The 109,783-nt window shown below is 41.0% G+C and overlaps 14 protein-coding genes and 1 non-coding gene across 27 annotated transcripts; 5 read left to right on the top strand and 10 right to left on the bottom strand.

Annotated features, from left to right (window-relative positions):
* Window positions 1-28,377: 28,377 nt before the first annotated feature.
* LOC115683904 (shewanella-like protein phosphatase 1) lies at window positions 28,378-32,368 on the top strand. Of its 2 annotated transcripts, none has more exons than XM_030608553.2 (10): window positions 28,378-28,722; window positions 29,319-29,419; window positions 29,571-29,684; window positions 29,906-30,118; window positions 30,405-30,540; window positions 30,653-30,828; window positions 31,098-31,186; window positions 31,309-31,378; window positions 31,543-31,649; window positions 32,062-32,368. In XM_030608553.2, exons 1-9 carry the CDS (start codon window positions 28,500-28,502, stop codon window positions 31,627-31,629), a joined length of 1,209 nt encoding a protein of 402 aa, XP_030464413.1. In that variant the 5' UTR covers window positions 28,378-28,499; the 3' UTR covers window positions 31,630-31,649; window positions 32,062-32,368. The 2 variants fall into 2 exon arrangements, with proteins under 2 accessions (XP_030464413.1, XP_030464414.1); XM_030608554.2 differs by having other exon boundaries at window positions 32,028-32,368.
* A 167-nt stretch (window positions 32,369-32,535) lies between these two features.
* Window positions 32,536-33,451, bottom strand: LOC115683906 (uncharacterized). Its single transcript, XM_030608555.2, has 2 exons — window positions 33,316-33,451; window positions 32,536-33,245 (listed from the first exon to the last, which is right to left on the bottom strand). The coding sequence occupies exons 1-2, from the start codon at window positions 33,356-33,358 to the stop codon at window positions 32,770-32,772; spliced, it is 519 nt and encodes a 172-aa protein (XP_030464415.1). The 5' UTR covers window positions 33,359-33,451; the 3' UTR covers window positions 32,536-32,769.
* A 54-nt stretch (window positions 33,452-33,505) lies between these two features.
* TRNAG-GCC (transfer RNA glycine (anticodon GCC)) lies at window positions 33,506-33,576 on the bottom strand. Its single transcript has one exon. It is a non-coding gene; the product is annotated as a tRNA-Gly (tRNA).
* A 519-nt stretch (window positions 33,577-34,095) lies between these two features.
* On the bottom strand, window positions 34,096-36,431 carry LOC115683836 (uncharacterized). 4 transcript variants are annotated; one of them, XR_008816156.1, is made up of 3 exons: window positions 35,271-36,431; window positions 34,490-34,619; window positions 34,255-34,395 (listed from the first exon to the last, which is right to left on the bottom strand). XR_008816156.1 is itself a non-coding variant. In XM_030608471.2 (2 exons), the coding sequence occupies exons 1-2, from the start codon at window positions 35,970-35,972 to the stop codon at window positions 34,180-34,182; spliced, it is 918 nt and encodes a 305-aa protein (XP_030464331.1). In that variant the 5' UTR covers window positions 35,973-36,372; the 3' UTR covers window positions 34,096-34,179. The 4 variants fall into 4 exon arrangements, 1 of the variants encoding a protein (XP_030464331.1); XR_008816158.1 differs by having other exon boundaries at window positions 34,264-34,395; window positions 34,529-34,619; XR_008816157.1 differs by having other exon boundaries at window positions 34,267-34,395; window positions 34,525-34,619.
* Window positions 36,432-36,811: 380 nt separating this feature from the next.
* Window positions 36,812-39,547, bottom strand: LOC115683835 (UDP-glycosyltransferase 87A1-like). Of its 2 annotated transcripts, XM_056309861.1 has the most exons (3): window positions 38,837-39,547; window positions 37,398-38,287; window positions 36,812-37,112 (listed from the first exon to the last, which is right to left on the bottom strand). In XM_056309861.1, exons 1-2 carry the CDS (start codon window positions 39,336-39,338, stop codon window positions 37,407-37,409), a joined length of 1,383 nt encoding a protein of 460 aa, XP_056165836.1. In that variant the 5' UTR covers window positions 39,339-39,547; the 3' UTR covers window positions 36,812-37,112; window positions 37,398-37,406. The 2 variants fall into 2 exon arrangements, with proteins under 2 accessions (XP_056165836.1, XP_030464330.1); XM_030608470.2 differs by lacking the exon at window positions 36,812-37,112 and having other exon boundaries at window positions 37,185-38,287.
* A 125-nt stretch (window positions 39,548-39,672) lies between these two features.
* LOC115683833 (UDP-glycosyltransferase 87A1-like) lies at window positions 39,673-42,756 on the bottom strand. The gene is made up of 2 exons (XM_030608469.2): window positions 42,168-42,756; window positions 39,673-40,687 (listed from the first exon to the last, which is right to left on the bottom strand). Exons 1-2 carry the CDS (start codon window positions 42,679-42,681, stop codon window positions 39,780-39,782), a joined length of 1,422 nt encoding a protein of 473 aa, XP_030464329.1. The 5' UTR covers window positions 42,682-42,756; the 3' UTR covers window positions 39,673-39,779.
* Window positions 42,757-45,638: 2,882 nt separating this feature from the next.
* LOC115683913 (ferric reduction oxidase 7, chloroplastic-like) lies at window positions 45,639-49,654 on the top strand. Its single transcript, XM_030608565.2, has 9 exons — window positions 45,639-46,097; window positions 46,177-46,276; window positions 46,355-46,546; window positions 46,692-46,926; window positions 47,176-47,503; window positions 47,584-47,851; window positions 48,120-48,375; window positions 48,464-48,875; window positions 49,361-49,654. The coding sequence occupies exons 1-9, from the start codon at window positions 45,872-45,874 to the stop codon at window positions 49,528-49,530; spliced, it is 2,187 nt and encodes a 728-aa protein (XP_030464425.1). The 5' UTR covers window positions 45,639-45,871; the 3' UTR covers window positions 49,531-49,654.
* A 577-nt stretch (window positions 49,655-50,231) lies between these two features.
* Window positions 50,232-51,462, bottom strand: LOC115683915 (LOB domain-containing protein 12-like). The gene is made up of 2 exons (XM_030608566.2): window positions 50,988-51,462; window positions 50,232-50,615 (listed from the first exon to the last, which is right to left on the bottom strand). Exons 1-2 carry the CDS (start codon window positions 51,150-51,152, stop codon window positions 50,298-50,300), a joined length of 483 nt encoding a protein of 160 aa, XP_030464426.1. The 5' UTR covers window positions 51,153-51,462; the 3' UTR covers window positions 50,232-50,297.
* Window positions 51,463-55,735: 4,273 nt separating this feature from the next.
* LOC115683885 (protein DOUBLE-STRAND BREAK FORMATION) lies at window positions 55,736-59,043 on the bottom strand. 3 transcript variants are annotated; one of them, XM_030608527.2, is made up of 5 exons: window positions 58,920-59,043; window positions 58,617-58,824; window positions 58,161-58,304; window positions 57,306-57,432; window positions 55,736-56,131 (listed from the first exon to the last, which is right to left on the bottom strand). In XM_030608527.2, the coding sequence occupies exons 1-5, from the start codon at window positions 58,979-58,981 to the stop codon at window positions 55,920-55,922; spliced, it is 753 nt and encodes a 250-aa protein (XP_030464387.1). In that variant the 5' UTR covers window positions 58,982-59,043; the 3' UTR covers window positions 55,736-55,919. The 3 variants fall into 3 exon arrangements, with proteins under 3 accessions (XP_030464387.1, XP_056165995.1, XP_056165996.1); XM_056310020.1 differs by having other exon boundaries at window positions 55,736-56,126; XM_056310021.1 differs by lacking the exon at window positions 58,161-58,304.
* Window positions 59,044-59,970: 927 nt separating this feature from the next.
* Window positions 59,971-63,521, top strand: LOC115683884 (protein FLC EXPRESSOR). The gene is made up of 4 exons (XM_030608526.2): window positions 59,971-60,627; window positions 62,453-62,616; window positions 62,697-62,779; window positions 63,280-63,521. The coding sequence occupies exons 1-4, from the start codon at window positions 60,113-60,115 to the stop codon at window positions 63,352-63,354; spliced, it is 837 nt and encodes a 278-aa protein (XP_030464386.1). The 5' UTR covers window positions 59,971-60,112; the 3' UTR covers window positions 63,355-63,521.
* Window positions 63,522-67,154: 3,633 nt separating this feature from the next.
* On the bottom strand, window positions 67,155-71,301 carry LOC115683850 (transcription initiation factor TFIID subunit 15b). 3 transcript variants are annotated; one of them, XR_008816105.1, is made up of 8 exons: window positions 70,941-71,301; window positions 70,718-70,805; window positions 69,792-70,512; window positions 68,959-69,109; window positions 68,798-68,879; window positions 68,315-68,529; window positions 68,149-68,202; window positions 67,155-67,721 (listed from the first exon to the last, which is right to left on the bottom strand). XR_008816105.1 is itself a non-coding variant. In XM_030608488.2 (6 exons), exons 1-6 carry the CDS (start codon window positions 71,218-71,220, stop codon window positions 68,418-68,420), a joined length of 1,434 nt encoding a protein of 477 aa, XP_030464348.1. In that variant the 5' UTR covers window positions 71,221-71,301; the 3' UTR covers window positions 68,263-68,417. The 3 variants fall into 3 exon arrangements, 1 of the variants encoding a protein (XP_030464348.1); XR_008816104.1 differs by lacking the exon at window positions 67,155-67,721 and having other exon boundaries at window positions 68,033-68,202; XM_030608488.2 differs by lacking the exons at window positions 67,155-67,721; window positions 68,149-68,202 and having other exon boundaries at window positions 68,263-68,529.
* A 6,941-nt stretch (window positions 71,302-78,242) lies between these two features.
* LOC115683816 (cinnamoyl-CoA reductase CAD2) lies at window positions 78,243-81,150 on the top strand. The gene is made up of 6 exons (XM_030608431.2): window positions 78,243-78,411; window positions 78,532-78,704; window positions 78,806-78,991; window positions 79,121-79,283; window positions 79,925-80,111; window positions 80,835-81,150. The coding sequence occupies exons 1-6, from the start codon at window positions 78,294-78,296 to the stop codon at window positions 80,977-80,979; spliced, it is 972 nt and encodes a 323-aa protein (XP_030464291.1). The 5' UTR covers window positions 78,243-78,293; the 3' UTR covers window positions 80,980-81,150.
* A 303-nt stretch (window positions 81,151-81,453) lies between these two features.
* Window positions 81,454-84,797, top strand: LOC115683817 (gamma-interferon-responsive lysosomal thiol protein). 2 transcript variants are annotated; one of them, XM_030608434.2, is made up of 5 exons: window positions 81,454-81,830; window positions 82,597-82,662; window positions 83,191-83,331; window positions 84,147-84,239; window positions 84,375-84,797. In XM_030608434.2, exons 1-5 carry the CDS (start codon window positions 81,555-81,557, stop codon window positions 84,594-84,596), a joined length of 798 nt encoding a protein of 265 aa, XP_030464294.1. In that variant the 5' UTR covers window positions 81,454-81,554; the 3' UTR covers window positions 84,597-84,797. The 2 variants fall into 2 exon arrangements, with proteins under 2 accessions (XP_030464294.1, XP_030464292.1); XM_030608432.2 differs by lacking the exon at window positions 81,454-81,830 and adding an exon at window positions 81,859-82,395.
* Window positions 84,798-87,344: 2,547 nt separating this feature from the next.
* LOC115683818 (protein LIGHT-DEPENDENT SHORT HYPOCOTYLS 5) lies at window positions 87,345-88,451 on the bottom strand. The gene has a single exon (XM_030608436.2). The coding sequence runs from the start codon at window positions 88,159-88,161 to the stop codon at window positions 87,466-87,468; it is 696 nt and encodes a 231-aa protein (XP_030464296.2). The 5' UTR covers window positions 88,162-88,451; the 3' UTR covers window positions 87,345-87,465.
* A 6,656-nt stretch (window positions 88,452-95,107) lies between these two features.
* Window positions 95,108-108,707, bottom strand: LOC115683819 (uncharacterized). Of its 3 annotated transcripts, none has more exons than XM_030608438.2 (22): window positions 108,193-108,707; window positions 107,647-107,690; window positions 107,478-107,541; window positions 106,788-106,902; window positions 106,644-106,711; window positions 106,465-106,562; window positions 105,638-105,809; window positions 104,993-105,215; window positions 104,204-104,330; window positions 103,331-103,437; window positions 103,129-103,221; window positions 102,097-102,225; window positions 101,789-101,922; window positions 100,412-100,498; window positions 100,238-100,311; window positions 98,752-98,938; window positions 98,585-98,656; window positions 97,871-97,910; window positions 96,909-97,186; window positions 96,152-96,329; window positions 95,726-95,937; window positions 95,108-95,541 (listed from the first exon to the last, which is right to left on the bottom strand). In XM_030608438.2, exons 1-22 carry the CDS (start codon window positions 108,247-108,249, stop codon window positions 95,245-95,247), a joined length of 2,856 nt encoding a protein of 951 aa, XP_030464298.1. In that variant the 5' UTR covers window positions 108,250-108,707; the 3' UTR covers window positions 95,108-95,244. The 3 variants fall into 3 exon arrangements, with proteins under 3 accessions (XP_030464298.1, XP_056165934.1, XP_030464297.1); XM_056309959.1 differs by having other exon boundaries at window positions 103,331-103,440; window positions 106,644-106,699; XM_030608437.2 differs by having other exon boundaries at window positions 103,331-103,440; window positions 108,193-108,706.
* Between the last annotated feature and the right edge of the window lie 1,076 nt (window positions 108,708-109,783).

Genomic DNA, 109,783 nt, shown 5'->3' with positions numbered 1-109,783 from the left:
GTGGATTCGGTTTATGGCAAGAGAATGCCAAATGCAACTTTATATAATCCCATTCCTTATTATTTAGAGTTGGCAACTTGAGTACGTAACACAAAAAGAAATTGTTAATTGAAGTACGGGATTCCAGGTATTCGCTGATCAAACGCATCAAGGAAACTAATCATTGTCGTTGGATTCGGTTCATAACAAGACAGTCCACATAAAACATGCATGTATGTACAATAAAAGAGCCGAAAGAGATATAGAGAGATGCATTGGTGTCGGTGCAATGACAATACGATACAATACAGAGTGACAGATGCAGAAGATGTATTGATCAGGTAAAGAAGGGCAGGGAACATTTTTGTGTCGACGAAGTGAGCTGGATAATCGAAAGAGGAGGTGGAGGCGTTGGTGGTGGTGGCTTCTGTTGGAGCACATAAAAGCCACCACTATCTTGCGATGATGAAATAATATGTGAAACAGTGTGGAGAGAGAGAGAGAGAGAGAGAGATGATGGAATAGACAATATGCCTGTAATGGGATATGCGCTACAGATTAATGTGTTCCTTTGTCTCCAAAATTTAGGACACAACTTGCACCCTAAAGTTATTACCCCAGAACTTTCGATCCGAATATAATATCGCGCAACCCAACCATACACTTGGCTTGGCCGCACGATAATGGCCAACCGGATAATTCCTATTGCACTTGAAAATCATGGAGGAGTGGTCAATAATTAGCTTTAACACCCAGGAGTTATCTTCCAGTTAAGAGGGTCAACCTCAACATCATTATCAGTTTGTACAAAGGAGGTTCGTTGCCATTTTTAACCCGCTGCATGAAGGACATGGAATAAACAAATGAAGGAGCTCTTCATCTCTAGTCTTACAAGTCTCTATATGGAACTGTTTGAATTTACAAACATTTGGATTTCAATGCAGCCATGATGATCGTCATCGCGATAGGTGTATACCTGGATCAACACATTTAAAAATATATAGCCATACAGAGGATGACTTGAACGTAGTTGGAATGAGTCAACATCCGCAATTACTATCTTTCAATGAAAAAGCCTGACACAGTTTTAACTCGAGCAGAGTTGAAACCCTAACCCTGCAACTTCCAATTTCAGCTTTCTTCAGCTGAAGGCTAGGGTTTCCAGGTCTAAATCATAGCAGCCCAACCAGCTAAGCAAGAAGAGAATTTAATAAGATGGTAAATCCAAGGAGACAAAATCTAACAGCCAAACATGCTCTTCCTAAGATAAAGACATATGAGTCGGAAAGCTGAACAAAACCCTAGAAATGGAAATACGACGGACTCGTTACAACTCCAGCGATTAGATTGGGGGGTCAGAACCATGAAGACCTAGTTGAGAAACAAAGCGATTCTGTTTTCTTTTTTCTGCGGCTATTGCTGTGCTTCCAGCCCGATGCTTAAGTGTCAAAACCAGATGAAAAAGATTGCGAAATCAGATTAGCGAGCATGCATATGCTGTGACAACTAGGATTCAATAAAAGTATATAGTACCGTTCTTCACGGACATATAGAAGAGCAAGACACTCGATCATATCGGAGAAGGGAAATATCCTGAGAAAAGATCCGAACACCTGCCCAAACTAAACTTACTGATTGTAAAGTATCTTATGTCGACATATAATGCCCTCGTCCAAAAAAAGCTGGGGGAACGGAAGAGGCCGATCATCTCGCAAGCCAACCTTGTTAGAGAACAAAAAGAAAGTAGGTGCATCTGGCTCGAAAACAAAAGATGGGGAACATACATAGATTACAAAGTGAAGATTTAGCTTGAGATTGAGTAGTAATCCATAGTTTGGGAACCCATTCAAACGCTCTTCGAGCAGGAAGAACCATATAGCGAGGAGCTTATTGGGATAAGATACACCCACATAAAAGTAAAGTACTAGGACTGTGAAGATTTCTTCTTTGAGAGAGAGAGAGAGAGAGAGATCAGGGTATGAAGGAAGGAGTAAAACTTATTCATCCATCATGGGATGGGATAGCGCTAGCCCTTGAAATGGGTCCAAATTGATCGACGCCATGCGTATGACTAGAGAAGATGCATGTAAAACAAGCTAAGACATGAAGCTGGCAAGGGTCATAGTATGAGAGAAAGAGAGAGGGAGAGACAGTTAAAGACACAAATTCACCATTTAATGCGAAATAAATAGCATGATGTCAACTTCCTGTACTCCCAAGTCAACCTGGCCTCTCGATCTTCTCCCTAGTGAAGCCGATCGCTTCCCAGCCTCCAAGAACACTGAAGAGTTAGTACCAAAAAGATTGAAAAAAAGAAACGAAGAAGCAATCAGTTTTCTTGAACCCTAGCCCCTGATTAGGGAGGAAGAGCACACACATGAGATATCCATGCATCAACTGCTGAGATAATAAAATCACAAGAGAAAAACGGGAAGACGCAGGTGTCAAAAACCAACATCTTACACAGACGATTCAGCTCGTTGAGCGATGCCCACCAAAGACAAGGGGGGGAGAATGAAACCGGGAGAGAGGATACATATGCATCATAAAGTACGAAGAAGCGGTGAAACTCAGGATGGATAGCGCCACCTACAAAGAGGGTTTGAGACAGGCGCTATCCCTCCTGAGCTTCACCGATTCTCCGGCACTGCCACAGCACGGAACAGAAGAGAAAGGGGAAGAGCAAGTGAACTGTGGGGGGGGAGGGGGGTATGCGTGAGTGTGGTCGTAGTGGGTGGGGGTGAAGAGAGAAGGAGGAGGGTACGAGTGAATTTATAGTGGGAGGGGAAGGGACATAATTATTTTGAAACTTTGTAATACAATTTTTAAAAACAAAATTTTGGGAGTTTTAGTGGACGGACGGTTTTCACTCCCTTTTATTTATTATTTCTTCCCTGGATTACGCTGCACGCTGCCGACTACGGCTACGCTCCTCGCCCCCGCTCTCTCCATATACTTCTCTGGTATTTTTCCCCTTCTTTATTAATACCATGGCTGGAATTTGAGGATGGACCCTAGAAATCTTTATTCAAGCTACGAGATATATTCACGGGAATCTATATATTTTCACTGTATACACATGAATGTAGGGTTCTTCCATAGTCTCGTACCAAATGACCCCTGTAGTCTTCCGTAATATTGACTTATCTCAATTAATGTCCATTGATTCTTTAGAGGGTTTTGTTGGTGAGTATTCTATATTTAATACAAAAAAAGGTTTGGATTTTTTATGCGCTAAATTGCACATAACGCGAGCGAATGAATGCATAGGGAACGGCAGACTTTATTCATGTATGTGAGCACTTGTTAACAAAATATTTTTCTGAACATGGATACTACATTTCTAGGCGCATCAAAGTAATGATCATGGACTTACATGATAACGATAATTGCTATGGTTTTTCTCTTTCGATGGTGGCTGATATACATAATAGCGTGATACATTCTTGTCTTATACATTTCAAAACTCTTTATGTATTCCTAACATTGCCTTTACAAGTAAAAGTAGAAACCGGAAACCCATATGTAACCGGTGGTCAAAGAACACTTTTCCCTTCATGAAGCTTCTTCTTCTTCTTTTTTATTAGGTTGGCGAGTTCTTCGTGATACCTGTTAAGCATGTTAAAGAAAGCATTCACCTTCCAAGACATTAACTATATGTATAACACGCTAAAATTAGTTCATGCATTGAGAACTGCAGCATCTTTTAGTTAGTTGCCTAATAAATACAATAAATATTTTTTACAAGGTTTATTAACAAGTGTCTTTGAGATATTTGTTAAAATGAGTCAATGTACCATTTTGAAAGAATTTATTATACAAATCATAAGACAGTCAAATTAAAAATTAAAATATTTGGTTGTTTAACAAGTACCCCAAGAGCACTTTTTAATAAGAGCCCTTTTTTTCCAAATCATGGGTGGGGCCTATGCAAGAATTTTCAGGATGGGCACACGGCTCGACTTCATCTTTCGATCATATTTATTAAATTCGTATTATGCGAAATGTTACCCGCGGCTTTCACTATCTTCGTTACTTAGTTGGAAAATGAAATACAAAAAATAATGGAAAATTATAAAGGATCAAGATTTAGACGTTAGCCTTATCTTTGTTACGGAGAGTAAATTTAATTGCTCAAACGGTTCCATCACATGAGAATTTTAATTGATTCTAAATTTAATATAACTACCAAATTTATCCTGAATAACTAATGTGAACTTCAACTCTACTCACCATTAGTGCTTAGTTGACATAACTAAATATTGACGCAATAGCTACCACCAGAATAGAGAGGGTCATGCGGGCTTGAGCAGGGCAAGCTAGGCGGGTCAAACCCAAAAAGGAAATCGATTGCTCAAACCTATAGATTTTGTTGTTCAGTTGATCAAAACATTTTTTTTTTTGGGAAGGGGGTGGGGGAGATCAAGGATTTATCAAGTCTAGCTATCGGCAAAATGATATCTCATTGAGAGTTGGAGTTATTGCTATTGGTGATTAACATTTGCTGCTATTCAAGTGAGGACACTAGATTTTTATCGAATCGAATATAACGAGACTCGTGATAGTTGATGATATATTTGGAAGTTTGATTGTGATATTTCTATCGAAGACACGTGAGCAATGCAATTTTGTAGAAGAGCTAATCAACTAAGAATTTAGGTAACTTAGTAGAACCAAAACTAAGAATTTTGTATTGTGTATGTACTCATGGATGTCCGAGTACACGAGTACAACCGAAGTATAAATATTTCTCGCCTGCTAATCTAAAATGCGGCACGCACGCCGTCTGTTTTCTCAGAGCTGAAAACTTTTCTAAAACTTTTCTTATGCATGATGATTAGCGACATTGAAAAAGCGGGACTTCAAACCAAATATAGAAACGGATGCTGGACCTCAATCCGATTCGACAACCTTCATAACCGGCCTGCCTAAGAAAGTAACACACGAGTACTCGGAAGAACTGAAAAGGACAAATTTCGAGCGAAACTCTGGTTGATTGGTGGAGCCTGGCGGCTTTTTCTATCCCGCAGCCCTCGGTTTGCGAGCACTGAATCGAACGGAGACTGGACGAATTCCAATGTCCTACAGCTCAGCAGAAGCTTATTACATCGATTCATACGAGTACGACCATGGGATTAGCTGGCTTCTACTGGTTCGCGCTTATTTATGTGAATGAGTTGGCGGAGTTATCGTCAATCTAGATGAATCTGCTTCCTTATTAGCCTTCGGCGATGCATAATATGAATTTTGAGGAAACTAGTGACACGGCCGGCCATTTATATAAGCACATAATAACCGGTTATTCCTAAAAAATTGCTTCTAAGAATGATCCAAAGTACTTTTCTCGCACTCTCAACTTATTTTGCTTCGAAACTAGGGAATTGTACTCGCGCAGTTCAATACTTTGGATGTTGTTTAACAAAAGATACGATTTATTAAAATAGTTTTATTGCTGCAAATCAGTTATTAACATTCTTTTAACTCTTCCTATTAAGTATTTCCTTGGAGGAAATTTTTTAATATTTCCTCTCAACATGACAATAATACAAAAAAAAAATCACGCCATATAACAAAGACAACTAGAAATTTTCTAACTGTTACATATCGAATCCCTAAATTTTACATGGATATATATATGAACTCAAAATTCCACCTTATTAAAAGAAGAAGACTCCTATGAAATAGGATAATATTCCACCGAATAATTTACACTGAAGTACATATTCCAGTTTGCACAAACAAGAAAATTTATCCCGTGCATTAAAAGGTAAGATGTTGATTGATGACCTGCCAATAATCTTCATTATTGTAAATTATAATTTTGTATATTTCTAATTATGTATGATCATGGTTGGTAATTTGGAAAAAAACTAAATAAATATCGGTAATCAACTAAAATAAGAGTTGGTAATGCAAAATCTGTTGGTAATTAACTTAACGGAGTAAAAGTTGGTGATCACTCTAATTAAGGTTGGTAATTTGTAAAAAGAGTTGGTAAATCTAACGGGTTGGTAAGAAAGATGAAACTAAGGTTGGTGAATAATTAAAAAAATTGGTAAAATTTTCAAAACCAAATAACCATTGGTATGCAACTCAAATTAGACTTGGTAAATGGAAACTAGTTGTAACAGGATAAAAGACAAACTGGTAAGTCCCGCAAATAAAAATTGATAATTCATAGAAGAAATTTTTAAATTTGAGGTGTTTTGTAAGAGAGACAAAGACAAGTTGGTAAATGATAATAAAAGTTGATAAATTAAGAAAAATCAAATGAGAGTAAGTAACCAAAAATTAGTTGGTTCATAATCAAAACGAAGTTAGTAAGTCACTCTAATAAAAATCGAGAAATTCATACAAGAGTTGGTACATGAAGGCATTGGTTAAAAAAAATACAATAAAAATTGATAATTTGTAAACAGTCAAAACAAATTAGTAACTTTATAAAAGTCTTACTAATTTATAGGGCAATTCGGTGATCCGTAACTTTTTTTATCGATAGCTTTTGATACTTACCAATTTTTTCAAAATTCTGTACGGAAAAAAGTCCGTTTTCCTGAGAGAACAGTAGAATGGTCCTAACAATTCTTATTGTCACAATGTCTTATTCTCTCTACAAAAGTGCAAACCACGGTAATTCTTCTGGTCTATGAGGATGTTTTGTTTTCTAAAGTTTTGTTTTTTTTATCATTATACTTGGTTCTTGATAAAGATCCTTATGAATGTTAAGTACACATGGCTTGTAAAACATCAAGGGGATTAGAGCGAAATTCTGAATTTGATCCTGTGACATCTTTGTATTAACTCACCGAGATATTATCCGTTTTAACCCGTCCCATACCAGCCTCACAATTTTGTCCTTTGGTGGCTCCCACCTGAGCATGCTTACCTTTGGAGTTCCAAAGTTAAGCACTATCGTTACATCAAATGGCACATCTGTGAGTTGATTCAAGTTTTCATATATATAATTTAGAATCGCTCTCCTCCTATCTGATGAACAATTCGGTTCATTCCTGCCCCTTTCGCCATCTTAAAAGTCTACTAGGAGCCACTCATTGACTAGCCCTCTCTGGCCCCGCACTCATCGGACTGAGTCGTTACAAATCTTCCAAGATACTCGGAATATCGGAATTCAATCGAGACCAACATTACCTTGCAAAAAGAAGCTTCTAAATTGAGCCGCTTCTCCATTTCTCTCGACTCACTCAATGCTTCTTTGTCAAAGGTTCTATTTGGGGGCTCTATATGACCTCGACCTTTTTGGGTTTTTCCCCCGTGTCGGCATCCGCTTATCCAACGAAACAAGAGGAAAGTCAACCAACGCGTCGTATAGCTTGTATGCGTTGTGATTGTATTAGAGGTATTATAATGAGAAGCTGCTGTAAAGGTAATTGGGGAGAGAGTATAGAGACACGGACAAGTTGCACCACCAACCCGATGAGATGGATGGTGGGGGTGGGTGGTGGATCACATCCATCAAAGATACACCCACATTTGACTAGCTTCGTATCAACAACACTGTGTCTCCTCGATTCCACGATCGTTTCATCCCCGACATGTCCAGAAAGTCATGCACCCACGTATGACACCCGATCCCATTTATGCGTGACATACCTTCAACTCGCACCCTTTTCCTTTTTCTTTTCTGGCTTCTAATTTACGTTTCAACCGACCCACGTAAGCCGTCCCATACAATGTAAAAAAATAGACAGATTCCCAGTATACTATAATGAGCGCGATGATTTAAGCCTCTTCTGCGTTGCTTTTTCACCCCGTTCGTCCTGCTAGTTTTCCACGAGCGAATTTCATCAAATCTTTGAAATGTGTACGTGCGTCAAACTAGCATAAAAGTCAAGTCTTTGCCCTTCATTACACCAGCAAATCACTCGTGGCTTCAACTTTCTAGAATCCGGATCGTAAATGCTGTCATCATGACTTGATGATCTCTTTTCAGTCGGCAAGACGAACCTCTTCATCTCGCATTATTGCCCTCGTGGAAAGTGCAATAGCGTTAGCAATTCGGAGTCCTCAATAAGTGACCCCTTACGTGCGAATATGTTGTTATCATAATTTCCGAGCAGTCATCGCTTTAAATTCATTCACCTAGAGAAGTCGCTGATCTCAGCTTGTGCCAAAGAACAAAACAATCCATTAAGGCAATGTCATAGGCATACTAGCCGGTAGTTATACAAATTCGATTTACAACGTAACCAAGATTATCTCATTATAGATAGACAGAGAGCGAGGAAAAGGAGAAGGATACAAGAGGAGCTTTAAACGCTGATCGAAATAAGCACGAGACAAGGCGGCTAATAATATGTCATCAATTACATAAATCTGGGGCTATGATAGAGAAATAGCTATCAATGCAAGTAAAAATGGTGACAACGTAATAAATTTGGCATTAGAAGACACTACAATTGAACATGCTGTAGATTTTTATCGTATCAATTTGATTTGAACTTGAGTTAAAATATTTTGAATTGACATCATTGATTACGCTATGGATTTGTAATGGTAAGTGATGACAGCTATACAAATTGGATATTCCATGAAGAGATCAATCACATTCCCAGAACGATGAAAATGCTCCATTAGATTATTTGAGGGGTTTCCAATGGAAATATGGGCTCTTTATGGTCCGAAGAGTATGGTTTTGTTTTCCCTTAGCATAGTTTACATTTTCTGATATCCTTTAGTATTGAGATCATCGTCAGAAACGGTGGCGATGAAGGGCGAGTTGAAAAAGGACGGAGCATCCATCACCAATAATGGAGGAGCAGCTAGAAAAGAAAAGAAGAACAGTAAGGTTTCACCTAGGCATTAGAGCTGTACAGCCTCTGTGGAGGGTGAAGTTGACAGCAGAGGCCTGATTCATCTCTTATTAGTGCAAGTAATTCTGAGATATGACCAGGCATCGAATGCCTGAAATTTCTCTTTCACAAGCTTTTTTTTTTTTTTGGTCAGCCTCTTTCACAAGCTTCAAAGGGTGGTATTCTGGTCGTATCGGTCGTACAACTTGCTCATATCTTTTCCTTGACCCGTCTTCTCCTCCTTATGCATATTCTGATGAATCTATCGTGAACTTGAATTGTTCGTGTTGTCCTCGCAGTTTACAGGTCACTGACTCATTGATCCTACCGCATATCGATGATAGTTATGCTCCTTTTCTGCTCCATATGAATAGGCCCAAGAGTGTATTCAACGCCCTTACGGGTCGAGATGGGAATGACAAATGCCCGCAAATAGGTCTTGACGCAGAATCTTAATTTTTTGTTGTGCACGTTCCATCAAGAATTAGCTCTTCTTTTATTGCCTCACAACGATTGATAGCTAAGTTTCTACCCAAAATCCTTGAAACAGATGGGTGCAATCATATATAATCATCTCGGTCTTTGAGGTGACACGGCCACTGGAATTCTAATGATGATGGGTCTATACGAACTTTCGTTGTAAGAAGTTTCATTTTATATAGCCTATTTTGGAGATAATGAAATTCATCCTAAAGTAATGGATCTGCAATTATTAGCCTAACTGTTCGTCCAATTTCATTTTGAATCTTCTTCTTAATATTATTCAAAAAAATTACTCAACCAATCTTAAATCTATAGTATGGCTACCGACCTCTGTCCTAAACAGCATAAGGACATTGGAAGTGTCAAAAATTTTGTACAGCGTTTACTTTAATGCTAAAAGGTTTTTTTTTTTTGGATTACCTAGTGTCACTTTTTTAAAGAATCATCACTTAAGTGCCAACTCTGATTTAGATCGCCAGAATTCCGACGTGATTATATTTTATTAATTTCTTGGACTGACGTGGCTCGCCGGCATGCCTAGTCACCATATATACCTCTAAACGACGTCGTCTACAAGGTTTACCCCAAATATAAACCCTAAATTGCCAATTTAACGAAATTCTCGAATTCAAAACCCTAAGTCGACCATTCAACCCTAAATCGAAACCCTAATTCAGCTTGCTCAACTAAAGCTTGCTCCAAAATTTGGTTACCCATTGTTTTCGGCGCCACACATTGTCGTTCGTGACCACTTGTCACCACTGGCTTCACCTCAGTACTAGAGATTACTCTGTACTACGCTGTCTTTGGCCAAGGAGATCTGAAGAGAATAAACCTCGTCCGAAACTTATCCGTTGGTCTTGACCTGTCCGTAGATGATTGTGAAGGGTCCAATTGCTAACTCGTATGCTCGTTGTAGTCCCGGAGTAGCTGATAAGCCAGGTAATGACATTTCCTCTTTTCTATCCTATTTTGGAGAGTTACAAAATGCATGTGTGAATTACTAAAGATCTGGGTTGTTATTTGATGATTCGTGATAACATCGTTGTTTAAATGTTGGTTTTAGATGAGAAACAATTTCGATTTGTGACTAGATTCAATTCTTTTCATGCACACAAACTGTTCAACGAAATGCCTCTGGTCCGCGAATATAAATAGCCCCTTTTTATCATTGAAACTAGAGATGTATCGATGTATGATGGAAACTAAAAATGTTGTCAGTATTGGTTAAAGTAGGTTGCGTTTACCAGGTTTTCCATTGAGATTCGGCACTCTGATTTCACTGTTCTTTGTTGCCTATACGTTCTGGTAATGGTCTGCAATGGCGGTTCGTGAGCAACGGCGAGCGAGTGAGCAAGCAACGGCGACAATGAGTGAACAACAGTGACAAGGAGTCGTTTTTTCAGCGTGAGTCAAGGGTTGAACGAAGGTGACAAACGATGCCTATTTTGAGAGTCAAGCGTGTGGTGTCGTTTTTTACTCGGGAGTCATGCGACGTCATTTTTAGGAAGGTCAGCCACGTTGACTCATGCGACGTCGTTTAGGATGTCCACATGAATTGATTTTTAATAAAAGAAATTGTCAACTCATATTTTTATTATAAAAACCATGTAATATTTTTTGCCAAAATTTCTTGCTGGAGGAACTTTTTCTTTTTGTCGGATTGCTAGAGGCACTTAAGTGATAGTTTTTTCTCCGATTTAGCATTTAAGTGAGCTGGCAAAAACTTTTTATACTAAAGTAATGGTTATACAAAACTCTTAGCACTTCTAGTGTCATTACACCCCTAAACTTTTCAATTTATCCAATATAGTCCTAAGCCTTTTAATAATTATCTAATGTAGTCTTTCTAGCTAGAGGTGGCCACGGTTCGGAACCGACCGGTTCCGGTTCGGAATCGACCGGTTCCGGTTCGGAATCGGCCGTTCCGGTTCGTGGCCAAGTGTGAACCGGAACCGGAACCGGAACCGCCTCTGGCGGTTCCGGTTCCGGGCCGGTTCCTAATTTTTCCTGTTTTTTTTCTTTTCCTTTTCCTTTTCTTTTTTTTTCTTCCTCCGCGGCTGGCCATAGCCGGGGCCGCGGAGGTCGCCGGCCTCTAGGCGAGGCGGCCTCGCGGCGCCGGGCGAGCCGGCCCTCGCTCGGGCCGGGCGAGGCCGGCCTCGCGACGCCGGCGAGGTCGAGCCTCGCCACTCGCTGCAGGGCCGGCCTTGCTGGGCTTGCGGGCGAGGCCGAGCCTTGCCGGCGTCGGCGAGGCCGGCCTCGCCGCCCCAGCGAGGGCCGCCACTCGCCCGACGCCGGCGAGGGCCCCCTTGCCCGACGCCGGCGACCTCCGCTGGCCCCGGCCATGGCCGGCCGGTGGCCGCGGAGGAAGAAAAAAAAATTAAAATATAAATTATAATTTTAAAAAATAGAAATAAGGAAAAAAGACAAAAGAGAAAAAGGAAAAACAGAAAAGGAAAAGAAAAAGAAAAAGAAGAAAAACAGAAAAGGAAAAACAGAAATGAAAATAAAAAAAATTAAAAAAATACTATTCTTGTGATAGAACATTATTTAATATAAATTGTGATTAAAATGTAAATTGTACTCAAATTTGGGGACAAAAAGACAAGAGAGAAAGAGAGGGCTTCAACTTAATAAATTATCATTAAGCACATTACAATTCGTTACAACGATCTTAAAAAAAAAGGAGTACAATATATATACCCTAAAATTATCCCAAAACCTAAGCATTCCGTGCGCAGGGGACCAGAGGTCACATATCGTCGGATTATATTTCGGTTTCCCTAAGCTCACGTGGGCGTACCCGGTATGAGAAACAAGAGTTCCCGAAATATTTGCCAACTCCAATAGTTCTTTTACCCTCAATTGTCACTACCCGTTCCAGTACCGATAGTGGTAGCGGTAGTATCTCCGTCGTTAAAGAATTCGGATTCATTATTCCGATCTATCTCTTGTTGCCGGTATTGAGCCTTCGTCCAATCAGCAACACAAGCTTGCATCTCCACTGATTCTGGATATAATCTTGAATGATGTTCGTTCAAAATATTACCTCCGGCACTGAATGCTTGTTCTACCGCAACTGTGGAACAAGGGGTTGAAAAAATCTGTTTTGCAATAAGAGAAAGGATTGGGTATTGGCTTGCGTGCCTCTTCCACCAATCCAAAATAAAACAATCTGTACCACCTTCCGACTGAAACTCAAATAAAATGGTTAGATAACTCTCTAATTCAGACATATTTCCTATTACTCCCTTTTGTTTTTTTGTCTATGTAATAAAAGTTGGTACCCTCTACTAATTTTACCTGTCTGTCATTTTGTATCTCCGTAGATTGAGAAGATCTAATATCACCTAAATTATATTTAGTATAAAATTCATTATATAATTCTATTACTACGTTTTTAACCTCACGTACTATGGTTGTAACATTTGTCACATCATAATGTAAACATTGATAATACGCACGCAAAAAATCATTTAAGCCATCCAATTTGTAACGCGGATAAAAAACACAAGCAACTAAATAAATCATGGGAATTTCACTATAATAATGAAGCCATTTCATTTTCATTGCAACTATAGTATGTTGTAATTCAACATCATTTTCATATTCATCAAAAGTTCCGACAATATTAGTACACTCTACTAAAAATAAATGTGTAGTAGGATAATAAACACCAGACAAAGTATAAGTTGCATCATTAAAAACCTTTAAAAGATCTAAATTTTTTTGGCAAATATGCCACTCCTGTGGGTATAAATTAATCTCAGGTATATTATTAGAAATGAATGCACATAATAAATCTTTATATGCTAAAGATTCACTAAGCAAGTGGAAAGTAGAATTCCAACGAGTTGGAACATCTCTTGGAAATCTTTTTGGTTTTTTGCCATTATCTCTACAAAATCTACCCCATTCTTTCATTTTTTTGGGATGTTTCCATAAAAATTGAATCGCCGTTTTTATTGGTTGAAGAAAAATATCAAGAGTTTTCAAACCATCTTGTACACATAAATTTAAAACATGACAAGCACATCTAATGTGAAAAAATTTTCCGCCAAAAGCGGGTTTACAAATATTTTCTAACTCGGCAATTGAAGCGGTATTTGCTGCGGTATTATCAAAACCAATTGAAAAAATTTTGTTAAGCAAATAATATTCTTCTAAAACTTGCCTAATTAGTCTATAAATATTATTTGCCGTATGATGATCATCGAAAACTCTAAATGCAATAACTCTTTTTTGAATAGTCCACTCGTCATCTATCCAATGACATGTTATGCCCATGTAAGAATGATTTTGCCAATGATCACTCCAAATATCACTACCTATATGCACGCATCCATTAAATTGCATAAAAAAATTTTGTAAATCATTTTTTTCATTTTTGTAAAGATCTTTAATTACTCGTTTAATTGTATTTCTAGAAACACGTTTTGCTTGTGGAGCACATGCTTTTTGTACAAATTCATTAAAACCAAATCTTTCTCCAAAATTAAATGCTAAATGCTCAACGGAAATAAATTTACCTAATTCTTCCTTATAAGTTTTTTCATTAAAACGAAATAAAGGGGAAGTGTTAGGATTGACGTACCCGGAAATTTGTTGTTGCCCGATATCGATTCCCGTTTCGGTTGGATGTTTGCTCATAAGATGTCGTTTAAATGTTCCATATCCTTGTCCACCTGTATATTTATATATTTTTCCACAATATTTACAAATTATATCATACCTTTTTTGACCGATGTCAAACCTTTTCATTTTCGTGAAGTGATTCCAAATGTCGGATGTAAATTCCCGTTCCGCTTCCTTTGTTGTAGATATTTCAGCAGGAGGATGAAAACTTTCTTGCGTCGGGACGCGCTCCACATCGTGAAAAATGTTGATTTCATCATCTTGAAAATCTGCATATTCACGAGGATCAAAAGAATGATGGGATTCCGTCGCGATATTCTTACCTTTGCCAGTTGGCACTCGACTTCCACTTGCCATTTTTCGAATGGATTGAGAGAATTGAGCGGATTAATTGGGAGAATTAAGAAAGAATTGCGTGGATTGAGAAAATTGAGAGAATTTCAGAGAATTTGAGAGAATTTCGAGTATTGAGAAAATTTGAGACTTGAGAGAAGAGAATTTGAGAGAATTTGAGAGAATTGTGTGTGTATTGTGAGAATTTGAGAGAATTTATAGAAAAAAAATAGAAGAAAATTTAGAATTAAAAAAAATAAAACATAACCGTTGCAATTTTGCAACGGTTATGTGTTTTTTTATTTTATTTTATTATAAAAACGCCCGTTGGGGCGTAGCCGTTGCCCCAACGAGCCGCAGCCGCAAGGTGCTGCGGCGCAGCAGGGCCTGCACGTTTGTAGGCCCTGCTGCGGATAAATAAATTTTTTTTTTTTTTTTTTGGTTGGGCCATTGGCCCGTCCCCGTTCTCCTGCACTGTAGGCTGCTGTAGCGCTACAGCATGGCCTGCAGGCCCTACAGGCTGTGCTGTAGCCTGCAGTTTTTTTTTTTTTTTTTTTTCGCAGAACCGGCCCGGAACCGGCGGTTCCGGGCTGATTCAAATTTTTCTGGAACCGGAACCGGGACCGTATACCACGGGCCGGTTCCGGTTCCGAACCGCGGGCCCGGTCAACGGGCCGGGCCCGGGTTTGACCGGGCCGGTTCCGGTCCGGTTCCGGGCCAAAACCGGCCCGTGGCCACCTCTATTTCTAGCCTATTTTGACCTGAAAATGCGAACGTGGCATTGGTCATCACTTGTTGCCCTATGTGGAACGATTGGCGATTTGACATGGACAATTCTAGACAAAATGATACCATTTTTTTATTAATTTTTTAAATTTTCTAGATATTTTTCTTTGTTTTTTCTTTTCTTTCCTTTTACTGTTCATCTTCTTTAGATGAACTTGCACCATCCTCCTTCAATTCCGTCCTTAAATCTTCAACTCAGAACCTCAGGTACCTACTCCTTTTCCATGCCCAATCCTGAGTTCATGTTCACGCGCAAGCACTGAATCCCACGTGCGAGCTTCCATTGCCTGCTTGAAAGACTTGGCATCCAAGGTTTCAACGTGACATCTTAAATTTTCTATGTTGGATGATAATTTTCAGGATATAAAATTAAGTGTTAATTAGTTTGAAGTTTTGGATGGCATGTATGAAATATTGAGAGGATTATTAATTTTGTGACTTATGGAAAGTGCGAATGATGATTTTCCGTGATTATAATAGCCCGGAATGCAATGCTTTAAGATTAAATTAATAGATGTTGACATGAACGTTGATTGTGTAGAGTAACGGTGAATAACTTATGGCTATAGTAACTGTTAGCAGGGACAATACACTCTAAAATATGTATTGTTTGGTTTTCAAGTTTAAAAATTTACTGAATTGAGATTTTCTTAGCATCTATTATCTTTCGTTGATAATTTTAATGGGTTCAAAATATTTTTTAGATTCACTAGTGTTTAACACTGATTTCCTTGTTTAAGTACTAGGGGTGGTAAATGGGTCAAAAACCCATATTTAATGATTATGGGTTATGAATGGGTTGAGTTTAGTTTTAAAAATAGACTTAAATGGGTCATTAATGGATTTTTTATTAACTTAATGGATCTTAAATGGGTATTAAATGGGTCATAAATGGATTACTCAATAAGTTTAAGTGAGATTTTTAATTTTTTTTAATTTTCTGATTTTTATAATTTTTATAATTTTTTTTATTCTTTTTCTTTTTCTTTTTTACTTTTCCTTTTTCCTTTTCTTTTTTTGCTTTTTTCTTCTTCCCCCGCCGGTGGCCAGCCAAGAAAAAAGCAACAAAGGAAAAGGAAAAAGGAAAAAAAAAAGGATATAAAGAATATAAAAATAATTAAAATATGATTTTTAAAAAATAAATATTAAAATATTAAAATGAGTACACAGAGGAAAATATGATTTTTCATACCAAACGGCGAAAAATATTGTCTAGTTTATTTTCAGGTTTCAGCCAAATATCAGAAAATATTGTCATTTTCCTTAAAACATTTTTCATAAATGTTATATTTTCCGCGAAACAAACTAAGTCTCAATTTTTTATAAAAGATTTGTATCGCATGAAGATGTTTTAGCAATACAATTTTTTAAAATAATTATCATAAATAAGCTTTCCTAGATTTAGTTAAATGGGTCGGGTCGGGTCAAGTATGAGTCAAGATTTTTGTCTTGCGATAAATGGGTCATAATCGGGTTAAATGGGTCAAGTTGGGTCGAACCATTTATGACCCGACCCATCTGTTTAACAGGTCAAGTACTAATATATTAGACATCTTAATAACTTATTAATATATATACTTTTTTTTTTTGGTCTAGTATTAATATATATACTTTGGAAGCATATAGTTAAGCAAATTGTCACTCTTTGATTTGTACACCTCTCTCTCATTCTCCATCCCATGTCATCATTACTTTTAACCTTTGTTGTTTGTTCAGATTTCTTGGTAACTCTTGAGTAGCCTTCAAAAGACATTCCCCTTGATCATGTAATTCCATTCCGAAATACTTCAAGTCTTCAACCTTTCTCTCAATTTTCACTTTACAATCTTTCGACTAAAAGCAAAAGGCCCACACTCGTTTGTTATCGAGGCTTCTTTCTCAATTTGTTGGGTTTTGACAAAGTGAGTTATTGGACTTCACTACCTTTTTACCAATGGGTTTCGTTGTTTGACAAGACCGAGATTTGTTAATTTCCTCTTCTTATTTTTTTTACTTGAAGATGACTAAAGTTTAGAGTTGTTCAAGCCTTTTATTCAAGGTAAGTGAATGACTAAGTTAGTACTTTTGACTTGATTGGTTGATATTTGTGAACATAGTTCGTTATTCATGAGTGAGATGAAGTTTCGATAATAGCATGTTGAATTATTGTGTTTACTTTATTGAATATATAAGTATTGTCACGTGTAGAAAGTGTTTGATCGACCTCGTAAAAGGCTTGATTGTATATTATACAAGAAAGTGCAAAAACGTGAAATATGGACTTGAAATGGATATTCACGTGATTTTGATTAAGCGTTGGTTGACTAATCATCTTACCACTTTTCATTATTTAAGCGATTTCTGATCAAGTTTCCAATTTTGGTGGTCCACGATTTCTGACAAGTTATTAATCTTCAACCTTTCACCGAGTCTAGTTATTCTATTGATTCTGACCATTTCACCGAATTTAAGCATCTCGCCGATTTTCAGGCCAAATCAATTTCTTAACCAACTAATTGATATTTGCAAATCGGCAAATTTCGAGATGTCTATATTCAAGTGTCGATCCCAAACTTGATGATTTCAAACGTGTCGATTTTCTGAATAAAGTTGCATGTTATGAAGTTGTCTATTTCAAGTTGTCGAGTTCTTAGTTGACTTGCCGATCGTGACCCAAGTCATTGATGTCCAAGTTGTCGATTGTTAAGTTACGGATTTGATGTCATCGATTTTATAACTTGACTTTATGATGAATTTACAAACTCTTAATTAAATTATCATTGGTTACATGAAAAATGAAAAGATGTAAGCGTGTCATTGTCATTACTTACGTATGTGATCATTGAAAGGGCAAGGTAATTATATTTCATAAGTGATTTGCGCGAAAAGATTTTGTGTACCAGATAAATATTCTTGAAAATGGGTGTTAACTTCGTTGTTGATGTAAGGGAAATCACATCATTATAATATTACATGTGCACCACTACTATATGATTATATACGGAAAGTATCGGGTTATATTATCGTCGCCCATATATTAGCAGTGACGATGCCCCGGGAATGTTCGGGATGACATGATATGCCAGTAACGAATATGACACATGTATATGTGCATATATAAATAAATATATTCACACATGTCTATCAATGAATTAATTAGTGGCAGTCATGCATCACAATATGTTATGACACTCTCTTGCAATGAAGTGAATAATCTTATGCAGCATTGTTCACCAATCTTCATTGGCATATTATGATAAGAAGAATAGTGCATTTATTCATTCAATTGCCTCTTACAACTAATTTGTACTCGTCTTGATTTAATATTGTTTTATGGATACCGGGTTAAGTAGTAAGATGATATGCTACCTTGGACTTCGAGATTTTATTTATTGAGCTTTAACTCACCCTTTATTTTTTTCAGATTTGTAGGATAGATCACCCTCCATCATTGCGGTTTAGAGCTTGGTAAATTTTGACTGTGAATATCTAGATGTGTTAGTACTGAATCGGCGACGGTTTATACTAAGTAGCTTGGTTGTATGGATCGACGTAGGGATACTATGGTGGATCCCTCATTGATTTGTTGTCGAGTACTTTAATATCAACGGCGAGCCAGTTGGACCGCTGAAAGGCTATGATGGTCCTCTTGGTTTCAATAGAGACGGCGATATGTCGATGGGTGAGGTTGTCGACCCATAGCGTAATGACTTGACTTTGTATAGGCTAGTTTTTGGGTGCATAAGTATGTGATAGTATTGACAAAGACCCGACCTTCTTTCTAGAGTTAATGTGCAACATTCCGAATTTCGACCTATTTTTGGGATTTATAAAACGTGTAATTCGTCAGTGTGCTTATAGTAAAATCTCGCCCGGGAACTGATCACTCCCGGTTATCGTTTTTAAAATTGAGATTTCGCTAGAATCGCATTCGATCGAATTTGGCCGTTATTTAGAGCCCAAATTTTGGTGTCGAATTTCTCGGAATTCCGGAACGAATTTAATTGGACGATATCGATATTAGTGTGGCCAATCTCGATATTACCCGGGATACGTGAAAAGTGAATTTTTGATCGGGTGCGAATTTGGATTGGTAGACCACCCTCGCAGTGTGTTTTTATTAACACCCTTTTGGCTAAATCCTAAAAATATTAATTAGGATTTTTCGGGAACCGTCGAATCGTTTTTAGATTTGAATTGTGGCCGTCGGATTGCACTTGAATACGATTTGACCATTCTCTCTCTCTCTCCTCCCCTCTTTTCCCGCCGGCTTCCCCCCCCCCCCCCCCCTCCCATGCGCCTGACACTCCCCACCAACCCATCATTTCCTCTCTTTTTCCTTTTCTTTTTCTTTTCCTTTTCTTCTCTTTTCCTCCTCCTCGCCGTTGCTTCTTCTTCATCCCTTTCGCGTCCGCTTCTGGCTTCTTGTTCTTGCTTCTGTTCACGCCGATCGCTCCTCGCCAGAACCGGCCGCTCGTCGCGCCACCGTGGCTCCGCCCTAGTCGAGCTGCGCTGCCGCTGTCACCCCAAAACCGCTCATCGTCGGACCACCGAGCCACGCTCGGGTCGTGTCCTCGCCGGTCCGCCCGCTTTTCTTCCTCCACCGCCGAGCGCCGCTCCTCCCCGCCGTGAACCACCGCCGTCCCGGACGTTCGCCGGACCGAGCTCGCCCTACCCAGCTCCGTTCGCTGCCGGGACCGACTCCGCCGTCCACCCTCGACCGTCGTCACGCCGTTCGTCACCCCGACTGAGCCGTGTCCGCCTTGTCCAGCCGCCGCGGTCAAGCTCCGCTCACCTCCGTCGCCCGCCACCGCCGTCCAGCTGAGCTTCGCCATGCGTCGCCGTCCACCTCCGACCGTCGCCGCTGCTGTCCCAGTCGTCGGGAACAGCCAAGCCACGCCGGAGCAGCACCCACAGCAGCCGCGCTCGTTCGTCGCCCGTCCGTCACTCGCCGGGCCGAGCTGGAAATCACTGTGGACCGCCCTCGTCGCTGCCGTCATCCTCGCGTCATCGCCGGCGTTAGCCGAGTAAGTTAATCCCTAATCCCGTGTTTAGGGCGTTAAACTTGCTTAGGGTAGTTTAATTTAGGGTTAATACCACGAAAAATCCTGAACTGGTACACTTGTGACAGATTTACCCCAAATTATTGTTTTGATCATAAAAAACCCCAAACTGGTACATCTGTGACAATTTTACCCCGAACTATTTTTTTGACCACTAAAAACCCCAAACTGGTACATCTATGACAATTTTACCCCGAACTATTTTTTTGACCACTAAAAACCCCAAACTGGTACACCTGTGACAATTTTACCCCGAACTAATTTTTTAATATTAATTTTTTTATTTTTCGAATTTTTTTAGTTTTCTTTTCTTTTTCCTTTCCTTTCCTTTTCTTTTTTTCTTTCCTTCATCTTCATTGGACCAACAATGGATTGTTATATTGTAATTGATACCACAATAACGTGACACGTAACATAAATGCTACATTTTGACCCAAAAAAAAACATAAACGCTAAATGAAAGACTTTCTTTTATATGCATGAATTTTCATGCCAACCACTTTTTTTTACATTTAAATGTCTTGCGAAAAAGGCATTATATTGTTGTCGTGTCTTTCTTATTTTTGGGTGCAAGTGGATAGGCAAACTGATGGGGTCCAACGTAGGCTTGTTACCTAAGCTTAGAGTACAGCTAATCAACAATTTCTATACGTCTTGCTTGCCAATTTAATTTAACAGATTAATTTACAAAATTAGTATATTTTATATATAAGATGAGAGATATTATATGTGCATGGCGATTCATAAATCAATATGATCACTTGAAATATATAATAAATAAAACGTGAGACATTTAAATGTAGAAAAAAGTGGTTGTCATGAAAATTCATGCATATAAAAGAAAGTCTTTCATTTAGCGTTTATGTTTTTTTTTTTGGGTCAAAATGTAGCATTTATGTTACGTGTCACGATATTGTGGTATCAATTACAATATAACAAAATATTGTTGGTCCAATGAAGATAAAGGAAAAAAAAGAGAAAAGGAAAGGAAAAAGAAAAGAAAAGAAAAACTAAAAAAATTCGAAAAATAAAAAAAATAATATTAAAAAATTAGTTCGGGGTAAAATTGTCACAGGTGTACCAGTTTGGGGTTTTTGGTGGTCAAAAAAATAGTTCAGGGTAAAATTGTCACAGGTGTACCAGTTTGGGATTTTTGGTGGTCAAAAAAATAGTTCGGAATAAAATTGTCACAGATGTACCAGTTTGGGGTTTTTTATGGTCAAAAAAATAGTTCGGAATAAAATTGTCACAGATGTACCAGTTTGGGGTTTTTTATGGTCAAAAAAATAGTTTGGGGTAAATCTGTCACAAGTGTACTAGTTTAGGGTTTTTCGTGGTATTAACCCTTTAATTTATGTTTAGTTTGTGTTAATTGTGGGTTAGTGGTTAATTAATTGTGTTTAGGGTATAAGTTATTGATTAGTTTATTGTTATTGATTATTATATGAAATGTTATTATTTTCGGAATTTAAATATTATTTTATTTGTTAATAAATTAATTCCGAATTAAATATTATTATTTTATTATTAAATAAATTAATTTCCGAAAATTAAATGTTATTATTTTCGGAAAATTTCTAGCGTCAAATTGTGATACCAATGTTGGTTTTCGCCGTATAAGTTGGCGTATTTAGGAAATGATTTGAATGATTTCAATTCGAGGAAATATTTTGACATTTTGGAAAATTAAATTATTTTCGGATATTATTAATTAATTAATTCCGAATTCAATTTATTGTTATTTCGGAAAATTTATAATTTCAAATTATGATTTCTAGCTTGAATGTTGGCGATTTTGCCGCGTATTGTCGTATTAAATTGATTTTATGGCAAATTGTTTGATCGAAAGTTTCTGTGGAAAATTTATGAGACTTTTGGAATTAAATTATTTTATTCTGTTATGCCAAGTAATGTTAGTGATACTTTGTGGTTAATATTCGTGTTTGATATCGAAGATTGCAAGAATTGATTGACTGTTTGCATGTGTGGCCACTTGGTATTATTGTATGACATCGAGGAGAGCACGATTCATGTATGCATGGGCTAATTGAGAAGATAATAATTGGCCGGAATGCTTGTGTGCTCGTGTGGTCACACGTTGGAACCGTCTTGCTGTGTATTGCTTGACGATGCCCGATTTATCGGATGTCTGGGGATTATCTGAAGTGCCGATACCCCGGATGCCTTGTCGCGGCCCGAGGCCGGACTCGATGCTCCTTACGGGATACCATCTTACTGTAGATCGTTTGATGTTGCCGTATTGGAATGCCGTCTTACTGTAGATCGTTTGACGTAGCCGTGCCCGACGGGGCGGGACGGAGCCCGGTTTTTACCGGTAGACCGCCATCTTGCTGCGTATCGCTTGATGTGTGGTGGCCCCGAGGGGGCGTAATAACTGGAATACGTGTGATGCATAGTGCCTGATTATGTGGTAGAAACTGCTAGGCATGGTATGGGACGTGCTCAAGTGGATTCTATCTTATAATCGGGACACGCCCGCTTGTGATGCATTGATGCATGAGTAATTGATCTAAATGCTTCGAGTATGTGACATATGCATTTCATCAACGTGTGTACCAAGGCGAGGTGAGGATGCCTGTGGTTGTTAATGATGTTGTTGTTGCCGTTTCGCCTGTTTAGGGACCCCCGTGCGAGTTGGCCTCCTAAGCGGGGCTTAGGCCGTTAACTTATTGAGATTTTATCTCATTTGTTGTTGTTAAACCTTTTTCAGGACCTTAGCTTGTCGTTGCTTCCTATGCGGTTTGGAGTACCGCAGTTTTTGGTTGGTCCTTGAGGGTTAGGCCTGGAAGCCGATCTTGTTGATGGAGTAGATTAACCCTAGCCTTTACTCTTTTTGCTGGCTTTTGTGGTAGCGCCCGATGTGGGCTTGTAAGAATGTTCCCAGGGGTTAATCAAGTGAAAATCAAAATAGTGTGGTTTGACTGTTGTGAATTATTTTCCTAACTATCCCTGTTTATTGTTGTTGTCCGGGGATTGTTGTGATCGTTTCCGCATGCGTAATTAAAAGATAAAAAGAAAAGGGTCGGCGACGAGTCCTGGGTCGTCGCATCATAACGACCATAGCGGGGTTCGGGGCGTGACATAATGCGTTGTATTTTGTTTCTTTTTACACTTGTATTAATACTTGTAAGAGGGAAGTTTAATGCATATGTAAACCATTCAAACTTGTCAAACTTACGTTTCTTTAAGTGTCCCCCTCCCCCCCCAAAAAAAAAGAAACTTATGTTTCTCATGCGTTGTGATTTCGCATGCTCAATAATAATAATAATAATAATAATAGTTTTAACAAAAAATAACGTGTTGTACGTAACGTTTTGGGGCGACACATTCAAGATCAGACTTTTCGAAGTTGTTTAGTTAACCTCGCGCTCATGCCTCATCAATAGAGGTCCAAAGTCAGAATAGGCCACCCACACCGCCGTCCGGCACCCTTTGAGATCCCGACCCTCTTCCTCCCTATACCTCACACGCACTTCATGCGCCCAAACCCTAATCCCTCCTCCCCATTGCTCACCTCACTGTCTGTAAAAATCAAGTCGAAGTAAATTACAACATTCAAAGAGAAATATCCGGCGATTTCGGAGTTGTGTGGGCTCCAAGTTCCATGCCGTCGTGACCGAGATGATTGTCGATAAATGGCTCAAGGTTTGGATCATGATTGAAGGGCCTAATTCCCTAAAAAACCCCCAACTTTAGGTCAAGTCCGAAATTTGCCCTGACCTTTTTTTTTATCTAAGAAAAAATCCCAAACTTTAGGTCAAGTCCTAAATCTGCCTCGAACTTTTTTTTGTCTTGGAAAAAACCCCAAACTTTAAGTCTAGTCCCAAATCTACCCCGAATTTTATTTTGTTTAAAAAAATCACCAAAATTCAATTTATTTTCAAAAATATACCCTCGTGATCCAGTTCTAACTTGACGTGGCACTTTCACGTCGATAACAAATCCACATCAACAAAGCAATGGGGCTTTTTTTTAGACAAAGAAAAGTTCGAAGCAAATTTGGACTGAACCTAAAAATTAGGTTTTTTTTTAAATTAAAAAAAGTTTTTTGGGGTCGATTTGTTATCATCCTAACTTGCATACCCTATAATGGTTTATTTTGGAGAATTTCAACAATTTTTATTTGGTTTGATTTGTTATCAAAGTGGAAATACGACGTCGGTCTGTGCCTATCGCCCAATTATTTTGCTGATGTCAATTTGTTATCGACGTGAAAGTGCCACGTCAAGTTGGGATTGGATCATGGGGATATATTTTTTAAAATAAATCGAAATTTGCTGATTTTTTGTACATAAAATAAAATTCGAGATAGATTTGGGACTTGACCTAAAATTTAGAGTTTTTTATGGAATTCACCCAGTTTGAAGTGATGGCTTGGAGATGAACACTACAGGAACGAAGGATGAGGAAGATGAGGATTGAGTTGTACCCACAAAAAGAAAAAAGAAGAAAAAGTAAAGGAAAAAAAAGAAATCAGAAAAACAAAAAATAAAAACAAGCAAAACGTTGTCGACTTATACGATGATCGCGCCACATCAGACGGCCGGCAAGGACAGGACGTCCACGTCAACATTTTCAAGCCAAAATTGATAATAAAAATTACATTAAAATTTTGTACGAAAATTTAAGATCACATCGGCAAAATTAATCGCTCGATGTACATCTATACAAATCAATCTTCGTGGTTTCACACTGTGCACAAGCAAAGACTGCCAAAGACAGCATCTAATAAAAATCTGGCTCTTCCCCAATCAAGTGCTAATGCCGAGTATTTGGATTCCCGACAACGGAGGGAGAAGGCTGTGACATTTCCGGAGTTTAAGTCAAGGGCACCTCCAATCATTTCATGACATGTCGTAAAAGCAGCGCTTCCGGGAACAGCCATTGGTTTTTCCATCTTATCCAAGGTTGTTGGCTTAGCATCAAATTGATCAACTGAAGCTATCATCACGATTCCCCCTCTCACCAAGGATTTGGGGAGACGGAGATCTACTCGTGAGACCCTCCCGTACCCCCGATTTCTCCACAACAAAAAGAATATAGATCGAAAGAAAATGTGCACACATGGTTATGCAACTCAATCTCAAATTAGGTACTCCTACATGATAAGATCGGCTTCATCTACAAGTATGATAAATAGGGAAAATTACCCAACCGGTCATATACCTACTGTTCGGATTATGGGTGATCAATTCCCAAGTAGGTCGTTTCCCACCCTAATTCGGACAGGAATATGTAAGTGTAACGAGTAATCTACACTACGCTGCACTAGTTGGATCTACGCGAAAGATAGTTTTGAATGTTGAAAATTGATGAATTGATAACCTGAAAAGTACGTAGTTGTGTTTAAGAATGTTCGGGGGCCTTTTACAGTTATTCGACGTGGCTTATATAGCCTGCACTTAGCATAACCGTTTGTAAACGGTTAATATTCAAAATTGAAATCAAAACCGCAATGCCCTTGATTTTCGTCAACCTGATAATGCTTGGAAACTGTTTCTTCTTATCAACGAGCGGTTATAATTCCATAACCATCGATGGGCTCATTTCAGGCTCCATGATATACTTTCCACAATCATATGGTAGTTTCTTCAGCGAACTATTGATGTCTTCCCAGCTTTTAGTCTTGTCTTTAACATTTGGTTAAATTTATAAAGTATAAATCATCGATCATTTGTCATCGTATGTTGATAACAGCATTTGGTCATCAATGTTCATAATCATCGGCAAACTTGTTAGCCTCTAACATCTTGCCGATAACTCAATCGCTAGACATTCTATATATCGACGTTGTTGTTCGTTAACATTTTGTTTCTATCAATAAGCTTTCTCTTCCTGCCTTCTTATCGATATTCGAAATGTTCTGTGTTGTCATCATGTCATTTAAAAGGATTTGATCATTTTTTGGTGTCAACAACAATCAATCAGTGACAGCCTCTAAATAAAAAAGAAGTGGTTCAGAAGCAAGTTGAGCAAACTGTCAATTCAAGTGGATACTTTGCTATACGAGCCAACAGTTGCTAAGCCCAGATGTCGTCGGTGGGGTTCAAAAGCTAAAGAAAGAACAACCTCCGCGAGGCGTGATACTCCGGCATCCGAGGTAATGGAAAAGGGATGAAAATGGTGGTCACTGTAGAATCACGGACACAGTGGTCATACATGCCTAAGAAAGACTTTTGAGAGTGTTTTCTTTAAATTAGGCTCACTTATTTCCGTGTTATGCTAGGACGCTACAACCTCTAGCGATTCCTTTATGCCTTTTGTGAATGGTGCTTTAATGTATCTCAGAGTAGAGCTAATCTTTTAGCATTTTTCTCGCACCCTTTCTTGCTCTTATAAGCACATGTATATCCTTAGACGATGGTTTCAGCACTCTTGCTTTCAGTTTCGCAAGGTTACTTCCTTGGAGATGGACAGTGAAGAATTTGTAATGAAACTCCTCGATCGGCTTAAGTCCATCCACCCGATTCTTTTCCAAAAGAATTTAAGATGCTATAAGAGCTCGAAGCTCTTCGGCTTAGTCAAATTCAACCCAATCAACCTAAAGCATGATGTTATGGAAATCTCATGCAATGACATAGGGCCTCTTAATGACGTCCGAGAGGCCCATATGCCCCAAAAGAATCTGTCCCTATGCGCCCCCTTCCCCTTTCTGTTGTAGCGCTCCAAATGTAGATGAATTTTACTTGAATCTACATATGTTTTTGACAGTTCAATGAACCGTGAGCTTCGCTTTGACTTGAAGGCGCTTCGATATTAAAATTTCGTTTATCTAATATTCACCACCTCCTGCGGGAGAGTACATATATACTGTTTATTGTCAGCAAGCTACGGAAATTTCACCTTCTTTCCTTCATCAGTGAATTCGACATGTTTAAGATGTTCACCCACTCGCTCATCCACCGCATGAATGACCAGTTGCAGCTGAGTTCGTTTGTATTTACACGAATTGGCAAAACGGTGTGCAAAACACACTCTTGTACAGCACTACTACGATATAAAGTGGGTGAAACGGTGCGGGTTTTGCTGCTAATGGTATGGCCAATCAAGAAAAGTAGGTAAAACAGGGACATGTGCAAATGAAGTGGACGAGTTTTGCTTAATAGCAGTAAAAATGGGGCCACTTGCCCAAATGTTAACTTCTTGTTGGGCTATTAGTGGTTATGTTTCTTGGGAATAATTACTGCCCCAAAATTTTTAGAGTCGTGGCAACCTGCCCCTCATCATCTCAATTTTGGCATAAATCCCCGTCAAGTTTTCCAATCACGTCCCCCTTATCGTCGACCCCGATCACATTGTTATCCGAAGCTTAAAATTCAATGTCCCCCTTAGCAACGCTTCTTCTCTTAGTTCTCTTTCATCTCTTTTAGTTATGATTCATTTCTTTCGATTTTATAATTATTAAATAGGGAAGATTGCCACGAATCTCGAAAGATCGAGAGGCATACAACAAAATTATCGAAACATCAAGGGGTAATTTTTAATTACGCAGCAAATGTGCGGGCAAAATATAATTCTATACGTGGAAAGACGATTTTCCCCTCAAGGTTGTCAATAATTGTGAAATTGTGTGATCAATTTTTAGTTGACAATGTGGCTCGAGTCAACTGAAGCTTGCAACTCGTGACCATGGGAGGCCGCACTTGCACTAGCCACAAGCGAGCGCGACTGTGATGGGCTCGCCCTGCGATCTCCTTGCTCACGGGGAGACCAGGCTCGATTTGGTCTAGGTCAAGTCGCCCAACCTCGATTTGGACCAGTCCGAGACGGCAACCATCGACGGCCTTGAGTCTGAGGTTGGCTATGGTCAAGGACAACGAGGGGATAAGCGGGGAGGAGGCGGCCGGCCATGCTGGGTAGTAGAGTTAGAAAATGACAATTTTTGTGTATAAATGAGGTTGCGAGGATGAAAGTTTATAAAACTCAGTATTTCAAACATAGGTTTTAAAAGTGAGAACGGTATTTGATATTGGGTGCAAACTTTACGAAGTTTTTTAATCATTCCGAAAAAGAATATAGAAAAGGAATAAAAATTCCTACGAAAATATAAACCGAAAGGAAAGGAGAAAACGGAAAGAGAAAAGAGAGAGAGAGACGAAGTAGATACTCAAAAAATCACTAGGAAGATCCGAATACATACGCAAAGTACAGTGTAGCCGCAATAGAGAACAAGAAAAACAAACGAAAGATCCAAATGAAGACGCGAATACATATAGACGCAAAATTACACGGCCAGAAACTCTCGTCCCGAATCACTGGTGGCCATAAAAACCAGAAACGAAACTAAAAAACTAAAAAGGGAAAAAGAAGGGTGCCTTCAGTTTCTCTCTCCTCCCGTGTCTCTGATATGATGATAGGCGCCTTCATAGTTCATTATCCGAGGCCAAAGGAACAAGGATAAGCAACAACAATGGCTTCCCTCTGTCTTAATTTGCTGCCCTCGCCACACTCTCGCAGGCTAACAGAAGCTTCCTCTGCTTCGTCTTCTTCTCCTCCCCCTTCTCCTTCTTGTTCAGCTACACCAAAAAGTAGCAACAGCAACAGCATCAGCAGCATTGGAAGCTTGAAGCCCATTGTGGTAAAGGGGAATCCCCCCACTTTCGTATCTGCTCCTGGTCGTCGTATCGTTGCCGGTTCGTTCTTTTCACCCTCCAACCCTTTTACTCAGTATTCTTTATCCGGGCGACATCTACTAGGCCTCGTTATACGGTTGGACTCAATTCAGCTTCAAAGGCTCGTTGCTTTTGTTATTTCTGAATCCCATTAGCTTCCTGTTGTTGTCATGATTGGCAGCTGAATTGTGAGTACGGCTTCCTTTAGGCTTTAGTATAGTCATTGTTGACTTTTCCTTTTTGCATCAATTCGAACGAGTATTATACGTGTACTCACTCCGCACACTACTATTCAACTTTGTTTAGCTTTTGGCGTGCATTAATGGGTGAAGTGCACCATCTGTCCACTCAATTTGTTCTTCCGAGCTGTTTTCAAACTTGGGAGACAGGAGTTTTGCTTATAAGGTGATTAGCTGGGGTAATACAGATAGGTTTAAAGTTGATTTTGCCTCACTTGATTGATCCTTCCACCTATTTTAAGGGACACACCAGTTATAATGGACCTGTTCTGAGGAAAGCTGATATATGAATTGTGACGGGATTTATATTTCAACCGTGTAACCTAAAAGAAGACCCTGCGCTTTAAGTTTAAGTTATATCTCTGTCTGTTTATGTAGTTGGGGATCTACATGGCGATCTTGAAAAGGCGAGACGTGCATTTCAGATGGCTGGTGTCTTGAGTTCCGATGGTCAAGACATATGGACTGGTAAAGAAACGGTATGCCTTATTCTAATAGATTCTGTGAATATGAACTAAAGAGATTTGATCTAGCGATTCATCGTGATTCAGTTTAATAGCTGATTCATGAGAAGGCTTTCGATACGAGCTTTTAATTATCTGATAAATCAACATTTGGCCCATGCTTTAGGTTTTGGTTCAGCTGGGAGACATACTTGATCGAGGAGATGACGAAATAGCCATCTTATCCTTGTTGCGTTCCATGGATAAACAGGCACAAGAAGAAGGTGGAGCCGTTTTTCAGGTTTGTGTTGCTGAAAATGGAAGCACTTTCAGGCACTTCTCAGAAACAACACACTTCGCCATGTTTTAGTGTGCATCTGCCCATAGTGATATCATCACATTACATGCATCCTTAAAATCCTGAAAACTGTCCAGATATTTGCAGATCACTAATAAAAATATGCCAGACATCATATATTCTTCTCGACAGTCCTGTATTTTGATGTTTGCTAATTATCTTAGATCAATGGGAATCACGAGACCATGAATGTAGAAGGAGACTTCAGATATGTTGAAACTGGCGCATTCGAAGAGTGTGCAGGCTTCCTGGACTATTTGGTTAGCTATGGATATGAATGGGAAGAAGCTTTTCCTTGTTGGGTTGCTGAGTCTGAAAAGTGGAGGCAAGACCAGAAGACATCTCAAAATTATTGGGACTCATGGAATTTAGTGAAGGTAGTGATATTTTTTTGACTGAAACAATGCTTTGCAACTTTGGAAAGTAAAACTGCTTAATGACATCTATACTAAAGACCTCCGATCAAGACATATTAACTTTAAAGAAGATATGTATTAAGCTTTAAATACCATCTCTAGAGCTTGCTCTATTGCCTAAGGCATCACAAGTTTTGCTGAAGTTATCAACGGCCAATATCTTTCTAGAAGTTCTTGGTATTGTACTTTTGGCCTTTGTTATTGTGATATTTGGATTTATGCACGGTTATATGGAAATTTAGGACAGAGGCAGAAGGGGGTTATTGCCAGATCAGTCTTACTGCGACCTGGCGGTCCATTGGCATGTGAGTTGGCACGGCATGCTGTTGTTCTCAGGGTCAACGATTGGGTCTTTTGTCATGGTGGCCTCCTTCCTCACCATGGTAAAGACTTTCTACTCTTGAATAAAGTCTAGTGGAATTTCTCCATATCATGTCCAGATTGTTGCTGCAATTTAGCCTGGGATGCCTGACGGAAGTGTTGGTGTTTTGCTAGTTGCCTATGGTATTGAAAGGATGAACTTTCAAGTATCTAACTGGATGAGAGGTCTCTCTGAAAGTGATCTTGGTCCTCAACTCCCTTTCATTGCCACGCGGGGATATGATAGTGTTGTCTGGAGCCGCTTGTACTCGAGAGATGTATCAGATCTTGACGATTATCAAATCAGTCAGGCAAGAGCTTATAACAGCTTCAAATTCTTCATCTTACTAATCATCTGGTTTGGGAAATTGTTCTATTCTTGTTTATCTTTCAACCATACACGGAAACACAATGAGTATGGTTTCAAAGCAGGAAGTTCTTTTCTGACGATTGTTTTGGTTTCTGCTTTTCATGTAAACTCAAGCGGCCTCTTGATCGTTCCTCTATCATGAATTTCTGTATGGTTTGTGAATACTTGTAAACTTTTATGCTAACAAAAGGCAACAATGTGATTCCCCAGATACAATCTATTCTTGAAGAGACTTTGCAAGCTGTGGATGCCAAGGCAATGGTAGTGGGGCATACTCCTCAAACTGCTGGAGTAAATTGGTAAGAGACTATACAGCTTGCCCGTGAAGTGCGAAACACCTGTCTCAAACATTTTCAGTTTTGCTTTGTTGAATATTAAGTAATTTTGTACTCTTTGATATCCTGTCGGGTATGAATCGCAGTAAATACAACCGTAGCATATGGAGGATTGATGTTGGGATGTCAAGCGGAGTTCTTAATTCAAGACCTGAGGTAAAGTGGTCTTTCTACAGTGTTTAAAAGGTCCTTCGCGGCAGATTAAATTTGCACTTGAATTTTGCCTAATGGTGCACGTTCCTCCTCGAGAGATTCAGTTTCAGTCGAGGCAAAGGAGAAGCGACACTGATGGGATTTGCTTCTTAACTCCTGTTCTTCAGGTTCTGGAGATTGTGGATGGGAAAGCAAGAGCGATAAAGGGAAGAAGGGACATGCTTAGTGAGCTTCATGTGGTAGACTACACATAGACAAGCAGTGTAGCAACAGGGTATGACACCGAGAGCTCTGTTCTTCACTCTGTTATTGGCTTTCCCAGAGCAGTTTTTCGGAATTGACATGGCGTATGGTGTTTCCATCATGAGCGTATATGCATAGTGGAACTTGGTGCAAGTGTTTAATAAATAGGCAACAGCTTTGTCTGCTAAATCCTCAATGCTAGGCAAAAACTACAAAAACAAGTCTGCATCAATAAAATGTGAAGCGCCTGGAGGTTACGGATCCTCCACCTACAGGAGTACTATTTCAGTGTCTTCTTCATCTTCATCTTCATCTTCATTTCACTTGGAGCCTTCTTCTCGACCATTTTAGAAGCAATGTTATTGGTTTCTGTTTTTTCTCCCATGCATAACCAAACTTTCTTTCCCAGGAGCTTATTCAGCCTACAATCGACACTGATTCAGGTGATGAGCTTGATGGTGGTAGCAAGAATCTGACTCGAATCGTACTGAATTCGTATTCCTCACCACCAACAGTCACACGCTCTTCAGTGAGTTATATGGCAACACAATTGCAGTATTCAATGCCGAAGCCGGTTTCACACACAGAGATGAATCATATTCTTTGGTGGTGGATATTTACGACAAGAGCAGCTCTCATAGGGTGATCTTGTTTAATGTAAGTAATGATTCTTCAGGACAAATTTTTCTACTGAGCGGGAAGAACTATCCCGTGTGCATTCAATATATGGAGGATTGTCTGGGCGTAATACACATAGAAATTTGTAAATTGGAATATGTAATGCTAACAAATCTCAGTACTTACAATACTAGAGGAGGCACTTGCATGCTCTATGGAGCAGCAAATGTTCCAGAAAAAACAAGAAAAGAAGCCATTTAAGTGAGAGGTGGAACGATCTCTCTCAATCGAGCCATGAATTAGGCTAAAACTCGAATGTGCACTCCGGTTCATTCAAGAACAGTATGTTCGACAGTACTATGGAAATGAATGCTGAATGGAGAAAAACCTTGCGCTGTCCATCCAATCTCATGGTCTCTCGGGCAATTCCTCAAACAACTTTTGGGCATTCAGCCGCGCATCAAATCACTAATCACTCGAGACAAGAATATATCCTAACCTCCATAGCACATACGGAATTCCCCTTACTTCCGTCAATCGGAGGCGTGCGGTGGCTGCCGGAGCCTCTGGAGACGCTCGATCCACTGATCCTCGGGCACGCTCTGGGCCCAATCGGGAGCCAGTCCACCAAACGACACCCCGCGCATGGCTTCCATCACTCTCGTGGCGGCGTGAGGCGTCAGCGGCGCATTCCTCCGGGTCTCATCGTCCCTGAACGCTCTGCGCATCGCTGCATCATAAGCCTCCCTCGCTCTCTCTTCTTCCTCTTCCTCCGCTACCTCCTCCTCGTCGTCGTCGGCCTCATCTTCTTCGCTGCTTTTCAGCTCGAAGCTGTCGTTCACGCTGAGCGACGACACCCCGTTGTCCACGCAGTAGCCGTTGGGGAGACGCTGTGGGAGATCGGCGGAGGAGTCCGATTCGGAACTGGCGTCATCGACGGCGGAGATCGGCTGGTAATACTCCGCGGGCTCGTCGGGATTCGAGTCCGTGTCGCTTCCGGGGCCGTTGTCTGCAAATCGAGAGACGATGAATGAAGGAACTCAAAATTAGGAAAAGAGAGCGACGATCGAAAACAGTACCATCCATATTATGATCGGGAGATGAAAAGGGCACGGCGTTCATGGCGTTTTGAGTTGTTGGAGATCTGCGGGGTTGCTCTTTGCCGTCGTGCACCGGGGGGGAGTTCGCAACGCAGACGAATGACCGAAGGGTCTCCTCGCCCCGTAAAATGCAACGGAAGCGACGACGGACGAGGACATAAAAAGAAAATGCACCAGCCGGGAATCGAACCCGGGTCTGTACCGTGGCAGGGTACTATTCTACCACTAGACCACTGGTGCTTTTGGCTGAAAGTTTACCGTTACAAAAAATTTTCATTGAATACGAATTTGGGACTGACCCTGAAAGCATGTAGGCACTAGAATCTCTCCGTTGGAGACTCGCTCGCATTATTTCAAGCTTAGATCCTAGGGGTTGTGCCCGACCTCTATTTTACCCCACTAATGATCAAACAATCAGACTTCTCCATTGTGTTTTAAGTCTTGCACGGAGTGCAAGTCACCGTATCAGTGTGTTGGGTCGTTGTCCTCTAAGACCTGCTCACGTGAGTTACCAAAACGTCTCGCTGAAAAGAGAGCAGGGAAGAGTAACATTTCCGGTACGAATCAAACGTAAGGTCTACTTTCCAAAATCTCAACAGAAACAAGGTATGTGCAATGGAGTTACTCAACAACATTAATCGCAAGTATCAAATGCTCATGCTGATATTACGAGAACAACAATAGCACAGTCACCTCTTGCTAAACTAGGGGCCGAATCTGCTCTCTTTTTCTCGACCTCAATCCACACAGGCACTGTACTTATCCTTCTCTCTGTTCAATGGGAAAAGGCAGCGGTAGTACGATGCTACTGGAAAAACAATGTTAACCATTCGCTTCTAGTTTTCAAGTGACTGCATCGTTATCTCTGCGGTTGTTAAGCTCTTGGAAGAAGCCTTTTGAGGCTTCGTATGTAGACCAGCATATTGCGGCAGCAGGAGCATGGAAAAGCATTCGCGGAATCCATCCTCTCACGAGCCCTCTGTATCCGTCCTTCTTCACTATCGACTCAATAACATCTCCGATTGAAGTGGACTTGAACCGGTCACAACCGCAGACGCCCTACCCCACATGAAAGCCGTTACAAAGATTAGAATTTGGCCACAAACCGCAACTCAGACGCACTTAAAACAACTCATCAACCGGGCATGTTTACCAATAAAAGCACAGCAATAGCAAACAGCATGTTACCCACTGAACACAGAAGCAGGGAAAGATCAGCACATATCCGCGCTCACTGTTGGTGCAGATTAAAATCTAGGCCTTCGGCTACAATGACCAAACGACTGAAAACAAAGGGAACGTGCGTTTAGAAAGACTGGCCTAAGTGCATAATTTGTGATGCTAAAATACCGTGAACTTTATGTAGTGCAAAAATAGGTGCTCCTGCTGATTGCTCAGCAAAGGTAGAATCAAGCAACACCCAACTTCTTTCTCGAGAGGGTTGACAACAAGATACATGGTTTAGCAATACTTAGCTCCTACCAAGCTCAAGGCTGAGATGCTGGACATGGGAGGATAATTATATCATGTGTCTGTTGCATGCAGTATTCATATTAACACCACACGATCATGGTTGGAGCCAGACACAAAGGACAGTAAAGAAGAACAATCTGAGTGCTAAACACTGTAGCAGCAGGAGCCCCGTAATCTATCCGACAGTCTGAGAATGACAGTAAGAGTGTCTTAGTAATTTAAGCAAATAGTTTCGAATCATTAACAAAGTAGTATGTGCTTTGAAATAGAACTTTCGAGATAAATATTTTCGCAGGTGTCTTCTGTGTTACGACTGTTCTACTATCTCTCGGGCAAACAAACGAGAATATATCCTTCTGAAATTTGACAATCTCGACCCCATTCGTATCGGAAGGTTAAGAACCGCATTCAACTATCTGGTAAATATATGAATAAAATTCTTTTCGTGTATCATGCTGTACCTGACATTGCAATTGAGTCTTGACCACATCGAGCGGAGTGGTGACGGCCGCCGCTGCCGCCCCGGCAGCCGCGCCAGCAGTGGCATGAACCACCCACCGCTCATCATTCGCATTCTCTGGAGAGACCTCCGTCAAAGCCCTTTTCGCCGCCTCATACGTCGCGAAATACACGGCGGTGAACGGAGCATTCATGACCACCGTGGTCCTATACGAGGCATAGAAAGCCCTGACGCCTTCCTCCTTCAGAACCCTCCTCACGCAATCCCACACCCCTTTATAAGGACTGTCCCTCAACTGCAGCCTCTGCTTCACCATGTCCATCGGCGTGAGGACCGCGTCGCTCGCCACCGTCGCGCACACTCCGGAAACGGCGTGGGCGGCCGAGCTGCGCGGGTCACCGCCGGAGAAGAACTTCTTGCAGACTTCGTAGACGGAGAAGTAGACGGCATGAGCGGGGCCGGCGCCGAGGCCCATGGCGGCTATGCCCCTGTAGAGGCCCATCGGACCGTCCGACTTCAAAATGGATCGGAGCGAGCGTGCTACTCCGACGGGAACGGATTTGGCGGGGCGAGAGCCCATGGCTTGCATTTGCGTCTTGACGGTGTCGACAGGGAACATGGCCATATGCTCGACGGAGCCGGCGATGGAACCGGCGATCATGAATTGCCAGAAGCGGAGGCCGTCGTGGGCGGATGTCTCCATTTCGGAGCGATAATCAGGCGGCGGAGGGAGAGAGCATAGAGGCGTCTGTTGTGGCCATAGAGATCGCGAGGTGGGTCATGGAAGAAACGAAGCAGTAACGTCGCCGACTTGGGAGGACGATAACATTTCTAGTTCTTTCCCCAAAACAGAGCATAAAACATCACCTCGTGACCAGGAATGACACCGAATCTTAGAATAGTCACAAAGTTTGAGAAAGATCCTTATCCTCATCTTTAACCTGGAATTGCCAAGAATAAGGATCTTTCAATCACATCTTTATTGCAGCCAAAAGGATCCTGGTCGTTTTCTCCTCGTTACTGACTGCCAAGTAACTCCTCCCGTCCTCCCTCGAGACCTAAAAATGGTTCGGACTTTTTTGATAAAGATAAGATGCCAAAAGGAAAGAGAGTCGAGTTTGATTTGTTGATGGCATCCTCATTGAGTTAGATTTCGGCCTGTGTTGTCGCATCAGCACGACACTTGTCACAGGAGTCGGTATCCACACGGACTGGGGCATACAGGGTACTCATTATTGCTACACCGCTCACATACCTTTCTAGTCTTTTGACTAAAGAGAAATCGACTTTCAATCCCGACTAAAACTTGGCCACAAACTCCGTCCCGTTTACTAGTTCAAGTTGTATTATCATCGTCTTCTAGACTGAACACGTGCATTTTCCTGGGAACTTCTTCCCGCGAGTTCCCGCGCCAATTGTCTTCCTCTTCAACCGATGCAACTCTTATCAGCGAAGCTTTAGAGTTGTCAGGATGTAATATCTTTCTTCATAAGAGACAAACGAAATGAACTAGCTAACCCTGCTTCCAGGGGTAAACAAGGACCGGATTTAGTTTTTGCTTTTTCATGAAATTGTGCCCCAAACTAGTCCACACTCCCAGCAGCCTACATCGTGGTTTTAGCTGCTATTCAGAGTAAAAACTTGCAATTGCTATGCGTGCGCTCTCGCATGTTTTGTACTTGTAAACTCCAACTTACACTTCAGAGTCTTTACTTCTGGAGGCAAGCATCGAAATCTTGGACAAAAAGCAAATAAGTCGTACTCATCTGGACTTCCCGGCATATTCAAGAACGCTAGAGCTTCGTGTTGCTTATTAGGATGGTGCTGAACCCAGTGAAGGAACCTGGGCAGGTGTTTTATCATAGAAAATCATTTAGTTTGGTGAAAGCAAAATCCACCACCTTATGACAGTAAGTAGTTTAGAATGCAATGTCTAGCTCGATTGAAAAGGTAATGGATAAACGTACAATGTACATAAAAAGCTGTAATCTGTCAATTCCAATGAGTTAGGGATGGACACTCATTCCAGTTATCTTCATATGCATGGGAAAACTACTTGCCAGGATAGAGCTGCTCCTCGCTCTAACAATTAGAATAGTTTCCATTCACCTGAGAACATACGAGATACCTTTTATGATTACCGGCTATTGCCCTGTGATATATGTCGGATGAAAGCATCAAGGTTCCTGTTAGATGATCCTCCTTCTGTAATTGCTCTCTGACAAATTTCTTCAAGTTCTGTTGCTCTTTTCCTGATTTCTTTTCCCTTGCTGCTTTCAAGATCCATAAATCGCTGCACAAGCTCTCGAATCTTTCCCCTTGTCAAAAGTTCATCAGCATCCGCTTGGTTCTTCACCCTCCACCCTGTCTTCCAATCTTCAACTATTTGCTTGCTATTGGAAGGTTGATCTAGAAATATTGGAAAAGTGAGCATTGGGACGCCAGCAAATACAGCCTCGAGTGTTGAATTCCACCCACAATGCGTCCAGAACCCTCCCACAGAAGGATGGCACAACACCCTCAACTGATCACACCAAGGCACGACAAATCCTCTCTCCCCACATTTTGGGTTTAACCTCGAAGTCTCTCCACGGGCCACTAATAAGTAGCCAATACCGCTCTCGTTCATCGCAGCCACTATTTCATCCATTTGGTCCATTGAAACTGACAGGAAACTTCCCAATGAGATGTACAAGACTGATCTTTCGGGTTGGGAGTCCAGCCAACTTAGATGGTCAGGAACATTATCAGATCTTGTTAAATGGTTGCTGCTAATGTCTAAAAACGGTATTGTTGGACCAACAGGCAAGATGGGGAAAGAGAACTCTGCTTCTAAAGCATCCATGACTCGAGGTTCAAGCTCATACAGAGAAGTAAATAACAGATATTGTGCTTTTGACACCTGCGAAACACATTCCACAGCTCGCTCTAGGACTCGTGGATCGGCCCTAGTGGGGAGATCCACCACACTCGTGGGAGAAATCCCTGGAATGTATTCCACGCGCTGCGCTCCATGCTCTAGCACATCAGTAGGTAGAATCATTTAAGTTACAGTTGAAAAATGAATACTCACTGAATCAATTGTATATGGCACGCAATATGCAAGATTCTAAAGCTCAAAGCCTTTATTTAAGCTGGTTAAAAATCGAGAGAACTCAAAAGGGAAAGCTTGCTTGTTTCGCTAAAGGCTTTGTGTTTCGGTAGTATGTTGCAACAAAGAGAAATATCAGAGATACCAAAAAGAAACCAATTTTAGGTGGTTGACTTGACTCATTTAGACAATTCGAAAAATTAAAACAAACCAATTTTAGTGAACTTCTTCAAGATATGTAGGATTATCAATTCAACACATCATCAGGACAAACGAATATAATCCAACAATAACCCTTTTTTCCTGCATATGCATAAGCCTTTTACACTTTCCAGTGACACTGAAGTCTGAACGGACAAAAACATTGCATGCACAGTGAGAAAATATCTTATTGCTCTCTGCTCTGTGTCCCCTGTTGACCACCCCGATTCCATTGTTTAAGAGATATCAGCGCTATTTGGTGAGCATCGACTCACCAGACAAATTCACCGGAAAATGACTGTTTTGCAGGATCGAGTCAAAATGATGGAACATGGAAAACACGGAAGCAGACATGGTCCAGAGCGAGGCTACCGGTATATTCCTGCGATTACCCACACCGACTCCCCAGAGCAGCTCGACGTCAGCCAAGAACGCGGTCACGGGAGGATGAAGCCGGTCCAGGAGCTGCTCAAATGGAGCTTCCATCTTCGTCATGACGGCTTCGTAGAAGCCAGGGAAATCGGCTGCTTTGAGCCGCTCGGAGGGCACAACGTTGGGGATGGTGGCGAAGCGGATGTTATTGGGCTTAGGGTGGGAGCCGATGAAGCCTAGCCACTCTTCCGTGACAACGAAGGTGATGATAAGGGGAGGGTGTTGCCTGCTTCTGGAGGAAACTAGGATCTTACAGAGGTTCATCATGGGATTGACGTGGCCTCTCCCAGGAAAAGGCATCGCCACTATGTGGCATGGCTGACGTTGAAGCTCATCCGCATCCATGTCCAAGAAAAGGAAAGAAAGGAAGAAAGAGCTTTGGTGTGTTGAAGGAGCTGTGGAAGAAGAAGGGTTTTCTCACTAAAGCGATCTATAATGACCAGAGCATAAGGGATATGGTGTCCCATTACCAACTTTTTTTTATGGTCAAGCATTGCCAAACTTTATTTTTTTGACCGAAAGAAGCATTACCAACTTGATACAGCAAATTATTGACATTTTTAAAATCGAAAGCAGTCACCACGGGGCACCTATGTTGCACTAGAGGCCAAAAGAGTCCCTCTCATTGTTTGCGACTCGGTGAGTCTGCCACTTATCTTCATTTTTTGGTTCTTTCAAGTGCCGAAGAGAAAGGAGAGGGAGCAGTGTTTGATTGAACAAAATGAAATGGTTGTTCGGAAATACAAAGCAAACTCAACCCCACCATATCGAATCCCGCAATCGGATTCATTCGGCCCTTGAAATATCACTGATGAAGGCATCCAAATTCCGATCCGACGATCCGTCTTTGGCAACCGCCCGTCTACATGCCTCTCTCAGCTCTCTAGCTCTCTTCCTCATTTCTCTCCCCTCGTCACTTTCCACATCCATCAGCTTTCTCACGAGCCGTGCAATTTCTTGCCGGGTGACCAAATTCTCATTGCCCCCGCCGCCGCCGCCGCCGCCTTCTTCTTCTTCCTTCTTAACCCTCAACCCGATCTTCCAGTCCTCCGTGATCTGCTTGCTGTTGGGGACTTGGTCCCAGAATATGGGGCACGTCAGCATGGGGACCCCAGCGTAGATGGCTTCCAGCGTGGAATTCCACCCACTGTGGGTCCAGAACCCGCCTACCGAAGGGTGGCACAACACCTTCAGCTGCTCGCACCAGGGCACCACCAGGCCCATGTCCTCCTCGCATGCTTTCCCGATCAGTGACGTTTCCCCGCGCGCCACCCACAGGAACCGCACTCCGCTGTCCCGCACCCCGGCCACCATCTCCTCCATCTGAACCTTGGAGACCGAGAGGAAGCTCCCGAGAGAGATGTACAGGACCGACCCTCTGGGCTGAGAGTCGAGCCATCGGAGATAAGCCGCGTCTCCGTCTCCGTCCCCGTCGAAGAAGGGGATGGTGGGGCCGACGCAATAGACGGGCGCAGATAGTTGAGATTGAGATTGAGATTGGAGGGCGTCCAGGACAGGGAATTCGAGCTCGTAGAAGGAGGTGGAGAGGAAGTAGTCGGCCTTGGAGGCCCAGGCGATGCATTCCAGTGCTCCGCCCAACACCTGGCGCCCATTTCCGTGGAAGATGGTAGGAAGATCTGCGAGGCGGGTCTTGGCGACTCCTGGAATGTAGTCCACTTCCTCTTCTCCTCGCTCTGCCAACACACAAACAAAGAGAGAAAACGGGCGAATCCAATTACTGGTTTCCCATTCAAGAATTAAGAAAAAGTGACCTCTATCCTGCGTATAGCTTCTGTTTCAACGCACTTCACTTTCGGTACGAGGTTACTATGAGCTATACTCGTTAAACGATTTTGTGGGTTTCCTCAGAAAACTAAATTGGATCATCTTGTTTCTGCACTAGTCCTCAAACTCTTCCGTGGTATCAAATCTTTTAACTTCGATTGATATTGGCACCCATAACATAACGTATCCTTTTGTCGCTATCAGCAACTTGTATCAATTTGGTGAAAGAGAGCGAAATGGAAGACTCGATCGCAACGTCTAACAACCCAAAGTTGTTTCGATCCAGATTGTTCCGGCCGTTACAATCGGATGATTGAGAAGCAAAAGACGGCAAACATTCTCTCTTCAATCACTTATCCCCGTCATTTTTGCCTCTCGATTAAATGTTCTTCCTCCATCGACGAATCTAGACCACAATCATCGGGCTAAAGCTGTGGACTCGAGCACCAGAGGAGGATACAGCACGTAGTTTGGTGGCCGAGTCCTCCGGAGCACAAGTTGGTGGAACATTTAAGCTCGCAATTATGGAGGGAAAGCGATCTTCCCGGGCCTCTACATGGCCATAGAAATCAATCCAAGAAGAATGGTGAGGAGATTTCGTTTTCCTGGGCCATGGACAACAGATCAGTCGAAACAACCAATTGCATGAGCGATAGCCCACCGTCAATTTAGAAGATTACCCTTTTGCACAGAACTAATCTCTGTATAATCACACCATATACGCGCATTGAAAGGCAATTCTTCTCTAATTAACCTGGGTTGTGTCAAGGCTGACGCGGGTGCTCGAAAGCACCACATATTAATCATGATAACGGAAAAAATTACCCAAAAAAGTTTTAATTATTGTACGAATGTCAATTAAGTCATGAAATTTTTAATTTGATTAATTGAATCTTAAATTTTTTGACGACTTACTAATATAGTCATTTTGATCAATTTTGACATGACATTGTTGACGATGACGTCAGCCAACCCCGATGTCGATAATTTTTTTAATTTTTTTAAAATTTTTCTGAATTTTTTGTACGTTATCGCTTGCGGTCGGCGAGGTCGCAAAGGCCTCTCCCAAAATCCGGTGAGAGTCTGCAAGCCCTCGGCAGCCGCAATGAAAAAAAATTAGAAAAGAAAAAAATCATTTTCAAAAAAAGTTAGAAATTCTTTTTTATAAATTATATACATCAACGTCTATCATGCCAGCAGAATGACTCACGTCTATAGTACCAATTTCAGGTCAAATTGACAGGAATAATTGCACTGACAAATCGTAGGACTGAATTAATATGTTTTGGACCTTTTTTTGGTAACACGTGGACGCATGAATTAATCACATTAGCTAAGGCACTAAGATCATTGGCATCCAACATACGTTTCTCCGATATCAATGCGCACCTGACAAGTCAACCGGAAAATGGCCCTTCTGCTTCAGCATCTCGAAATGATGGAACACCGCAAACACCGAGATCGACATAGTCCAAAGCGTAGCCACCGGGATGTTCCTCCGCTTGCCGACCCGCACCGCCCACAGCATGTACGTGTCCGCCACGATAGCCTCCACCGGGAGCTCCAGCCTGTCCAGCAGCTGCTCCACCGGAGCTTCCAGCCTCGTGAACACGGCTTCGAGGAAGGCAGGGAAGTTCTTGGCTCGATGGAGCTCCGACGGTATGACGTTGGGGACGGCGGCGAAGCGAACGTTAGCCGGCTTCGGCTCGGGGCCGATGAAGCCGAGCCACTCCTCCGTGACGACGAAGGTGATGAGGATGTCGGGCTTCTTGGAGGCCAAGAGCTTGCAGAGGTTCATCATGGGGTTGATGTGGCCTCGGCCGGGGTAAGGCAAGGCCACGACGTGGCAGACCGAGGTGGGTTTCGATCCCATGGCAACTGGATCCTGGTCGAAGAGCGTCATAGGAAGTGAAGAAAGCTGCTTCGACTTGCACCTTACGCTTACAGAGCTGTGCTGTCAAGTACGTATGGTGGTAGCTGGTAGGAAGGAGGGTATTATAACTCCACATGGAGGTTAGGGCAGGGTACCGCCGGAGCGACAAATGACGGAAAAGCCCGCTGCGAGGGGAGAAAATTGCATAGAGTCCGCGTCATGTCGTGCTTTGTCACGGGTTCATCATCCATTCGTTTCTACGTATACATACGATTTCCATTATGAAGGAGGGGCAAAACAAGTTAAAAGAATGTTTAAACCTTCATTATCGCCTTCGACAACTATTTAATAGACTTCGATTTGGTTCGACACTTTTAAATAGTGAGTTGACCGTCAAGATCACCTTTCGTGTTGCGAACCATTTGGGTGATCATCCATGTAACTTTGCCTGAAAATGAAAATCATCCCTCTACCCTTCTTTTTTTTAAAAAAAAAAAAATCTGGCGTAAGTCTTTCAATTAAATTTGATTGATTGAGTGTTGAGTTGACCCGTTTGAAAACACATATCACGTTTTACATTGCATCTATAATGTAAGTCCGGCCATGTCATCAATTTACAAACAAAGAAAATCAATATAAAGAGTTTATGCAAGGCACAGTAATCATTGCGTCTCATGGACTTATGTAGTATTGAAATCGACATGCGATACGACACGAGACGCAACGCGACACGTCGTTTAAAAAAAAAAATTTCGACACGTCAGAATACGTTGTATATTAAATATATATTTTTATATATAATAAATTAATATTTTTAAATTTGATTTAAATCCACAAATAAATAAATAATAACAAAAAGCCTATAATTTACTTCTTGTCTTGGAAAATTAAGTAATAAAAAAAACGATGGCGCGCCGGGAGGGAGAGGAGGAGCTGTCTGCAAGAGGGGTTCTTGGTCCGTGAAATGGAGGAGGGTGGTGGTGGGTTCAGGGTTTGAGGGTGGGGATTCGGTGGTTTGGAGCTTGGAGGATGCGAAGGAAGAAGATGAGAAATGGTGAAAGAAGTAGATGCAATCGGTGTTTCTCTTCAAGGCCTTCTCCTCTCGGCGGACGTTGTTGGTTCAAGCGAAGAAGAGAAATCGCGAATCGAGAGGGGGAGAGAGAACATAGTGCAAGTGAAGGCACTGTGAAGATAAGAACGGAAGACTAGGGTTTTCTTTCACCCTTTTCTTTTTTTCTTTTTTTAATTTTTTATAAATTTACATTTTAACCTCTAATTTTTTGAAAATTTATAAAATTGACTAGGGGTGAGCGGTTCCCGATCCGATTCGGTCCAACTAAAGAATCGGGAACCGGACCGGGAGGACCGGTTCTCAGTTTCTAGGATCGAGGATCGGACCGGCTAGTCTTAGGACCGTGGACCAGACTGGACCTAGTCCACACTCCGATCCGGTCCGGTTCAAATGGGACCAATCACTTATTGATAGAAGGCAAGAGAGAATTGGGGAAATTAGATTAATCTTTCTTTTTTTTTTTCAAAAATTTTAAAAAGTAAGTAAATAAATATATACAAAAGAAAAATATATATTTATCGGTTTGGTCCGGTTCCCACCCTAGAACCGGGAACCAGACCGCCTGGAAACCGGTTCCACTTTTAGGAACCGGGAACCGGATCGATATCCCCGAGAACCGAACCAAATAGGTTGGTTCGATCCCGGTTTGGGCGATCCATTTTGCTCATCCCTAAAATTGACCCCGTGTGTGTCGAAATCGGTTGTCATTCCGGACTCGCGTGTCGGCAACGTGTCTGGCGTGTTGACCGTGTGTCGAATTTTCAACACCTGTTAACCGCGTGTCGGACATGTGTCGCGTGGACACATGTCGCGTGTCAGACATTGACAAGTCGACCTCTTGAACATGTCCGTGCTACATAATCGTGGACCCAAGACCACCTTCCAATGGCTGCTTGAGTAGGGCGACCGCAACAAGTGGGAGCCGCGCCGCTCTTAGATCCAAATTCAAGAGTCTGCGACCGTGGGGCCGTGAGGGCAACCACGACACGGTGGTCGCCATTGCTTGGGCTCCTCGACCATCCCACGTCCCAAATTCTGTCATTCGAATGGTGTAGGGCCAAATGACGAGCCATCGCGAAAACAACAAAGGATAATGACAGAAATAATACTTGAATTTTGGCCTAATGTGTAATTTGATCCCTGAACTTTTAATTTGTTCAATATAATCGCTAAACTTTAACTTAATGTTCAATGTGGTTCTTAAACTTTTAATTTATTCAATTTAATCCCTGAACTATATGAAAATGTTCAATGTACTAAGTTCAGGGATCAAATTGAACATGTACCAAAAGTTCAGGGATAACATCGAACAAATTAAAAGTTCAAGGATCATATTACACATTGAGTTAAAGTTCAGGGACTATATTGAACAAATTAAAAATTCTAAAATAATATTACATATTAAATTAAAATTCATGGATTATTCGCGTCATTTTTCCAAACAAGAATATCCACGATTTTGGATGAAGATGGGTCGATTTTGGCCTTCTCAGGGATTGAACGCGTGTTGTTATTGTTGCCAGCTAAATGTCCGGCCGGGACGACCATAAAGAGACACGTGAGTTGGGGTTCTGTCGTGGAGAAATTACTTTGACTATTCACCAGAATGTCTGGTTTGCTTCGCTGAGCGGGACGGAGAGAGACCATTATTAAATAAAATACCAACGGCGAGACACGAGTTAATAATGGTGGTAGAAGCAGATCATCTCGGGCAGAGACCATTCGCCTGGTTGAATATCAACACGCGGGCCTAAAAGCTATAACCGGGCCTTTTAGCCCCTCGCATCGCAATGGACCGTCAGAGATCGAGACGGTGACGGCCCGTGTGACTCCCGAAACCAACCACTTTTCAATTCCTCTGTTTTTCTGTTGCCGGGGAGGACTGCACTTGCACTTGCACTTGCAGAGAAGGACCTCCTCCTCAACCGTCTAGCGTGCGTCGGCAATGAGAGGAAGATTAGATGAGCGGAGAGTCGTTTAGTTAGTTGTGGCCTGTTTTGAACTTCGGGTAGGGGGCAGGGGGGAAAAGACTCGAGCTTCGGAAGCAGCAGCCGCCCCCGGGCTTTTAATCTCCGCCCGCCATGCCTCCCCTGCTCCTCCTCCACCCCTTCCCTCCTGCCGTCTCCCTCCCTTCCCTTCCCTTCCGCCATGGCCGTCCACGATGGTGGGTCCGAGCCCCTTCTTCTCCCCAGCGGCCACCCCAACAGACCCGCCACGCTCGCCAAGTCCCTCGCCAGGGGGGCCCTCAAGCTCGCCATGTGGGCCCTCTTCCTCGCCTGGGTCGCCATGTTCTTCGTCATCCCCACCGAGTTCGGCACCGACTTCTACTCCGACTGGGAGGACGCCACCAGCGGCACTCTCTTCGGGACCCAAGGTTCGCTTCCCCCACTTCCGTTTCTGTGGCGAGTATCCACTTTCTAGTGCTCGCCGGTGACTGTGTCCCTGTGGTTCAGGGAGCGTTTTGCTGCTGTACAGTGCGCCTATACTGTTGATAGCTGTTCTTGCCGTGCCTTACCTTCTCCTTTCTGGAGGACAAGACGACGTTCCCGCTGAGTATGTGCTTCTTCTTTTGCTGTGGATAGATTGCTCCAGTGGTCTGTCGGAGTCTAATATCAACTGTTCGAAATGTAGAAAGAAGAGTCCTGGCCTCCGTCTTGGGACATTCCCGGTGTTGGTGGACGGCGTGTTCGGGGTTGTGACGGCCGCCGAGTTCATTGGCATAGCCACGTTCGTCGCGTTTGTGCTCTGGGCCGTTTATTGGTACACCGTGGTGAACTTCGAAATTTTGCCTAGTTATGGCGATCTGACCTCTTTGGAAAAGAGGTACGCGTGTGTGCTTTTGCTTCCTTTGCTATCCGAATTTGAGGCATTGCAATATTGTGAGCCTATAAGATAACGTTTGTGCTCTGTTCATGTCTACCATCAACAGCTGACTACTGTAGTAACTTCAGTTACTGTCTTCCTTCAGGGTTCAGATGTTGCAAATGTCAGCATACATCTTCGGTTTGACTGCCTTGACGTGCTTGGCATTTTTATTTCTCCCAGTTGCCAGGGGATCAATTCTTCTTCGCCTGATTGGCATCCCTTTCGAGCATGCTACCAGATATCATGTATGGTTGGGGAATCTCACCATGTTCCTGCTCACTATGCATGGACTCTGCTACTTTATCGTTTGGTTTATTCGAGGCATCGTATTAGTAAGTGTAAGTTCCTACTCTATCTTAGCTTGCACTTGGATGAATAGATTATTTCGCTCGTACATGTGCTGCTGCGGCAGCAGAGATGTGGTTATGCTTGCCATTTACGGAACATTTCAATCTGAATGGCATTAAGCAAATGACTCACAAGTTGATATGCCATTGTAATGTGACTATATCACTTACCCAAAGTGGGTGGAACCTGGAGAAAGCTCTTGCCGCATGACGTAATCGTATCTATACGTATGTCTACAGATAATAGAGTGGAAAAGCGATGGCGGTGCAAACTTCGCAGGCATAATCTGCTATTGTTTTGGATTTACAATGTGGGTGACCACGCTTCCTCCAGTAAGAAAGAGATTTTTTGAGCTCTTCTTCTACACTCATCAACTCTACATACTGTTCGTAATCTTCTTCGCTCTGCACGTTGGTGACACGTATGTCAGCAAAGCAGCAGGAGGAATTTTCCTGTTCCTGCTTGACCGGTTTCTAAGATTCTGCCAGTCTCGAAGGAATGTTGATGTAATTTCTGCAACATCCTTTCCATGTGGATCAGTGAGCTTGGTCATATCCAAACCCAAGAGTATGATACTTCTCCTGCGATTCTTTAACTGGGTAGAGCACTTCTCTTTACTGTAAGTAATTCTCCATGTGATATTGCAGATCTGCACTACAATGCTCTTGGTTTCATCTTCCTGCAAGTGCAAGAAATATCTCGGCTCCAATGGCATCCCTTTAGTGTTTCATCGAGTCCTCTTGATGGCAGCCATCATCTTTCAGTTCTGATAAAGTCCGTTGGTGAATGGACGGGAAAGCTCAGAGAAAGTGTATCTGACCTACTGGTTTCTCAAACGCAGTTGTATGAACCCAATGCTAGCATTGTGGCTTCCGTGGAGGGACCTTACGGGCATGAATCTCCATACCACTTGATGTGAGTCCCTTTCGATTACTTTGACATGTACAATAGCGACACTAGTTATTTGTTACAATTAGTCTAGTCAGTGCAATTCAAACACATTCCATGGCATTCAATATAGAGCATTCAACTCAATCTCCTTTACATTGCTATCATGGAACAATTTGTCTTCAAATCTTAGCTTGTAATTTGTTTGATAGGCTTGGTGTAAGTCACTTACAAGTAAGAATCCTCTCGTCAGATGTTTTAGGGGAGGACTAAGTCTGCCTTATTGTTCCCCCAGGTATAAAAAGCTTATTCTGGTAGCAGGAGGCAGTGGGATATCCCCATTCTTGGCAATTTTGAGTGATGTTCTTCATCGCATTAGAGATGATAAACCTTGTCTTCCAAGAGACATTTTGATCATCTGGGCAGTAAAAAGATCGAACGAGATTTCTCTTCTTTCGACCATCGACATGGATTCTATTTGTCCGTCTTCCTCGGATAAAGTTAATGTCGACATCCAAGTGTATGTCACTCGAGAATCAGAACCTTCATTGGTAGGTTAAGCTGCTGTTTCTTTTCTACTACTTGCATTTTTTCTTCTGTGAGTCTGTAGTTTGAGGCTTTGGCCATTGCTCACTGCAGGAAGAGGGTAAAATTGAGAAGGCTGCATCCTTGAATACAAGATCAAGAGGAGGAAGCATGTCAGTTTTGGTTGGTACAGGAAGTAAAATATGGTCTGGAGCTTATGTTATCGTTTCCATTCTTGGCTTCCTGATAACCTTGGGTTTGTTAGACGTGTGCTACTTAAACCCATATAGCATCTCTAAATGGTGGTATAGAGGGATTTTGTTTCTGGGGTGCATGGTTGTTAGTGTCATAATCTTTGGGGGTGGTGTTATCTACTTCTGGCATCGCTCTGAAAATGTGACTCCAGCTGGGGAGGAAGACGGGGAAGAGAGTGAAAGGATTGGCTATATGGTGGATCAAGAAACAGCACGAAACAAGCTTCGTGAAAATACTAATGTGTTCTATGGTCACAGACCAGACTTCAAAGGTAAAAATTCTCCTCTTGACAATCTTAGTTTCATCTTATTGTTTTGATGATGATAAGTCCATAAATGCTACTAGAGCTATAAAATCATTTCCTAGATATTGGTAGAGAGCTTAATGGGCACTTTTGAGTTCATCTTGCCATTTGGTGGGGGTACATATTTACGAATATATAGATGGGGGGAGAACAAAACAAACAATACTTAAAAAAAGATCGAGTTCACGAGTTGTTGGTGGCACTTTTCATGTCTTCATGTCTAATAAAGTAAATGACTTGGGTTTTCTTATTTCAGATACCAATGTATATCGGGCCACCGCAATGGCCTTCCTGCTTGTCATAGAAATTTTAGATTGAACCTAATGTCGTCTAATTCCTAATCATCATACAGGATAATGCTAGTTCAGATTTTGCTAGTCATTGCTTACTGATTTAGTGATTTATGATCTTATGTTGATACTGGTGGTGACACTTTGAAACTTTGTATGCAGAAATTTTTGGATTGGTTTCGGATTCCTGGGGTTGTGTGGATGTTGGTGTAATTGTGTGCGGTCCGCAAACTCTTCAATCCAGTGTTGCAAAAGAAATCAGGTCACGGGATTTAAGCAGGAAGGGCAATAGCCCTGTTTTCCATTTTAACAGCCATAGCTTTGATTTGTAGCCTTCACCATGAGATCGTATGAATTTATAACTCGACAGTAACTGTATCGGTATGGGAGTTTTAATTACAGGTCCCATAGATGTCCAATAAGAAGCTTATTCTTGATTGGCAGCATCTTAATTTATACCTCGCTCTATACATGATGCTGCAATTTGCTGAGTTTAACATTGTCTGGATTCTAGTTCCATTTTTGTCTAACTGCTGCCTCACGTTATAAAAAGACTATCAAGACGTAAACTATTTCTGTCTGAACTTACTTCTTGACAGTGTAAGATAACTACCCAGAGGAGGACTTGAAAGACCACTTCATCTTCCATCTTCGCTCGATGACACGGTACGGATTGGTAAGAGAATTGTGTAAGGTGTTTATCAGTCTCTAATTGCGCAATCGTACCTCCAATGGATTCATCGACTTAGAGACGAAACTTGGCCCTTTCATTTGCCAGAGGGAGCGCAAAACACATGAACACACACACACACACACACACACCTGGGCCTCGGACTTGGACCGCTGGACATCCCTTCTCTGCAGTTGCGTATTATCAAGTCCCACATAAGGGGCCTTCTGTACATAATCATGTACGTATGCGCATACACTTATACCCTTTTAGAGAGTACAAGTTCACGTAATACTAGTTTAGACTTTCGGATTGGGATTTTAAATAATATGTATCCTTCGCGAGAAGACTTTAAGAGGAAAGTTATGACTGTAAAACAAGTGGAACTTGTCATTCTAATAACCACAAGAGAAGTTAAGTCGAAAAGGACTATCTCGTAAGAGGATCCTCCATTACAGTGGCAGATAAATTAGAAGCAACGGCAATGTAGTGCGAGATACTGTTGAAGTCGTCCCCAGCCATGAGAAAAGACATCTCACTCTCTTGTTCTGCAAGATGGGGTTTTTGGTGCATTTGCATCGTAAGGACTTCTGCTTGGGCCGCTGCAAGCTGAAGCTGCAATTGGGATAGTTGATTCTGCAAGTAAGATATCGTGCCTGCGCACCCATATACCGGGTCTCTCACCCTTGCATTCGCCTCGTACACTAAACTACTCACCGCGTCTCCTCTCTGATTCACCGGAAGTTCCTGCAAAAGTAAGACACTAATAGCCTCAGATATTGAATTGCTCTGAAGGATCTGAAACTGCCCTATGAAAGCGACCGAAGCCATCTTGATTGATCTTATTAACCATATATATCGACGCATTTTTATCCCTGAACGTCACAGATTCTATAGTCCATCATTGTTGTGTCAATACATCTGGAAAAAAATTAGTGCACCACAAGCGCTAGTTCATGGCTGTACCTGAAGGCCAAAAGTACAGCTGCACTTACTGAACACGGATCAATCGACCTAGAAATAGGTAACTACTTCGGATCACACACACTCAGAAGGTGGGTGTGCTTACTGATTGCTGCACATCCACACAGAGTGAGAGAGAGAAAGAGAGAGAGAGACCTGCAACATTTTGCTGATATTACTGGCACCAAAGACCTTATGAACAATGGCAAACTTATGAGGGTCGTGGGGTGGGAAATACGGAGCGAAGATGCAATCCTTGGAGCAGCGGCGTCTCAACAGCTTGCACGAAGCGCACGGCGAAGATCCTGACGATCCTCCCATAATTCCCTTTTCCCCAGTTTGTGAGTATTACGAAAACACTTGCTCCTTTTGATGTTGAGGAAGAAGCCAGACACTCAGCATATGCAGCAGCACATCATTGCAAGCTTTAGAGTTGGAAGACAAAAGAGTATGTGAGAATGCCCCGTTTATACTAGAGCGAAGGTGACAAGTGTGGACGTGCTTAGCCTAGCCCGATGATGCACATGTCTTGTTTTGAAATCTAAACACCATCATAATTACTCGATTAGAAAACGAACTAGCTCTAGATCACAGACGGAGACTAGGATATTCCCTGCCAAGTCGTTTAATTGCTTTTGTTTATTTTTTGTTTTGAGACATAAGCAACGGGATGGAGAGGGTTGACCACCGCCTAGGCGCGTGATGGGTTGGCAATCTCGATCCCTGCAGTTGTGTAGTTCCCACGTTCTTCTTTGACTCTCTCTCTCCACATCTATTTAATGATTAATTTAATTGATCTGTCTTTCGGGTATAAGAAAGAAAACAACCCCTTTTTTCAATTGATTAACCTAACTTTCTATTTCTCAAAAATGGCTAATTTCCTAATATCGGGAAAAGTACCAAAAAAAAAAAGTCATAAACCTATTGCATTGGTACATATTCAGTCCTAAACTTTTCATTTGGACCAATTTAGTCTTAAACCTTTTTACATTGGTATCCCTTAAATCCATCTAACCAATTTAGATCGAAAATTGCTGACATGGGCTCCGGCCGTCCTACGTGGCATAGTCGGTAGATGACTGCCATTGACGTGGATATTTTTAATAAAATTTCCCTTTTTTTTCTTTTTTTTTCCTTTTTTTCCTTTCTTCCCTTTGGCTTATGGCCGGTACTCGGCCATGGCCAGCAACCGGCAAAGCCGGCGAGTGTGGCTGCAAGGGTCAAGTCCTCACCTGTGGCCAGGCCATGGCCAAGTACTAGCCACATGGAAAGGAAAGAGAAGAGAAGGAAAAAAAGAAAGAAAGGAGAAAACGGAAAAGAAAAGGGGAAAAAATTTATAAAAATTATTACTAAATTCAAAAAAATCATTAAGATATTATTAAAAATATCAACGTCGAAGCCGGCTGTCCACCAGCCATGCATATAGGATGGCTGGTGTCCACATCAGTGATTTTCTATCTAAATTGGCCGGATGGACTGAATTGGTACTAATGTGAAAATGTTTAGGACTAAATTGGTCCAATAAAAGGTTTATGACTAAATCCATTCCTTGTTTAGGTTTACTTTCGATTTCAAGTTTACATAGAACTCTCTTCAAGTCTCTAATCATGAAACCACGACCTTACATATTGTGACATCTCTAATTAGGTCCAACGTGAATGCTCGCTAATGGCCGGCGAACCTTCTCGTGAAAATCTCTCTCTCTCTCTCTCTCTCTCTCTCTAAGCATCGTGAGTTGGTTCTCTTGCGTGCTAAAGTTCTGCAGATGAGCCATGCATCACATCACTAATCTTACGGTCTATGAGTTACGGGAAGCCTTGTGCTCGTGCATACTCCATCTAACTTATAAAATAGTCTATATTTTATGGTATCATTCAAGTAATAACTTGCTCTCTTAACAATAGTAGCATAATGATTGATTGTGCAGAATAATGTGAATGAGTGCACGCTCGTCTTATGAAACGAGGTCATGAGTTTGTGTTTGATTACAAGACAGCCTGGTGATTGGACTGCTGAGGTGACCCGGTTAAAGCAAGTTCTGAGGGCGAAGGTTTCCAAACGTGCTTATTGACAACTCCAGTGTGCATTGACAGAGAGGACGAGTTGTTCTTTGAATACTACCGGTCGGCGGTCATCCACCTCCCTATTCTTTCCAAAGTGCGAAGCTTACCACTGGTGAGAAAGAAAACGTAGGAAGCTTATCATGCACAGCCATAATCCATTCACTTTATGAAGCTAACTCTGCGAATATTGGGAAGAACCACAAGGATTGATGCCTCCACTTAACTACTTCTTTTCATCGCAATATCTCCAGCAGTACCTGAACTAAGCAGTCCATTGCTGGTTCTAGTACAGATGACTCTATCTTCATGGGAAACACTAGGTTGAATGGTACCGCAGAGAGAGCTGCTTGGATAGCTACTGTATCCTCTGATCCGGCATGAGGGTAGAACCGTTCAAAGCATGCAAATCACAGCAGAAACTTCAGCATTTGCGGGCAGATTAGAGCCACACAAACACCCTACTACGGGGTATTTGTTCAGCTAAGACAACATGCGGATGCCGACTGTTGTGCCACAAAGAATTAGAATTACCACCATTGCCAATGATGTGTTTCACAATAGGTAGGATCTGATCTGCATTTAACGAGCCAAATACTACCTTTACCGAGACACCGTCATCCCAGTCGTTGTACCACGTTGCGTATCAAACCTAATTGAGTGAGCATGAAAGTCGTAGCATGAACCACAAAATCATCGACAAGAGCAGGTTAATGAGAACGAAGTTTCGACGCAGCACGCGAGACATTCTTGCTTCTTTGCTTTGGCTATTGCCTTCGTACGAGGGCCGCTGTTGTCCTCCGAGGAACATGACGTGCACGAGTCATGCCCTGACTGCACCGCCTTGGTCCTGGATGACGGCTCACGGGAATCTTTGCTTTTTCTTAGCATTTGATGTACGACTCTTCTTTAACACGATGAAGACACATTACATCTTCAAAAGCGTGAACATACGAGCATTTAACCTCATGTGCGATGAGTAACTTTTTCCTTATAAGATAAAAACCAATAGGCGGCCTTAAGATTTTCGTAACCAGTGTTCTTCCAAATCATGTGAGAAATTAAGCTTTTATGCTCAATCCTTGAGATCGAACAATCTTTTGGGACTACGGTAGAAACACAATACGTGGTAATTATCCAGTATTTGTGACATAGTAGAACGGTCATGCCTAGTGTAGATTAGTTACGCGCTCAAAAGAGCCGATTTAGAGGGAAATGACCCGATTGTTAAAAGTGACACCTTGTCGAGTTTTCCTACCAAATGTTTAGACCACAGCATCCATCTCTAGTAGATTTTTAGTCATAGTTGCAGTTGGATTAGTTTGTGGCATCAAAGGAATATTCTGACGGGAATTCAAAAATGACTTGGTAAAACAAGTTGATTTATGACCAGGACTATTTTCTCATTTGTTTCTTTTTTTGGACATGCGCCATCCTGATATTAATGTTGACCCACTCTTGAGAGACACGTAGCCTACAGATAGACTAATCGGACACTAAACTGTAACTTTCTAGGTTCTGCTTTCCATCTTTGCCATTGATTTCGTCTAAAGGATTACGAGCTGATAATTTGCACATTATCATGGGCATTCGGTGTTTAACTGATTGTCAATAAGATTGCGCCAACGGTATTGTCATCCTCACCAGACAGTTGTTCACCATAGCAGTACGGTTCGATTTCAAAAAGGAAAAAAGAAAAGTCTTCCATTTGTTTAGTGAAAAATCCGCATTTGGCAAAACATTTTTCTAAAAAAGATAGTTTGCATCGCTTACAAAAATGCATGAACAAAAAATATTTTTATTATCCACGAAAAAATTTAAACATAAATTATTATAGATAATGAAAAAAAAAATTTGTTAACTTATCATTTTAAGCTATATAACCAATAATTTCTAAGATAATGTTTTTTAAATAGTTCAATTTTCGTAAAATAAAAAGATCCACTTTCTTTAGCTGGGCTTGTTCCCTCGCAAAACGAGTCCACCTACGTTTCAAACCCCTAAAGGCTCTAGGGAAGTGGAAAAACTCGTAAAGCTTTGAACGGTGAGAAACCCGTACGCATAATTTACCCTTCGTGAAAACAGGACAGTCATCTCTATTCTCTAACCCCGCTGTAGAGAAATTATACAACCGGACGAACTCCAATGCGAACGTGGACGCAAGTTCCTCGACTCTGACAAACGGGTGCCAGTGAGGAGCAAAGTTTGACAATGGCAACCATTGCCGTCAATTTGACAGCATTCGACAGACAAAGGCTTTCGATCTCCAAAATTGATTGGTCAAAATTCAAATTTGGAGTTCCCGTGATCGCCCATCACGAGAGCACAAATATTAGACTAGGATGAAGCAGCAGGCGCACGATGCCATGGCTTGACCCAGCTCATTTGTTTCCCATACACTTAATCTTATTTTTGCCAATCCGATACTTGCAAAGACTTCTTTGAAGGTGACAACCTAGAAAGGAAATGCATGCATAGTGAAGGACCAACATTGTGTCGTGGCCCAGATGATTCACCTAGTGTATAACAATCCGCCTTAGTAATATATGACTGCATAAGCAATACCCGTTTGAAGTTCGACTATTATGAACTTCAAGCTCTAACTCAGACATATGACGGAAGAACTCCGAGATGTAGACTCATCTACTCTGAACACAATTCCTTAGCCAGGCTCCATATCCATGAGTTCATCCATCTTGTAATTGAGTGTTCATAACAGTTCAGAAGTTTAAGTTGCCATATATCATTTCGAAAGGACCAACAACTCATACGAAGATGCTTTTTGGACATGATAACACAGAATTAACGTAGCACTCATCCCCAATTATAAATATATATGTGGTCACAAACCAAGCAACCTGGAGCTTTCAAATATATATGATCAATATATGGCAAACTCTTAAAGTGTCGAAACTGTACCATCTCTTCACATAGAGGGTCAAGGTTACACCTTAAGCTGCTTTTCAGATATTTTTAAATTCAGGAAATGAACTATTACATCCACACCCGTATGTGCAAGGTTAGGAGACTAAACAAAACCTGGAATTTTAGTGTGGGCGTGTGAGTTTCTTGCAGCTGACCTCAAAGCCTGGCACTCTGAAAATATCCTTGCATTACGCTTCTTAATACTATCTCTAAACAGAACACTTGCAACAGGTTGGATTTCTCTGAATGTAGAAGCTTGCTGTTTGCTTCTCTCCATTTCTTTCCTCTTCAAATATTTCACTGCCTTTGCCTGAACTGTCCATACCAAGATGAGTCAAACTACAGCATGACTATGCTTAGCATCCCATTCACTGCAAAGAGCTTACTAAAATGCAGTTGAAGGCACTCGCCAATCAAATAAATGCTAGTCCCGAGTCAAGATTGAAAGAAGTCCCGAAAATTCTTATGGTAATATCCAAGACAAACTTTCTACTTGGAGAGCTTAATCAACAGAATTTCACATCTGACGGTCCATACAATCAAATATCTCCTTAGACAATTTATCTGATTCAGGCTTCATATTGATAAACAGCACTGCTGACTTAAAGATGGTGAAATCTGCTAAAGAGGGAACATATGACTCCACAGATATTGACCAGCAAATTGCTTGTGCATCAGCACCGACAAGCTGTTTCTTAACTTGACGCATGTGGTTCACTCAACATTGGGAAGTATTTCGATCCAATAAGTATGCCCAATATCAGGCTAGCTACAATTATGGTTTTCAACGAAAATAACAATTTTGCATGTTGAGAATCAGAATTGATCAAAAAAGTTTAGGAACTAAAGTAGACAATGCTGGGCAAAATCTTTAACCACGATGTTGTCTTGTAGATCAACATCTAATTTTGGTTTCATTTTCATAGCTGTCATCACTACTGTGAGCCAAGGGATGCATTAACCCTACTGGAAAAAGTAGCTGAAAAGTTAAAGGGAATAGGCTCAACAGCTGTCTCTGTTTATCTGTATCAGGTTGTCTAATAAATTCCATGAAAATGAAATTTCCACTCAAAGCTCTGTAGTCTTTGAATACAGCAGAACTACGAACATCAATTTCTTCCACTCCCACGACCATTCTCCATAAGCACTTAGTGTTAAGAATACTTAGACACAGACTTGATCAAATAAAGCAACTTAAATGAGCATCCACAAATAATGTTAACTTCACCAAAACATTTTGTAGGAGGAAATAAATATATTGAGTTTGAACCATCATTGTCAATCGTCACTATAACATTGTGCCCCTAAAGTGCATCACGAAAGAAAATCGAACAAATTTTTTTACTGATTATATCCTTTCATTAGCAGTGTAAAGTATTATGTCAAAGAGAGAAAATTCATGGACCATTGATATGATAGAGGCAGGACAAGCGGTAGAGATAAGATCAGATAAAAATTGTTAAGACGAACGCTTTACTATTCAACATACCGCTGCATGAACCAGTGGATGAAATAGCAACGTCCTTGAGACTTACTATATTCTGGATATCTCCAGTGAAATTTTCCAAGCCAGAAGTATCACTCCTTTGAAGACATAGAAGAGCATTTTCACATGCCTGGTTGGCAAAGGAGGGAAAAACCAAAATCATAGTGAAGACTGCACATTATAATTCAGGGGACGTTATACAAGTTCATAAAGCATCGAAAGCAAAATGGTCCACATCCACATAAGTTAGACATGCTAATTTTAAGACGGAAAGTTCTAAAAAATATTTGATGGTAAAATAATAAAAGACTTGCGTGGCAAAAGTGACGAAACTGTTACTGCCCACAGATTATCAAGGATAATACGTATCAAGGAGCTACTGTACCAATAGTCCTGCATTGACTGTCCTAGTTTGGATTGTCAATTCATAGCAAAGGAACGGCAGAGAGCAATTTGTCAATGCAGACACGAATACATTCATAACTAACTTCAACGTCTGACGATGCATTCTAAGTATGCAGCAAAACATAGTTTCGTTATTGACGGAGTTCTCTTACGGAAGTCCGAAGTAGTCATCTTGATCCACCACGTCTTGATACAGCGACTTACTTGACGAGTCAAATAGAACTTGATGCATATATCCATGAAACTGGTCAATGACATACAACAGCATCGGAATACTAATATTAGCTTGAAGATGCATTGTTCGAAACTTAGTTATCCAAACCGCTACCAGCCTAGATTTGGAAATAAGAATAGATATCTCCCACGTATAGTTATGAAGAAATGCGCATTGCTTCATTTTTCACTCAATATTACAGTGAAAACATTGGAACTGTTGCAGTAATAACATGCTACCTTTGTGGCTATAGGGTAAAAACCATTGTCAAGCGCATCCTTGGCAAAGTTCACCCATTCGGTATGACCAACTTGTAGCCATTGATGAACGCCAGATTTGTTTTCCCGAAAAACGAGTGCTTCGTACCTCAGTGCCAAGCAACTCTGATAAGATCCGACAAACCAAACACAAAAGGGAAAAACAAAAAGTCCCTTAAAGACTGCATATCCAAGGCTGTAAGAACGCGACGAGCATGCGACTAAGGAAAGCCCCTATATCACCGATAGTTCCATCAAGGACCTGCTTCAATGTCGTCGAATGGTCGTAATAAAAAAAAAAAAAGAAGAAGATGAAAACGATGACATAAATCAGCTCATCAGTTCGTCGTCCAGAAACATCCATAAGCTAACTTATAGGTTCCTATTTCAGGTTTTCTATTCATGAATAACTAAAGAGGACACGTTCGTGGAACTCACCTCGAAATCGCCTATAACCGCAAAGGCTCGAACCAGGAACTCGAGAACGGAAAGCACATGGACAGCGTCCTTATCCGCAACCTCGCGAAGTATACGGAGAGACTCGAATCTCATGAACCGTTCGAGGCTCGATCGCGCTTGAACTGCCGATCTCGCGTCCTTGGAGACCAGCAAGGTCCGGAGAACGCCGAGAGTCGCGTCATCGAACCTGCGAACGGCGATGGAAGTTGCGATTTTCAACCGGAACGATGCCGCCGACGGTGCATGTGCATTAGCGTTTGTGGAAGGAGCATGGAAGCGAACCTTCTGAGCTTGACAAGGAAGAGGAAGAGGGAGACCTCCGGCGGCGAGAGCGCGTCCGCCATTTTTTTTGAGATTGCAAGGGGAGCTTGCTTTTGTTGATGGCGCCACTCTCTCTCTCTCTCTCTCTCTCTCTCCTCCTCCTCCTCCTCCTCCTTGTGGGCATGACTTAAGGCCCAAAGCAACATCGGCCTTTTAATTTTCCTTTTTTTCAATTCTTTTTTTATCTTTCAGTGCAGGAAATGATTTTGTTTAAAATCCTTGAAGGTATAATAAAACAAGTTGTTCATAAACTTTAGCCCAATACGTAATATGATCCTAAAATTTTAATTTATTCAATACAGTTTATAAACTTTAGCCTAACGTTCAAACTTTTAATTTGTTCAACACGGTCCATGAACTTATGGTACATGTTCAATGAAGTACCTGAATTACACTGAATATTTTCGTATAGTTCGAAGACTAAATTGAACATTGACCAAAATTTCATCGATCATATTGAACAAATTAAAAATTCATAGATCATATTGAATATTGAGTTAAAGTTTAGGGACCATACTGAATAAATCAAAAGTTTAAGGACTACATTGTATAAGAGACCCTTTGTGGGAAAATATAATTTTTCTGTTGGTAACTTATAGGAATACAGAGAAATCTTCATCTTTAATGTTCTATTTCCGCGAAACAAACGGATTGATATATGTCACGAGTCAACCACCTTTCATAATCTAACCAATAAATAAAAATCCTGGCTATACAAAGCATTGCATATTTCGGAACAGATTTCCGCTTATACTTGATGCTTTCCGAAAAACCTTTTTTATTAAATTATTTTCTACTTTTCAGATTTTTCTAATTTTAAATATATAAATCTCTTTCATCGTTAATAATTTTCCGTTAACTGATATTTTCAGACAATCTAAAAAATTAATCGCAGCAATAATCTAAGTTGGATGGAACGACTTCGACATGAAGCTAGAATTTATGCACTCCCCATAGAACTTTATAATTTATAATTGACCAAGACTTTTAAATATTTTAGACGACATCCGCCTCCAAGAAAGCTCGGGGGCCGCGGCGGCGGAGACGATGAGAGCAGCGAGCGGCGTCTTCTCCGGGTCGAAGCGCACGACAGTTCGTCGCATTTCATACTTCATCTGAGAAATCCCTAACAGTCTCCTCCGCCTTCTCCGGTGATGGCCGCGCGCAATTATCTCCCGCCCCAAAGCGCCGCCAGGCTCCGCCACTCCTCCCTCGAAGACCCTCGCCTCCTCCCCCGCCTCCCCCAGGTGGCGGCGCTCGAGGACCGCGCCGCCTCCCAGCACCGCGAGATCCAGTCCCTCCTCGCCGAGAACCAGCGGCTCCTCGCCACCCACGTGGCCCTCAAGCAGGAGCTCTCCCTCTCCCAGCAGGAGATCCGCCGCCTGTCCTCCGCCGCCGCCGAGGTCAAGGCGGAGCGGGACGCCCAGGTCCGGGAGGTCTACGAGAGGTCCTTGAAGATGGAGGCCGAGGTCCGCGACATCAATTCCATGGCCGCCGAGCTGGCCCAGGTGCGCCCACGTGCGCTCAACCTCGGCGCCGAGCGGAAGGAGCTCATTGTGCAGTTGCGGTGTCTCGAGGAGGAGGTTCTCCGGGCGGCGTCCGAGTTGAAGCAGGTACCCCTGGTCAAGTCCGAGATCGAGGCCATGCATGAAGAGATTCAGAGGGGAAGGTAACTTGACTTTGCCAATGATTACTTCTTCCTCTGAATTTTCTCGTTTTTTTTTTCTGTGAATTCAAATTGGTTGAACAACAGTCGGGATTTTGCTTGGATTGGCCCTTGGATTGTTCAATCCGCTTTTCCAACCATCTCTTTACAGTTGCACCTTGACTTCAATGTGGTGCTTGCAAGAAAAGACAATAATCAAGCCTTCTTGGGGTTTTCAAATTGCTTAATAAGATGGAAGTGCTTAAGATCTTTCTTATAGTTTCATCCAAGTCTTTCCAGAACTTCTCGTGCCCCTTTTCACCTACATCACTCTAGGTTCACATCTTTTTTGAAGACCTTTTCGTTGTTGTTGTAGTTCAGAAAGTCTTTTTTTTTTCCCCTTTTTTCAATAGAAAGAGTAGGAGAAGTTTTAAAGGTGGTGGTTTAGCTGCCATACATACACTAATAGCTACCACAATAGTGATTGAATATGAATCCTACCCATGATAAAGAACTTTCTTGTAAGTGTGTGATTCTGTCAATAGCTTCTCAGGAGATGTTCTTCAATGAAAAATATGCTGGACAGGAAACACTTTGCTTGAATTGCAGCCCTTTTTTATGCTCTAGGAGGATTATGATCTTAGAATGAAAGAAATGCTAGAGATTCCGGTTAACTGGCAAATGTGGTTACTGAAATTATAGTAATTTCCAAATTGTACATGTTCCCTTCACTGTGCAAAACACGTAGAACAATTTAGTATTGAATACTGAATTAGAAATTCGAGGGAGAATCATTTGGATCAACATAGTTCTGTGAGGTCGTCTCTCTTGAAGCGTTGAGGAAGTTCTTACTCTCACTATAACTGAAAAGAACATTTGTAGAGGCTGGGTGATATTGAAGTGAGTTTAATATTTAGGTTTGCTTGTGGACCTAGTGGAAGAATACTAAGGAGAAGAAAGATGATTTCTTTATTCAAAGTGTTCCTGTGTCATGCACTTTATAGAGCTTGTAATTGCTCTTAATAAACTAGTTCATATTGTATGATGTCTTCAACACCAGGTATTCTATGAGTTATTTTCCTTATGTATGGAATTGATCTATTCCATTGTTCATGGTTTGATATTTGTCGCATACTGTTGTAGCCACAAAAGTAGTTTGCAGGTGGAGGATGCATTGTTCAGTATTTTGGGATGCGAATGGTCAAATCTACCTTTTCCTCATTTTCTTTTTTTAAAATCTACCTTTTCCTTGTATAACTATCGCCCATTTGTCTGAGACTTTGATATGACTGCAGAGCCCTAACCCATGTCTTCATTAGCTGGCATTGAGTGCAGTGGCACCACACCATATGAATCCACCAAAGTATTAAATGAACATAGAGGGCTATTTATAAGCAGAAAAGTTTGCGGAAGAATTTTTTTAATGAGCATAGCCAGGAAATGGACTAGATGTGGATCGCATGACTTAAATGTCCCCAACCTGAAGCCCATCCTAGAAGAATAACGTAGTACCTTTAGGAAGAAATATGTCATGAATCTTTTTTCTCCTCATATGATGTAATTAGAAGAATATATTTGAAATTGGATGTCAATTAAGCGACATCTGGTTGACAGTATTGCGATGGATCGTCTTAAGGAATATTTCATGTGTGACTCCATTGGCATCTTTTTCTGAAGTGGAAATGATTTAGAAGGAATAGGTCCGTACAGTGCAAAATATATCTAAAAAAATCCAATGCTTTCAGTGGCTGCAGTTTCGAAGTGTATGTTTCCTTCTGGCAGTAGGAAGATCATTTGATTCTACTGTTCTGGATCTTCTGATATACATTGTTTTTTTTTATCTGAGTAGAGCTGCTCTTGAACGTGAGAAGAAGACACAAGTTAGTAATCTGGAGCAAGCTAAGGTGATGGAGAAACATATGTTGTCTTTGAATCGTGAAATTGAAAAGCTGCGTGTTGAACTTGCTAATGCAGAGAGAAGATCAAGAGCAGCAGCAACAGCAGCAAATCTAGGTTTGCACATTGTGTCAGTCAGTTCCTTTTCATCCGTGATATCAATTATTTGTACTAAATTTTCCATCTTCCAATTTTAGATCCTGGATATGCCCAAAACTATAGTTCCCCCGAGATAGGATTTGGAGGAAGTACTCACCCCAACACTTACGAAATGCATCAGGTACGTGCTCTCCCATTTGATTCTCTTTCTGGATCAATTTTCTTCTGTCCTTCCCCGAAACATTTCCCAGTAGTTGCATATGCCGGAACATTACCTATTCCGGTGTCTCTTTTTGGTGGTGTTATTTTTGTTTTAGCCTTCTCGGTAGAAGGTTGTTTCTTTAAATAGGTGGGTCGTTGGTTTGTCATGTCAACAGATGAAAGGAAGCTGGAGTAGGAAAAGATATACTCAACGAAAGCTAATGTTTGAAAATTGATTCAGCTGTTTTCCTGATGTTACTACGACCCATGGTTTTGTAATCGATGAAGCATGATCAAGTTCGTCCGTAATGAAGCTGCCTTCAGAGTAAGGAAGCATGTCAGATGTGGGATTACCGTTACTAATGAAATCACCCGACAAATAGTCTTGAACATACAGCTCTGTGATGCGTTGACAAGAATCATGGCATTAGAGGAAGATCTATGGCTAACTTTTTATTGATTATCGATGCATGATTTCAGGGTCATGTCAACCCTGGAGGAGGCGCCCAATATGGGCCTGGAATCATGCTGCAAGGAGGACATGCACATAGATAAGATCCCTGCGATGATGTGAAGAAACCAGGATTCTTGATTATATGTGAAAATAATTCGATCCATTCTTAAAAACGAATATTTTATTTTTTTTGCTCTCGGAAAAACTGATCGAGGTCTGCAAATTTTCTGTGACTTCTTCCTTGTAAATCCACATGCAGTTCATTTCACAGCCCCGTTGTTCCTAGAGCTGAAGGGCATGGAGCTTAGCAGCTCGAATTGCACCACGGGGGGTGGGTAACGCTTTGATTGATTGCGCGTTACTAAAAGGATAGGCAACCTTAGACTCTTAAAAGCGCATAAAATTGTTAGAAAAGTGACACAAATGGTTCTCAGACTGTATTGTCGTTTTTGAATTTTTAATTTATTTAATGTGGTTCATAAATTATTGGTAAATGTTTAATATAGTCATTTCATTTGTTCGAACGGCAAAATTAGATGTTATTTGATGATCTATATTATTATAGGTTGAGTTTTACTTTTTAAAATGACGAGTTAATATGTCTATTTTTTTTTTCATCTACTTTAGAAAAGAGAAAAGATATTATTTGATGATGAAAATTATTATATCTTGATTTGAGATGAATATTTTATTTGGATTATCCAAGTGACTTTTTTTGGTGCTCGCCATTAAAACTTAACGTATTGAAAGTTAGATTAATAATTTATGTTAACTTGAATTAACGGAAGAATCACATTGAATATTTTCATATACTTTACGATTTACATAAATGTAGAAAACCCCCACCAATCAATTGAATATTAATTAATACATAATAGATCGAAGACTACTTGAAAACGCTCCACGGAACAATATGTTTCTGCTTTAACATGAAAGAATTGTTATTTGATTTTGAAGACTTAGGGACTCTCCTGAGCCTGCTTCTCTCCACCATTTCTTTCGTTAAGGTTTCATGCTAGCATTTGCTCCTCTAGTTTTCGCCTCTCAGTGTCAGTTCACTTTTTTTTTTTTTCAATACTTGATTAAACTCACAATAAATGGAACAATGATTAGACTTTTTCCTATATTATCCTGCGCTTAAATTTCATTACAGCATTAACCCTTGATTCAAACAATTCTTAGATAGCTGGAAGAAATTTGACCGGTACTTGTGGATTCGATGGTACAAGAAGGGGAACACCATTTGCTGCTCAAACCGCGAAAATGCTATTCGGACAGTAGTAGATCAACCTCAATGAAAGTAGTTTATCTTTCCATTCATTTCAAAACTTCCATAATCCCTTCCCGAACCAAACATGAATCTTTCAATTCATTTGGCTCTCACGTTCTATTACTTATGTAAAAAAGAAGTTTTCTAAAGATTGCATTTATCATCATAAATAACTCATCTTTGAATTAAACCTTATCTCAGTGAGGCAAATGTGGTTAATTCTTTCCTTTGTGTTGTATCCGTGAGAATATGATTTCTTTTAATAGAGAAGGGGCTATGCCTTTTTATATTTCTAAATTTAGGATCAGACTTGTATCATTGATACTACCCTTCAATTTGAATTAGCAAAAGCAATGTCTCCTGGCATAATATGGATTCCAAACATTCATGATCTATATGTCTCCTGTCAAATTATTTATTCCTTGATGGTAAAAGTGGGATTCATTTTATTAATCTCTTTTAAGCATGGTATTCTTTCTACTACTATGTTAATTTATTACATAAGAGTTTCAAAACGAATAATTGAAAATTTTTCTTCGATCGGACAATCAATTCGAAAACTAAAACAAAAAAAATCATCAAAAACCTTTCCGATAGATAAAAATAATCTTTTTTCGATCCTACGAAAACAGGAAGAGGGCCATGTTTGTACAAGTATTTTGGTTTCAATGATAATTACTATATTAGATACGCCTTGGTACGGGATTATTGGGACAACAAGGTCAAACCACATTATTAGCACCTCACTTAAGAGGATTCGTGGCATGTCAAGCCTTGTATACTAATATACCTAAAATATATAATAAATATAGATCATGAATATTATATAATATATATTATAGAATATAAATAAATTTAAATATATAAATAGAAATAAAAATAAAAAATGAAATTTGTCCATTATTTTTTTGTTATTTTGAATTTTCTTTTTTGTATTAGAATCCAAATATTATTTTATATTTAATTATGATTTTATTTTTTAATTTAAGATTTGTTATTTGAAAAAAATAACTTTTATGCCATGAATATAAAAATAGGTTATTACCACGAAAAATCTCAAACTGGTACACTTGTGATAAATTTACCTTCCGTTAGTTTCCGTTAAATTTTACCGTCAGATTGCTTAGTTAAATGACATATGACAGTTGACAAATGTACCAGTTTGGGGTTTTACCTCCGTTTGTCCCAAGTGTAATAATTTGTTATTTTTTGTATTAATTCAATTTAATAAAGGGTAAATTTGTTACAAATGTACCAATTTGGGGTTTTTAGCGGTCAAAAAATTAATTTGGAGTAAATTGTCACATGTGTACTAGTTTGAAGTTTTTCGTGCTATTAACCCTATAAAAAATTATATCTACATTTATCCTACCTCCCCATGTGATATTTTTATCCTAGTTATATCCTCTTGTATTCAAATTTATCCTATCTTGAGCAAGAACCAAACATTAAAATAATAAAATAAATTTTATTCTATTCCAAATTTTACCGTTTATTTTGCCTACTTTCAGCAGAACAGACGCAAACACAAATCCTAAATGATACCCGTTTTTTTTTTTTTTTGCCGAACAGATGCTTCTCTTTAGGCAAAAATACACTAGAAGTGACATAACTTGTGTACGGCGATCACTTTGGTGCCATAACTTTTTTTCGGATCACTTTGATGCCAACTTTTTTGAAAAACAATCATTTTAGTGCCAATGCTGACATGGCTCGCCGGAAATCCGATGTGGCGCTGACACGGCTCACCGGAGAGGTCCAGTCAGCATTAAAAACAAAAAACGACGCCGTTTAGCCCGCTGACGTGTACTTTTTTTAAAAAAAAATTAAATTAAATTAAATAAATAAATAAAAGCTTGCAACAGCGGCGAGGGAGCCCTCGCCGCTGCTGCCGCCAACCCACCACCACCGGGAAGGGCCGGTGGTGGTGGGCACAGTGGTCGGCGAGGGCCGGATCCGGCGAGGCGAGACCTCGCCGTCGCCTGGGTCGCGACAGCAGCGGCGAGGGCTCCCTCGCCGCTGCTGCAACCTTTATTTAAAAAAATTAAAAAATTAAAAAATTCGAAAAAAAGTCACATAATTTCCACGTGTACAAGTCAGACCATTTTTTTTTAATATAAATGCCAGGTCAGCTTTTTGGCCGAAATTTTGGTCGGAGTCACTAAAGTGATCTATTTTCCTCTGACTTGGCACCAAAGTGATCCGAAAAAAAGTTCTGACACCAAAGTGATCGCCGTACACAAGTTATGGCACTTTTGGTGTACTTTTGCCCTTCTCTTTAATAACACCTCATTCCCCCTCAGTGCTTTGACTTTGGTTCTTAAACCGTAGTTGTAAGAGATGGCTCATTTTTTAGGGTCCAGCTTACGCATTTCTCGTTGAACTACATGTCCGATACAAGGCTTCATTGGGGGAATGTCTAGTCCCCCCAATATAGCCACACACACTCGAACTGGAGACTTCCGGTTTGATTCAATGGGTTTTCACATTATGATTGGCTTTTCCAATAATTTGTTCAATCTAAAGAGTGGTGGAAACACAAGGAGAAAGAGAACGAGAGAATAGGAGAAGCGATCAAAAACACACACACACACACACACAAGGACTGAAGAACAGTAGAAAGAGGAGCAGTTGAAATAAGACTGATTTCCCTTTGAACTTCGATGCCACGAAACCTCTAGCTTGAAATTACAAATAAATGGAACTAGACCCGCTTATTCATTGTCTTTACAATATTTGAGACATCCTATCTGCCATTCCAGAGAACCAGCATGGAAATTTTGACTCCTGCAGCAAACTGCTCAAAATGGTGCCGCCCAAAAGAAAAAACCAAGAAGCCTCGTGCATGGCAGAAAACTTAATGCATCATCAATCCACCGAGTTTCTTAGTGGAGAAGGTTAAGAACCAGTATGCTAGTCCCCAGGATAAAGACCTATTAGCTTGGCTTGGTACATTCAAGGCATCCATCAAAAGTCGGCGGTTTCTGGAATCCCACGACCATGGATGCCCCTGTCCTGGCCCCCAATTGATTCATGGCCGTTCTCAACAAGCCTATTGATATACAATGATCATCGCCTACCGCTTTTCACAGCCAGTCACATCCTTCGAAAAGCAGAAAAACAAAATTTCTGTGTACCCCCTGAAATATGGGTCTGCCTTTAAATATTCCGCAAGTGACCCAAAAAAGATCCCCATCCCTGTAACCACCCTTGACCCGCTACTGAGAAGAAGATGATCCACACTTCAAAAGGAAGGGGAGTAGAGAAAAGTTATCATCTACCGGCTAAATCAAATATACAGCTGAGTAACAGATAAAATCAACCTAAAAAGAACAAGGTTACAATCTTCTGAACTGCCATAAGCCCAAGATATAAGACCGAAGATGAGACTGCCGGTTAGAGATATGTAAAGCGGTTCATGATAAAAGCAAATCCCTGTCGCCAGCTAAACTTCATATATCGCCTACCTACTTAAGATAGGCATGTGTTGATAAGTTCATGGCATCTAGTTTACCGATTACACTAGCATCCTTCTATTGATTAACTGTGAGAAAATACGACCATCCATCACATACTGGGACCACTTCCAGGAATAAAATTGTGGTTTTGAAAGAGCAGTACTCACCTGAAGACACTACCTACCTTAGCAGCAAGCAATTGGGGACTATTCCACTTGCCTCTAAAAAAAATTCACACAACAGAATCAATCCAACGCCTACTGTTAAAGTCCCTCTACATATTCCAAGATAAAAGGAGAATAGTGGTATTGCCCAAGTAAGTGAACAACCTACCTCTTAGTCTCCAGTCAAAGAACAATCCAGCCAACGCAACACACAACTAAACTCTCGAACCACAATTTCTAGTATACATAATATCTCCCATGCTGAAGTATAATCAGTAAGGACGTGAACGATTTCCACCATGATAATGTCTATCTGGCCCAGAACCTCCGCCATCTCTGTTGCGTCTATCCCCACCACCACCACCATAGCCACCTCTACCACCCCTGTTGCATTGCAAAGACAAAACCTAAATTATATGCAAGATAAGTAACTACAAACACTACCACAGGAATTGCAAGCAAATCCTTCAGCCCTGGCTCCGATGGGGCTTCATGTACAGAAAGCTAGAAATGAAGTAACTTAGTAAGCGCTCTACTTTCAAAATATACTACCTCTATTAGGCATGCACCAGTTCAGTTCAAACACATGTGATTTGAAACATAATGGCTCCATTATTAGAGTTCAAACATATGCGCATAACACATGACTTACCCACGATCATATGCAGGTGGAGCTTTTGGAGCTGACCTCTCCGCCATTGCAACATTTATTGTGTATCCCCTCATTTCATAATCTGGGGAGAAAGAACAGAATAAGTACTTCTACAGACGTAAGAAGATTCGGTTAGTTCACTAAAAAAATTGGACACGTACTGTTGAAGAAACCGCCAGCAGAATGTGCAGCAGATGGATCTTCATAAGACAACACAGCATCCCCTTTGTTTTTCCCTTCCTCGTCAGTGTAGATTTTTATATTATATGGCCACTGGTCCTTGTAGCCTCGTTTCTGCTTGATTCTTCCAACCTGTAAAGTAGGTATAGCACAATCATACTTCTGACTATCAGAAATAAACCCAAAAAAACACGCAATAACAATAGAATTACATCATCGAGTAGTCAATGAGGGAAAAAATATAAGAGTAGGTCATTAAGGAATCAATCATCAATATGTATATGTCACTAATATCTCAGTGTATATACCATCAAAATCAATGACAAGTGGTTATCAAATAGATATTTTTAGTCTGTATGCTCACCAATATTGTCACCAAATAATTACAAAAATAACCCATTTTAAAGTCCCTATGAAAAGCATAGGAGAACAAAACTAACAACAGCGTTAAAAGGACGGTGCAGAATGTGCTGTCAACATCATTGAGGAATCAATGATGGAAAGAATATAAGAATCAGTTACCGAGGAATCAATCATCGAAAGAATATGTCACCAGTATCCATACCATCAAACTTAATGAAAGTGGATATCAAATAAACATTTACTACTAGTCTGTATGCTCACCAATATTGTCTCTAATGACATCAATTCGAAAAACAACCCATTTAAAAGTCCATATGAAAAGCAAAGAAGACCATAACAAACAACAGCATTGAAATGACGGTGCAGAATGCGCTGTCAACATAAGGGACGAAAAGTTCACTGCTACTTGCGTCATCCATGTATTCAACTCAGAAGGAAAAGGAGTTATTACTTGACCAATGCCTCCAAAGAGGTCCCTCAGTTCATCAGTGGTCACATCTGGTGGCAAATTTGATATGTAAATCCTTGAGTTGTCACAAGTATCCCCACAGTTCTCATCGCACTGCTTCACCTTAGCAGGAGAGACATCAGTGGCAACAGTTCCACCACCTCCATAACCACTCCCATGGTGCCGTGGAGCGCCACTGCCATAGCCTCCATCATACCCAGAGGGTGGACCCCTCCGGCCTCCGGTCCTTGCATCTCCAACATCACCACCACCACCATAACCACCGGGTGTGCCACTATACATCGGAGGGTATGATGTTGGCCCCCCACCATAGCTTGATGGAGGAGGAACAGCCTCAGTACCATAATTAACATTTCCCCCATAAGCATTTGCAGGAGGCAAAAGATCTGTACCAGCGCCACCATAAGATGGGGGTGCAGGTGGAGGAACCTGGCCGTAACCGCCATCGTCTCTCCCTTGATTACCTCCATAAGAACTACCTCTATCACCACCAGCACTTCTTCCATCATAGCTACCACCTCTACCACCCTCGTAATTTCCACTTCGGCCCCCTCGATTTCCACTGTATCCTCCACCACTACCTCCTCTGTTATAACCACCACCTCCCCGGTCATTACCATTACCGCGCTCACCAGAACCAGTGGGACTGGGTGCTCCACATTTGTTGCACTCGACTCTTCTGGCAAAGTTCAGATTCCCACAGCTACAGAATACACATTGACATCATACGTTATGCCAATACAAAAGGAAGCTCAAGGTTTAGATTCGTTGAAGATAAATTACATTTCCTGAACCATTACATCCACCTGGAGGACCATACGTCACAACAGGGGGAAGGTCTTCGCATCTAATAGACTGAATTACGCTAAGAGAAACAATCATGTAAAATTCAACAAAATTAAATATACCTGGGGTTAGGACACAGCCAATCGCCGTCTCGGCCGCTACCTCCTCGGCCCCCTCCTCTGCCGCCACCGCCTCGGCCGCCACGATCTCCTGCTTTACAAGCGCAAATGACAGAAAATCCAATGGAAAGCAAACGAAAAAACGAATACAGAACAGCGGAACGGAGGAGACAGCAGAGAACAATCAGATCCGCCAATTGAATACGCATAAAGATAAGGGAGGTACCTCGATTCCCTCCATATCCTCCACCACCGCCACCACCGCCTCCCCTACCGCCTCCGCCCCCACCGCGCCCTCCGCCACCATAACCACCACCTCCCCGACCCCCGCCACCATAACCTCCATCGCCTCCCCCATAGCCCCCTCCTCCGCCACCGCCACCATGGCTTCCAGGGCCGCCGTAGCCCCCAGCCCCGCCTCCGCCGCCGTATCCGCCCTCACCGCCGGCGTATCCACCGCCGCCGCCATAACCACCGTCGCCTCCTTGACCGTACATCGCTGACATGTCTCCAAGGATTGCTAGGGCTCCCTTGACAGAGGAGAACGCGAGAGAGAACGAGCTAGGGTTCTGAGCCGACTCAATCGAAAGATATTTGTATATAGCCCAAGCCAAGTCGGAGCGCTAAACTAATGACCCCCTTTTTTTGCTTAAATACACAATTGACCCCCGTATTCCCCACTATTTGCATTTATATTTTTTTGACCTTTTGCCACTTGTTGCGTTTACTTTTCTCCTCTCTCATTTACACGGTCAATTCAGGATAGATCGGTAAATAGTTAAGTGCTGCGCATTTTCTTTGGCTAAAAGGATACTTTTTAACTTATTTATTGACCTACAGAGTGCTAAGATTTATTCCCTCGAGATACTAGAAGCGATTGGTTCCCAATCGCTCAGAAATGGGAATCAGAGCAGAAGGATCAGTTCCTAGTTTCTAGAACTTGGAACCGAATCACCTAGTCCTAGAACTAGATCGACCAATCTAACCCTGTTCCTGAGCGATTCAACCAAACTGGTGGACGTGGCGCTTGTTGGCCAAATTGAGGGTCTAGCCGAGGAGGAAGTCGAATGATTTGGTTCAATTCTCGAGCAATCCAACGAAACTGTGTGGACGTGGAGCTTGTCGGCCAAATCGAGGGTCTAGTCGAGGAAGAAGTCAGAGTGCACAGCCACGGGAAGGTTGGGGTGGGAGGTGAACAATTGGGCGAGGGGAGGCGGAGGGCAGAGATGATGGGGACGTTGCTGAAGTGAACAATGTTGCAGACGTTCTCGACTCCTAGTCGAAGTTTGCGGTGGGGAGGAAAGGGGAGGATGGGTGCGTTTGGTTCAGCTTTTGGGGAAAGCTTTTGGAAAAATGCAAAGGCCTTTAGCTTAAATGGGTTTGGTGAGATGTAAAAACCATTTGGTAAACTGTAATTGAAAGATGCCTTAGAAAGCAACCTTGGGAAAATGCTGTTTGATAGACATATGGTGTTTGGCAACTTTTTTTACTCACGTTAGGGAAATGCAATTGCATTTGGAATGTTCTCCAAAGGACTTTTGGCCAATGCAAGGGTGGAGGTGCCTTGAGAAGTTGCATTTTCGGAATGTAACTGTTCATCGCGACCGTTCATCTTCCCAGAGGTAGGTCCGGCAGCCGGCGACCGCCGCCTGAGGGCTAGCTCGACCCCAGCGACCATGGCCTAGGGGTCGCACAACCCTGGTGACTGCCGCCTGGGGTTGTGCAACCCTCAGGCGACGGTCGTGAGGGTTGCACGACCCCAGGCGGCGGTGGCCAGTAGTTAAGCTCCACCGGAACCTTTTTTTTTTTATAAATAATAGCAAAAGTCCTTCAGCCCAAGTTAATTTTAAAAAACACTTACCAAATACTACTTACATTTTAGAAAACCCCTTTAGCCTAAAGGTATCTGCATTACCCCAATGGCATTTCCCAAAAGTCGAACCAAACGGACCCGATGAGGATCTGGATGGAGGTTTGGGTGGAGAGGAGAAGGTTAAGGAGGGGGAGGTTCTTTGGAGTGACCAACACGGTTAGGGTGAGTCCATGGAAGGAGAGCTACTAGATGCGGAATCATGTGGCCATGCGCTAGGTAGGGGAATAGCGATATGTGTGGAGGTTGAGACTCTATGGAGATGAAGAAGATGAAGCAAAAAAGTTCATTTTTATTTCTCTATGAAAAAATTGATCCAGTCCGGTCGATCCCACCTTAGAAGTGGAAACTAAACCGCCCATTATTGATTTCAATTTTATGGAATTGGGAACCGGACTGGCATCTTTGAAACTAGCCAGTCTGGTCCAATTCAGGTTGTTCCCGATTCAGGTGGTTCTCATTGCACACCCCTACTTAATATATCTACCCAGCTTTACAATATTCCATTATCTTGGAGAGTGACATATATAAAATAGGGTTAATATTAGGGATAATGACACAAATAGTCCCTGAACTTTGACTTAATGTGCAATTTGTCCTGAATTTTTAATTTATTCAATGTAGTCCATGAACTTTAACATAATGTTCAATTTAGTCCCTGAACTTTTAATTTGTTCAATGTGGTCCCTGAACTTTTAATATGTGTTCAATTTAGTCCCTGAACTATATAAAAATATTCAATATAGTCCCTGCACTTGAATTAATGGAAGGACTATATTGAACATTTTCAAATAGTTCAAGGACTAAATTGAACACATATTAAAAGTTCAGGGACCACATTGAACAAATCAAAAGTTCAGGAACCAAATTGAACATTAGGTTAAAGTTCAGGGACTACATTGAACAAATTAAAAGTTCAGGGACCAAATTGCACATTGGGTCAAAGTTCAGGGACTATTTGTGTCATTTTCCCTTAATATTACAAAAAACCTTAAACTAGTATACTTGTGACAAATTTATCCCAAACTAATTTTTTAACCACCAAAAACCCCAAATTGGTACATTTATGACAAATTTACCCTATATTAAATTAATTAATATAAAAAACCACAAATTAATACATTTGTGACAAACATAGGGTAAAACCCCAAACCGGTACATGTTTAGAGGAATAGGACAACAAGAATCATCGGATCTTAATGTGGTTTCAAAACACTTGGATTTCATCTATAAGGCTTCAATTTAGTCACCTCAATACAACAAATGATGCATGGGATTTGCTTGTCGGCCAATATTCCACCTTGGATATTACCTATCAATATCAGCTTTTAGGGAATTTGCATCGCATGCATCAAGAGATAGGTCAATCTATCAACAATTTTTGTCCTCTATGCATGCTATTTGGGATCGATTAGCCTTATCTGAGGCGCAACGGGACGCAGTTGCTAATGCTTGTAAGTTTTCTTAATATCGTGATCATATGCGTATTATGCACTAATGGTATTTAATGATAAGTTTCAGCTTGTGTGAGCTTCACTTCCTCATCGAGATTCGTTACCTCGTCTCAAGGCAGTTGTCTTGGAATTATCAATTAAGAAGACTCGGCTTGCTACTTTGAAGGCGCATCGCCCTATTTTGTCCACTCCTACAAACACAATGCTTGCCACCACTACTTCTTCCTCATCACTCAAACCATATTGTATGTACGGTCACCGAACTGGTCATCTTGCATCTAATTGCTATTGACAACAACTTAGGCAACCTATAGGAACAAACAACCGATCTCAATATAGTCCACCTGCATGCTCATCCACCACTGCTGTTACTATCGAGGGTTCTGCTAACAACTCATATGTTACTTTATCTTTAGAGGATCCACGTTCCTTTTTTGCGAATATGGCACTTCTAGCTACTATGTCACCAGCACTTATACTCTATTTGTGACTCAAGGTAGTACTAATTCATGGTTCTTTGATTCTACATGTTGCAATCACATGACTTTGAACTCCAATTTGTTCAAGTCAAAGTCATTACTTTCATAAAAACCTACAATTTATACAGGTGATAGCTCGCGGATGATAGTTAGTCACATAGGAAACATTTAAACACTTTGTTAGTTCCTAAACTTTCCTTAAACTTAATATATGTGGGACAATTATGTGAATTTAATCTTAACATTCACTTCTCTTTTAATGGTTGTCATGTATAAGATCCACGAACAGGATAGATAATTGGGACAAGCCGTAAAGTGGGACACCTATTCAAACTTATCTTCTTCAAGCTATTGTATGCTCTTACGATCTGTACTGCCCATCATCTGAAACTTGGCATTCTCATTTGGGCCATGTTTTTTCTTTTCTAGATTAAGCCTTGTGATTTTTTGTGGTCATCTAGGTTTTGTTGACAATAAACACTTTGATTGCTTGCCATGTAAATTGGGAAAACATCATGCCCGTCTCTTATGCTCCCTTTGATTTAATTTATTTTAACATTTGGGGCCCATCTCTAACTCTCACTATGGGAGGATTTATGGGAGGATGTTGCTATTTTGTGATTTATGTGAATGATCATTTTCGTTATACATGACTTTATCTTATGAAAAATCGATGTGAATTGGCTAGTATCTATCGTGATTTAGTTGCCATAATCAAAACACAATTTTCTCGAGATATCGAGATTTTTCATACTGATGATGCCATGGAATATAGAGACACAGAGTTTCTTAGAGTTATTTCTCAAAATGTACTATTATTCATCGTTCTTGTCTGGAAACTTACCAACGAAATGGTCAAGTAGAGCTTAAATGTAAACGCATCTTAGATGTTGTACACACTTTCCTCATCTTAGCTAATTATCTAGAACAGTTTTGGGGAGAGGCTTCTCGTGCTACTATATAAACTACTAATTGTACTTCGTCACCTACTATAGGTAATACATCTTCATATGAGCGCTTGTATGGCAATATTCCTAATTACAATCTCCTTTGAGTCTTTCGCAGTACTTATTTTGACCATCTTCTTCCGAAGGAACGCACAAAGTTAGAGCCTCGTGCTCGTCTATGTTATTTCCTCAGGTATGGCATTAAGCACAAATGGTGTCGATGTTGGGTTCTTGTCTCTCATTGTCTTCGTATATCTCATCGTGTTACCTTTTGGGAACATAAGATATTCTTATCACTTCATCCTTTCAACTCCTTTTCTATTACTCTCTTCTTTACCAATCTTTCCGTGGATCTATTTCCTAAAAATAGCACACTTGAACCTTCCTCTTCAAAGTTGTCTTCCCCTACTGTTGATGTAGGTAGCTCCTATGATTCGACTTCGGTAGCTTTTGACATGTCTATACCATTCATAGATTCTCCATACTTGATCGTTCCCCCTTCTCCTATTTGTTCCACCCGTGTAAGTCAACCTTCTGTTCAGTTTTGTGACTTTCATTGTTATTCTACTATTGCTTCTTTCCACGAGTCTCGTACATATGGAGAAGTTCATACTGATTCTTTTTGACAACAAGCAATGATGGATGAGTTGCACGCGTTAGCCAAATTTCATACTTGGTATTTGGTTGATTTGCCTCTTGGTAAATCTACTATAGGTTGTAAATGGGTGCATAAAATCAAAACCAAGGCAGGTGGTACGGCGGAACGCTTCAAAGCTCGACTAGTAGCAAAAAACTTTACTCAATAGTATGAGATTGACTACAACGAGACCTTTGCTCCAGTTACAAGTCTTACTTTTTGTTCAAAGTCTTCTTGTTGTTGCATCTATTAAGCAATGGCCTCTATTCCATATGGAAAAAATGCCTTCCATAATGGCAATCTTACCGATGAAGTATATATGAACCTCCTCCTGGGCACACTCCTACTTCTAATAAAGAATGTCGATTACGTAGAGCATTATATGGACTGAAGCAGGCTCCTCAAACATAATACTGTAAGTTCAGTTCCACCATGAAACGTTTCGGCTTTAGATCTAATCCCCGTAACGATGCTCTCTTCGTTCAACAAATATTTCGTGGGCATATTCTTCTACTATCATATGTTGACGATAATCATACCAACATTACAAAACTCCAGAATTATCTCAGTTAGCAGTTTGAAATGAAAGATCTCAGAAGACTAAGTTACTTTCTAGGTTTGGAGGTTGCTTTATATTCTTTCGGCTATTATCTTTCTCAATCAAAATATGCCACCGAATTTAGCTGTGAGAGAGAGAGCACGTATCAATTGGTATCAAAGCACTGGATAATATATATATATAGAAGCAATCGGTCGGCTATAGTGGGCGTACGTGCACATTTTAGCCGGCCGAGTGCTTCTTCCACCTTCCTTGATGGGGGATTACGTGTTCATGCATCTTGAGGCTTCGTCAGAGCTCCTCCACGAGCTAACTGACCAAATTTTCACCTCGGGCAATGACTCATGTCTGGGCCAAAAAAAAGAAAAAAAGGAGGAATAAAATGTGGGATGGGCTTTCTGCTCCATCCGTTATTCAATCGCCGGACTAAAATTACCGTTTTTGATCTTTTTGGAAGTTCAAAATAAGAACATAGTCGTTTGACAAAGAGTGATCACAAATATATGAAGTTCGTAAACAATCTATGTGCGAAATTTGACCGACGAAGGGAGTTTGCAGACAGGAAATGACTGTGAAAAAAACATGTGACCTGTAGACGATAGGCCCGACATATAAACCCGTGTAGCAAGCGATGCAGACGCGACATAAATCCCGAACATGAGAAGACCCGTAGAGCATAGGCCCAGATAGAAACCCGGACAGAAAGCGATGAGTGATATTTAGGGTGCGCATGAATACCATTCTGTGCCCGGGCGCTATTTCTGAACAGAAATGATTTTTTTTTATTCTGTGCCCGGAAACAATTTCTGAGTATTTGAAGGCGTTTGATAAATGTCCAAAATTTCTATTCCTAGAGTAGAAAAGAACGAAATGCGTTTGGTAACTACCCAAAATTTCGTTCCCAAATAATATTTTAATAATATTTTGAATTGTTTAAATTTTTTTTTTTTTTTTACTTTCTTCTTTGGCCATGGCCGGTCGCCGTCGCCGCCGCGGCCGGCCACGCCCAGGGCCGGCGAGGGCGTCACGGACCTCGCCGGCCGCCGGCGAGGCGAGGGTCGCCCTCGCCGGCGAGGGCGAGGCGGACCCTCGCCACTGGGCGGCCGAGCCTCGCCGTCTGCGGGCGAGGCCGACCTCGCCGTCGCGACCGACGGCGAGGCTCGGCCTCGCTCGATCTGGGCGAGGCCGCCTCGCCCAGGCTGCGAGGGTCCAGCCCTCGCCCTCGCGGCGAGGCGACCCTCGCCTCCGCCGGCGGCCGACGAGGGCCGTGACGCCCTCGCGCCGGCCAGGGGGCTGGCCGTCGCCGGCCGGCTCAAGAACAACACCACAAAATAAGAAAAGAAAAAAAGAAAAAAGAAGAAAAAAACTGATTCTCAAATTGTGCTTGAAAACAAGAAGAACTTTTTTACTTCGTTTCTCTTCCAAATTGCTTCTCGGCACAAATTTTTGCAAAATGTGCCGAGGAACAAAAAGTTTACCAAATGCATTTCTGTTCCCAAACTATTTCTGGGAACAAAAGAACAGAAATTTTTACTATTTGGCACGTTACCAAACGGGCCCTTAACGTAATCCGTCCGTCGGTTTCCAGTACAAACGTCGCCAAACCCCAGGTTGGTCAGCAGCAAATTCCAGAATGTCGAAGCAGGGAGAGGTAGTGTGCGTCACCGGCGGTAGCGGCTGCATCGGCTCGTGGCTCGTCCGCCTCCTCCTCGAGCGCGGTTACATCGTCCACGCCACCGTCCAAAATCTCGGTTTACTCTCTCTTCCTCTGTCCTTTCGCGATGCCATCTACTCAATTCATTCTATTATTACTTCACATTCTATTCGAGACCTGGCTCGTGACCCACCAACTGGATTTCTCCCTTTTGCAGATGATGATGCTGAGACGAAGCATCTACAAGCTCTACCGGGAGCGGACTCCCGTCTCCGCCTCTTCTGCATGGACCTCCTCCGATACGATTCCATCCTCGCCGCCGTCCGCGGTTGCGCCGGCGTCTTCCACCTCGCCTCTCCCTGCATCGTCGACCAAGTCCGCGACCCCGAGGTTCTCTTCTCCTCCGCCGTCTAATTTACATAGGCGGATGCCCTTTTGGCACCCTTGCATTGTGAATTTCACGGGGTTACTTTTTTTGGGTCATTCGGCAGAAGGAGCTTTTGGACCCGGCCATTAAAGGAACAATCAACGTCTTGACAGCGGCTAAAGAAGTCGGGGTTCGGCGCGTGGTGGTGACGTCCTCTATCTCCGCCATCACGCCCAGCCCTTCTTGGCCTGCTGATCAAGTGAAGGCTGAAGATTGTTGGACTGATGTTGACTACTGCAAGCAGAATGGGGTGAGTTAATTTGACCCTTTCAGTGGCTCTGTAGTCCTATGAGTTTCTTTTGTTGTTCATCAAGTGTAAGCTGTATGGGAGTGCCCATTCCACTGTATGTGACTTTGGTTTTCCCTGTTTGAGAGCTAGTTGTGGTATCCCGCTTCCAAAACACTTGCCGAAAAGACTGCTTGGGACTTTGCTAAGGAGAATGGATTAGATGTGGTTGTGGTGAATCCTGGAACGGTCATGGGTCCTGTCATCCCCCCAAGACTCAATGCAAGCATGTTGATGCTCGTGCGCCTTCTTCAGGGTAACTTTCTTCAGCTATTCAGAACTTTGATGTGATTATCATCCGCTGCATCTCTGGTTGTCTGCATTTGTCAATATTGCCATATAGGAAAGTTGATCTTTCTACGTTTGAGTGGATGTAAAATCAATGCTGAGAGGTTAAAATCCCAAGTTTTGTACCATAACTAAGGAAACGAATCCACGTCCATTTGTAAGCTTAGAGATTTCCTTTCGAAAGTTCATAGGCATAAATTCAGTTATCTATGATGCACCACTTCTTAAGTTTTCTTCTTATTATTTCCGTTGGATGCTAGGCTAGATTATCATATCTTTCACCTGCTTCTGGTGACTTAATTGGCTTAAATAATAATCTTAAAGAATGTTGGGCAAGCACTATGCTTCTGCCAAATACTACAAACAAGAGTATATGCTTTTGCTTGTGTTAAGTTTACACGACAATGGTTGATAGTTGATATGATGTCATGAACCAAATATTAATCCCAGCAATGCATCATTCCCTCAGCTAGAGTACTAGATATTTGAAGGAGACTTGCATAATGTGATGGAGATATGTCTAGTAGTCCAATCTTCTGAACATGACACCTTTTACTTCCACATATTGAATCAGTGTTAATCTTAATAAGCAATTCAACCTTTCCACAGGATGCACTGAAACATACCAAGACTTTTTCATGGGATCTGTCCATTTTAAAGACGTTGCCTTAGCACACATTCTGGTTTACGAGAATGCATCAGCCAAAGGAAGGCACTTGTGCGTGGAAGCTATATCACATTATGGTGATTTTGTGGCCAAGGTTGCTGAGCTTTACCCTGAATATAACTTGCCAAGGTAACGAGTAACTAATTTGACTCCCCTCGCATGCAAAACAGTTCTACTCCAGGCTCATGCCGGAGTTCCAATTCTTTTTTAAATCTGCATCAGGATCTTCAGATACATCTCTCGGACTTGTAGTTCTAATGTTCATTTTTATTTTCTTTTCTTGTAGGACAAAGGTTTACTAGGAGAGTGTTTTGGTCTTAGAATCGGAGCAATTTGAATTTTTTGATATGCCTTCTACGATTGAGTCATGCCTTACTAGTTGTAACCTGAAACAGTTGGCTATCAAATAGATTGTCCCCATCATTTCTTGTATACTGATTTTGAATACCCAGAATTTCGTTGGGCTTTTGTGTTGCCTTAAAGGCTTTCATGTTTCCTATGGGTTTCAAAGTTTTATCTGATAGACAAGAGACAGCTTCCCTCACTGGTCAAGTTCAGATAACTTGGATACTAATAAGATGCTTAACTGCCTGCCTATAATTTTTCATTAGAACTGGGCAAAACTTTCTTATTAGCAGCTTCTAGACTGTTTCTAAAGAATCTTCACCCTTGTATGTTAATTGCTGTTGCCGAAATTGATTGGAAGGTTCTGATGCAGATGCTTCTGTTTGCAGTCTATGTTGTGCCCGTTTCGTCTCTGTCACCAGTAGTCTAGTAGTACCGCACAGGATGACTTCTGTAGGATCTGTACGTGGCTTATGTTGCTAAACTTTGTATTCTGTGTCTCGATAGATTACCCAAGGATACTCAGCCAGGGTTATTGAGGACGAAGAACGGAGCTAAGAAGCTGATGGACTTGGGATTGGAGTTTATCCCCATGGAACAAATCATCAAGGATTCCGTGGAGAGCTTAAAGAGCAAGGGCTTCATTTCATGAACATATTATCCCAGAGAATTCTTGGAAACCAGCATATGCTGTGATGTATCCTAGCTATGTCTTGTGGTAACGCTGTACTAATGTCGTAACGAGTAATGGAGTCAATGGATGAATTGCCAGTGCACCGGACAAATGGGTGAATAATCCAATGCAATCTTACTGTCTTGGAAACTGAGATGCATCCTGGGAAACTCCTTAAAGTCTTTCAACGTCATCTTTCTTGCTCGGTCCTAGCAATGATTTCATTGCCGATATTCGCTTGTTAAGATGTGACCCGCAGTGTGTACTCGATCCTCTTAAGTGATCCGCGCCATGATCGTCCAACCGCGTTTAAGATGCTGCGTAACTATAATAGATCCACCCAAAGCCGGAAATCGGGCTAGGTGCATTTGGGCGACCGTGATATTTCCAATAGGTGTGTCCGTGTGAGGAGGAGATGTTTTCTTTGGGGGAGGGAGTACTACTTAAGCAATTATGTGCAATAGGCCCAGGGGAATTAGCGGGGACCCGGGCGGCTTTGAGTTGGTGGGGTTGCATCTCGCGTGGCGGCTTTGCCAGATCCTGTGCAGTCGCGAATGATGGAGAACCGATCGACCCGTCTCCGGGGCACCATCTGGACCTGTTCGTGGTTGATGTTGTTGGTTAGCCCGTTGGCGGTCGCCGGTTCCGGTCGAGAGGGAGACAAAGTGGAGCTGGCGCTCTACTACGAGACCCTCTGCCCATATTGCTCCAACTTCATCGTCAACTATCTCCCTAAGGTGTTCGACAACGGCCTCGTCTCCCACCTCGATCTCAAGCTCGTCCCTTACGGCAACGCCCGCATCGGGGTCAACGACACCATCTCTTGCCAGGTCCGATTTCCCTTTTTGCCATTTTTTGTTTGTTGGGTCTCGCTGAATTTCGACAATCGTCGTTCTGGCCGACGGTCACCTGTGGATCGCGAACGCTCGTCGCATCCTCGTCGTCGCACGTCTCTGTTGCCTCTCCGACTTGGCAGGTTCACGTGGCCTCCCTCCCTTATCATTCCATAACTGCCCCCCACCTTCTTCTTCTTCTTCTCTCTCCCGCAGCGGCAGTTCTGGACCCGACGCAGCCTCAAATCGTCAAACAATCAGCTCATCGTCGATGCGATCCAACATGCCTTCTGGGTCTTACCTAGCCCCCTCTCTTCTGACATGCCTGTGCTTGATCAGTCTCTTCTCTCCTTCTTCATCTTCCGAAATCGCCTTACCTTCGGGCTCCTCCCACAAAGTGTCCTTGGGTTTGTATTACGAGTCCCTTTGCCCTTACAGCGCCAATTTCGTCGTCAACCACCTCGCCAAGATCTTCGACAGCGGCCTCATCTCCCATGTCGAGCTTCGCCTCGTTCCGTGGGGCAATGCCAAAACGAAAGGCAACGCCACCTTTGATTGCCAGGTCACGGCTTGCAATTTCGGCCATTTTTTCTATCTTTGGTGATGCTCTTAATATTTATGAATATCTGGACTCCACTAATTTGGATGAGCTTTCTTTATTTTTATTAGTGTCTTCGGTATCTCGAGTTTTATCAATTCAGTGATATGCAGTTCTTTCATTTTCTGTCCTGTCTAGCTTATGCTGCTCTTGTAACTGTTGCAGCATGGACCTTCGGAGTGCTTGCTCAACACCGTGGAAGCGTGTGCGATTGACATCTGGCCTGATTTGGTATGAATCAGCTCTCGTTTAGTCCATTCTTCGTTAGTTTCTAGCGCTTTAATTTGTGGGACTATGAGATTTGTTTGGTGGGACCACTGTCAACTGTTCTCAAAGTTAAAAGTTTAAGCTGTTAGATGAATGCGTAATTTAATATTTAATTATTCTAACAGGAATTGACTTTGCACATTTACCATGTTGTGCGGTACCATGGCAGCCTTTGTCTTTAAGAACGAATAATGTCATGGAGTCTGGTAGACATGTCCTTGCTGTTGCTCTCTTCACTACCTTACAGAAATCCTGGGTTTTCCTGAATTCAGAGAGTTCATATTTCTGCAAATTAGATACTAATCATGACCATTGCAATTCGCAACCCATCCTGATGTGGCTTCAGACCTTTAAGTGCATGGCACAGGTGTAAATATTCAATGCTGGTTACGCAGTCATCGTGTGGTATAGTCAATAAGGAGATTGGTGTTTGATGTATGTTTATCCATGCAGCTTTCTTATAAGTTGGTTATTGTGGATCTCTTACTGCAGAACGAGCATTTTCCTCTTATCTATTGCATTGAGAAGTTGGTGTTTTCGCACGATCACACCCAGTGGGAATCCTGCTTTGAGCCTTTAGGATTGGATTCAAAACTCGTCTCTGATTGTTATGCCGGCGGACGAGGGAAGGAGGTTAGTTTTACGCCATTTATCTGCTACCGTTTCCACTAGATTATGCGTGTTTGTCTTGACATTTTTGTCTCCGTATGTGAGAATATATGCTGTAAGTAGTCCATGGCGTAGAATCTAAAAGTACAGCTAGATTCAACTGTGTTCTGAGGAGGTACTGTTTTTTCTGCATTGGCGTAGATCATATTTTTTTGTTTAACCTTGGAAACTAAATGAACATCTGCCATAATATGTAACTTTGATAAATTGAGTAATGATGAGATGCGGAAATCTGTTAGTACTTCACCTGAATTCTGATTTCAACACTTGGACCTATAACTGTGGTAAACTTAGAAGGCATTGATGCCTGCTTCTGATCAATGCTTCCCTTATATCTTCATTTAGCACCGGAGCACTTTGTTATTGGGAGAGAATGTTGTAGCGATTAGATAATTGGGAATCAATTAAAGTTCACGATTGAATTATTTTTTTGCACTTGCAATGGAAAATCGCAGTCTTTTTAACTTTGCATACTACATTATCATCTCTTATTTTATATAGCCCTAGTTGACCTTGTATTTCTGATCTTTTATTCCAGAAAAAAAGTGATATGTAACTGCACCAAGTTAATTGCATAGTAGTCTTATATAGACTAACAAAAACAAGAATTGCATGATCTCTTGGGTTTTACAGGTTAATCAGTGAGTAGTTCTACACACTGCCTAGTTAAAGCATATACAATTTTATTTTCTGAAACAGTTTGCTGGTTACGTTATGCACAAAATATGTGGCTGGCACTTGAGGCTATCCTCAAGTATCCTCTTTTAACTGATCTACAGCTTGAGCTGGGATATGCGGCTGAAACAAATGCACTTCAGCCTCCTCATCAGTATGTTCCTTGGGTCGTGGTGGATGGGAAGCCGCTTTATGACGTAAGTCTTATATCTTTGTTTGTTAATATTGGAATCATTTCTTCTCATGGTGAGGAATTATGCTTAATGCAAAGATTTGTATCTTCTTTTCGGAGTCTAAGAGTAAGCTGTCTCATTCCATATGTCTTCCTGCAGGATTATGAAAACTTTATGAGCTACATCTGTGAGGCTTACAGTGGTACTGCCAAGCCCGAGGCATGCAGTGAACTTTCTGTGAATCGGGTCCAACTAAGGGAGGCGCGCAAAACTCATCCAGTCTGTTACATGAAGGAGAAAATGTCATCACCGGCATTTAAAGCGGTGAGATCAGCTGTGGAGTCAATTTCGGGTTGGACCAAGATGCTGCTTGATGTGTAAGAGGGTTGTGGTCCTTTATGTTTTCAATTAATCTCTGTGCTTGACCTTGTTCAGAAGCAAGTCCCATGAGAAGGATCGAAGTTCTCGAGTCGTATCGTAGTACTTTCTGGATCATAGTTATTGTCTTGAGCTGTAAATGGCTGTGGTGTTTCACTGATCTTGACTTTGTTTATATCTTTATATGGTCCACATATTTTAGAATTGAGTGATTGCATAGTGGACGGCTGCCTCCATATTCTTCTATCCTTGCCTGGTTGCGAGTGAAGGCTAAACTTTGAGGAGAAATTGGATGCTTTGGGATGTGAACATGTAGCTTTGATTAGTGCAGATACATAACATGACATGCGATCTTCTCGGCACTTGTTGGCGTAGCCCACGTACTTCCACTGTACATGTCCAATTTCTCTCACTTCCTTCGCCCATAATTGCTTAACCTACATACGTTTTGGGATATTTGACCCACATGCACTCGAAATCTTTGAGAAAGATCATCTCTCTCTTTTCTTGATCCTTCGCCAATAAGCTGTTTATCATTCCTGCCCTTCCATCTTCGACCCACTAATTGTTGAATATTCAATGAGCTAGCTATTAGCACCTGCACCTATCAAAATTCGCACTTCATTCTATGAATCATTCTATGGTAAATCGTGAGTGGCGAGAACAGCATTGAATTGCCAAGGTATCCTAAGGTTACGAGCTCATATTCCGAAATGATTGAGGAACTCCTTTCTTTGTTCATCGCAAACGACAGATCGACCATCCAAGAAAATCTCAAAGACAGACCACTGTTAAGGGTAAATGTAACTTTCGATTTCGATTTCGTTCACTTACTGAGCCTGATTTCAATCATCTTTACGCGGATCACGATGGACCAATCGTAAGGTTGAATCTATATAATTGTCTCGTAAAATCCATTCAAGAAGCTAAGCGCGAGGCATTAGCCTCTCTTGGGAAATGCGAAAGACAGTCCGGAGTGGGTCTCAGTCTCGTTGCATTGTGACATCATAAAAACAAATCATGAAAGGTGGGGGCATAAATATTAACATAGAGCTAGCTCGCTCAGTGGTCCGTGTGAAATCAAGGGCACCGCACTCACTTTGTTTTATGATTAAGATATGATATCATAATTGGTTCTTCTAGAACGATTTCGTCATCAATGATTAACATTGTGATGACAGCTAATCTTTTAAATCACGAGACATGATTCTGAAAATAGTACAATCCCCAATCCCTCCGTTTCTTCAGTTTCACAGGAGCCAAAGCCCCTTCTAACATGGCCATCTATCTCATCTTCTTAATCAGACTAGCCGAATAACTATGGATCTTGCCTATTTGGTTGAGTTTTTGTTCTTTATTTTTTAACCTAACGTTTTGCTTTCCCACCAAAACTTCAAATATTATCTAAATTTAAAACAAATTATATCAAAAGAAAGTTATATGTGCATTTACGGGTTTAACATTTACATATTACAAAAAGTTTCGGGTGTTTCTCACTACAAAGAAGAGTCAAAATGTGCTCCTCGTGAGATTTAGATTAAACTAAAAGCAAAAGGTAGAAAGTAAAAGCCTATTTAAACATTGTCCAATATGCCTTCCTCTTTGTGACAGACAAGCAATTCAACGCTCCTAGATGTAATCAAATTTAAGGAGATCCTCCAACAAAGGAAGGTGAAGATCCTGCTTGTCTCCTGTACTGAAGTTCCTACAAATCCACGTACAAGAATGAAGGAGTGGACATTCTTTTTCATTGGAACCGGGAAACATACAAGACGATAAGTTTAAAAAAGAAAAAAAAACACGTCGAGAGGCCAACAAATGCACTAAAAAGAGGGAGGGAAAGCAGAGGATATTATAAAGAACTCAAATCATTGTAAGGTTTTAAATGAGTAGAAGCCAATGAGAGATTAGGTGAGTTTGAATACGAAAGGAAGAGTAGCACTGTTAATTAGCCAGAAGAAGTCACATTCGCGACTGATTATACATTTTCGTTAACATCAAAAGGGACAGAAGAGCGAGAGCGACCCGATGCCGAGACAAGATTAAACTAGAGAGAATGTTATTATCGGAGTTACATCAACATAGTAATATAGTCACGATAGGCTGTATAATATAAATGCAATTGGATAGGAGACTTCACTCGAGAAGTCGATCATATCGAGAACCTCATTTTACGTCTTGCTGGGGAGTGACTGACGGGAGCATCTTCTTGGAAGAGCAGATTAGAATAAAATGAAGGATAATGTTAGAGAAATGTGCAATCTTGGTTTTCTATCTAAGATTAAACTGGAGAGAATGGACATTTTCGTTAACATCCAATGTGCAATCTTGGAGGCAATGATTGGCTACCGGTCGTTTATCCAAGTGTCTTGGTTTCTACTATTGAAACAAGACACAGCAAACAGGGCAAGGGTTAATTTAGGTTGGCTGTCCTCATAGCTAGCGAGCGTTTTCCGTCTATCTTATTACCATAACAGAAATGTGGGTTCTTGGTCACCTGTTCATTTACGTCTTATGAAAAGGTTAAGCTAAACCAGATCGATGATGGATGGCTGAATCAGCACGATTGAACCCATGTTGCTGCCTTAGAAGATGGAAACATTAGAACTTACTTGCCTAGCATTTTTTTCCAAGTTGGATCGTTTGACGAATCCAAATGCATCGGACACTAATTAGATTGTTGGACTATGATCTGACCTCTGCAACCTTGAGAATTGAAGAAAACTTAAACCAGAAACTGAATGAGCTAAGTTGCAGGAGTAAAAGGTAATTAATCTTACCGAATGAATGCGCACAAGAACAATCTGCAGCACTAAATCTTTACTTGGGGTGATGCCAGATGATCCACAAGAGCATCCCCTACGCTAACAAGTCATAATATCACACCCGCACCAGCATTATCATGATCATCAGCCACTGAATTGTTGTTAATCATTTTGCTGCTCCCTCCACTACTTCCTACCTGATCACTCCCAGCGGCCACAGACACATTCCCCACCGTGACCTTCGCCACTGCCACCGTGACGCCGGCGGGCCGTTTCCGCTTCTTCTTCTTATAGGGAATCCCTCTGGCCTTGGCCTGGCTTTCCCTGACCTCCCTCAAGTATATCCGGACCGCCCTCGCAGCGAACGGGTTCGACTCGGGCCGCCCACCGTTCTCCTCGAAGGCAGCCCGGAGGCGGCCAATGAGCGCGTCGAGGCTTCCCCAGGCCTGCTTGAGAGGGCAGGCGCAGGGGCCAGGCGGGTTGGGGTTGCCGAAGAAGGGGCAGCCGTTGACATGGACCTTGGTCTTGCCGAACTGGTCCAAGTACTTGAGGAACTCCAGCACGTGGGCCCCGCTGCACCGGGCCAGTGTTAGCGGAGGCTTGTGGCTCTTGAGGTACTGCAAGAAGGTGTTCCAGTCTCTCCGCTTCTGCGACTCGTACCTGCTTGGTTGGGATGCTGCTGCTGCTGGCGGCGGCGGCGATGACGGTCCCGGAATGGTTTCACGGGTTGTCGAGTTTGTGGGAACTACTAGTACACCGAGCGGGTCAGGCGGCGATGCTCCGGCGCCGGATGCCGAATCCATGACGGATCAGTGATCGGTGATGTGAATAGAAACGATCTTTGTATGTGTGAATTGCTGGCTTTCGTGTTACTCGCTCTCTTTACCAGTTTATAGGACCGACAGTTGGAGAGAATCGTTTTCTGTGAAAAACATGAAAGGAGAGGCTGCTGATAAGTGGATCTTTTCACGGGAACGACTCGCTCTCTGATCGTCTGCCTCCTTTTCTTTCTTTATTTTTTTCCTCTGGTGAGAGAGAGTTTTGATGGGGGGAAGCAAGGAAATGAGAAAGAAGAGAGAAGGATTGATGATGGGACGGTGGTAGAACGAGAGACGTTTAAGACGACTAACGAATGGAAGCATATAAAAAACATTGGCAGGAAAGAATGGTGTACGAGATTGGATGTATTACAGCATGCGTGAGCCCACATTTCCTCGTTCTTTTAATCAGCATGTGATGATGATGCAAAACTGTGATTTAGTGGTGAAACCCACCGCCCTTAATCCTTGACATCAACTGGACGAACGCTTTGAGAGAAGGTTTTTGAGCACTCAATTCCTAGCCCCATCCCAAATTGCTGTGACTTATCTGTCATGTCCTTGACAACCCACGTCTCTTTTGGATGCTCATCGAGTGATATCAAGAGCCCACATTCCATTATTAACAAAAGCTTACGCCTCGCTATCTTCTGTCACATTTAGTCACCGTTCATATAAGAAGCAATGTTAGATTATCTTCGTGAGCAGTCAAAAAACTGATGCTGCCTAACCATGAATTAGTCGTAGTGAGGTTTAAGTACTTTCATCAAGTTTGAGTGGAAAAACCGCCATGTATGGTTATTAATGCGAACCTCAATAGATGTAGATCGTCAAATCTTATAGGTGTCCTGTGGGGTCTAGTAATCCGATGGAATTGATTCTACCCTCCAATGCAAATAGTTTCCACTGGAGTTGTAAGGATGAAATGAATCGATGGGATTTGGAAATAATTAAGATATGTCTAGCACGATCTCAGAAGGTGTAATTTCGGAACATGAACTGAACAATGTTAGAATGGGAAAAGTGTCGCAAAAGTCATAAACCGATTGCATTTATGTCAATTTAGTCATAAACCTTTTAACCTAGTGTCAATTCAATTCTTTCGACTAATTTTGGCTAGATATAGCTGATATGAATGTTGGTCAGCCTACGTGACACCGTTTACACTGACGTAGACAAATTTCTGATTTTTTTTCTTATTCTTTTATTTTTTTATTTTTTTTCCTTTCTTCTTCCTTTTGCCGGTGACTGGCCAACGGCCATGGTTGGGCTTGTTGGCCTCGCCTAGGCGAGGGTCATCATCGTCGCCCGCCACAGGTTAGGCTCGGCCGGGCAAGGGTGAGCCCCGGCTAGGGTTTCCCTCGCCAGATCTGGCATGCGAATGTGACACTTAGCAAGGCCACCTTGGGCTGGGCGAGGGCCGACCTCGACAAATCTGGCGAGGGGAGCCCTCGCCGGGGCTCACCCATACCTGGCCGGGCCTCACATGTTGCGAGTGACTGTGACCCTCGCCCAGATGAGGCCAGTCCGCCCGCAATTGCCTATAGCTGGTGGTTAATCACCGGCAAAAGGAAGAAGAAAGGAAAAAAGAAAAGAAAGGGAAAAATTAAAATATTATTAAAAATTGTCCACATTAGCATCGCAGTGCCACATAGGCCGGCCGGTGCTCACGTCGGCAATATTCGGCCAAAATTAATCGAAAAAACTGAATCGGTACTATATCAAAATGTTTTTGACTAAATTGACACAACAAAAAAATTTAGAAATCAATTATCATCAATTCAATATGCTTAGAACTTTTCTGGGCTTTTCCTTGCGAGAATTGTTCGGTTGTCATTGCGACTTGGGAGTGCTTTTTGATTGTGTAGAAGGTGAGTTGCGGCCTTTATGGGAGAGGGATCATGGAAAAGTCTTTGGCCTTTTACTCGGGCCAAACGAAATGTTACTCATCTTTCTTTCTTATTTTTCTTGTACACCCAAAGAGGAAAAACAAGAAACAAAAACTCGCCTGCCGTCACCTCCTGATGTGTACCAGAAATGACCTTGTCCACAAAGTTTCTTCCTAACAAGACAAAAACTCCTCTGAAATTCCATTGGAATTTGGGGGAACAATGATAAACGTTCAAGCCGAGCGATTTCTTTTCGGGGGGGAGACGATGCGCTCTTCATCAAAAGTCCATACTTGTACACTAATCCCTCGCACTTGCATAATGAAAGATCCAAATCAAGAGAGCTAGAATGAGCTCGTTAACACGGGAGATATAACTCATCTTCTAACGATGACAGCGTATCCAATCCGAGACAGCATCTTGCATCAAATTAAACTAGCTAGCTAGAGCTAAGCTAATAAGATCCTCGCTAATTTTGTTTAACGTCGCGTAAGAAATTCAAATATCCGTTTTGACAACCATTCAGCACAGCCTGGGAGTCCGAGATATCTTGCGGTTGGTTCCCAGCACTATCGCTTAGTCCCCCATCATAATACGGCCATCAGCATTGACACAGCCACACATCTATATGCTCTCTTACGTGTGCTTTTCCAAAGTTGGATTTTCTGTGGGATCTTCAGCTAATCATGCCGAATCTTTAGAAGATCAGTGCAACACGTAATTAGGATTTTTGTGCTGTGATTAAGTAAAGGCGCTCGATAGGTGATTAATTTTGATACTGGGACAGCTGCAATCGGTTGCTCGTGATGTCCTATGTAAATAGTGCCGACGTGGTTTATCAAATTACCGTATGTAGCTGTCTAATCTATGAGAAAATAGATTCACGTCTAGAGTGTCTTTTCAGTACATTGAGTCTCAAGAAAAGATGCTGCGATTATATATTTATATAATGCTTTCTTTGAGGTACACTATCGCGATCTGGGACACGGAGCATTTTTCGTGATGATCCATGAAAACTTTTAAAATAAGAAAATCGACACCCTTGAAAGAACACTATTTTGCAGGTGTAGCTTCTAATGCCGAACGAAAGGATAAGGCACGAATATTATAATTGAGCAATCAATCTCTTGCCCCTCTGACGTGAATTGACCGCTTGGAAGTTTTGATGAATTTCGGACTTTTTAGCCAATAGAAAATTAATTGAAGGGTACGGTACGTGGGGGTGCGCTCTTTATAAAAATTCCCAATTGCCTAAAATTCTATTTTTAAGATTTTCTTCTTTTTTTTTTGTTAAATTTGAAACCTTCCGATTCCTGGGCAGAATAAAGAGAGATGGGCAGCGACCGCCCCGCCACCCCATAGCTGTTGGGCGTTTGTCAAGATTTTTATGAATGTTATTATTTTAGAAAGCATATTTTGCCATCAATTAGATCAAACGTAAAATTTCGATGAGCCCATCGTAAGTACTTCCACCTTAGATTTCAGTTCAATTTCACCATTGAGAGTTGACTTGTGGGGAAGCCCTGGCGAGGATCTCCACGGTATGTATATGGCGTACACTGATTCTGAATCGTTTGAATAAAATTCATCACCAAATTTTGAGCCACATTTTTTTAGTACAAGTACCTTGTTACCGCTTTATTCCCATCACTAGCTCTGTCTTCGGCCCCTCCTTATGGTCAGGGAAAGGGTACTCTTATTCGACAAAAAGCCGAGCAGCTGCTCCACCTCAAATTCGAGCGTTTCAGGGCGAGTAAGTATTCTCTTAAATGAATTCTGACTTTAGTTTCACGACCAAGAATCCCCCCTTGGACATGCTCCAGAAAGAATTAGCTTTCAAGACGATTCGTATTCATGTACCATCGATGGAGAAGACAATGTTGCTTAAGGCTCTCTTCGTGCCATCAGAATTTGACATTACATAAGTCATATTGATGGGCGGATCAATACGTGACGCCTGGCCTTCAAGATTTTTCTCTAGGACCCTCTGTGCTCGGGACAAAAGATGTCACTTTCATGGCCCCCATTGTTTTACCCTCTTTTTTTTATCAATCCCTTTTTTTTGCAAATTACGTAATTAATGACCTCCTAACTCCCGACCTGGAACCCAAAAAAAAAAGAAAAAAAAAACAAATAAATGGAGTTGATACCGGAAGGATCGATGGGGAGAGAGAGAGAGAGAGAGAGAGAGAGAGAGCAGTGCCGTAAATCTTCGTTCGGTTATTTTAGTATAATCGCAAAGTGAAAAATCTTCATCTTGCAGCTTCTGTTGTCACCGTCTACACTACAGGCGAGCAATATAGACCGTTCAAACCGGGACCGGACTGGACCGGACCGATCGGTTTGGTCCAGTTCTCGAAAATATCGGTCTAATTCCCAGTTCCTAAAAGTGGAAATGGTTTCCGGGCGATCCGGTTCCCTGTTCTAAAGTGGGAACCAGACCGGACTGATAAATATATATTTTTCTAATTTTTTCATATATATAATATTTAATATATATATATATGAAAAATATTTAATATTGGTCCCATTGAAATCGATTGTTCAAATTTTTCATATATTATATATATTTTTTCAATTTTTTACATGGCCTTATGGGATCAAATCAAAACTACAAAGGAAAGAATGGAACAATCGATTCCCAGTTTATAAATAATATTGATCTCATTAGAACCGGTCCACGGTCCCAAGGTTAGCCGGTCCGGTCTCCGGTCCTAGAAACTGGAAACCGGTCCGGTTCCCGATTCTTAGGTTGGACCGGATCGGATCGAGAACTGCTCTTCCCTAGTCTACACAAGCGGCTGTATTATTTGTGGTCTCCTTAGACGGTACCAATTACCATTGGAGCTATAAGATCGGGATATTTGTCCTCCATCGTGAGGTTGAGTGTAGTTTTTACTAATAGACCCTGAAAAAGAGATGTGTCTCAGAAAATAGAACCCCGAAAGAGACAATTTTCGCGTTGAAACCCACGAAAATGACATGGAAAGGGGAGCCTGAATCCAGTTTGGTGGGAGATATCACAGTTACCTAACGAGCTCTTAGAAAATTCTAGGGCACGTGCCTAAGAAATATAATGCCGCGTTTCGTTATAAGGTGCCGATCCTCATTCGGCCCTCATCAATCCGCTTTGGATCCCACAAATCTCCCACGATAGTCAATGACAGTCTTGGTTAGAAATTGGCAGTATCGAGTTGAATCATCCGTTTCTGCTTTTCTGACAGGACAATAATTATTGAGCGGGACAACAGCATTGGATTCATTCGTTTATGGCTTCAGTTGGACCCATCCTGGATTCACCATTAACTTTGCCAAGCAATTGTAACTTTTCCATTCAATCGCATCTCTCTCTCCCTGAGTTGCACAATGACATCAAATTCTGAATACTTTTCATAGTCATACAGTATAAAGTGTTCCTTTCTAACATCATCAGATTATTATTTCTATACGCTAAGGCTACGCGTGGCAACCATTTTGTATCCGAGAACAGATTATGCTCAGAAATGATTCTTTTTTATTCCATACCCGGGAACAATTTCTAAACATTTGAAGGCGTTTGGTAACTGCCCAAAATTTCTATTTTTAGAATAGAAAAAGAATAAAAATGCATTTGGTAACTACACAAAATTTTTTTTTATTAATAATATTTTAATAATATTTTGAATTTTTTAATATTTCTTTCGTTCTTTTTTCCTTGGCCATGGCCGGTCCCCGGCGAGGGCGTCGCGGCCTTCACCACCGGTCGCGACGGCGAGGTCAGCCTCGCCAGATCACGGCGAGGTCAAGCCTCGCTCGGCCAAGGCGAGGCCGACCTTGCCGTCGCCACCCCTCATGACTGCGAGGTCGGCCTCGCCATGGCCGGGCAAGGCTCGACCTCGCCATCGTCATCCCCAGTGACAGCAAGGTCGGCCTCGCCAGATCACGGTGAGGTCGAGCCTCGCCCGACCAAGGCGAGGTCGACCTGGCCGTCGCCACCCCTCGCTACGGCGACGGCGACGGTGAGGTCAGCCTCGCCTTGGCCGGGCAAGGCTCGACCTCGCCCAGATCTGGCGAGGCCGACCTCGCCGTCACCAGTCGCCAGTTGCCGATCGCCGGCGGTGGGCCGGGAAAAAGATGAAGAACAAATAAAAAAGAAAGAAGAAAATCAAGAAGAATCAGAAATGGAAAAATTGTTCCAGAATCAAGAAGCTACTTTTTTTTGCTTCTTGATTCTGTTCCAAAACTAATTCTGGAAACAATTTTTTGCAAATTTATGCCCGGGCACAAAAATGTTAACAAACGGATTTCTGCTTCCAAACTGATTCTGGGAACAAAATAACAGAAATTTTTACTATTTGGCAAGTTGCCAAACGCCCCCTAAACTAACATACTCTAGTCCCGGGCTCCTCGCTTAAGATGTCTAACCTAAAGGAAAAGGCACGCCAATTGTTGCCAAGAAATATGGTGTAGATAGGCCATGTCACGTTCAAGTGATAATCACGGGAGCCTATTAACACTATAGCTATAGACAGATGTATATATCTAGGTTGTGGAATGAATAACTGACGAAGAGGTCATTCCAATCTGTCCGTATCCATTGTTCTAAACCATCCAAGGGCTTCAACTTTCGGAGTGCAGTCCGGGCCCCAAGTGACGGAGATGTAAGATTGGACCATACGAAGGCTCGAACGAAGGCAAATGCTCCGATATGAATAACATGTAAGACAAAAATCAAGAAAAGGTCTAGAATGCCACGAAAAGTCAAGATACTACAGCTGTGTCTGAGAAATAAGAAGCATTCATCTCTAGACCATCCTAAATGCCACGCAAGGTCAAGATACTACAGCTGTGTCTGAGAAATAAGAAGCATTCATCTTTAGACCATCCAAAGATCATTTCAGGCCCACCTAGTTGCTTTCAAGATTGAAGGTGTCCTGATCTACACTACCATGCAAGAAATTCTGATCTTACCGCCAAAAGAGAATAATCATGATTCAAAACGGTACCAGAACCTACAATCTTACGAACTAGACATGTTTTTTCCAGATAAGGATAGCAAAGAGTGATTAATTGTGTCCTATCTAAATGAATGTGAAATGACAATGGTCGAGTAAGTTCATCCCATGGGTGGATAAATGACAGTAAGGATACAGCCAGATAAATAAATGGAGAATATAGAGCGGCCCCCATGGAGAAAAGACTAATCACATGAGGCGACAGAAAGCGCTACACGAAGATCATTTGAGGTTCCACTTATGTACATTCGATATGTTTCTATTTCTTTGCTGTAACCTCTAGGAGTGTGGCTTGCGTAGTGATTGCCGCTCACTCGATCACGCTTGGAGAATATTATCTCCCTGACGATCGGTTCATGGCCATTGAGAAGATTGCCCATGCTTAGAACTTTTCTCCATGATTGATTGACAGTTGGTGGAACAAACATACTTGATACGATCGGCCTCTCATGATTTCTCACCTGAAGCTTCATACTGAACTCCTGCGCAAAATGAAAGAGGCTCAGGATGTTGCTCCACAATAAAGATAGTTCAGAAAAATTTTGTAGTGAGTTCAACCAGACACTGAATTAAATCTACTAGCCAGACTTCATTTTCTTTAATTGTGCTTAACTGGAACTCTACAGCCGTCGGAAAATAAAAACTGATTGGTTAGTAGCATGTTACCATATCTCCATTTTCTTCTACTGAACCTGTCCCCATTCTTTTTGAATAAAATTCATAATAGCTGGCAAAAATAGCCTCTGACATGGATGGTGCTTGCAGAAACTTCCGATGAAGCGACGCAGCTATAGTTAGTAACTTCTCAACATGTCCAAAAACAATGCTTAAACGCCTTAGATCTTCGATTGCCTCACTACCAGCGGACAAGCGATTGGCTGCAAAAGTATGAAAGCTGTAAGCAATCATGAGAATGTAAAGATACGTGAAAGCAAACAATTAAAATAAACTTCGGTCGAAATTTTTTTGAAGAACACAATGAAAATAAAGCCGGATGTTATTCTGGTTTACAGACTAAAGGGACAAACTATCCAATGTAAAATGGCCCAATGCAAAGAGGAAAACGGACAAAAGGAAACAGTAGAAACATACCCTGCAAAGGTTTCAGCATAGATGCCATGGTACGGTACAGTTGATCTGTTTTGGTCAGCATCTGCTTCAAACCTCCAAAACTAGTTTGGGTTAATGTATCAGCTGCTGCCCTGAAGGAGGTGCAGACCATTTGCTCAAGCAGCTGGTGGGGCCGTATTGTCTCCAGGTAATGGATGATCTATGCAACCAAACGCAATGATAAGGCACAAACAAAGCACAACTTAGAATGGGGCTAAAACTGAGTTCATCAGCCAAAAAGATACATCCTTTTGTTCTTTTGGTCCAGCTATGGAAACAATTTAAGCACGACATTTAGAATATTATTTGATGTCGAAAAGATACGGAGAATTTCTAATAGTTCGATACTGAGAGGTTATTATCTTTGGCAGTTAAGCTACTGACATCTGCCCATGATTTAGCTGGCGAGAAAAAGGTTGACGAGATATGCAAGGTAAGCACATGTCGAGAAGTTCAAAATCACTCTGGGATTTCACATTCTTTTGTTAGCAATCAGATTTAATATTCTTTTAAGCACAATAATCCAAGTGCAATCCACCTTATTTATTTTGACATGCTTCATTGCATCAGCAAAAAAACTATTGAGAACACTTATCTAAGAGCACTAAACAATTGTTTCAACATTGCATCCTTGAACAACCAGGAAGTACTTCAAAAGGAACCTCCCTCATGCCAGAAAAAAGGTCGTGCCTACAAAGTGCGAAATGAGCATTCCATCATTTCCTTGAGGAAAAGTTACCTTCTCTCCTTCTCTGTTTGGATCAAGGAGAGATTTCTGTTCAGAAGCTGGCAAAGCGGGAGCATCATTCCAAATCTTCCGCCACAGATTTCCATGTTCAGACATTCTCTGTGAAAGCCGTCCTTGAGGAGGCCAATCATCTTTTGAACCCACAGAAGCAAAACCTGAGGATGGTTCACTCTTTAGAGTATCATCTGTCTCCCAATCTCCCGGTGAATGCCATCGGATAAAATCTTCAAAAAGAGCTTCTGGATTTGCTGCTTTGAATGCCGACATGTCTACGCAGCATTTTCAGATCATTAGTACCAATTATATGCCATAATTACTACATTAAAGAGAAAGTATAAGTGGAGTCAACACCTCCAACTTTACAAATATATTCCGTGCAGGAGCTCAATGTACGCCGCTATGTTGTGACTAGCCATTATATAGTGACTAAAAATTAAATTCAAAAGGATTCCGAACTCAAAGTTGTCATGCTATGAAAGTACTTGCAATCGAAAAAATACACCTAAAATTTGATGTGAGAACGTGATGACAGTTGGACACGGATATTCGATGCATGATTAACACTAACCCTGAGTGCACGTAATTTTTTTCAAGAGCAATTGGATTTCATTGTCAGCAGGATGAGGACAATGAAATTTTGAGATAAATTCTCCTCTCCCAACATAGAAACAATATTTTCCAATTGCCCAATTTTGCATGTTAATTAGTTACACATTTCATTTGCTAACATCCATTCAATGTCTTGCATTCATACAAAATATCATAATGAAATCCTCAGATTTTTCATCAAAGATATTCAACAGCAGCTGGTTAATGTCAGTATACATGGTAAATGACATTCATTAAGTTTATATGAATGTTCATATTCATTATACAAGGTCAGAAATTTGTCAATATATTTTCAAGCTTATTTGTACCAATCCACGGAGAACACTTTATTAGGAGATAAATACCTGAAAATAAGATCTCTTTCTCCAACTGAGCAGAAAAACTCTGTAAATAAAACAGAAGATAACTTAATCCACAAATTTTGCAATTAGATGAGGAAAAGATATTAGATTGATTTGGAAATTGGAATATGGAAAAATATGAACATGCAAGATTCATTGATAAACTGATTAAGACAAATATAAAAAAATTTCAATCTTTTAGAATTCTCATTGATCTACCATTTCAACTCTTACTTGTTTCAGCAGTAACATATTGTTCCGTGGAGCTAAAGTCCAAAATAGGAAACAAAAGAGGTGTTTCCACTGTACAATATGGAGTCAAAAAGCCAAAACAAATTATTTTCACCCTTGTAAAAAGAAAACTGACTTTTGAAATAGACGCAGGCGCAACAAGCTCAGACTCTCCAGTTACCAGATCACGGTGCAGACAAACAAGATGGCAACCCCTATTAACACTAGACACGTTTCTACCTTAGGTACAACGAAACTTGTCAAGAACTACAATTAACTGTATCAATTCCATCTTTGTTGCCTTTACGTACAGCTAGACAAACTATCTGACAAAATGAGCTACTCAGGGGTCTTCACGTGAAGAAGGTATATAAGGGCAGGCTAACATTCCAGATAATTTAAGGATCTCAAGAGGATATTCACAATGCAGGCAGCCGAATAAATGAGCAAGGGAACTTGTCACTGAAAGTTTAAGCACAGACTTACAAAGGAATCACCAAAAGCATCGACAGCTTGCACTCGTTCTTCATGCATATCTTCTGTCATAAGCGGTGCCTCCTATCAAGGTAATGCAAGATTTCCAACCATGTCATTACAAAAGTTACAATTAACCCAATGCAATGAGTTCCAATTAGTCCAAGATGTTGAAAAACCTGCGTGAACGGGGCATGCATGCTTTGATGTGACTTCAGAAGCATCATTGGACCCACCACACCAGCAGAACCCCTCCTCATATAATCGGAAGATTTAGAATCAGAAGAAGGTGTGAAATCATCTGGCTTAGTACCATATGTTGGCCCACTAATTACAGAATTGTGAAAATTGGATGGTGTTGAAGGACTGTCAGAATAAACAAAAAAATTTAAAGTAAAAATGTGCGCATTGGATGACAACTGAGAACATGCTTCTGATAACAGCTATTTGTATGTAAATTTCAAATCAAGTGTAACGACGACATGTTGCTTTAAGAAAAAAATCATCCTTCATAAAAGCCCATCAACTAGCTGCTTTACCTGAAAGTTTAGTGGTGAAATAGAAAATATCTTCCCCCAATAAGAGAAGATAAGACCGGATTGCTTGTTACATTTCCAATCTATCATCCCAGTTAACCAGATCATAAGTTAATTAAGGACATTCATACTTCTTAATTCATTCAGCTTTTGCTAGCCTTCATAAGAAGGAACAATTGTTTTGGGAACCAACAAACTGAACATACGTTTTTTAGATTTAACAGAATACTAAAAATACATAGTTTCTCTGCACGCACAGCACTGCTAAATTTGTCATCTGCCAATTACCAAAATAGAAGGATCTAAAATAAACATCAAACGCACTCGGACAACTTTTTCTACACACCCCTTTTGTATGGACTTAATACTTTGCAGCCTTTGCTTTAGCATTGATATTTCAGATGACATCACCCATAACCCTAGTAGTTATTAAGAGATTCGAGATATCTCATACAACATCTATCCTACAGCTATAATGGAAGTAAGTTAACCACACAATTAAGGACATCAACAGACAATTCAATCATAAATAGGTCCGACTCAAAAAGAAAATGTACAAACTACAAACACATCGAATGGATCAAGATGAGAAGAAGAATATACACGGAATATTAGAATAGAGGGAGAGCAAGCAGGCTTTACTACAAGAAACTAAAATTACTAGGATTTCGGAAAGTTGAGTGACGGCTTACAGCAAAATATGCTAAACAAATTAAAATATGCACGCTTGCCTAAAAATCGGGCACAACCTTAGAGAACTATTTCAGAAAAGACAATTCAGTCATGTTTATCCAAAGTAGTTCTGCAGAGACCTCAGGACTTAGGTGCATTTATTAGTTTTAAAACTCAAGCCTTTATGTTAGGAACATCCATCAACCATAAGCTCACCCAAAACAAGAGCATGAAGGTACCAAAACTGTCGCATTGTTTGAAGAGTGTTGGTCAAATATATTGTCCTTATAAACGGAGCAGTGCACAGTCTTAACCTTAGCCGATCAAGCTAAAGCTTGACGATGCACTTTTTAATGATAGTACAAGTACATAAAGGAAACCTGCAGAGCCTTATTCTGAAAGACAGATATTTAGCAGATAAGAAGAACAAGAAGCATCCCTCACTTGCTCACTTCACCTGTCGCATTTTTCATCAAAGTGTTCGCCAGGGTCCGGTGTTTTCCATGAGTCTTCCACAACTTGATCATTTTCCTGTTCATAGCATGAGGAGGACATTTCATTGACAAGAACAAGAATATCATAATTTAGTGAAATGAGACAAAAGAAGCACCAAATGCTATAGAAATTTCACCATGATTACTGAATGACCATCTTCACTTCCGATACAATCATGATACTCTTCATTCAGTTGTTGCTTCTTTTCAATGCATATTGCAAGCTGGATGTCAAAGCAGCAAAGTTGAACAATTTTAACCTCATTATCTACCAACAATATGAGGACAATTGTATGCAGAATATACTTTCTCCCCAATTTGATCATATGTCCTCAACATATAGAATAATAGCCCAGTTTATGTGAAAAATAAAGAATGAATGAATGAACAAAAGCAGCAGCAAAGATGAAACTGAAGCACAAGATCAAAGCCACAGCAAATAATTACCAGTAGTAAACCTAACCTTAAAAAAACTTCAAAAGTCTGGGATAATTGAGTTATAAAAGAAATGGAAATATAAAAAATATGAGCAAAAAGTGAGCTTATTAACACTGCATAGTTTTTCCATCTTGAGAAGAATGCTTCAGAGTAAAAAGGTCTGCTATCATCACAAAAGGGATCTACTTGTTCTCAGTAATACAAACGTCACAAAAGATGGACAATGTCTTAATAAACTAGAAAAGCCAAGGCAGTAAGGAAGAGTTAAAAAAATAGTCTATAAGAGCAAGGTATCGTGACAGCATCACTCATAGAAAAGCACTTGCAAGTTGCATCTTGTGAAATTTGGTGGAACCACTGCCAACTGTTCTAAAAGCTTAAGCTGTTGGACGAAGGCGTAGTTTAACATTTAATTATTCTAACGCTCCCCCTCACGCTTAAACTGGTCTTTTTGCCTAGTACTAAGCGTGGATATATTTAATTGGAAAGGCAAATGGGGCTTAAAAAGATTCGAACACAGGACCCCCAGTTCTAATACCATGTGAAATTTGGTGGAATCACTGCCAACTATTCTAAAAGCTTAAGCTGTTAGACGAACGTAGTTTAATATTTAATTATTCTAACACATCTAAAAGTTCAAAACTAGCTATGGATGCCAAGAGCAAATTCTAAAGGAAATTTGCACACCAATGGGAAAGAGTTCGTATCATCAGTGTTATAATATTTAGTGCAAAGATTATTGGGAGATTGCTTCATAGACCTCCAATGTTTAACTACCAGTGTATTTGATAACCATGCAAATTTCACAGCGAGTGCCTCATGTTAACTCATCTCTATGGCACACGATAATTATTCTAGATTTAATCCAATCCATGTTACAAATCAAATTGTTCTGGATAGTCTCAATGTACAAATGGGGAATATAATCCGACTAACATGATTAAGGAACATAACAAAACTACAGTGCAAAGAATGTGAATATTAAAAGATACAATGTGTGGAACTTTAAAACATAAGCTTACAGAAGGAAAAACTAAACAAGAAAAAGATTTCCATTTAATGGCAATAATTATTACCATTTGTAATTTCTGGTTTATTAAACATGTCGATAAGTCGATTGAACCACTACCAGGCATTCGAGGCAATGGCTGTGACTCTTCCCAACACCAACGAACTTCCCGGACGAATTCTATCCAGAATGAAGCAATGGCTACACACCATTGACAAGACGTTTTTCAGAAGGATGAAATACATTAAAAAGGACACCCAACAATCTGAACCAAATTATTGACAACTAATATCTCTTTCTTTTGTAATGCTTTCTTCTATAAAATGTTTGTTTGTAACTTCGTTCACCAAAGTGCAACATAAACTTCGAACTTACCACGAATGTTACAATTGCCAAACCACAGAGAGCTTAGACAAAACTGAGCAAAAAGTGATTCAATAGGTGCACCCTTTATAAATCGTGAGTTCTTATGCTCGCTCTTTCTAAAACCTGAAACTTTAACACCTGCAGATAATGCAAGGAGAATAAGTATAGAGTGACTCAGAAATCCAGTATATGTGGTTTCAGATCAAGAAATTTTTATTAATCACAGCAGCATGAAGAAATGTAGATGCACCCCTTTGGTTGTTTTCTAGCTCCAAGCAGGTGACAAGGATAAATTTATTATATTTTCAGTAAAAGCAGTTATGGACCTGTTTTATCAGGCAACTCATCCCATCACTATCTATTCTACATTTTTTTTTCTTTTGGCCCATCAAGGAAAAAGGCACAGAAACAAGAAATGCGCTCAAACTACAGTAACACTGATAGACTCAATTATCTACCTCAAGTTTAAGCCCAAGCTATCCTAGCTGGCTCCAACCAGAACAAATTCATCACATGTTCTGCAACAGAGAAGACTTTTATACTTTGTATCATCAGCTAAACTAGTGAGATGGACAGTTCGGCTGAGTTCACAGTCTGTGAACATAAAATCAGCTGAAACTGCAACCTAGAAAGTAAAACCACCTGCGTCCTATTAAGTAACAAATTACCAAGCAACCCCAAAATACAAACTCCTGTAACAATCCCATCAAATATTACTACGGCTTTGAAGGTGGATCATCTTGCTGATTGTATGTATGTTATTTTCCCCCTATTTAAATAACTCATTTCATTTATGCATGTTGACCTGTCTAAAGTGTTATTACAATGCCTTTCCTTTGAGTGTTAATCAATCAAAAAGATGAACTGAAATATTAAGCTATCTTCTAGGTAATTATCATGCTTAGTAGACAAACAAGTTTCAAGAGAAACCATATAACCCCCCCCCCCCCCCAAAAAAAAAAAAGAAAAGAAAGAAATAGTACAAAGATAGAAGAAAATTAAAGTGAACAAAAACGATTTCACACGTGAAATATTGGATACCATCTTGAAATAGTTCTTTCAGCAAACGGTCAACAACTGATGGAGGAGGAATGACCATCGACGACTTCAAATTATCCATACCAGGCTTTTCCACTGCAATAAACGAGAGAGAGGAGCAGAACAGTGGAAACTTTTAGTAATATAATTTCTAGCAAAACAAACAGAGTAGATTTTACAACTAAATGAGCATTAACTGACGAACCAGAAACAAAGTCCTCCATAAATTGAGCCTCAAAAGACATATTCAATGCATCAACCAGCAAAGACAACTGAGAAGCAAATCCAACACCGTTTGCTCTTGATCCATCACTTCTGGTAAAAAGTAATAGCTCGTAAGTGATCCCAGAGTATAACACGATAGGCAAAGCTTCTGAAACTGAATAGTTTACAAATCCCAGAGCTTCTGAAGATTGGTAGTTTGGATATTCTTTGATTTTGTAAAAGTGAATTAAAGCTGCAAATGCGATTCCAAGGTGATAAATATGATTTAAATACTGTAACAATAGGCCCATCAAACAGCAATGGCACATAAAATACAACTATTAACGTTAGCGTAGAGGATAATGAGGAAACAGAACTTGACAAGTAGCAACTTATGTTATGTTCCATATTTCCAAGTAAAACCACAAGTTGAAGTTACTGCATCGAGAAGAAACAAATATGACAATGCAAGTGTGCTGATTAGTACATGTTGATAACTTTATTAAAATAAAATACAAGGTGCAGTAACTATCACAACAAGTAGGTTAGAAATGTAATCCAGTTAAGTTACACTTCAACTGTAGTCTTTTTTTTGGTCGAACAACTGTAGTCTGTATCAATATATTTGGACTTTCATTGTCAAGGAGCATGACTTGCTAACAAGCCTCAACTTCAATCCTTCACATAAATGAAAAACAAGCGTATTCTTATTTTATTCTCCTTTAAATTCTGAAACCATCAGTTCCAAATCAGGATTACAGGCAAATCCAAAATTGACCAATACATTCCGTAATCTGTGTCTAAAGCCCGAAACAGATAGATCATAAAGTAAAGAACTCTAGTTATTACAACAACAAAAGAAGTAGATTCTTACATTGTTGAAGGAATATTGGGACATAACATCCACTTTTCAGCTTCATGAGGAGATGCATTCTCAAGTTCTGCCATTTCTGAGGAACTTTCAACCATCTTGTCGGTCCATATGGTGACCAATTCAATTCCTATAGACACAATTAGTCAGGTTAGATTTGAGTTCGTACATATTAAGTATTCCATTAGCAACTAAAGACAAACCCCATCCCACATGAGTGCCAGCCTTTCTTTGTTAATACCCCGAGTGGGCTTGACATTTCGATATGCACAAAAAGCTGTTCAGTTCTATATTAAGATATCTTGCATTTGTACATTTTACCCTCCCCCCCAAAAAGAACACTGCAAGTAGTGCTCTTAAGTCACCATGTATGCAGGTCCATGGGAAATTGTTGAATATAGATCTTGTCAAAGAGGATTCAGTTGATTGCATAGGCTACTTAGAGATTCCTCATAATCAGCAATAATGAGAGTAGTCTCTGGGTATGAAAAAATGACTTCAAAGCATGAGTTCTAACTACTCGAATCAAATCTTTAGCTCCCCATATGCTAATACCTAATTATTACTCGTATGTTGATGTCCAGATATTTTGGCACCTCTACAAGCAGAAGAAAAATGAAGAGAGCTCTGGATAATCCTTTGAGCATGCTAAAAGATTTGTTACTGTTGGAGCACAATGCTCTAAAGATAAAAGCAGAGCAAATGTCAAGACACTGAATCAAAAAGCGGGTTCACATTTCAACCATTTGAAATGAAATAACAGCATTGAAGATTTCCAAACTGGAAATGCACCTCTCACAGGGTCTTCCGCAGAATACCACTCACTCCAAGGACAATCATCATCCCATTGTGTTCTGGTGTGAGTGTCACCTTTAGGACTCCCTCCAGATTCGACAAATTCAGCATCCACTCCACGAGTGGCATCATCATCATCATGAGAAATGGTTTTGTAAGTTAGCTTCATTGTGAAATGGACTTGGAAAAAATGTGCAGAGAAGTCCAATGTCGAATAGACCTTCAACATGAGAAGACACACCAATTACTTAGTATAAGGTAAGGAACTTAGAAAGGCACAAAAGCAAAAATGATAAGTATTTCTCCAAAATCGACAAAGTAGTGAGCACATAAAAAGCATGAACCTTCATAGAGAGATAATATCTCATAAATTATAGGCCTACAAAAGTAAATATCAGGAATTTCTTCCGATGAGTAAATCACATCATTCTGGCATCTCTATTCCATTGGGGACAGTCACAAATATAACTCAACTTCGAGAAGATTTTTCATGCAAAGGAACGTCACATGTGGAGAGAATAGCAAGTCATATGTTTTATCATTCCTGAGATTACCGAAATGAGAAAGAGAAGCAATAAAGTGCCTAATGTAAGCAACATTAAATTAATAGAGACTTACTATCTAAATGAAAAGGGGACTTACAAATTTAGAAACAAATAATTCAAACAATCCTTCCAAATGCATCAATTTCACAGGAACCTGACTGCTGATATGATCAGCCTCAAATCTTCTAGTGAAAATTGTTCCCATACTTTGGATTCCAATATATGATTTCCTCGAAGGATCGTGCACAGGAACAAAGGCTGGCCACATACTGCATTACCGATGTCGAAAAGATTTAAAAAAGTGTCTACTTACTCAAGTGGGAAGTGAAAGAAGGAGAAGTGTGCATCACCAAGTAAGATGCTATGAGAATGAGTCATAAGTGCATATGCATCAGTCATATTGTTCAAGGAGAAGCAAATCTTATATATTGGTGCCAGGGAAAATTGCACGACAAGTTCTAAACCTTATGTACAAATTCCAATAGAGACCTAAATTTTTTAATTGATTGAATAAATTCCTAAACTATTACCAAAAGATGCAATCAAGTCCTAAACACATAAATTGTCAATTAAGTCCTAAAACTTTATTGAAATATGTAATGAAGTCGTAAAACTTACATTAAAAAGTACAATGAAGGATGCCATGTAGGCAATTTTTAAGTGACACGTAGGTAAATTTAGATACTATTCATTGAAAGGACTTGATTGCGCTTTTGAAAAAGGTTTAGGACTTAATTGAACCAATTGAAAGGTTTAGGACTTGATTGCATTTCTTACGCAAGGTTTCAGACTTACTATGCACTTTTCCAATTGATACCACGTCTAGAAAAGTGTGGCTCGAGGACAACTTGACAATGAAATCAAATGAGCTTCACATGAGCTTCTTAGTATTAGTATACTTAAGGCTTCATCACGGATCCCCACCTTGAGCAATTTGATAAAGCAATTGCGACTGCGCTCAAAAGCTTACTAGACTCTGGAGCATCAAGAATGACACCGCTGACACTTTGAGGAGCGATGACCTGATAATCCAACCAATGTAACATAAGCATAAGGCGATGCATAGTTATAATTTTGCCAGCAAGATCTACGACAAATTATACCAAAAAGTCTTTGACACCAAAACAAAGTTGCAGATCGTGAAGAGAGCAATCCCAGTCTGCTATTTTTCCTGCATTACGAGGATATTATAAAGATGGATTCATATTAACATCATGCCATTGAATCAATTAAAGAGACTGAATTACCATCACTGTTGGTTTCGAAGTGGTACTCCATGCAATAGCTTTTCATTGCATACTTCAGCTCTGACTTCACTTTATACAAGTTCGTAGACGGACCCAAGTGAACTGCACCTTTTTTCTACATAACAACAAATCAGATTGTATTCTCTTGGCAAAGCTACACAAAACTCGGAAAAGTTATCTAGTCCCAACTCGTGAATAGAAGCTAAAAATATTAATGTTCAGAGAAACCAATCACTACCTCTAACGCAAAGTATTCTTTACTGCTGCATATATTTAAGCGGAGACAAAATCGATATATGAAGTGACAAATATCCTTTAACCATTCAAAAAGTCCTCATATGCCTGTTCTGCTAGATACTTTGTGACACCAACGGATTTTTAATTGTGTTAAGAATCAGTATGAACTTGAATAGAGCTTAACCCTAAATGCAATGATGAACGACTTTTAAATAGAACATTCCTTAGCGCTCAGAGGGGTAACATAAGCTAAAACTAAGTCTTAAGAGTGCCCCGATCTAAGCAACAAGAAACAATTGCTTCAGTGACTCAGTCCATTAGTAGCAGGTGCTACAAGTATAACAACTCAAATATATTTTCCATTGCCAGTTTTGACAATGTTCAGCGACTAACAATGCATACCATTGGGATTAACAAAACACAATAAAAAATTAATATTTCGAGTGGACATACCAACAAGTTTTTTGGACCATTGGCCATCCATTGTCGACAAACAGCCTCGATGTCGGATATAAATCTAGAGACAATCAAATTTCACCAGATTAGTAATTTGGATTTCAGTAATACATCAAAGAAACCAGGTCCATTGGCACCAATAGACCACGTCTTCGGTCTGAAGTACCTCTCCCACGAAGAAGCCAGAGTAAAATCATCAAACCGTTCAAGCTGCATGGTAAACAGACATAAATAGTTAAGAATCTACTCATTTGTATTGACATTTTTCTCTATGGAACCATCACGAAAAATAGTAGTGATATAAAAGAACCTAGCGATATCGTAATATTACGATTTTACAGTAATTCTGTTATTTTATGCTGTTATAAACTTCATTTATTCCGGAAACTCAATGGCCTTAATTTGTCTTAACCCTTCTGAATTCAACACTAACAGAACCATGCGGACAGCCCGCCTCTCCAAGCAATCATCCGTAGCACTAGCATTTTGAGTTCTGAAAACAATAACACAGCAGGAACATGCTTAATCCTGCAGGGGCCACGAAGATGGAAGCAATACAAACTATCCTATGGCTGCAAACCGTCACGCAACGCAATGGCCCATTGTTCAGGAAATTCAGACTAACGCAGTACGAAAGACGACGAGGTGCATCGTTCCAGAAGTTCTAAAACCTGACACCGAAGCATTAAGAACGATCGCGTCGCGAGCGTACCTCCTCTTCCTGCGGCTCGTCGTCTCCATCGGACTCGTTTCTGCTGGTGGACGCCATGTGAGCTTGGCTCGATTCGAAGCTGCTCTTACACCGACATCACCAGAACCGACCTTCGATCGCCGAATTCAGTACCAGCTTACAGCTGAAATGAAGAAAAAAAAACCCGCGCCTTCTCAATCAGCGGTGCGATCGGAAATGGCGCCCAAGCATCCGTCCGCGACGTGATCCCTGCGCCTCCCACGAACGGCGGAAAACTGAACCGCTTTCGCTGGATTCGGTGCGGCGCGTCCTTCGAAATCGAGACGGAGCTGATGAAATTCTCGTGGAGATTGCAGCATGTGCTTCGGGGAATGAGAATCGATGGCCACTGAATAAGTAGCGAATTGGAGCGCTGGCCGTTTCCTCTGCAAGTGCGATCGGATTCCGGCCCGCCTGATGGAGATGGCTCTGAATCCGTGAATCGGATCCAGTCCGTATTTGTATTGTATGGGAGGATGTGAGAAATTTTGAAGGCGTGGCTTGGTTTTTTGAGCTTCTTTCTTTTCTTCTTTTCTTTTCTTTTCTTTTCCCGGGGTTGAGCAAAATTCCCCATGTCCTCGGAAAATTTTTCCATTACCATATACTTTTATTTTACTTATAGGAAGTAATTAGAAAGATTACAGTTGATCTCCGTTGGTTTTTGTAAAAAATAAATAAATAATATCGCTCAAAATAATATTTTCATTTTCGATAATAGTTTGTGTTTAAACAATTTTTTTGACGATGAAAATATTTTTCATTCGTTCATTTTTATAAGCGACACGAGCAATCATTTTTTCGAAAGTATTTTTCAAATTATTAATTTTTCGCGAAACAAACGAACGTATAATGTTAATCCTTTCAATTTTAGATCTCGATTCGTTGGCTCTACTTTGTGACGACCTAAATAAAGAAATAGATACAACTTGTGATCTTCATCCATACTTATCTGATTATTAAGCTAGTGACCTTAGTTTTGTAAAAGTTACTAAATGCACATAATTTGAAGGTTACTTAATATTATAAAAATATTATTAATCACATGCAATTGAAACTAAGTCTAGACATATCAAAAGTTACAATTTCCTGTACATAAACTTACAGTTAACTTGAATGAATTGCAAACTATATATAAGTTCTTATTGTGGCGTACTAAATCCTTCAGACACTCTATTCGCGTGCTAGACAAGAGATGGATCCAGGTTAGTCTTTAGGAAGAGATCACAGATATAAACTTAAAATATGATATATGTGATGGGAGATTCGTTAAATAATTACTTAGATATATGGAAATTTTTTCTACAATATTATTTAATTTGCTCACATGTCAAATAAGAGATAGATCCAAGTTAGTTTTTAGTAGGAGAACAAGGACATGAATTTTAAATATGAGGTACGTGCTTCATGGAAAAAGGATATTTGTTAGCTATCTATTTAGATATATCGAACTTTCGTTATAAATTTTTTATAATTTCCTCTTTTACGTTCTTATAGTGAAAATAATTATTTTTGAGTAAGTCACGAAGAGTGGACTAAATATAAATTAAAAATTATGAATGAATTAAATTTTTTT

The sequence above is a fragment of the Syzygium oleosum genome, unplaced genomic scaffold (genome assembly GCF_021117445.2).
Source record: "Syzygium oleosum isolate NSW1041296 unplaced genomic scaffold, Sole_v2.1 Sole_v2.03, whole genome shotgun sequence".
NCBI lineage: Eukaryota > Viridiplantae > Streptophyta > Magnoliopsida > Myrtales > Myrtaceae > Syzygium > Syzygium oleosum.
Note: the sequence above shows the minus strand (reverse complement) of the source record. Positions and strands in the feature narration are given on the sequence as shown.

Excerpts from the sequence above, each read along its gene's own strand:
- LOC115683915 (XM_030608566.2), bottom strand. The coding sequence starts at position 51,152 with ATGGGAGGATCGTCAGGATCTTCGCCGTGCGCTTCGTGCAAGCTGTTG. Across the intron at positions 50,616-50,987 it reads ATATCAGCAAAATGTTGCAG|GAACTTCCGGTGAATCAGAG; the intron begins GTCTCTCTCTCT and ends TTACTTTTGCAG.
- LOC115683819 (XM_030608437.2), bottom strand. The coding sequence starts at position 108,249 with ATGGCGTCCACCAGCAGAAACGAGTCCGATGGAGACGACGAGCCGCAG. Across the intron at positions 106,903-107,477 it reads ATGGTCCAAAAAACTTGTTG|AAAAAAGGTGCAGTTCACTT; the intron begins GTATGTCCACTC and ends GTTGTTATGTAG. Across the intron at positions 95,938-96,151 it reads TATGCTGAAACCTTTGCAGG|CCAATCGCTTGTCCGCTGGT; the intron begins GTATGTTTCTAC and ends ATACTTTTGCAG.
- LOC115683835 (XM_056309861.1), bottom strand. The coding sequence starts at position 39,338 with ATGGATGCGGATGAGCTTCAACGTCAGCCATGCCACATAGTGGCGATG. Across the intron at positions 38,288-38,836 it reads TTTTCCGGTGAATTTGTCTG|AGCATGGAGCGCAGCGCGTG; the intron begins GTGAGTCGATGC and ends CTGATGTGCTAG.
- LOC115683850 (XM_030608488.2), bottom strand. The coding sequence starts at position 71,220 with ATGTCAGCGATGTACGGTCAAGGAGGCGACGGTGGTTATGGCGGCGGC. Across the intron at positions 70,806-70,940 it reads AGGATATGGAGGGAATCGAG|GAGATCGTGGCGGCCGAGGC; the intron begins GTACCTCCCTTA and ends CTTGTAAAGCAG. Across the intron at positions 68,530-68,797 it reads CCACCTGCATATGATCGTGG|GGGTGGTAGAGGTGGCTATG; the intron begins GTAAGTCATGTG and ends GCAATGCAACAG.
- LOC115683833 (XM_030608469.2), bottom strand. The coding sequence starts at position 42,681 with ATGACGCTCTTCGACCAGGATCCAGTTGCCATGGGATCGAAACCCACC. Across the intron at positions 40,688-42,167 it reads TTTTCCGGTTGACTTGTCAG|AGCGAGGAGAAGAGGAAGTG; the intron begins GTGCGCATTGAT and ends GTGTGTTGGCAG.
- LOC115683913 (XM_030608565.2), top strand. The coding sequence starts at position 45,872 with ATGGCCGTCCACGATGGTGGGTCCGAGCCCCTTCTTCTCCCCAGCGGC. Across the intron at positions 46,098-46,176 it reads CACTCTCTTCGGGACCCAAG|GGAGCGTTTTGCTGCTGTAC; the intron begins GTTCGCTTCCCC and ends CCTGTGGTTCAG. Across the intron at positions 46,277-46,354 it reads CAAGACGACGTTCCCGCTGA|AAAGAAGAGTCCTGGCCTCC; the intron begins GTATGTGCTTCT and ends TTCGAAATGTAG.
- LOC115683906 (XM_030608555.2), bottom strand. The coding sequence starts at position 33,358 with ATGAACGCCGTGCCCTTTTCATCTCCCGATCATAATATGGATG. Across the intron at positions 33,246-33,315 it reads TCCCGATCATAATATGGATG|ACAACGGCCCCGGAAGCGAC; the intron begins GTACTGTTTTCG and ends CTCGATTTGCAG.
- LOC115683816 (XM_030608431.2), top strand. The coding sequence starts at position 78,294 with ATGTCGAAGCAGGGAGAGGTAGTGTGCGTCACCGGCGGTAGCGGCTGC. Across the intron at positions 78,705-78,805 it reads ACCAAGTCCGCGACCCCGAG|AAGGAGCTTTTGGACCCGGC; the intron begins GTTCTCTTCTCC and ends GTCATTCGGCAG. Across the intron at positions 79,284-79,924 it reads GCTCGTGCGCCTTCTTCAGG|GATGCACTGAAACATACCAA; the intron begins GTAACTTTCTTC and ends ACCTTTCCACAG.
- LOC115683817 (XM_030608432.2), top strand. The coding sequence starts at position 82,105 with ATGCGATCCAACATGCCTTCTGGGTCTTACCTAGCCCCCTCTCTTCTG. Across the intron at positions 82,396-82,596 it reads ACGCCACCTTTGATTGCCAG|CATGGACCTTCGGAGTGCTT; the intron begins GTCACGGCTTGC and ends TAACTGTTGCAG. Across the intron at positions 84,240-84,374 it reads ATGGGAAGCCGCTTTATGAC|GATTATGAAAACTTTATGAG; the intron begins GTAAGTCTTATA and ends GTCTTCCTGCAG.
- LOC115683885 (XM_030608527.2), bottom strand. The coding sequence starts at position 58,981 with ATGGCGGACGCGCTCTCGCCGCCGGAGGTCTCCCTCTTCCTCTTCCTT. Across the intron at positions 58,825-58,919 it reads TTCCTTGTCAAGCTCAGAAG|GTTCGATGACGCGACTCTCG; the intron begins GTTCGCTTCCAT and ends CGCCGTTCGCAG. Across the intron at positions 58,305-58,616 it reads CGGTTATAGGCGATTTCGAG|AGTTGCTTGGCACTGAGGTA; the intron begins GTGAGTTCCACG and ends GGATCTTATCAG.
- LOC115683904 (XM_030608553.2), top strand. The coding sequence starts at position 28,500 with ATGGCTTCCCTCTGTCTTAATTTGCTGCCCTCGCCACACTCTCGCAGG. Across the intron at positions 29,420-29,570 it reads TATGGACTGGTAAAGAAACG|GTTTTGGTTCAGCTGGGAGA; the intron begins GTATGCCTTATT and ends CCCATGCTTTAG. Across the intron at positions 30,829-31,097 it reads ACGATTATCAAATCAGTCAG|ATACAATCTATTCTTGAAGA; the intron begins GCAAGAGCTTAT and ends GTGATTCCCCAG.
- LOC115683884 (XM_030608526.2), top strand. The coding sequence starts at position 60,113 with ATGGCCGCGCGCAATTATCTCCCGCCCCAAAGCGCCGCCAGGCTCCGC. Across the intron at positions 62,617-62,696 it reads AGCAACAGCAGCAAATCTAG|ATCCTGGATATGCCCAAAAC; the intron begins GTTTGCACATTG and ends TTCCAATTTTAG. Across the intron at positions 62,780-63,279 it reads ACACTTACGAAATGCATCAG|GGTCATGTCAACCCTGGAGG; the intron begins GTACGTGCTCTC and ends GCATGATTTCAG.
- LOC115683836 (XM_030608471.2), bottom strand. The coding sequence starts at position 35,972 with ATGGAGACATCCGCCCACGACGGCCTCCGCTTCTGGCAATTCATGATC. Across the intron at positions 34,396-35,270 it reads AGACTCAATTGCAATGTCAG|GGCGTCTGCGGTTGTGACCG; the intron begins GTACAGCATGAT and ends CATGTGGGGTAG.
- LOC115683818 (XM_030608436.2), bottom strand. The coding sequence starts at position 88,161 with ATGGATTCGGCATCCGGCGCCGGAGCATCGCCGCCTGACCCGCTCGGT.